We start from the raw sequence: 121896 nt of genomic DNA, 5'->3' as shown, positions 1-121896 counted from the left end.
CGGCAAGTGGTGTGGTCCGCACGGGGTGTTGGCTCCCAGCCGGGACGGAGAGCGCGGAGCTTTCCCGGCCGAACCGAGCCCGGCACCGGCACCGCCGAGCGCCCTCAGCCGCCGCTCCCGCCCTCCCGCCTCCCAGTGCGCGGCGCTCCCATTGGCTGGCTGCGGCAGGGCGGCTCGGCCAATGAGGCGCTGCCTTGTTGGCGCCGCGGCTCCGGAGGCGGTTGCGGTGGAAACGGCCGGTGCGCGGCTCCCGGGGGAGCGGCGGGAGCCCGAGGGACCCGCGCCGGGAAACCGCGGGAGCGCCCCGGGAAACCCCCGGGAAACCCCCCCGGGAGCAGCGCCGGCATGCCGGGGGTGGCCCCGCGAGGTGAGTGTCCCGTCCGCCCGGCCCCGCGGAGAGGCAGCCGGCGTTCGGGCCCTGCCCGGTGAGGGTAGCGAGAGCCCGGCCTGGGCGGCCTCGCCCGCGCCCCTCCCTCCGCGGGGCCGCGGTCGGAGGCGAACGTGGGCTCCCGCCTCCTCCCGGCCCTGTGTGCCGCCCTCCGGGCCAGCGGCGGGAGCGGCGTCCCTGCCCTCCGTGCAGAAAGTGGTCGTGTTTCGGTCAGAGCTTGTGCTAAAGTGAGACGGATCTTTGCAACGTTAAAAAAAAAAAAAGAAATCCAGAACAAAAATCGAGTGTTTTTTAAACGTGTATCTGAAATGTATAGATCCCAAATGTAGCAGGAACAACAAAAGCTGGGAAAGCCCAAGTCGCTCCCTTTGTTTCTTAGAAGTTGAGAACACAAGTTCTGGGAGCAAGAGCTCACCTTGGAAATATTTACTTAAATTTTAAACTACTAAGGTTAAAGAAGAGAAGGTTTTGAAGGCGAAAGGCTTGCTGCCTTTCAGGATGTGCACACCTGTTGTAGCTACAGATTTATAGCTGAGACACTCCTGTATCTGAAAAAATGCAAACTGGTTTGTAGTACTTAATATGAAAGAATAATTATTTTTTTGCCTGCTTATCTCGTGTGGCTGTGTTGCTCTGGAAGAGCTTGTAGTGACACACTCAGTTCCCAAGTGCTGTGGCACTGCTGTGACTCACTGCACAGGCAGGGTAGTTTTGCAGCCATGTACAGTGCCTGGTTTCAACCAAAATGAAACAACACCCTGCAAAAGCTGTGTGGGGGCAACACCCTGCCCCTGTTTTCCAGCAGCATCTCAGTCCTGTTTGGTTCTGCTCTTTCAGCCTGTGAACACCAGGCAGGAGAGATGTTAAATGGTTGTTACTAAGTTCCCGCGTGTTACACGCTTCCAGTATAAATAAGAAGTAGGAGTGAAATTATTTTCCCACGTTTTCTGCAGTTGCAGTTTCTGCAAGAGTCCAACCTCGGAAGTAAAGCCTTGACTGTGGTCTCTGCTGTTGACTTCCTCTGCCACCTCGAGCAAGATTATTTGGATTCAGCAAAAGACTTGGGCATATTATTGAATATAGACATTTTTGTAAGTGGACTTAAACCCCGTGAACTTAAATATGTAATTGATTTGGGATCATGCAGACTGACTTACTTAAATGTCATAAGCATCTACACCCTGTCCAAATGTGTAACATTCAGTCTGTCTGAAAGAGATGACCATTAGGATCTGTGCATGTATTTTCTTCATGTGAAAAGTAGACAAAGAGTCTGTCCTGAAGGAGATTTGAGGTTCTATTAATGTTTATCTGGTGACTTTAAAGGGAAAAATGCCTCATTGCTGTGCAGTTTTCAGTTTGATTGAACTACAAGCGAGGAGAGCCAGTGGTGCATGGGCCAGCAAATGCTCATTGCTGAATGAGTGAAATTCCTGTCAAGGCATTATTTTCTCCACATGCAGGACTAATCATGATGATGTATGATGTATAATTCAGCTTACAGTTCAGAACTCCCACTGCTTCCTGCTGTAGTTAATTCAGGACTTACTCTTCTATTAATGTAGTCTCCCATATTAAAGACTGTTTTTAGCCTGTCTTGCATATGTCATCTTGTTTGAGTTGATGGGAAAGTTTTATCATACAGCAGTGAAGGTTTTCTATAAAAGTAGCACAGAGCTCTTTCATATATTTTTCCTTTACTAAAATGATGTTTCAAGCAGTTAATTGAATATAAATTATGGGCTTACCTAGGAGGAAGAATTACTTACAGGTTATACAGGTGTATTTACCCCTTCAAACATTATCAGTGGTAAAAAGGACTGGAAATATGAGTATCCTTTTTCAGAATTAAGAAATGCTAGTTAGTAAAAGTTCAGTTTCTTTTGTTTCTTAGTAGATCTAAGTGTGTCTGCAGTAGCTATAACTTGTTTTTGCATTGGGGCTGGTCTGTAGAGGTTGGTCAGAATACTCAGAACAACTGTGGGACAAACACTGGTTCTGTTCTAGCAGGAATGGCAGTAATGAAAATTATTCCTCAGTGAAATTATCGTTCCTCAGTTGTTGGGCTGTCTATCTCTTGGCACACTTTACAAGCATATTAAAGTATGCTTGTAAAGTATTCCCAGCTTGTCTTTTACTTCTGAATGTTTTCTTTGTGAACAGAATAAATATTCTAATCCTGTTTGCTTTTCAGACCTGTTTGTGATAGAGCCTTCCTTCTATTCCTGGAGAAAGGCATTGTGAATAGTTGTGAACATGGTAAGGGTTTTTTGAGATGGCTTTTGAGGTGTTTTGCTAGCAGTAAAATTGAGAATTTTCCTCTTTCCCTGGGACTAAGAATAAATTGCCATAATGAGAACATTGGTTTTGGAATTATTGTAGTTATTGGTAAATTTAAGAATTTGGAAAAAAGTCACTGTAATGCACATGTCTATTTAGGAAAGCTGTTGCTTGCAAGACACTTGAAATTTATTTTTTTAAGCTGATTTGGGATGGGAAATGGTTTTGATATTTGTTTATGCGCAATTAGGGATGATTAAATTAATTACAGCTCTTGTAACTTTATGTAGAGATCTCTCAGTATTGTTCATGTACCAGTTAATTAAAAAAGAGAAAAATCCAGTTTTCAAAGGAGACTGGGACATCTGTAGGTGTCACATTTCTTGTGACATCTCAATTGTCATTCCAGATTCGCATTGCAGCGCTGAATGCGAGCTCCACAGTTGAGGATGACTATGAAGGTACCTTCAAAAGTCATAAGACACAGACAAAGGAGGCTCAGGTAAATAATTCCACAGTTGTCTTAATGAAGTTTTGTCTTGATGGGAGTTTTGTCCACTAGTTGCAGGGATTTGTTCAACCGTGATGTTTTGTTCTTATGAAAGTTTAGTTACTCTGTGACTTGAACCCTCCTTTAGCAAACTAAAACTTCACTCAGATGAGTTATTTTAGGAGAGTAACACAAATGTTCTGCTGTGTAGCAGAAAGTATTAAAAGTGTGAAACCACTGAAATACATAATAAATGTAAGTGTATTTAATAAAGTTGTCTTAATAAATACATTCTAATGATTTAAATCACAGGAAGCAGAAGCTTTTGCTTTGTACCACAAAGCTCTGGACCTTCAGAAGCATGACCGGTTTGAGGAGTCTGCTAAAGCTTATCATGAGCTACTTGAGATTCGTCTTCTGCGAGAGGTCAGTGACCCTGGGAGAAGGACACTCTAAGAACTGTTTGCTATATTTTGTCTTACTTCAGTTTTAAGTGGCTAACTAGAAATGTCACTATTATCAATTAGCAAGTTGTTTGTTGTTCTTGTTACTTGTCTGATTCCTAATGTCCACATTGCATTTATTTTATAATTTCTAGGCAGTTCTTTCTGGTGATGAGAAAGAAGGGCTGAAACACCCGGGTTTGATGTTAAAATATTCCACCTATAAAAACCTAGCGCAACTGGCAGCACAGCGGGATGACTTAGAGACAGCCATGGAGTTCTATCTGGAGGTACAGTGCAGCTGAAATTAGACACTGGAACCTTAATGTTTGTAAAAACTTTCTAAAATGCAGACAGACACATCCAGCATACATCATATCAGAGTACAGTTGAGTACTGTATTCTTTCTGATGCTAAATGGGATAAAATTGGTTCAGCATTCAGGCCCCAAAGCAGTTGTGGTCCTGCTGAAAACTAAAGCAGTGCCAGTCCCTGCAGCAAAGTGGGTATGCACAGCTGAAATGTGGATAATACTGTTTGTTGTGCTTTCCAGGCTGTAATGCTGGACTCCACTGATGTCAACCTCTGGTATAAAATTGGTCGTGTGGCAATAAAGCTGATCCGCCTACCCTTGGCTCGTCATGCTTTTGAAGAAGGGCTCAGGTGTAATCCTGATCACTGGCCTTGTTTGGATAATCTTATCACAATTTTGTATACACTCAGTGACTACACGAGTGAGTACAATGCATGAAAAACATCTCAGTATGTGTGTAATTTTACATACCAAGAAAAATTGTAACAATGAAATCATATAGGTTGAAGTGTATCTTGCATAAGCAATGCAGCAGGGTTTGACGGAGAATGCTACTTCATGATAGAGATTTTACTGAATTATAAAGCATGATGGTTTAGATAATTTTTGGTTACCCTAAAAATAAATGTGGTCTCACAGATCAGAGCCACTGCAGGAAGTTCTCCTGTACACTGTTCCTTTGTCTTTCCATGCATGTTGGTTTTGGCTTTCTACTAATTTCCTGCTGCATAGCTCTAGGATTTGGATATAAAAATACAATCTCATTCATAGCCTGGTAAGATTAATTGTAGTTACAGCAGTGGATACACTTATTGCTTCACTAGTGGAATCTGCAGTTAAGACATTTGATAATATAAAAATGGTGAATAATTGTGTTTCTTTTTTATGGTTCTAATTTCTTCTGTGCCAGAACAGGCTTAAAAGTAAGTGGAAGATGTACTGCAAACATTGTTTAAACAAAAGTAATTACATTCTTCTTCTGGATATAGTACCTAGGAAGACACAACAGGCTGTTTTAACTGTATGCATGTAATTATTTGACACCTCACAAAGCAATTGGACTAATTCATGTAAATGTCACATTTGGGTGGAATTCAGTGGTATATGTGAGGCCCAGAAATGGGAACTTTGAATGAACCAAAGCAGCCATTGACCATTCAATTTCTATTTCTCTATCAGCATGTTTGTACTTCATCTGCAAAGCTCTGGAAAAAGATTGTCTGTATAGCAAAGGATTGGTTCTGAAGGAGAAGATCTTTGAGGAGCAGCCTTGCCTCCGGAAAGATTCCCTACGGATGTTCCTCAAATGGTGAATGTTGTCTTAGAGAATGTGCTGCCTTTGGAGTGTACATTTTGGGTTTGGGGTTGCTCAAAAAACCTGCTGAGATCTTGTGCTTTAAGTGGTAGGAATACCTTGCTCATCTTCCTTCTGAACAATATGTGTTGGTGCTGCAGACAGAATGTTCTTCAGGAATTCCTTTTGGAGGGAGGTAGAAAGAGGGAAAGAATCCATTTGTTGCTGCTCATTTATTTTCATACCTAGATCTCTTGTAATCATCTGCCTTTGTTTTACTAATTAGTTCCTGATCCCTGCAGCATTCACTTTTGTTTTCCTAATTAAAACAATCCAATAACAACCAAAACCAAAACAACTCTCTCCCCTCCCAAGAAAACCTCACCAAAACCTCCCCATACATTATTGCTGTTCTTTCTGTGTGGATTTTACAGTAGGAGTGGGTAGGAGGAAAGTGGGAAAATAGAAGCCCATAAAATTTACAGGATCTGTCTAAGTTAACTGATCATTCAGAACAAAGATTTCTGATGGTTGACACATCTGTATGTGTGCCATAAAATTGGTAACATAATGTTATGTGAATGCTTCTTTTAAGGCTGTTTTTGTTATGTTGTATGATGGTATTAAATGAATCCCCTCTAGGCTTTAATAAAAAAAAAAAAAAAAAACAGCAAACAAAAACTTTCACTTATCTCCATTTTTTTATTATTTCTTAGTGATATGTCTATCCATAATGTGAATGTGAGTGCAGCTGAAACAGGAAGAATCATAAATGAAGCACTGGAGCTACGTAAGAAAAGACAAGCGTTGCTGGTGCGTGACAGAGAGCCAGACCTCAGACTGGTGCAGCCAATTCCCTTTTTCACGTACGTCTTTATATTTCCTCTTTTCAAAAACAGCCTCTGAAGCATATTCTGACAACTGTGTTGTGCTTCAGATTTCTTCAAAACACCTTTTTTTCCCTTGTAAAAGCAAACCAACCACCCCAGTGTTTTCTTATTAGCTTATAGGTTGGTTCGGTGTGCTTGCGGTTTTAGCTTAAACCCCATAGCTATTAGTTTTCAACTTTTGATTTTAAACCAGTGATGTAAAAAACAAATATGGTATCTGAAAATGATTTGGCAGCTATTCCAATGTATTACTGGATTTTTCATATATGACTAGTTTGTATGTGAATTTGAAAGCAAGTTTAGCTTTTAAAAATTGTTTTTACTATTGGGATAATGAAAACTCAGAAAAAAATTTGCAGTTCTTTATTTGCAGGAAGTTTTAAGCATACTCACAAGTTGTTACATATGTTTTCATTAAGGCATAAAGGATTGGGGTTTGGTTTTTGTATTACACATATTTTTCTGGAATATTAATGGACTCTGCATGTAGTTCATATTGCAGAGAAGTTGCTTATACTTGTGAATATGGATGAGTTCTTTTAGTGTTGTTGATTGAATGCAGAACCTGAAAATTTTCTTTGACACTACTCTTTTCAGCTTTTGGTATAGAGTGATTTCGTCAGCAACTACTGCATGGACCTTGTGTTTTTTAGAGATATTTTTTGAGTGATGGGACAGGTTTTTGACACTCAGGTGTTTATCACTGTCCCACTGAGAAACTGCTCTTGCTATCTCTAAGCTGTTAGAGAAAAACAATGTTGAATGCTGTTAGGTTTGTAAACATCATACAGAAAATAATGTGACAAGAGCTGAAGACATTGTGATGCTGTTGTGTTTCCCTTACAGGTGGAAGTGTTTAGGAGAAGCCTTGCTTGCCATGTATCAGCACCTCACAACATGTGATCCTCCTCGACCCAGTCTGGGAAAGAGAATTGATCTCTCAGAGTACAGAGACCCAGTTCAACATTTGATGCTTTCTCCCACCTCTACTCCTGTCAGTGTTATCCAGCCAACTCCTGTCAGCACTAATCCAGTGGTGACAATGCCAGATCCTGTATTACCTTACACTCCAACCACACCCAACTTCCCAAGTCACAGTCAGAGTTCATTGGAACCAGGAGCTACTGTAGGTGAGCAAGGTACTTCAATCTAAGATTCAAGATCTCTTTCCTACTTACCTGGGTATAAAAAACTCTTCAGAATTCTTTGGGACATGCTGTCTTTCGACTGCATTTTGATGGAGTCAGAACCTTTTCATCATATGTGTAACATCTGATAGAGAAAATGAAGGAGTATCTGACCTTGTCTGGTTTTGTGCTGTTACCCCACAATTCAGTTTTTCAGTCTTTAAGATGAGAAAATTTGTGACTCCATTCCAGCAGAGATGCATATCAAACTTTTCATTCTGGGAAGGGCCTTGAGCTCCTTGGAATGAATGATCTGTTTTACAAAAAGATGACTGTGTTGTTTTTCTGCTCATGTGTCACTTTAAGAAGCTGAGAAGACCAAGCTGTCAGCTATATTTATTTGAAATCTGTAGAAGATATTTTGGCACTGTCCTCAGAAGGAAACCAATGAATCTCAAGTATTGCTGTGTAATTATTTTTTTTAAATAAAAAAGATTACTCATTTTTTATTTGTCAATTTAACCTGTCAAGTTCTGGGATTTTTTTCATTATGTTTTTAGGTGACATATCTGCAGGTGATAAATCTAAGAAAGGAGTGAAGCGAAGAAGAATTACAGAAGATAGTGGTGAAACAGCCAAAAGGAGATCTGCTAGAGTTCGGAACACCAAGTGTAAAAAAGAGGAGAAGGTTGACTTTCAAGAGCTGCTGGTGAAGTTCCTTCCTTCCAGGTACTGTACAGCAACAGCTTTCATTATGAGATAATCATAGAAAGAAAGCTGTTTGGGATTTTGTTTGATTGATATCCCCCCAACCTTAAAACTACCAGTCCCATGTTATTTTTTGAAGCAGATGTGGTGCATTATCTTCTGATAAATGTAATAAGATTGCTTTTAGTAAAAATTGCTGAATAAAAATTGAAAAATAAAACAGCTTTTACTACTGTTAAAGTGAATTAATGGATAATTCACATATCAAAATGGATAAGATAAAGTAATCTTGATTTCAATGAAAGGAACTGGATGCAAATCTCTGAATTTGTTGCAGTAATATATTCTCACTGTTAAAATTTGCACAGTGTTTCATATTTAGATTTCACCTAGTAATGAAAGAAAGAATGAGGACTTTGTTGATATTATGGATTTTGCTCCCCTTTCACACAGATTAAGGAAATTAGACCCTGAGGAGGAGGAGGACCCTTTCAATAACTATGAGGTGCAATCAGAGGTCAAAGAAGAGAATTTTCAGCATGTTGGACCACATAGAATGTCATTTGATTCTACAACATTTATGGAATCTGGTAGGGATTGCATTATAACCCCTGTTCTTTCTTTGTTGTTTTTGCCATATTTGATTTATTTTCTGTATTTTCCTGTCATGCCTAGAAGATACAGAAGTATATGCTGCTTTGAAAAGTATAATTTTATGATATAGAAGTATCTCAGTTGGTACTGATTTTTTGAGTTCTGGGGAATTGCTCAATCACTGTGTGCAGGAGCCCTGTTGTGTGGAATTTCCCATTTAAACAGATTGGAATACAGTCACTGAATTCTGCATGTGTGCAGTGCAGAAGAACTGCTGTGATATAAGTGTACAAAACCCTGTTGAAACTTAATTGTTTCAAGTTATGATCTGCCTCAACCTTACACATGTGTTTATCTGCTTTCTAGAAAAACAGGATGTTCATGAATTCCTGCTGGATAACCTGAACAACGGTGGGATCTTGGAGCTGATGATGAGATATCTGAAAGTCATCAGCCAAAAGTTCCTGGTGAAGTGGCCTCCTGGCTTGTGTGAGGTGGTCCTCACTATCTATAACAGCTGGAGAAAGCACAGCAGTAGCCTTCCCAACCCACTCCTGAGGGACTCAAGTAATCAACACATCAGGGTAATTTCAGCACCTTTCCTTATTCCATATTTGCTGTTGGCTTGGTGTCAGGGTGCTCGAAGTACCCAACTGAAATCCAACAGACACAGGTTTGGCTCAGCTCTGCTTGTCCCAGCTGTGGTAGCTGTCCTAAACTGGGGTGCACTGCAGCTCCTGGAGCTGTTCTGAGCTGAACAGACCTGGGTGATGCTACATGCAGCTCTGACCTGTATATAACGTGTGTTTATGCACACATACACCCGTAGAGATGTAATAGACACAGATGTGTTTTACCCCTTTATTCTCTTGTTACTCTTTCTTTTTCCTCCCCCCTCCCTTTTCTTCTGATATGACACAGTTTTGTTTTGTCAGGTCAGTACAGAGGCTGCTCTGTTCTCACTGGCTGATTCAGGGGTCAGCATTGGTGCTTTAAATAGAGTATACTATGTAGCTTTAAGATAACCTGAAATTTACAGTAAAAAAACCCAAACAACAAAACAAACCAAAACCACCTCCTCAGCATCACCATTTTACTACCTTTATATATCTGGAATTTCCTGAAAGCAAATAGAAAAAAATAGTAAGTTCTTTACATTATTGTTAAACCAGCTTAATGATAGAAGATGATATTTCTTGAATTATAAAACCAGTTCTGATACTTCTTGGCCCCTGAGTCAGCCTGTATCATCTTTTTAATGTTAGGAGTCTGTATTAATTTGGAAGGTTATTTGCCTTTGGTATGACTTCAGTTGGAAATGTTTTTTCAGATCAAGTATTTTTACTTCTTTGCAAATGAAATATTAATTATGAAAATTGCTGTGTTCCATTGATGTCATTTACAAAACAAACAAAAGTGCCTCTATGTAGCAGATGTTAAATTTTTATACATCCTGTGACTTATTTATGTATATATTTCACATATACGTGCCCTTTTTTAGACAAATGTAACTATATTTATAAATGTATTCCCGTGGTTCTCATTATTGCTGCATAACTGCTTACTTTTCTTAAATTTTGTCTTATTTTTCAAATGTCACTGCTACTGCTGTATTCTAGAATCATGCTTTTGGCATGATTTGGCAGTTTAATGTAGTTTTATTTCAGCCAGATAAAAAAGTAAGGATGACAATTTTTTCTAACATCAAGCAATGCTGTTCTGACCTTCTTTCATGAGCTGAGATTTTTCTTTTTTAATGGTTTCTAAGTATTGTTTGGTTTTGTACCTGTTGATTTGTCAGTGGTATTTTACACCTTTCAGGCAGAAGTAGTAGTTATAGCTTGGGAATAGAAATCCCAAGAGGACAAGATGAAGGCTTTCTTTGAAGTAAATTGCAAATTTAGTGATTTTTTTTTTTTTAATTTATGCTTCTTTTAATGTATTTCTTTCTGTGAATACTCTTTTGATATCTCCTTACTTTATCTGAAGGATATGATGTTAATGAGCCTTTCTTGCATGGAGCTGCAATTAGATCAGTGGCTACTGACAAAAGGGAAGAGTTCTACAGGTGAGAACTTGATGTCATTTTCTTCAGACTCTGAAAACACTGGGGGTGTATGAAGGAATGTTTCCAGGAATGCAGTTGATTTTGGAGCTATTTTTTCTTAATATCTTCCAGATCTATATTTTATTGGTGAATCAATTGTTTGCCTTCAGGTAGATCAGTACCTTTGAAATTCTGTTATGTGGGACTTTTTCCATGGGATGCCAGTAACTTCATGATAAAATGTAATTAATTGACTTGCAGTTTCTCCACGAAATTGTCCTGCTGCCTCTGTGAATGGCAAGTTTGGTCCTGACTTCCCAGGAACTCATTTTTTGGGAGACCTGTTGCAGCTGTCGTTTGCATCCTCGCAGCGAGATCTGTTTGAGGAAGGCTGGATGGAGTTTGTCACTCGGGTCTATTGGCTCAAGGCTCGATTTCTGGCACTGCAGGTTGGCTTCACTTTTGGTTTAACAAACACAGCTTTTCCCAAATTCAAGTCAAAATTGTTCAGGTGCAGCTGATTTGGGAATCTCAACTCTTTTAAGCATGTGGATAAAATCAACTTAAAACATAGTGATTTAATTTTACTTCTAAGTATAATTAACTTCCCCTGAGTGTTGAGGTGGAAATTAAGTAGGAGGTCTCACATGCTAAGCAAATATTCAGATATGTTTAATATGTAAGTCTTTGTTTAAATTAACTCAGCTTAAAAAAATTATTTGTACTAAAGTTGCTTGGAATAGTGTTGTGGAGCTGCAGAACATAAGATTTTTGAGGGCCTGGACTCGTGGACACTGACAGAGTCTCAGGAAGTCCAAAATGCAGATTTTAAGTGAAGCAGATGCTGTTTTATTACTGTTCCCTCTGCTTTTTCTAGGTGGCATGGTTCTGCTTTTGAAGACTTTCAATTTAATATGCAAATTTCGAAGGAGAGGATTTTAAACCTATCACTAAGGGAATAATTTGAAGGCAATGTTATTTGATCCCAGTCTTTTTCTTCCCCTCTAAGTGTTGCTTCCCCAAGACATCAAAGAGAGTTTTTTAATTCAATAATTATGTTTAAATCAATTGTCAACTAGTTATGAGAGTCAGTTTTGTAAGTGTGAACTAACTTGTTCCTTCCCCCCTTTTTTTTTCCCTGCATCTAAGGATTCCTTTCTAATAGAGTTATTTAGGAAAAATGAGAGTTCCTGTACAACTACTGGCATTTTTCCTTGTGATATGCAGAGTTGTATTTTGCCTGTGCATGCCTTCCTGACCTCTCAGTTTCAGTAACTACTTTGCACAGAGCAAGTAGAATTCATTCACTTTGCAGAATATACAAATGTTTCTTTACTCAGTGTTTTAATTTGCACAAATGGAAGAGTTATTTCTGCTAGTTTACTCTTCTGCCTTTTTAAAGGAAAGTTGTTTTAGCACTCCAGACCAATCTTACAAATTTATGCAGACTGAATTCTGTTTTTCTGATTTGTCTGTTATTGAAATAATTGGTAAAATATTTTAAAATATTTTTTGCTTTAATTTGAGCTATTCAGTTGAATTTGTAATTTTTGAGGACATGCAGTAATCACACTGGCAGTGCCTGCATTAAATTTAAACATTTTCTACGAGTTTTGAGACTCTTTCTGCAGTGAGAACCGTAGGATTTTTTGGTTGAATGTTTTTCTCTGTACTGTTTCTACAGGGAGACATGGAACAGGCACTTGAAAACTATGATATCTGCACTGAGATGCTGCAGAACTCCACTAGCACACAAGCTAAAGCTGGCAATGAGTGCAGCGTCGTTATACGGTTGCCCAATCTGCACGTTGATTCTGTGGTCTCTTTAGAAGAGGTAAGAGTTCATTTGCAGCTGTGTGTTCCCTGTTCCATCCCTCACACTTCATCTCTCCCAGTTTCAAATGTCACCTATGAATTAGTTCTTTTGTGATGGAAGTTTACTGTATCTCAGAGTGAAGGTTTTGTAGTTTGAAGATTGTGTCAAGGCTACCTTCTCTTTTTCAAAAACTACAGTTTTTGTACCTGTTGGTCCTCTACATCTTTAGATTGCTTTTATACAAAATAAAAATATTAAAGCAGCAGTAGATTATTGAATCAGTGGTTTTATTTTCTTAAACATTAAGAGCTAAACTTCTGGGAAAAGTGTCAGTAGTCAAATATAAGTGAAAACAAAAGTTAAGATTATATCATCTGTGATGTTTGCAGATTGAAAAGAACCTAAAATCCCTGGAGAGATGCCAGTCTTTGGAAGAGATCCAGCGACTGTATGAGGCAGGGGACTATAATGCAGTGGTGCATCTGCTCCGGCCCACCTTGAGCTTTAATGGCTATGGCAGAGCCAAACACCTGGAGTTTGTCACATCCATTCCAGAGAGACCAGCTCAGCTGCTTCTCCTCCAGGTTTGCTTTGTTTCTTACAAAATCTGGTCTAGTAAGGAATTAAGACTTATTCCTGAAAACAGGAGGGAAGGATTTCTGGAGCGGGTGTTAACAGTTATGAGTCTTATTTACAAAGCAAAACATGGAACCAAATCTGTAAATGCTCTGAAGATCACAGCTTTATCGACATCATTAGCAATGTGCCAGCTTTTGGTGACTGAGAATGTGGCTAAAGATGCAAGATGTTGAGGCCTCCATGGAATGAACAGAAACTTGAATAATTTCCTGAGTTATTTTATGGATGAATTCATGCTGCTGTTGACTACATGGTGACTTAGAACCATTCTGAAACTTGGTTATCTAGTATATGAATGATTTTTTGCTATAAAGACTCTGTCCTGCATGAATGAGAAACTATTGATACATGCAGTACAATTGCTGTAGAGTTAATCCATTTGACACTGTAAAATAAGTGTATAATAAGTGTATAAATGAGCTCAGCTCAGCTGAGTATATTAGGTTATTTGTGGGAAAGAAAGTTTGTGCAAAAAAACCTGATGGTCTTTTAACTGGACTGAACCAAGTCCTACATTTTCCATGCTGAAGGTGACCCAGCCTCTTCAGAAGTAAAAAGAAGCAGGAGAAGTTGCTGTTACACTGGCCTTAGAGTTGCTACTTTGTTATTGATGAAGTAATAAAATGGTAGCACGAGATCATAAAGATCCAAACCCTGTTTCTTGTAAGGGCTCTATTGAGCTGTAGATCATTAGAATTACAGACCTACAGCCATCCCTATTTTCTTTCCTTGTATCTCTTATTAAAGCAGAAAGATGTGATAATTTTTTTGTATTTAGGTCCTACTTGTGTATTTGTCATCCAGGGTCCATGTACCTCCTATTGTCCTTTTAATGTTGCATTTAAAGATGTTTCATTTCATTGAAGTAATCACATTAACTGAGTATAGTGTTTTGCTTTGCCCTGCTGCGCATTCATGTTTAAAATAAACTTTTCATTGTTATAATAGATCTTTTTCATATTTACATTCACTAGGACTCCCTGCTCAAACTGAAAGACTACAAGCAATGCTTTGAATGCTCAGATGTTGCCTTGAATGAAGCAATTCAGCAGATGATTAACATGACAGCAGCCTCTGCTAAAGAGGAGTGGGTTGCTACGGTAACACAGCTGCTCACAGGAATAGATACTTCATTATCATCAGTTAACAGCATCTTGAAAGACTCCTCTGTCACACCAAGCCTGGTTCGCTTAACAAACAACCTGATCCAGGTAACCCATGGCCTGGCACCAGGGGAGATGTGCTGTGTGCTGCAGAATTCAAGGCATGATGCAGTTGCTGTGTGAATTCCCACCCACTCGTAGTGATGGCTTTGGTTACATTCCTGTTACATTTTTGGGAAGATGGGTATTACCATATTGTGTGAGCATTGTTATAGTCTGCAGTGTGATAGACCTGCACTGAGCACACACCTGTGCTAGAACTGGTACCAGCAGGTACCTTTAGACACCAAGCTGCCTAAACCAATCAAAAAATGGTGGTAAGATAACCCAACACTGGGCTTTTAGGCTATTTGAAATGGTGATAATGTGAAGATTGAGGTGCCTGGGTGAAGTTTGTAAGTTATGGCTCTGATCTTGCCTGGATTTGCTTCAGGCTGGAGGGCAAGGTCCCATAAGCCTTACAGGTATGGTAGAATTGCTTGCAAATGCTGGCCTAAGTAAGTGTTTTTCTAGTGAAAACAGAGAGGGTGATCTGAACAGGGCAGGGGAAAAATAAAATGTGAACTGCTTCTAGAATTATGAATGCAACTAATTTTAGCCTTTTAAAGAAGGTACTTTCAAACCTCAAAACTGAATGAGTGTTTTCGGTCCAGGTAGCAAATGGCAGACTTACAAATGGCAGTTCTGTTAAGGAGCAGGTCTAGTTAATGTCAAAATTCAATGTGCTTGCAATTCTCAAATCTCTATTTACTTCTGTAAAAGCCAAGGACCCTCCACTACTTACAAAATCATACTCTTATTATGTAAAATTGTATGTTTTATGGAATGTAATGGAATTCTGGAGAACAGAGTGTTCAGGCACATCATTTATATAGCATTTTTAATGATTCCAGTTGGTCTTTAACAGTTGTTGTAAGACCAGTTCTAGAATTCAGGAATTTTTTTAAGTTCCTCTTCATTTGGGTCGTACGGAAATTTCTTGTACAATAACAAGGCCTAGTAATGCTAAGAATTGGTGCTGTGTACTTCCTTACTCTGAATTGCTCATATAGCATATTAGCAGTGACACATCTAGGTGGAAAATGGGGGTGCAAGAGGAATGTCAGACTAGGGCAAACAATCTTCTACCCTTCCCCTAGGGATTGATTTACCTCTAGCATTTTTACAGCCACTTGTGAGAAGCTGAGACTCAACTTTAGATTATTTCCTTGGGGTAAAATGTGTTGCCATCTTTGGATTGTTTGGGAAGCATTCACACCCGACCTTTTTCTTGCATCACTTTGTCTGTATAATGTCTGTTTCTTTCTCAGATCATAGACTGCAGCATGGCTGTCCAGGAAGAACCAAAAGAGCCATATGTGTCCTCAGTGCTTCCATGGATTATCCTGCACAGGATCATCCAGCATGAGGAAGATGCTTTTCGATCCCTTTGCTGCCAGCAGCAGCAGAACCAGGGAGAAGAAGGTGGATTATTTCTTCACTTTTACATATTGGACCTGAGCTCTTTACCATCTAGCTCAGGAATATAAGTAATAAACTACTTGTCTGTTGTCTTACCTTGCTGGCTGAAGGGAGTAGAGGGCTATGCAAGCATCACTTTCCACCAGGGAGGAAGCTTTTTGCCAGTTGAAGCATTGACTCAGATTTAACTCAGTTCTCTGCTACTTTAATATTTACCAATTTCTTTCTTCCAGTGAGTCCTGATACCCCTATGTTGCCTTCTTCACTTATGCTGTTGAACACAGCTCATGAATATTTGGGAAGAAGATCCTGGTGCTGCAATTCAGATGGTGCTCTGCTCAAGTTCTATGTAAGTATTGGCATTGTGGAATAACTGAGATTGATTCTGATTGATCTCTGAAAGTCATCTGGCCAAGCCACATCTCGAAGCAGGAAACAACGTTCAAAGTTAGATTGTTTATTGCCTTATCTTCATGTTAAATACACACTTTTAAATCTACTTTCCATCTTCTCCCAGACAAACATATGAAAGTTTCAGTCAGTTTAATCTGAATAGCAAAGGCTTGTTATTCCAGACCCTTTTCTATTGGTTTGCTTCTGTCATACTCCCCATTGTTCTCTAGACTTACCTCACTGAGAAGAAGAGTTGTTTTATTCTCTTTTTTCTCCTTTATTTTGCTTCTTGCACTAGTATTTTATTTTGTTCATGGGATTTGAAAGGGAAGTAGGAATAACCAAGCAGTTGGATAGTACTGTACATCATTTAGAAGCTAAAAACCCTGTTGTGTTACATCTTTAAAATTGCTGCTATAATAACACAGTGGGATTCCATATTCATCTTGTCTCAGTGATTCTAAATAAGTTGCTCACTTCACAGAACTGAGTTTGTCAAGTGTTAGGTAGGGTTTGCACATTTTCAGTGTACATAAATACTGTTTATCATGTAAAAAGAACGTATTTCAGCCAAGAAAATTCAGTTTTAAACAGCTTGGTTGTTTGTTTCTTCCAAATCATAAGAGTAAAGCGTTGCACCCATCATCTATCCACAGTTACACAACTGGAATGCTCCTGATTGCTCCCACATCCTGTGGGGTGTTACCTGAATTTCCTCTGAAGCTGTCATGCATTTAATTGTCTGTGATTGATAAATTTGTCTTGTTTGATTGTACCTACCTCGATTTTATAGCACAGTCTGAAAAAAAAAGCAATTCTATTGTTTTCATACACAGTTCATCTGTTGAGCAATGATGAGAATGAGGAATTACTTTAGCCCTCCATTTTCCCGTGTCTTAAGGCTGTTCTTTGCTCTGTTATTCAGATGGGTGTGTTCCATCTCATAAGCTCCAGGAGTGGGTGTCTGGGCAGTAATACTGCAGCATTATTAGATGGAAGGACTTGCCCATTCATGGTTGACCTTTTTAAGATTATTCCTTGAGGTCTCATTGTTACAACAGAAAAGAAATTTCCCATGGTAAAGTAGAATATTTCTATGTGTTTGCTCATTTTCTCTTAGCTCAGAAAGCCAAGTGTTTCCCTGAGCAGAGCACTGACAGCCTGGGACAGCCTGGCTGCTGGCAAATCCCAGATAATGTGCTGCCATGGCATCCACTGGGCTGTGCTCTACAGGGACATTTCAGTGGCACTTTGCAGATTCAGCTTGACTTCACTGAGGTTTATTACCTTCAGCCAAGAGAAAATCATTATTAGTTCTGCTTAGAGCTACTCAGGAATCTCCTAATTTCCCTTCTCAGCACTCCCTGGAGCTTATTAGCCACAGATCAGTGCCAGACCCCATCTACCTCTGCATTTGAGCAGTGGCATGTCCAGGACAGTAATTTAGACAGCTGGGAAGGATGGCACAGAGAGCCTGAGGGGTTCTGCAGGAGTCAGCTCACCCTGGTAGGGCTGGAGTGAATGAGCAGTGTTTGAACTGAGGCTGATTCAGGGTAGAACTATCAGATTATCTCTATGTCCTGCTCTCCTCAGCCTCCCTGGTGTTAGGAGCAAAATGCTGATACACCTGAGCTGCCCCTGCAGGGACTCCAGAGGGCTTATTAGCTCAGGCCCTGTGCTTCATGAAAATAGATGGGCTGTTCCCAGGCTCGAGCTTGCCCACAGATGTCGTGCTCTGAAGTGATGAGTCTGAATTGTGCCTGAAAAATGTGCCTGTACCCACAGCCTGGGGAGTCACAGAGTATGGGCTGGGAACCTGGGCAAAGTACAGATGACTGAGAGCTGGCAATGTATTTGCAGTGAGTTCTTTGCAAATGTCATCGGGTACTTAAGACAAAATGTTCCATTTTCACCTACAGAATTGGCAGCTTCTTAAACTAAAATATAATATAGTATTATTAAAGACAAGAATTTGGTTTTCAGAGACTAGAGGGTGTTGGAAGGATAGGGAAAGACAAAGGTAAAATGGGATGAATTATTTGAAGAGAAAGGCATCTTCAAGAATGTGAAAAGTGTGTTTCATAGATTAGTGTTAAATGGTCACCTTCTGTAGGTGAACTGTCTGCTCGAGGACCTTATATTGCTTGTGGATGAATGTGCTGTGCGAGAGAAGGTGTTCATATTAATTAAGGCCTTTAGCAATATTCTGAATTATTAGGAACAATTCTGGATTTCTGCCAAGAACTTGAAAGTTGAATAGTAACACAGGAGATTGTTTTGAATTCTGTTCAAGTGAGAATTCTGTTACTGCTGTTAGATGTGCTTTTGTTTGTAGCAGTAGGAATAGAAGGCTTTTGTTACAGTATCCTCTGTTGCTCACTGTTTTTCTTCAGCTTTTTTAGCTACCCTTTCTGTAAATTTCAAATGTTGATCACAAATTCATGCAGGGAAAGTGCTGGCAATAAGGTGGCTGCTGGAACTCAGTATGAATGAGTCTGCTGTGACTCCAGATGTCATTGAAATGCTTTCTAAAAATTGTCTTTGCTTTTCTTTTTTGGGGGTATGGCTCTTAATAAACAGTACCTTGATCTTAGCACAGATATTTTAATCAGAAGAGAATCAGCATCTTCTATTTAATTCCACCTCTTAGAAATGAGCTTCTTACATGTGGAAAGTCAGACTTTTGCCTTGTAATGCAGTGTTTGTATTGACAGGAAAGCCCATCATGATGAGAAGCTTCATGTAGGATCTTGCATAAGTAATTGAGTTTGCAATTCTAGATGTTGAAAAATGATAAATGGTCACGAATAAACTTTTTTTTTTTTTTAATTGAAATCTATAGTGGAACACATTGAAATTGAATCTTAAACCTCAGTAGTTGTGTGGGTCTTGTTTTGGTTACAAAATAAATATCCAGAATACCCCTACACAGGTTATTCTTGGTGAGCATATTTTTATTGACCTTGAAATGTCTTCTTGGAATGTGTTCCTTTTTGGTTTGTTTTTTATAGAAGCTTAGTGAGAATTTCCAAAGAGTTACCTTTCTTCTTTTGGCATTCAGCTGCAGTTTTTATAATGAATGTCTTAAAGTATCAGCATCTTCCAAAATATTCTACTGATGGGTGCTTTCTCTTGTGGTGTTGAAGGTAAAGATAGCAACTTGCTACAGTGTTTAGTAATTTGGGATCAATCCAGCCACTTTCCTTGGTGTGTAGCCATCTGTGTAATACTGTTCATACTGTTCAATTCTATAGTCCTTTTAGCCAGATTTTCATTAACTCTCTCTCTTCTTTTGCTGCCAAGTCCTCTTCATCCTGCTTTTTTCATGCAGAGGAAATTGCTGGTTGTGAGTTAGGGCAGAAATTCTTCTGTACCTTTTCTTTATTCACAGCATTGATGAACTGTAGTTCACAGTTATATTCACAGAAGCAGCTTGGTGCGTAGGGGAGAACTTTGAATGATTTTAAGTCTGAAACATGAAGCTGATATTTAACCTCATTGATTAAACTTAAGTATTTGTGAATTAATACAGGAAGAAAAATAAAAGCACTTCAATGCTGCTGCAATGCCATTGGAGACCAGTTTGCTGCAGTGCCATTGGAGACTGCTGCTGCAGTGTGAGACCAGTTTACAGAATTACACAAGTAATATTTGGTTGTTATTGGGGAAAAATCCATGTAAAAATCCCTTAAAATCTCTTAAAAGTTGTATTCATCATCTGCCTTCAGCAGCTCCCGGGGCAGCTTGCTGTGATCTGCAGGTGACCTTGTCCTTGATGCTTGGCTTGTAGGTTCAGGTACTTCAGAAAGAACTTGCAGCTTCCACTTCTGAAGATACTCATCCATACAAAGAAGAGCTGGAAACAGCCTTGGAACAATGTTTTTACTGTTTATATGGTTTCCCTAGCAAAAAAAGCAAAGCAAGGTACCTAGAAGAACATTCAGTACAGCAGGTAAGTTATCCAATGTCAGTGGAATATCCTGAAGTGATGAAAGACGCACTGTTTTGTTCTAATGCACTTTGATATAATTTGGCTTTTATTTCCTTGTAAATTTTATGTATTTTACACATTGTAGAGAATAAAATAAAAATTTTAGTATTTTTTTAATTACTTAGTATTTTTTAAAATTAATTTTTTAAAATTAAATATAACAAGTTGAATATTTTAAATGCTAGTCTTATCCATAGTAGTCTGCCGTTCTGAAAGTATTGAGAAATTGATTTTATTAAGCTATCACTTTCCTATTTTCAGCTGAGAAGAAGTTCAAGGTTGAGGAAAATTTAGAGAGGAAAAGTCAGCTTGAGAGAAGAAAGTTTTAGCGGCCAGCCTTGCAGTTTATGAAAGTGAAAAATGTCACTGTTTAAAGTTTGCAAGTACAGTATATTATCACTTATTTTGACATTTCTGGTGGTAAATACCTGATAGCTGTTTATGAGAAATGTGAAATTCAGTTGAATTGGTAGAAGGACAACTACAGAGTGCATCTGGAAGAGGGTTGCAATATTAAAGGAGGAAGAGAAGAGTACAGGGCAGCAATACAATGTCCTCCCTTGAGAAACATCACTGATTTTGTTCAAAAACCCCAGACTATTTTGCACTTACCAAATGCAAGGGTTCATAGAATTATCAATCAAAACCATTTTCATACAAGCAAAATGGTTGTCTGGCTCTGTTGAACAAACCTTTTAGTATACACAAATAGTCTTACATTACTGTTCATTGAATATTTGGAAATTTTCTATGTTATCCATACATCTTACAGAGTGAAGATAATGAGAGAAAGGGGATAAATAAAAAAGGAAGTATAAGGAGATTACCCTCTGCAACTTCCCTGCTTTTCAATGCAGAGCAAAATTTACTGTAAGGGTAAAGTGAGCAATAAAAGGAGAAAATCTTAGTCTAGCAGACTTATTTAAGTCTAGCAGAAGAGAACTCTCGATTATTTTGGGTATTTTTACTGCTTTCAAGAAACAAAAGTGAAGAGAAAATGAGGAGAAAATTCTGGAAGTAACTTTCTGTAGAGAGTTTAAAGATTTTTGGGGCTCAGAATTTTCCCATTTCATTAACTCTGATTAATGAAATCTGAATCATTAAAATGATTCCCATTTCATTAACTCTTCTTACTTGGCTCTGAAATGGAAGGGGCAGAGTTCTTCTCCATATTTTACCCATGATCTCAGTGTCACTCAGAATGTTTACAATTGATCCTTGCTTATAAACAATTTTTCTGAGCAAGTCTTCTAAGCAAGTAGAATGAATTTATTTTTGCTTTATTTTGACTTCAGTGACATACACGAAGTTACAGCAATATCTTTGTCTGTTAAATCAATGAACAGTATATTGTATTTGTGAGCAGCATAAATTAATAGCACCATTAGCTGTATTCTGGGGAGGTTTAGTTTGGTTCCTGCTAGAGTAATGTGTACACTCCTATGAACTAGAAAGGCTATAGAAAACCATCATTAGTAGACTTGAATTTTAGAATTTGAAGTATTTTTTTCCCCTCTCATCTACCTCCCTCTTCAGGTTGATCTGACATGGGAAGATGCTTTGTTCATGTTTGAGTATTTTAAGCCTAAAACTCTTCCAGAATTTGATAGTTACAAAACCAGTACTGTGTCTGCTGATTTGGCCAACCTTCTGAAGAAAACTGCCACAATTGTTCCTCGAACTGGCAAGCCTATGCTGAGCCTGGAGACTGTATCTGCCTATATTGAAGGAACATCCAGCAAGGTATAATTAATTCTTATTTTAAAAATTAAATTGAAGGGAGTAAAAATTGGTATTGCTGTTTTTATCTTGACTTTGAGATTATTAGTGGGATGATTTATTCCATGATGTTGGGTTTCCTTGGGTAATTGCATTTAAATAAAATAAGAATGATCCCACCAAAGCTTTTAGTCTTTGAATAGTAAAATACAGTCAGGATGAGATGTTCACTAGTGTTTGTAAGTGCTCTGTGTATCTGTGAAATGCTTTCAATGTCTTTATATTCAAAACCTTCATATTGTGTGATGATTGTGCTACTTCCTCTACAAGGAAGAAGCAAATGTGCAGCTCATTTAATATAAAGCCTTGCCTTTTTGATTTTCAGGCACCATCTCTCCCCGAGGGTGCAGACTATTCTCCACCAGTGGTGACTGAGCTGTATTATCTCCTGGCAGATTATCATTTCAAGAACAAAGAACAGTCCAAGGCCATTAAATTTTACATGCACGACATTTGTATTTGTCCAAACAGGTCAGTATTTTTGAATCCTGCTGCATGTCCTTCATTCTTCTCACTTCTTTCAGCACTGAAAAGCAGATGACTGGTTTCAGGAATGAAAAAAAAGCCCAAACAACCAAAACCCCCACCTGCAATCCATTATCACAGGTCCTTTGTATAATTAAGGGCATCTCTTAAACAACCCAACAGAGAAAACAAAACCCAAAATGTAGGGTTAAATATTTGATTGCTTTGAAATTAAAACCAAAAAATGGGGGGGGGGGGTGGAAAGCTAAACTGAAATAAAGAGTAACTGTGAAGAATGAACTCTTTGTACCTTTTGTTCTTTGCTTTGGCATGTTCATGCATGATAAGGAGTGAAAAATATCATCATTTGATAGGTGATGATAGCTATAGCACAACTGGCATCCTTTAGTGCATTAATTGCTTAGGCTGACCTCTTCCTAAAAGTGTTGGTTTTGCTGCTAGAGAACTACACAGAGAATACAAGTAAAGTATTTAAGTGATATTTAAACAAAGCCACCTTGTTTCTTGATAATTTACAACTCACTGGAATACCATCAAGATTAAGCTCTCTCATCTTAAAAATAAAGCATGTTCTGAATATCTGTCTTCTAAATTAAATTAAATAACCTTTAAATTTACTGATTAAATATAGTTTGCATATTAGGTGTTATCATTTTAATTTTCCTTGAAGTTGATAGATCAGGGTCAGTGACAAAAACCCCAATTTGATAGATTTGAGACAAGAAAATTGTTTCTAAATCCAGTCACGTAACGGAGACAAAAGGGAAGTGAAGGCACAGAGCAATTTTAGATGTGAAATCTTCAGAGGAAATAGCTGTAGTTTAATGTTATTGCATCTTCTAGTATGGGACTTGTGACTAGCAAATGGCTAAAACTTTTGTTTAAAGGCAGATAAAGAAATTACCATTATCACCCCCCTACCCATTTTTCTAAAGTTTTGATGTTCTAAAACTTAAATTCAAAAATAAATGAATGGAATGCATTTTTACTTTAATGTGTGGTATTTTTTTTGCTCAGAAGATGCCTTATGTGGTAGCAGAGTATTTTTGCCCCAGTCAAAATAGTTGGTGCTTGTCTGTACTACAGTTCCTGTTCCGTTCCCCTCAGGAATCTGGCTGTTGAGGTCACTTGACCTAGAAATGGGTTTTCTGTTGGAATCAGAAGAAATTGCAGGCAAAAATATGAGAACATTATGGCTGTTGCCTTGCTGCTAAAATAATGGTAAGATTGAAAAGCCCCAGAGCAGAGGAACCCTGGTGTTAGTGAGGTGGTGGCCTATGGAAACCACCCTTCAGACTGTGTTGTCAACAAACACAGGGCTGGACCCTCAACAGTCCTTCAGGCAGAAATTACAGTTCTAGTTCATCAGGATTTTCCTTCTTGAATGCAATTTTGGCTTTATGATTTTTATGCTGGGAAATGTTGATGATTATTCACAGTTGAGTCCAACAGTACAAGGTGTCATAATGTCTGCTGGCCTACAGGGTGACAACATTTTGACAAGGCTGCATGGTTACTGAGAAAAAAACAGTGGGAGTGCTGCCATTAGAAATACAGATATCCTGGCTTTGCATGGCAAATAAACCTGGATTTTTCATCAGTTTTCCATGTGTGACAGTTACTGGGGGCAGTGCTTTGTTAGGAAACCACTTCAAGAAAATCAATATGATTTAGGTTGTACAGCTTGTGTTCCACTCTGAGGAGAGGAGGAAGTGCAGAAACCTGTTTTGTGTGATGAAAGCAGGAAAAAGTTGTAGATACAAAAAGACAAATCTTGTCTATTCGGTGTAATGTTCAGGGGGGAGTTTGTTCATGGGTTGTAAGAGCCTGAGACGAGAGCTGTGGGACTCCAGGCAGCTCTTCAAAATGCTGTTTATTGTGTAGAAGATGTTACAGCAGTCTCAGGTTGTGGGTAACAGAGCCATGCCTACAGCTGTCAGTCTCAGCTGTAGACGAGCCTGAAGCTGCTTTAGTCCTGGTTTACAATGCTTTATATATTTTTCTTTGCTGAGCATCTTAATACAGAACAACCAATCAGCATCATACACAACACCTTTACTGTTACCTACAGCCTATCATAACTACTGTCATTACCATATTATGGTCATTTCTGTCCAATCACCTGAGTTAGGATGTTACAGTTTAAGCTTAAAGTTGTTTTTCAGTTTTCTTGCAGTGGAAAATTCTTAGACCTTTTTTTTACTTGGCTCATCGGCATGTTTGTTTGCCTATGGTATCTTGCTGCTTTTCCCTATTTCTGCTTGGTAAAAACATCTTTTTTGTTTGTGGTCAACATATCCTTTGCTCTAGTCATAAAACCTCCTTCCAACTTGACTTAACCTTTGCTTTCTTAGTTGTCCAGCAATTCTCAATTTAGACATCTATTGTTCTTTTATATCAAAACTTGCTTCCATCTCTATTCTGCTCTCAGGTTCTACATTCAGAGAGCTTTCTGCCACAGCTGTGAAACTTTCTTGTCAAACTTTCATCTTTCCCAACAATGGGTTATGTTCCTGCCTGCACAGGTTTGACTCCTGGGCTGGGATGGCTCTGGCTCGAGCGAGCCGCATTCAGGACAAGTTGAACTCCAATGAGCTGAAGAGTGATGGCCCCATCTGGAAGCACTCTACCCCTGTCCTGAACTGCTTCAAACGGGCCCTGGAGATCGACAGCTCCAACCTCTCCCTGTGGATCGAGTACGGCACCATTTCCTATGCCCTGCATTCCTTTGCATCCCGACAGCTTAAGCAGTGGAAAACGGAACTTCCCCCTGAAGTTGTGAAGCAGGTGGGATCTAACAGAGAGAGTATAAAATTTTAAATATTTCAAATTAGGCTTTCTAACATAGTAAATTTTTAAATTAAGTATTTACATGCTATATTCTACATATGAGACTGTATGGTTACTTCGTAATGTTGGAAATTCCAATATTCATGTGTATGGTGGTGTCAAGCAGCATTTGAAGGTGGGCTTTTTCCTTTCTTTTTCCTGTATAAAATCAGTTTGAGCCTAATCTTTGAATTATCTTTTGAAGATGACACAAAATTATTGTAACCTTCTGGAAAGGGGAATTATATTTACCTTTCCTTTCTGTAAATGTCATACAATGTTTCCAGGAAAAGGTGAAATGCATAAATATTGAAATAGTGAAGAGATCAGAAATTACTCTGATACGTGTCCACATGTCATCTCATATATCTAAGGAATCCTCCTTTTTTTCTGTGGTTTTGGGCCATTTACCTAAATGAAAGATCAAAATGAGAAGATTGGTAGAATTTCCATTGAAAAAATTGTTATGAATTCATTATCTCTTTCTGTATAAGGGAGGTGAAAAATATTATTAAGAAGTTTATTGCGAAACTAAAATGAACAATTCTAAATACACTCTGACAGTGATAACAGTTGCTTGGAAAACTGTTTTGTCCTTTTGGACCAGTGAACTCCATTTCTGATTTAGCTGTTCTAACTTCCAAATATTACCTAGTCTGCAGCTGGAAGCACAGTGAAAAAAAGGAAGTGCTGCTCCTCTGCTGTAATTTGTAAAACTTCCAGTGTCTGAACTAGAGAGATCAGTGCTGGGAGCACCCTTTGCTTCTGGGAGAAGTATTGACAGGAGCTGGTGAGTGTCACATCTGAGCTGCCTCCAGCACTGCATTAACACTGCACTTCCCACCAGCACTTCCTTGCCTGAGAGCAAAGCTGATGTCAGCCTGTATCAAAAGGGAACAAATAGTTTATTAAAGAATATGTCTGAAATTACAGTTAACAATAGAGATTTCTTCTGGAGGGTTATTGCATCCAACAGCTCCAAAGCGAACTCCTCAGAAAATGAAGTTACTACATTTCATGTCTTTGCCCTATCAGAAGTTTGGTCTCATGGTCTTGCAGCCTCTTGGCAATGAGGGATTTGTTGAAGAATTCCAGGGGTAGTGCTGGTATTACTTCATATTATCAGATAAAAGGAGCAATACAGAGCAGCCATCTGAAGTTAAGAATTAAATGAGAATGTTTGTTTAGGACTACTTAAGTCTTCATTTTTTCAAGTGAATATATTAAAAATTCATAATTTAGTAAGAAAAGTTCTATTATAATAAAAGATAAATTGAAACAATTTCATCTCAGTTCCACAGATATATCTCTTCAGGAATGTGTTTCTCATACATAAAAACCTTATTATTCTCTTCTTCTTACAAAATGTTTAGGAAAGGAAAGGTTATGTTTTAGTTCTTGGTTATAGCCACACAGCTTAAATTTATAAACTTTATTTTTAAAGAGAGAAAATTACATTAATGCATCTTTTGACCCAGTTTTTTTTACATGAATTTATTGGCATTTAATTTATGCTGCTGGTTTTAATTTTTTTTTGACGGGGTGGAGAGAATATTCATCTCAAAATTAGATGCATTGCAACTGAGATGAAACACTTTTCTTCACAAATGAGAGTGGTCCATAGTGGCTTCAGCAGACTTCAGTTGCAGAACAAAGCAAATATTTTTTTTCTTTGAAGAGTTAAGATAATTACAGCTGCAAAAAAGCAGTAGAATTTCTGTAGACTGAATATTGGGTTGTTATTTTTCAGATTTATATTTATATAGATATAAATATTTCTTCTGTCTTACTGTTTTGTTCTGGTCGTTTGTGCCAGCAGTCACTGGAGTGAACAAAAACCTAACCACAGACACATTTTGTGTTTCACCCCTTGGGATGTATTTGATCACTTCTACATCTTTTAGGTTGAAAGCATTTAAAGGCTGTGCCATGTTCGTGTGCTTTTGCACGTTTTTGGGGTTTGCCACGTGAGCTGCAGTGACCTGGTGTGTTGTGTTGTGCCCTGTGGCAGATGGAGGAGCGCAGGGACAGCATGCTGGAGACAGCCAAGCTGTGCTTCACGTCGGCGGCGCGCTGCGAGGGCGACGGCGACGAGGAGGAATGGCTCATCCACTACATGCTGGGCAAGATAGCTGAGAAGCAGAAGCAGCCTCCTGTGGTGTACCTGCTGCACTACAAACAGGCAGGGCATTACCTGCACGAGGAGGCTGCTCGCTACCCAAAGAAGATTCATTACCACAACCCACCAGAACTTGCCATGGAAGCGTTGGAGGTAAAAGAACGTTGAATGTGTGAAGCCTTCTTCTCTACAGATTGTTAGGCACATGCAGATGCTGCTCAGTATTGGGGAATGTTCACTTGGAGAGTGAAATGGAGCCTGTTATTCAGGCTGGTTTCATTTCAAAGGCAGTTTGGACAGGTGGGTAGCAATTCCACTTCTGAATTTTGCTGCACACAGTTCATTGGTTTTTATAAAAATCAAACCTTGATGGGATTCACAGGCATCTCGTACCTATGGAAGCACAGGTTCATGCAGGAGGTGGGACCTTTGCTTTCACTGGGTTGTCTGGTAAAAGCAGTGGCTCTAGAACACACCCAGTGGTCACTTGCTCGCAGCGAGGCCAGTTCTGCTTTCTTGTGTTCCATAGATTATGGTTATAAAATTTGTACAGTGTTCAGATTTTGTAATTTAAAAGCAACTTTCAAAGGCAGGGAAAGTTCAATTCAGGTAAGTTCAGGTGACAGGCAGCTGTCATAACTAACTCCTGCAGATTCTATAGAGAAAGGACTATTTGTAATAGGTTACAGAGCTACAAATTCTTTACTGACCAAATGGACTGTGATGTTTTTTAGGTATATTTTCGACTTCATGCTTCTATTTTGAAACTTGTGGGGAAGCCAGACTCTGGAGTAGATGCAGAGGTACTTGTTAGTTTCATGAAGGAAGCTTCTGAGGGACCCTTTGCCAGGGGTGAGGAGAAGAACACTCCAAAGGTTGCAGAAAAGTGAGTGCTAGCTTCCAGCAATATCCTCTGAATGAATGCTGATAAACTACTGTACAACAAACTATTAAAATGAAGCTGAATAAAATATAAACAAAGGGAATAAAATTTACATTAATGTTTGCAGTTTTCAGGTACCATGAATAAGACTAAATGCTACTCTGAGATCTCAATAAGTGGCACAGAGGAAATGGGATGGGAAGAGAACAGAACAATTCTGATCTTGTGATCCGTTTTGAAGCCACTGTTTTTATTTATTCATAAATTTGTTTTTTAAAATCAACAGTTAAAAAATGCAAACGCAAATTACATTCACTTATAGGATGAGAGATTTTAGTCCTTACAGTTCTTCTCAACTACAACATAAAAAAGAGTTTACTATTGACCAGTCATAAGGGAGTGTCATGGTGGAGAAACTTCATAATTACAAATTTCCCTGGGCAGCTGCTAGTCATAAAAATTGAGAACCACAAAAAACTTTTCCTCTTATTAAAAAAAAATCTCCAAAACATTAACAAAAAAACCTTCTCTCCCTAAATAAGCTAAAAAAACCCCTATTTTAAAAGTAATAAACTAACTAAAATTTTTAAATTTTATTTTTTACATTATCAATAAGAAAAAAGTTATTAAAAATTATTCTAACAAATTTATTTTAATTCTTACTACTTTTTTTTCTTTTAATTACTGTTAATAAAATTTTCTTTCTACCCTTTTAAAGTTTTAAACCTACTTTACCTTTCTCCTAATCCTATCTTCCTACCTCACAACAAGAAATAAATACATAAGTGATTAACCAACACTAAAACCCACCACACTCATCGATACATTAGTTAAAAAATTTTAAATTAACAAACCAAAACCACTACAGGGAGGAAAATAACTTGTACTAAAAATCCTTTATTTAGAATTTGTCAGTGAGTGTTGCCCTGATTTTAAGAGTGTTAAGTTTTCTTTTATAGTTCTTTTGAAAGTTTTAAAGTTCTTTTAAAAGTTTGCCATGCCTTCTGACGTTTACATATGTATACTGGAGTTCTCACCCACTGTTCATGTAAATAATGATTGTTTTGCATTCTTCTTTGTGGGAGGAGAGAATTGATGGACTGTTGGTTTGACCAGTGTGGTTGGAGAGGTGACAATTTCATCCTCCAATCCACTGTCACTTTTGGAATTCTCTATATTGCGAGGTCAGAAATAAAATTGGCTCTTTTTCTCTTTTGAGCTTACCAAGCTTCTGTGTACTCATTTCATGTCCACTAGCGAGAAGTGAGTTTTAATTGCTGTGTTGGAAATGCTGTAAGAACATGTATACAAACACTTCCCCTTTCTTCTCGCCCTCCCAGAGAAAAACCTTGCTTGATAGATGAAGACTCTCACTCCTCAGCTGGAACAGTGCCAGGCCCTGGGACTTCCCTCCCCTCCTCCTCGGGTCCAGGTCTGACATCCCCACCTTACACAGCCACTCCAGTTGACCACGATTACGTCAAATGTAAAAAACCCCGTCAGCAGGCAACGCCGGACGGTACAGTCCCTGTTCTCAATACTGCCAGCAGGGAGGTGCTCTGAGCTCAGCATGGGGGGTTTGACCAGTTTGATCAAACTGCTCAAGGAGGGTGAGGGGTCTGTGGTATCACGGGCAATATTGAAGCTCATTATCTTTTTCTATATGCAGTGCCTTAAATAGAATCGATGTACAGTCAGAGCTTTAAATGCAAAACTCAAAGTTGTCACCTGCCACCGCTGGTACCTGTCACTTAGTCAAAACAGTAATGTTGGTAGAAGTATGAGCTCACTGAATTTTCAGTGATTTTTTTTCTTCAGAGCTCTTTAGGAAAGATGTGGGTTCAAACTTTAGAACACTGGACACTGTTTCGACCTATGTGAAATGAATGGTGAAAATTTAAACTGGTTTCAACAAGATAAATTGGTAAAAAAACAACACAAGCTGGTATTACACTTTCTTGAAGGAGGCAGGTGGCAACTATTTTGAATATATTGTGATTCAGCACGAAGTGATTTGCATGACAGTCCAGTAGATTTCATCTTTTAATTTTTCTTTATCATTTACAATGACTGGTTAGCAGCTCATCTTTGTAGAATATAAAGTGGTAGAATAAATAATTGGCTTATAAATGTAAGAAGAAGGGGGGTGGTGTCATAGTGTTAATGAAGATTTTGCAATTGCATATATAATAGGAATTAAGTTACAATTTAAGTAACCTGAGTTTATTATTTGGCTAGGAGTTTGATTCTGATTCTACTCTTCCAGCCATTTGTTTATCCATCTGGATCTATGAGTATCAGCACTCAAGGAGTAAAATACCTACAGTGTTTAGCTTGGTGTTGGTAGAATGTGCCAGGCCCCACAGAAATGCTCTGCTTGATATAAATTTATTCCTGGAGGGTGGGCTGCTTCCTATTGTCCTTTTCTGAAGAATGGGAATTGTAAATAACTTTGTTGACACAAAGTTTTGAAACAAATGTTCCTATGCCTGAAATTTTTTCAGGGTGAATTTATTTCTTTTCTTCAACAATTCTTGGTACAACTGACAGAAGCTCTTTTATTTCTCTCATTATATTGAACAGAGAAATGTTTGTTTTGTTACTGCTTGCATTTCACTTGGGAGTAATTCATTAGACTGTTTTGAGATCATTTGTAGTGTGGAGGTGTCAATGGCTTATGTAGTGATCAGGCTCTTTTATTGGCTTTTTGATGTCTTTTGACACAACAGCATAGAAGGGAGCAAATATTTAAATATTTCTTAAGTAATATTCCCTGTGGGGAGCATTTCTGCCTAGTACTAAATCTGCTTAGGTCCTGAAGAGTGTCTCAGTGCTCCCAGGAGAGCCATGAGCTAGATAAATGTTCCAGTGTGTGTGCTTTGTACCTCCTCTCCAGTGAGACATGCTGGGCTGTGGCAGCCCATGGCCCAGTGGGAGCGGAGGCGGCTGCTGAGCCGAGCCTGAAGGTGCAAGAGCAGGAACATCTGCCTCTGCCAGGGCTGGAGGAGCAGTGCCTGGATCTGCAAGCTGAGCCTAGCTGGGACTGAGCTTTGTGCTGTCAAAGCAATTCCAAATGTCAGCTGCTGGAAGAGACAGAGTTTGGGTGATCTTCAGGAAGGCTGTGTGTAACCATGACAAGGAGAATTGCAGAGTACTGCATCATTCATAATGTTTTGTAAGTTGCTGGCACAACTAAACCCTGGATACAGCATATTGAAGAACCCCAGGAAAGTGAAATATTTGCCTTGGGGCTGTTACAGATGGAAGAGCTAACAGGCTGAGCTAACAGGCTCAGAAGTCTTCCACTTTTATATTATTACATATACTGTGCTCTTCTGCATGCATTTGCATTTTACTTGTATTAAAATACATACTTCTGAAGTAAAATGCTCTTGACATCTTACACATAATCACATCACTGAAGAAAGCTGGCGCCAGCATTTCTATTGTACCATTCCTAAAAATAGCAGGAAAATACTCATTGTTTGACTACTCTTTAGATTATTTTTAACCATTCTGACAGAAATGAAGCAGTCTATATTGTTGTTCAGAAATGAATAAGTTGACCAAAATTCAGCCTAGGTATTTATTCTTTCTGAGGCTTGACAATACTCTTATTTACACTTTCATTTATATTGTTGATCATAGATAGCATAGGTAAAGTAAGGGTGTACAGTTTTACACACTTTTCATATACTACCACAAGCAAGATGCTATTTGAGATCATTACTGACCTCAGAGACCTTTTTTGACCATTTCTGTGTTCTGTGCTTTGAGAAAGCATGAGCTGTGAGGAAAGAGAGAAGGAATTGGGATGATTTGTCTGCAGAGGAGAAGACTCAGCAGAGACATGACAGCAGAGTAACCTAAATAGTGTTGGAAGCTGTACTAAGAGTTAGAGGCAAAACCCCAGGATATCCGTGTTCATGGAAGACAGAACAGATGATACTGCACTTAAATTGCATTTTCATTCTGAACATTAGAAAATTGTGTTTGAATAGTCTTAGGAAATTCTGGTTTTGTATAACCCTGCAATATTTAGCACTGGAAGTCATTAAAAAGTGGCAATGCAGCTGTCTGCCAGGCATGATGGAGATATACTTTATCCTGATGGAAAAAAGAATGGACGAGATGAACACTTGCAGTTCCTTCTGAACTCATTCTATTCATTTTTTGGGTTTTGTGGGTTTGGGTTTTGGTGGGGTTGTTAGTTTGGTGCCTTCTAGAGCAGCAAATTCTCATTACAAGCTGGAGAGAATTGCTGTACAGCAAAACATCTTTTCTTGAAAATACTGGGATTCTGAACTTCAAACATTTATTGGTAAACAGGTGAAGCTGTGAGGGCAGTCTTATTTTGAATACATTATATTTGAATGTGTCATTATAATTCTATAGCTCTCTAGGATGTTTTGCTGGTGGAAGATGATGACTGGCATATGCAGAAATCACTGATAAAGTTGAGAGCACTGAGAGGCTTCAGATCCAGTGAATGCTGGTGATACTAGTTTTAAGTTGTGTATTTAATGAAAACAGGAGAAAGGAACCAGTAAATACAACTTGTAAAGTAACTAAAATTCTTTTTCCTCGTGGCAGCTGCTAGCACATATCTCCTTCAAGGAGACAAAAGTATTGCTGAGTGGCAGCTGTTATTTGCTGGCTGACTTGCTGCTATCATGTGTGTAAAATGGGCAGCTTCCTTTCTCTTTTCTTGTCCTTCCATTTGGCAACATATTTTCTTTCCTTCTCTTAATCCCATCTTTCCTTTCATCACCCCTGCCTATTGCTACTTTATAACCCTTCAAAGTGAAAACTTGCATTTGAAGTCTGAAGCACAGATTCAGACTCTTATTTTCTAAGAGTAAAATAGGAAACAGGAAAACCCAGGAACTTGCCCAGTTCACCCAGCCACTCAGACTTTCATTACTTGTGCTGTTACTGTGTTTACACAGCTAAATGGTCAGTGTTACATAGCAAAACAGACATGCTCTCTGTCCTCCTCTATACAGGCTGGATGTATGTAGTCAGTAAAGACCAACTGCAGTAAAAGCAATAAAGTTAGTTCAGAAAGCAAGAAAGTAGTAAAATTAAAAAAAAATCTGAATAAGATTTTTGTTTCCCAAAAAGTAGACTGGGGAGATTGTTTAGGAGTCTTTATTGCTGTAATATGCCTTTGTTGTGTTGATACTCAATTCCATATTCCTGTGGTGGTATGCAGATGATGTATCCATGGCTATTGCAGTGTTAAAATGTTGTTTTGTTTAAGTCTTCATCCATGTCATGTAGTATGTCATGTGTAGTTAGACTTAATTGTCCTTTTTTGTGTTTGTCTTTGCCTGATTGCTTTTGCAACCAATATTGCCCGTGCTGCCTCTAACCTTTACACAAATCTCTGTTCCCCAGGCATTCTCTTCCTGCTTTTACCTGTCACGGCTTGCTTTTAATAATTGGCAGAACCTGCATGATAAACTCACTGGGAAAGGCTCCTTGCTTCGTGCTGTGGGAGAAGTCTCACTCCATAGTTTGTCGGTCTGTAACTCTGCAAATGTGATGAAGATGCACAGTTGTTGTAAATGGGGGGTTCTCAGCATCCTGATGAGACAAAGGTGATCTCTGAGCAACTTCTTGCACCAGGTTGTCACTCCTGCTAAACTAAATCAGCTTCTGGGATGGAGTGGATGTTTCTGTGCATAAAAAGAACGTCCACTTTGCATTTTGGAACATTAAAATCTTGCCCTTAAAATTCCCCTCTCTTTAGCAGTTAAAAATGAAATCTTTGGGTCTGCAGTGCATGTCCTGTTCTGGCACGTGGTGCTGGAAGCTCTTGGGGACTGCATACTGGACTCCATGAATAATGAATCACACCCAGTTTATTGCAGTGTGCTCCATTTTTACCTTTCCCCAATTTAACCTCTCTCTGATTAGTACAAGTGTCACACTGAGATGTAGCGTGAGATTATGTAAAAAGCATTTGTCCAAATAAATGGGACATGGGTGAGATACTCTGGTGCTCTGCTCTTGAAGACAGAACAGCAATATAGGACTGTAAGTTATGGAAACACATTCTGTGTTCGGTACAGCCAGACAAAACATAGACTCTCATCTTTGACTCATGTTAAAGAGAACTCCCTTTGAATTGCTGTCCTCAAATTAACCTACTCCCGTGCAAATCTTTGCAATTCTTTTGCTTTTTAATAATGTGCAAGTGCCTTTTGATGCAGAGCTAAATGTTGTCTTCCGTTATGGGTGGAATCTGTTTGCAGAATGAGAATTCTGTGATACATCATGCTTCTGACTGCAGACCAGTAAAGAAAAATGCTCATGTGTTCAAGTGAAGAGGGGAGAGATGGTGCCAGGCAGGACAAAGAGAATCTGTACCTTCACAGCCTGTGAACAGTCCACCTTTATTGCATGAGACAAGATTTTTTTTTTCTGTTATATATAGTTGCTTATTCATAAGCTGTGACCTGTGCAGCAGGATGTTTCTTTTCTGCAAATTGAGTTAGCATATGTATAAAGCTTTGTAGAAAAGCTTTCTAGGCCACTCATTTCTGATTTTCTGACTTGTTTATCATGATTCACATACCTTCTTACAGTAACTGGATGCATATTTTCCTTCACATGTTTAAGACAGACAACGATATCATTAAGAAGTGAATTGTACCCTCTTGGCTTTCTGAGCCTTTTACTTACTCCTGTATGCAGATGTTTCAGAGGTCTTCTCCATCTTCTTTTTAACTTCCAGAAAGCTTCAAAAGAGCATTACTGAGCTGCATAGTAAATAATTGTCAAAGGCAGAACACCTCATTGCCATTGGCACCATGAAGCTGTGCATAAATTCTGTAATTCTGTAGCTGGTCATCATGCTTAGCAGTGAGAGCTCTGGCATTGGGATTGTCTGAGCTGGTTCAGGTCACTCACACTGTGACACATCACCCTCCTTGTCCCACCTCAGTGCTGAGGGGGCTCAGGTTGGGTGACACTGTGACACATCACCCTCCTTGTCCCTCCTCAGTGCTGAGGGGGCTCAGTTTGGGTCACTCACACTGTGACACATCACCCTCCTTGTCCCTCCTCAGTGCTGAGGGGGCTCAGGTTGGGTGACAAGGCTTATGGATGGTGCACAGGGCTGCTGTGGGAGGGTGCTGGCACAGGGTAATGCCTGGTGCAGTACTGAGCCCTGTTTCCTGTTGCATTTTAAAATTCAACAGTCATTTATGCTCTCCAGAGTTGAGCACAGCTTTGTCCTGGTGATGGGGTGGCCTGCAGGGGCTGTGCCCAAATGCTGAGGGAGCAGTGACAGTGACATGCTATGGCTGTGTCTGCTTGTGGAGGAACACTGAGGAACAGGGATTTTTGATGTCAAGCCAGTAAACCTATTCCATTCAGGATAAGATTAATGTTAAAATGCTCTTAAGCATGGGATTAAGGCAAACAGACTTCAGTTATTTTTTCAAACATCTGTGACAGATGTATTTCAGTAATGACAGTGATTTAACAATCCATGTGACTGACAGGACCTCAGTGTGATGCAATAAAGGTCTTGGCAGAACACATGAATGCACAAGTTCTTTCTTCCCTATGACATCTTTCTGATAATAATTAGTATTTTTTTACTAATGTCTTTGAAAGTTAACAAGATCCTTCTTTTGACCTTTTTAAATCTGCTGTCCAAAGCTGTTCTTTTTCACCTTTTGACAGAGTAAGGGATGTAATCTGACATAGATTGGAAATGAAATGTCACAAGTTGAGGACATTATGAGAAATGAGGTAAAAGAAACTTTCTTTCAAGTGCCATTTTCTGAGATTTTTAGAGATACATAAAATATTTAACTTCACATCCAATTGAGATTTCAGCTCATCAGGTTGTTTCAAATCTTCCTAAAACTTAGGAACGATGCAATGAAGTAATGAAACAAAATATAATAATACCAAGGAGAAACCTCTACTATCAGATGATATTTTTCATAGGAATATAGTTACAGTTACTTATGCACAATTTAGTAGAACTTTCTCCCTAGACTCTTCATTTCCGCTACAGATAATAATTTTGGGACATTAATACCCAGCTGTATTTTTATCTTAGCTTTTGAAGTAATAGGAAACTTTACAGGGAGGGACCTCAAAAGAATATTTAGTCCTTGATTTACCAATCTCTTACAACAAGGGACCACCCCAGCTTTTTGGAAAAGCTTGCCTTATTGCTGTTGCTGAGTGGGGAAACTAAGAAAATAGGTAAACAAAATATAAAAACATAAAAATATAAAATATTTTTTTAAAATTTAAAACTTTAACTCTTAAATTACACTGGGTTGCATTAAATTGTGTCTAATTATGGCAGAAATTATTAAGAAGCACTGATGTTCTCCATGGATTTGTGTCATTCAGAAGGGCAGGTGTTGAGAGCAGTTGGGAATTTGGAATTCATTCTCGTGCCTCATGCACAGCAATCTTTGGCACGTAGGTTAAGTAGCACTAATGACTGTCTGAACTGCACTCTGCTCTTACCAGAGAAAGGAAAAGCTTCATAGCACAACAAATGTTATATATCTGCTATATTTATATTTATATTTATATTTATATTTATATTTATATTTATATAAAAGAACTGTATTTGGCAGCTAGGCTAGAAGAGTACTTTCACATATACCAAATATGGATTTTTTTTTTTCTGTTTTGAAAACCAGAGTTAGGATGTGAATTGGTGCAGTTGTCAATAGTTCTGCATTGCATACTGCAGTATTTAGGTATTGACAGAGCTTTTTATTGTATTAAGGAACATCTTGGGTAACCTAACAAATGATGGCTGTTTGTCTGCCTGTTTTCAAAAGCTCACAGTGACTCTGTAGGTTGGTTCACTGTGCTATTTTCTAACTGTATGTAACAGTTAAGATAGAGATGAGCGGAAAAAAGTCAATTTTCTTACTGCAATTAAAACCTATTGCCTTTTGCACTGTACTTAATGAATATGAACAGCAATTATTGTATTTTTATTTTGGTTAATCATATGTATTTGGAAATTCTCCCTCATCTTTTTTTAAGATAAGTCCAATTCTCCTGGTAATTTTCATATGTCATCTCATTAATCTCTCATTTTTATCCTCTCTGAATTAATTTTTCCCTATTTCAGTGTCTTTTTTAAAACGTGGGTCCCAAATACAGACACCGTAATTAAGTTTAATTTTCATTAGTGCTCAGTAGAACAGGAAGACTCTTACATATTTTTTCTGTGAAGTTACTGATTACACATTCAAGAGTGCTGCTTTGCTGAGGTGTGTTTAGAGTAGCCTGACATTTTGGCCAGTTCTGGTTTGAGACACAAATTCATCACAAATTCACATGTGTCAGTGTGTGTGCTGGGATCCACTCACACATTTTCTACTCCTGACTGTGTTACCTTTTATGTGTTTAGAGAAGGATTTATTTATTTATGCTCAGATAATTCTGTGGAAAATGAAGGCTGGCTGACTCCCAGCTTTGACCTTTCATCCTTTGTAAAGATAAGTACTACACTTTGTTTTACATTCCCTGGGACTTTACCCATCCTCTGTGATTTCTGAGAAATTAATACTAATAATTGGTGGCTGCTGCTAATTTCTGGAATACTCCAGGGTTTTCCATCTGGCTCACTTAGTTTGAAACTATCTGCTGCATTCAAGGAATATCTAATAGAATAGAAAGGTGTCTCAATAGTCATCTTCCTCTGGTTTCCAGTGATTAAGGAGCCCAGTGTTAATATAATTATTTTTTAAATAGAGTTACTGTATTGAAAGAAAAGGAGAATAAACATCCCTACCTAGACCCACACTCATTTAAGCAGAAATTTCAAATTAAATTAGCTAGCTAATTGTAAGGAGGTGTTTACATGTGTTCCCATAAGGAAAAGCTCATGCATACATTTGAAATCTAATGTGTTGAATCATTGTCTATCTTTGCATGATGAAAAACCATTGTAATTTCCCAGTGATCTGATCTCACCCAGGCATATTGGTCTGGCACCTCTTGATTTACATTCTAATGCTTCATCTGTCATAACCCACACATCAGAACTGACCTGCAGGCTTGTGGCAACATCTGGAAATTTGCAATTTTTTTCCCTAGATGAGTAATTCAGCCTCTTTGCCACAGATACAGCAACTTCTCTTAAAAAAATATCAAGGGAGCTCCTGTAAATGGTTTTCCTGATGTCAACTGGGAGTTCAATAGTATTGATTTGTACCACAGAAAGTTATTAAAGCTTTATAAATGAGTCATTTAAAGCTTGACTGACCTCTCTTCAGAATCCTTCTCTTCCCATTCTTTATAATTACATTCTTTCTGTATAAAACTTGTCATCATTAACCAGCTTATATAGCTTCCAATTAGGAAGCAAACACTGTTCCCCTATTCTTTTTCAAGATATAGTTTTATCAAGATCTGCTCACTGAAAGGGAAGGTTTTCTTTGCGTGGTAGTGAAAAACCTACAGAGTGCATAAAATTTGGTTTAAATTCATTGGAATCCTAATAAGCAGAACCTGATCTGCAAGCTGAAGGTTTGCAGAGGGATTTATCTTGATAAAATAAATTCATAGGAGGCCCTTAGCTCTCTCCTGAACAAGTGCAATTCAGATGGAACAGAAGAAATTTAATTAAATTATCTGCTCATCTCAAAGCAAGGGCTTTTGCTTTGTTGATTTTCTTTCTTGATCTTATCAATAAAATGAGTGAATCAGAATGCAGTGGAACTACCTAGACAATGGATGTAACCCTCTCCTGGTTATGCCATTTCTGTATGGAACCATAAAATGGTTTGGGTTGGAATGGACCTTTAAAGATCATCTAGTCCCACACCCCTGCAATGAGCAAGGACACCTTTAACTGGATCACAGAATCAAGTATCAGTATCTTAAGAAGAAATTGGAAATAATTCTTGTGGACTCCAGATTTAAAGGGAATTCCCTGTATTGGAATTTTATATTGAACACTGAATTATGTTGGCACAATGTGGAAAAATGCCAGTTTCCCATTTCAGTGGGAATGTGCAGGCCTCTTTCTGTCAGAGAGACTAAGCTGTGTTCTTCAGTCATGCAGGCTTGCCTCTGATAACCCTTGATGTAAAGAACTTGGGTTATATCTGGCATGTTTCAGACATGAGTGGGAGGTTTTCACTTGCCTGTTCTAAGGTGTGTTTTATCCCCCCTGATAAAGTCACAATGCCTGTTCCTGTGCAGATTAACAGCTTAATTGTGACTGTACTGTAGTCAGCAGCCACTGCTCCACTCTGTCAAGGTAAAGTCACTTCTACTCTTCTGTGCTGCCTTGAAGTCCAGTTTCCCTGTCTGTGTTAGGCCTAGTTCTTGGATGTGTTGTTTATTTGCCATATCAAATCACCTTTCAGAACGTTTGTTGAATAGCACCTTACACCTGCAGGATAGTTGGCATCAGAGATCAGAGATCAGATCAGATCAGAGATCACTCCTGTAAGTCTTTGCCTTCAAATTGTACCTTTTTTTCTTTCTTTCATGAGTAATTTTTACTGGTATTGTTCTTCATGGTTTTCTCTTGTCAATTGAACTTTGCTTGTGTCAGGTTCAAAATTATACCGGGTGCTTTTCAAGACGAATGGTCCAGTAAACCTGGGAGATTTTACAGGGCCATACTACCTGAAATATTGTGTCCCCAGTCTAAGTGCTCTTGAAAGTTGAGCTTTATTGCTTTTGAATCAAATTCCAGGATTATATTCTAGGAAGAAATGTGGTGAGAATGAAATACCTTTTCTTGGTGGTGGTAAGGGATCCTATGTGGCAGTTGTAAGAGTTTGCAGAGTTTCATGTTGCTGTTACCAAGAGACAAGTAACAGCTTGAGGAGTATGAAGTGGTGCATTCCTTCTTTATCTCTTTTGCAGAGAGGAGTCAGGATAGCACTGGAGCAGTGCTGTCTGACTCCAGTTCCACACAGGATATGTTTAATGAGCCTGCCAGTTCTCAAGACAGCCTGAAGAAGACTTACACAGAGAAGAGGATTTCTACTACCTATGCTGATACACTGGTGCTCAGCAAAGAGACCCTGGGATCTGCAGAGGAAAAGGGTATGCCTGATTTAATAGATAATGTCAGCTGCAATAGTCTCATTAAAGTGTTTCTCCTGGCTTGCAGATGCACTGAAATATGCTGCACTGTGACTAAGAATTTTAACTAGGTATCATTGCTGCCATGTGTGCTTAAATTTGGAACTGTGCCTCACTTATGTGGCCACCAACCCGATTTTTCTGTCTGTTAAATCTTACAAAGAAAATCTAAACTCCTGTCTGCTGGCCCTTTGACTGACTTGCCTTCTTTTAGGTTATTATTTGCTTTTTCTTCAGTGTTTCATATTTTTAAATAATTTAAAGAGTAGTTATTTGAATATAGTCTCAAACAACACTTCTTTACTTTTCCCAGGAATAGATGCCCTTTTTGTTCTGTCCCAGTAGCAGCTTAATATTCAGTACAGAGAAGAGCTTTAGTAGTAGAATTTAGATACTTTATTCCATTGTATACTTCATTCCAGTGGAGAACTAGAATTGCTCTCTACCAGATTTTTCCATATATAATAGTACTAAGTGTTCTGTGTTCCACTGGAAAAATGGCTTCAAAATCCATTAGCTGGAATTTCCCTTTGTCTGATGTTTGTACAGTTGAATGTAGCAGTAGATAAAGAGGCTGGGCTTCAACAGGGAAAGACAAACAAAACCAATGTGTAAATTTTGTCCACCTTTCCAGGCTGTGGCTTTTTGTGGGATGTTATGTCTTCTTTGCCAGTTCACACTTTCCCAGTTCCCGAAATCAGAGATCATGCTATGTGGAGAGTCCTGAATCACTTCCCAGATCTCACTAGGAACAAGTGCCAAGCAGTTATCTCTTTGTTTGCAGACTTAGATTACCTTGGTTTCTTGTTTTTAAAAATATTTTATTTCAGTCTTGCCTGAGCTAGGGAAGCCTGTGGTGGTACTTGCATTAACATGCTGAAATAGATGCCAGTTCCCAGTTTTGTGAAAAACTACTTCCATAATCACTAAATCCAGTAGTCTTTTGGCTACTAGACTAAAATCATGGCTCTTTTTCAGGCTTGCAGTGAGCTGTGTTATTGTCATCATCTGTCTGTCAGAAAAACCATCAAATACATTCTTAAATTACTGGTGTTTCCCATAAAGCTACCTGTACAGTAAAATTTTAATGGATTATAGGCATCAGGCAAGCACATTTTGGAAAATGTATGTTCTGTAAAACATGTTTGACTCAAAAGTTCAGTCTTATGAGAGAAAGCTGTTATGGAGCAGCTTTATATTTGAGGATGAAGTACATTTTAGTGTATCTCTACACTCTCTGCTGGGAGATAAGATCTAATGTAAGAGGCTCTTTATCCTAGCAAAGACAAAGACATGGTAAACTTCCATGCCTAAAGATCAAAGTTAAAGAAATTAATCTGCATGTAGCATGTGTGTTTCCAGCAGTAACGGTTAGCTAACAGGAAATGTGGAAGCTGCCACTCTAACAACATGGTTTCTGAAGTAAGATTTGATATCCTTCAACAGAAGATGGGTCAATTGAATTATAAGTTACCAAGTAATCACAAAAATATTTACATGGAACTGTAGGTCCTACATTATGCAGAAGACCAGGTGAGCTGCTGAGTCCATTTTGAGTTCTGGGATTGTGTTCTAGGCAGACTATGAAGAATAATACATTTCACTTGGGAGAGTGTCTTTAATTTTCTCTTCTTTCTTCTTTTCTTTGCAATAAAACATTCCTGAATTTACTCTTTTATTTTGGCTTTTTTCCCTCCTCCTCCTCCTTAATCTTCCAAGAGTATGTAAAACTGCATTGTGTAAGGTGTGCTGAATTCATACTATTGTTCAGGATAAAACCCAAATGAAGACAGTGGAGATACCAGGATAAAACCCAGATGAAGACAGTGGAGATACCAGGATAAAACCCAGATGAAGACAGTGGAGATACCAGGATAAAACCCAGATGAAGACAGTGGAGATACCAAGATAAAACCCAAATGAAGACAATGGAGATACCACTGTGTGGCTCTGTCAATGAGTTGCAGATTACTTGTTCAGTGAACATCCTGAATAGTCATAATTTTTTTTTTTCAATATTTCTGTCTATGCTTTAATGAAGAAAAGGATTACCTTTTGTCATACTGAGTTTTTGTCATTTTCTATATGTCATTTGTCATTTCACTGTCACTTTCCTCTTACTGTTCCAGCTGCAGGAAAGTCAGAAGAGCTGCTGGAGATCTCAGTATCGTACGATCCTGCTGAGCCTACCGGCCAAAAACTGCTGGTGGATCCTCAGTGTGCTTCTGGCAATGCCCTCAAAGCTGCCATCCCCCCAGGCTCGCAGTGGGACTGCAAGAAGAAGGCTGACCCTTGTGGAGAGGATGCAGCTGAGTTTCCTCAGGGCCTCCCCGCAGACCTGGAGGAGCAGCGCAAGTTCCTGACGGAGCAGTGCATCTCCTCCTTCTGCCTGTGCCTCAGCCGCTTCCCCCAGCACTACAAGAGCCTCTACAGGCTGGCCTACCTGTACACCTACAGCAAGACACACAAGGTGAGCTCTGAGCCCCAGTGGGAGATGGATCTGTGCAGAGTTCTCAGTATGTATCCATGTGCAAACCTTGAGATAAGAAATGCTGACTCAGAAATGCCATGGAATAGGGCAGACATTGTTGGGAGAGAAATGGAGCTAGAAACAAGGTCAAAGGATGGCTTTGCAAACAAGACTGGGTACTGTGGAGAAATGGAACTATGAAAGTGCATTGCAGTGGAACCCATGAGGGGTAGTTTCAGATCATTGGCTTTAAGGCATCTACAGCATGGTGTGGCTAAAGCTGACAGGCCAGGAAACACAGTGTTTTGTAATTAGGAAATAGCTTCTGATTGTGATGGTGTGAATTGTTACACCTGTATTGTCTCACCCTTCTCATAGACTGAAAATGGAATAAAAGTTTTTAAAACCACCTCTCAGTTGCCCCATCTCTGGGTCAGGAAAAGAGCATTGTTTGACACCCCAGCAAACCAACTGTGCTGCCACTGGCACTGGTGCAGAAGCCTCAGTGCTAAAATACAGCTTGTTCAGTGCAGTTGGGAATGAAACTACACTTGGGGAAGTCTTCAGCTTCTAGATTGTCTGACTCGTGTGTGAGGTCAGTTAAGGAGAAAATTTCTTTTTTTATTACTGAACTAAGTAATTTTCTGTCATTCAGCAGAGAATTACATTTTAGTTATGTCACATAAATTAAGATGTTCTCATGAAAATGACAGCAATTATTTATTTTACTGAATAAGTGGACTGAAAAGTGACTTGGAAGCAGAAATTAATCAGTATTGTGCAAACACATCATGTGACACAGATAAACTTTCTGGGTCTTTGTTGGTAAAATGTGTCAGAACAGTACATTGAAATGATCAGAGGTATTTTACTATTTGCCATAATCAAGGTTTGAATTCACAGATTTTATATTTGGAAGTCTTGTATTAGATCATATGCTGCTTTGCATGGCTTCCTGAGTTTTCTTCCCCACCAGTACTGAGGCTTATGTGAACAACAGGGAGGGGAAACAAATTGTACCCCTGGCCTGGAAGCAGCAAACATCACCAGTGTCACTGCAAAGTGAGCTCAAGCAAGTCTTGCCAACCTACTGGAAGGTGATGAATATTCCATTTGTCTGTAGAGTGATTATCCAGAAAAAGATCGCCCTTTTTTATGGAGAGCTTGTTTTGAAAACATTCTTACGCTGTTTGTATGTAACAGTTGTTAATTTTTCCATGGAGCTAATCATGAATAGGAGCCATAGATTCCTGCAATCTGTCATTACTGTTGCTGACATGATTTTGTATCAACATTCAACGAAAAAAGCTGCCTGTTTTCAATTTATTGGTTCAAATAGCATGTCCTTGCCTGAGGAACTACGTGCAAAATAGTTTCTTCCATTATTTTTCCCTGATGAAGCTTTCTCTTTTGCTTTTTATATCTCCCTCCTTATATAAATATCAACTCAGTGAAGGATTTCTATGTGAAATACACATTGTTATCTAAATCTGTTTCCTCTTGGAACTCAGAAAAACTGAATCCTGCCTGTTTGAGCCTAGTAGTTACCAGGCTGGCTTCAATGAGCATTTTTAGGTTTAACTGTCCTTTCTATTCCTTCTGCATAAAGCATAATGAACAGCCACTTGACATGGCAAAACCCAAAAAAAATCTTCTTATTGATATACGTGCACTACATGTTTTCACATGGGTTTTACATTGTCTTTCTTCATTGGCTCAGTCAGGTTCTTTTGCACAGCAATGTCCAATGTCTGTGTTTTAATGGCACATTACTGTGTCTTTAGTGGAAATTATACTCCTGCACAAACTTAAAACACAAAATGGATCTATGCATTGTCAGCAGTAACTGCAGTAAGAATTGTGCTTACATTTACTCGTGATAAACCTGATTTTAAAAAATGAGATCAATTACATCAGGTTGTGCTGATGGAGGGCAGAGTGGTAAATTTAAGAAATCTGAGATTAATTTTTAAATGCGTATAACCACCTTGGAAAATTCAGCATTTACATTCCAATGCCAGGAATTTGCATGAAGAATTTAGACTGATGGCCAAAATTCATGGTTGGCTGGGAAAAGGAGAGGATTGGCAGGTCTCCATAGTGCTCAGAAAAACAAGTTTTCCATATGCAATCTGTTTTCTCCCATTTCACAGTTTTCCTGGTTTTGCTGTTGTGAGATTAGTGAAGATAGTTGAGTGATTTTTAAACATCTTTTCAAACTCTTTGAACATTTTGTTTGGCTACATGTTCTGTTGGGTTTTTTTTTTTCCCCCCTGCAAAATCCAGCTTTAAATATTTATAGAGTTTATTTTTCTTTGTTTTAATCTGTTATCAGAAGAAATTTATACATAGCTATTTTTAGTTGGAGTAAATGTGCAGGGAAATACGGATGGATTTTCAGAAGTTACTTCATTGCCAGTTTGGGCAGTAGTTTCAGTTTCCCATCAATATTTTCTTGAAGAAAAGTCTTCATCCTTTGTGAGTTTTACCTCCAAAATGAATGTTGGCAGTTTGGAAGGAGAAGTTAGGTCTTGGCAGGGTACTGTTTGTCAGTGTAACTTTGTGAGAAGTATTCACCTTATGGTCCTTATGGATCAGAATGTGGAACTGGTCTGATAATCTGTAACCAGCAGGTTGTCAGGAAAGAAAAATATTTACTTTTTGTAATGTTTTTTTAAAATCTCAAAATAAAAAGTGCTCTGTAAATCCTGGAAGAATCTGCTCATGAAGACTGTCTGAGTTTTTAAGTTTGTATATTCTGTAATGTCTGTTATTAGCAGTGCCCTTAATGGGGAAATGAATGTTGGGTGTGACAGGTTGGTCAAAGCAGGCGTAATACATGCATGTAAAAATTACAAGATTATATGTTTGTAGGTTTAATATATACTTAGAGACAGACATAACCTGGAAGCATAATAGATGTAACCACTTCAAGTAGAAACAGTTTGATAATAACAGTTCATTTAAAAGGCCACCCTTCAAATCAGTAGTCTTATTTTGCTTTTATTTGATGGAGGAGTAGGAGAAGTTTTTGAGACAAAGCTTTCTAATGGACTGTAAATAAATGAGAGGGAGGGATTAAAGTATACTGGTGTGTTTTGTTCACCTCTCAGAAACACTTTGTGGGGTTTCCAGTTCAGGTGAAGGTGCTTCTGACACCATAGAGTTAAGGGGTATCCATCCCAGGTGATTCAGTTCCACTTGGCTGACCCTAAGAGATTTTCCTTTTCTACTTCAGCTTTTTTGCAAGTTACTGTACCCTGTCAGTCATCTTGTCTTTGAATCTTGGGGTGATAAAGATGTGGGAGGCAACAGCTGAACTGGAAAGAGTATTTCATAATTGCCCTGAGTCAGACAGCCAAATCCAGCATTTCAGGCTGGCAAGCAGTGTGCCAAGAAGAATAAATCCTTTTTGCTGTGTCCTGGATCCCTTCACCCACTCCTAATAACTTCAGGTGGAAACCAAGCAGAGCAGACTCTGTGAAATCTAATGAGTTGAGACCTGCTCAGGCATATTTACTGGGAATAAGTGATCATGCTGATTTAAGGAGAAGGGTAGTGGAAAATCTGTAACTATGTCTTTTATTCCTATTAGCTTTGATTGTGTGAAGTTACCGTGTAATTGCCCCATTTGTCTGAATGATCTTTTCTCCTCCTAGCTGGGTTACTGCCATCATCTTGTTCAATAAAAGCCTGTGAATTATGTGTACCAAACACATGCCTGTGCATGGTCAGTGTAATGTGCATAGCACATCCCAGCACCAGAGCATGATGCTACAATTAATGATACAGTTAATGATCTCTTAACCTTTTCCTTGGAAAGCTTCCATTCGAGAATACATCCACAGCTAACTTTTCTTTAGACTGGAATTTTAGATTTAAGCTTTGTGGTGGGATGGTAACTTTCTTAAGGATTTTGTTTTCCTTGAATTTTTGTGTGATAGTTTTAACTGTAAGATTCAGATTAGGCAAGTTTTACTTCATTTTCACACTTGAATTTACTTAAACTTCTGATGACTATGATTAGCACAAAAATAAAGCATTTTCTCTGCCTGGCTCTTGGATGTTCCAATAGGCTTATTTTTGTTGGATTCTGATTTTATTCAAAACAAGATGACTTTCATGGAAGACCAGATTTTTGTAGGTTCTCTTGCATTGTATTTTCTTCTGTATGTATTCCCAAGCATTTTTCAGGATTAGGTTAACAGGATTACAGAAATACACATTACTAAAGAAGTTATGTAGAGGAAAGTTAGTATGCAGCTGAGTTTACACCCTCTGCTTTCTTCAGTCTTAATTAAATTTGGCATTCAGTGATAATAATTAAATTTACTGATATCCGTGACCAGGCAGAAAGTACCTTGTGATGTTTATGAGTGAATATGTATTTGTTCCATACCAAAACAAAGCTGTCCAAATCCCCTTGATTATGCTGCACTATAATCATGAATGTCCTGTGTAAGTACCTCTGTGAGCTCTTGGAATGAGGGATTTTTGACACCCGTAAATATCTGGTTATTATTGTTTAGCTCTCCTGCACATGAATCCATAATCAGCATTTTGCTAGAGGGGATGCTGCAGTTCTGGTGAGACACTGGAGATTTCTGCATGATTACTGTCATTAGCACAAAGGCACTGATGATTGAGCAGAGCTTTCACTGTTTCACCAGGGTCTTATAGACAAAAATAATCTGGAACACAGGAGGAGAACTTTTCTAATAACTCCCCCTCCCCACCATACAAACATATACACAAAAGAAAGGATATTACAGCTGGAATATCCTTCTTGGATGGACGTGATTTAATCACATTTATGACTCACAGAAGTGTATTTCCAGTCCACAGAACACAAGCCAGAGTGCAACATTCTTATTTCCCTCTATGAACCAAACATCTTCCTCTTTCTTTCATGTCCTCTCTTGTGAAGTTTTCTGTACAAAAGCTGGCCAAATGCAACTCAAATGCCACATTTGAACCCTGAAATAAAAAAAAAAAATGAAGTGAAGCAAAGCTTCCATCAGTGAAATCTCACAATTAATAATTGTCCCATCTGTTGGTAACATTCTGCCTGGAGCCAACAGCTGTCCCGAGTTCTCAGCTACAAAAGGGAGCTTCATGCATTGAACTCTTAGAGGGATAGTGCTTTTATCAATTTTTGGTTGTTATCTATCATTTAGTTTCCTGCTGATAATTTCTTGTTTATTCATTCAGCACTATTATCCAAGTTTGATGATAGTTGTGGAATTTCCAGGGAGGTAAAGTGAACTTACATGGAGGGCAGTGGCTGGGTAGGGCCAAAGGCCCTGAATTCAGCACCCCACTAAAAGAAGGCTGCAGTTTAAGCCTGAGGGTCGAGGCCTCAGCTCTGGCAGGTATTCCCTGCAGGTGGTTGGCCCGAGGGAAGAGCTGGGAATGCTTCCAGAGAGTGTGTGGGGAGAATGGAACAGCAAGTATGTGGGAAACGAGAAAAGACACTTCAGGCTAATAAATAAAAGTGTACTTAGTTTTGTACTTTTACCTGCGGTGGCATTTGCATCCCCTGCCTCCATCTCACCTGGCTGTTGTTGTCCACAGAACCTGCAGTGGGCACGGGACGTGCTGCTGGGCAGCGGGGTGCCCTGGCAGCAGCTGAAGCACATGCCTGCACAGGGCCTCTTCTGCGAGAGGAACAAGACCAATTTCTTCAATGTAAGTTTACACAGCTGATAAACACAGTGCACTTGTGTTCTCAGCCAGCCCTGAGACACCTGTTTCTCATTGGAAAGGTCTGCAAAGGGATGGGGATGTGAAATTCCACACAGGCATGTTAAACAAGCCATGAGCAAGTAAAGGGAAGGAGAATTACAGAGATATTTACTGGGTGAATGTCTCCCTTGAAGGGTTATTTCTGGTGAGCTTGAAAACAAGGGGAAAGAAGCACCAACATTTTTTTCAGTTATGCATCATTTTTCATATACTTGATGGCTGAGTTCTCTTTAAAAATTCCAATTTGGTTCATCTTAATTATCCTCTTGTTTATTGTTTCTCAACTCAACCTGCAGTTCTCATGACGAAAAGTAGTGCTATTTGCTCTGAGAACTCAGCAGAGTTGGAAGGAGCTTTCTTGTGCTCTGCTCTCTGCAGCATGGCTCAGCAAAAGGAGTCTCCCAGCCCCACAGAGAGGCAGCAGCACTGTCACAGAGAGTGTGGCTGTGATCACTTCCACAGGGTGCCTGTGTCTCTCACTGACATGGGACACAGAACGCTCCTGAGACTCACATGGGCATTTATCCATCAATTCCCTGCTGGGATTGCCACTTACATGCTGCTGTTGTCTTTGGTATCTTTGGCTTTTCTGTGCTATGTGCCAGGGTTTTTGCCTTTTGTTCTTTTGTGATAGGGTTCTTTAGCAGTTCTGGTTTGCAGTGTGTGGTGAGAGCCTGGAGATGCTCTGCTTGTCATTCTGAGCTGAGTATAGTCCAAATCTGTTATGTGGTTGCCTGTGATGGCAGTGACAAAATTTTGTGCCTCTACTTTCCCATCCAGTGCTTCTGTTTTAATATTGGAATTGTGAAATTTATTTCAGCTTTATATCTGCTAACAGCTATCTTCATTTTTGCTGTATGTTGTGTTAATTAGCACCTCTCTGCAAACCTCTTTTAAGTACAAGGTAAGTGCTCATCTCTGATTATAATCCCTCAGATGGGTTAAACAACTAAGGAATATTGACAATGGTTCAACATTGATTCATGGGTCAGTCTGCAAAAAGGGTTTCTGTATCATTGCATCTTTCTGGAGAGAAGTTTTGATTAACAAGTGCTGTAGGCCAGCAGCTAAATACCATTCACCCATGTGATCACTCCCCTTCTCTACCCTCCATGGGATGGGGAGGAGAATCAGAGAAAAGGTAAAGCCCGTGGACTAAGATCAGTTAAAAAACTGAAATAAAAATATTACAATAATAGTAATGAAAGGGAGGTAAAGAAATAGAGAGAAATAAAATGCAAGAAAAACAAGTGATGCATAGTCCAGCTGCTCAGTACCTGCTGACTGATGTTCCAGTTCCCCAGCAGCAATCAGCCCCTCCCTGCCAGCTCCCCCAGTTTCTATACTGCTTTATATACATACCTCTGTTCCACCCTCTGGCCAGTTCCAGTCAGCTTTCCTGGCCACGCTCCCTCCCAGCTCCTTGTGCACTTCCTCGCTGGCAGAGCCTGGGAAACTGATTTAGAGTAAGCACTGCTTAGCAACAACTACAACATCAGTTGTGTTATCAACATTATTCTCACACTGAATCCAAACCAGCGCTGTAGCAGCTACTAGGAATAGAATTAACTCTATCCCAGCTGAAACCAGGGCACAGCTGATGGGGCAGACTAAACAGTGGGAACCTGATTGATGGCTACACAGCTGATTTCCCTGCACTGTCTGCCAGTTTTCCCTACAAAAATCCTGCTGTTATTAGCCCCTGACACAGCTGAATGCTTGGACTCAGATTCACATAGCACAAAGTATTCTTGTGGAAATTAATGGAATTATTCAACATGCTTCAAGCCAAGTGTGAACTTTGCATGATCAAGGCTGACTTGTTCATCACTGCAGGGTTAAGTGTCAGAAGTATTCTGTTTTAATGTATGAGGAAGATGAGCAGTAGGGAACTGAGAGGTGTGCATAAGGGAGTGTTTCTACTTGAAAATGTGGATTACCACATTAAGAGAGATCAGTGGTTGACCTAAATTGTGTCTAGTTTTTGAATGCTAATGCTAGCTAATTTAATTTATAGAGATTCCATTATATTCCTAGGTGGAATTTTCTAGCATTATTTCAGAAAGTAATTATTTCTTACTCTGCATACTAATATTTTTATACTCTGCAGGATGAAAAGTACTAGTATAGATACTTGACAGCAGTATAATAATGGTTTTTTATAAATCAACAAAAACTTAATTCCCATAATTGATTTATTTAATCAGAAATTAGATACACTATGAAAAAAAAGACAACCTTCAACAAAAGGTATATGCTGGCCCAGGCAACATATTGGGAACACTGGTAGAAAAGATAGAAGGTATTTGTAAATGCTATTCTCAGTTTGAACTTGGGTCTGTCAGCATAGAAAGGTAGTGTTAGTCTGGAGTACTCCATGTAGACCACTGTGTCCAGGCTTTAAAAGTTTGGGTTTGGGGATGAACTCTGGTGTCTCAGCTGTGGGGACATCTTGACTTATTCTGCATGCATGTAGGTTAATCTTCCTGGTAACAGGCACGAGTTTAGCATGGTGAAATATTTTGGTGGTCTCATTTTCTACCCAGCAATATTTTCAAAATCCTCTTCAAGTAACATTGTGTAAAGCACGTGGCATTAATCCAGAACAGATGACACAGACATAGCACAGTGAGGAAACCCAGATCTGAGAGGGAAAGGGCTACAAGTGCCCATGACAAAAAGTTGGTGGTGTCAGCTGACATTCCAGAATTGGACAAACCTAAATCTGTGAACAACTTGGAAAACAACCTCTCAGCTCTGCATTGACTTTGCCTGGGTTAAACCACAACTATTCTGTTCCCATGCAAAGCTCCCAGGCAGGCAGTGGGGAAGAGACTGAGCTGCACCATCTGGGTCAGAGCTCTGGTGTGTCATCCCCTGTGCAGATGGTGCTGCAGCCCACTGTCCCAGCTCCTGTCTTCACATACAGGCTCGGTGATAAAACACAAATTCTAGCACTCTACAAAAGTAGTCTCATCTAATCTTAGAAATTAAATGGCCAACCTTAAGATTTTCTAAGCCTATTAATGTCCCCCAGGGTTATTTCCAATAGAAACCTTTTGCCCAAAGTGTTTATTTGCTTCCATAAAATGCCTTTGGTTTTCTCTTTTGAGAACTCTTCAGCCTTCATGATACAATAGAGTTAAATGAATGTCTCAGTGGCTTTCTGTAGATACTTTACCACTGGAATACCTTTTTCTTCTGCAGCAAGTAGCACTGGTGTTTTTAATCTCTTGTAGAGAAGATTTAGGGTTGTTGAAATTACAGCTGACTCAATTTTACAAGTACAAACAACAGAGTGCAAGAGAGAAAACTAGCAGCTCCTCCTAGACATTTTATAAATCATGCATAGTCCTAGTAGAATTATTTATGAAATGTTTATGACAGCACTGTATGAAAAGAAATAAACCTGGGTAAAGCTGTCTCTTGTTAAATTTTACTGCAGAACTGCTGGTCTGGATCTGTGTCACGGGCTGTTGTATAATTTGTTAGCTGTCACTCATCTGCAACTTAAATGAGCGAAAAAGGCATGTTCAGTTAGCCCTGACTTCTTCTCATTTGACATATTAGAATAATGTCAGGATGCTCAGAACTTCCCTTTTTCAGTTCTAAGAAAAAATAGTGTTGCTGCATTATTGTACCTATTTGTTTCCCGAGCAGTAAAGAAAGGCCCTGGTTTTCTGTAAGCAGAGTTTTTTGCATGTTCATGGCTTTGTTAGTGAGGGCAATCATATGAATGAATATTGCTCTTAGATTTTAAGGAGTTTCAGCTGTGTTCCTATAAATTACTGTCAAATCTGGTGCTTTTGACCATTTGTCTCTTGCATGTACAGGTACATTCCAGCTTCTCTCCTCTTCTTCTCAGTGTGAATGTAAATATATACAGAGATTTTTTTTTAGGATGGCTGCAGGATGGTTTCTATAGTAACTAAATTAGAAATTATTTCAGCAGGAGAAAAAAAAATCCCAATATATTGCTTTATATAGTAGGGCACTTTCTTATATATCCAGATTTTGTGGTACTATTAATAAAACAAAGTTAAACTTTGTGCACAGATGATGGGCATTGATCAGGCTGTGGGTAGGTGGGGATTGTGGAAGAAGCATTTTGGTGGTTGAGCTCCACGTACCAGCAAGTTCTCCATATGGTTTAATATACACTATTTGTATTTTCCTGGCACATCTTCTGTGGTAATAATAATCTGTTGTAATAAGATCTTCATGTCCATCTTTAGTAACTGTTCCCCACAGACAAAAGCTGTGCATGCACGCCATATACTACAGCGTTGACACTGATGTGCATGAAGTCTTGCTGCAAACTGTTATGGGTAATTGTTCTATTTTTAATTCCAAAAGCAATGCAGTGTGTTTATTCTCTGCTGTGTGTGTAAAGCCCTTCATTCTGTGGTCTGGGCAAGCAGGGTCAAATCAAGGTGGGAGCATCCACTGAGTACCTGAAGCTGCAGAGAGCAGCGAGCTCCCTTTATTTTGCCTTTGTTCATGCCAAGTGTGACTGGGCGCTGGCAGGAGGCTCTGCTGAGCTCTGGACACTGAGTAGTTGAGGTCTAAAGCTGGTGCTGCAAGTTTCTAAAGGTAGTTCTTATTACACAGCATGGTGTCACCCAGTGGGAGCTTGCTCTGGTACTCTCTGTGTAGCACCTTCTTCCCTTAGTTGTGTTCCAGGAAGGTTGGTTCTGAACAGGAGAGCAGGGTGCTGTTTTGGGATTCTGTGTGACCAGAGCCATTCAGGTGAATCTGAGAAGCAGCAAATAAGTCTCTTATGAAGTCCCCAATATAGGGGACAAACAGGCAACATGCCTCAGCTCTCCTGGAAGTTGGGCAGTTCTGTCAAAGAGATTTCATTTTATGCCTCAATTGTTTTTATATATTCCCATAGATATACATTACTGGTCACTGTCAAAAATAGGGCATTGAGAGAATATATAGGATTTTCTTTTGATACAATCCAGCTGTTGTTTGTTTCTCTCCCATTTCCTGAAGTGCAGCCTCAGCATTAATGATTCTCATGCCTTTGATTAAAATGAAAGATTTGCTACAGTATTTAATGTCTCTGTTAGAGACAACTGGCTATCTATCATCCAAAGGAAGAGGGAAATCCATTAGCAGTGCTCTGAACCTGTGTTAGGTGTGTGTTCTGCCCAGTCTGAGTTTGCTACCAAAGCTGGCTTGAAGAACCCCCAAGCAGCACACAGTGCCAAGGGGCAGCTCTTCAAGGCTGCTTGAGACAACCTGACTGGAGCCTAAGGTTCAGCATTTCCTGCCATGTACTCGAAAACTTGAAACTGGAGGAACAGCAGACTAAAACCACTTTTGTAGAAATCTTACCACTCTGCTTTCCTTCCTGTCCTTGGCTGGTGAGAGATCTGAGTTACTCTCCTCCTGCTCATAGCTGATGTGTCTCTTTTTGGTTGGCAAATGTGCTTCCAGCACCTAGACATCTGCTGTGTGGAACATGAGCCTTCCGACCAAACTACTGCCATTTAAATCAGACTGGGGGGAAGTGGCAAAAACTTGAAGAAACTTACTGTGCCTCCATTGAGTTGAGATTGTGCCCTCAGCATGGTGAGAGGTGGAGTTTAGTCATGTATTGAGGCTCTAAGAAAATTAATGATTATGTTTTAGTTGGATCATGATTGGTTCTGAAAAAACAGTTGGTCTTTTTAGTGCTTCTAATGCTTTATTTGAAAATGAGTATGAGGGGTTGCCAACTCAAAAAAAAAAAAAAAAAAAAGAAATCACAAGAGACATCCCAGAAATCACAAGGGTTTAGTTATTCCGTTTTGCTGTTCTTACTTCTGAGGGTTTTGGATGCCATTTTTATGCAGCCACAAGGGAACAGAAACCATAAAGAAATCATTAAAAAAACCCCAAAAAACTGCTTTGATTCCAGCAACTAGATAATGCTTGAAGCAAGTTATTAGACTTAGTACCATTCGATATGCAAAAACAAGTGTCTAGAAAAGGTGACCTCCACCCCTGACACTGTGTAGTTGCACTAAACAAAATAGTAACAATGCCATAATGACAACATATAATAATAGTTTAATTTTTTTTTCTGCTGCTTATTTTTCTTTTTTGTGCTTTTTTGTCCCTAGGGATAGGGACATCTGGTGAGGAGATGGTTAAATAACCTACTTTAGAAGATAGAATTGTCTTTAATCTCTTCAGGACATGGCCATGTTATAGCCATGAAGTGTCAGGGTTTTCCGTGGGCAGGAGCAGGCCCAGTGCTCTGCTTTGTGCAAGGGCTGTTCAGTAATGCAGCTCCTCCTGCCAGCTCCCCACTGACTGGGAACTGTTGAGATGTTAAGGAAGAGACATGTCTGTGCTGCAGATTTTCTGCCTGTGCTGGGAGGAGGAAGCTGCTCCGTGCAGCGATGTGGCACTTTGGGAGCTGGTGCTGGCAGCAGTGCTGGGCTGTGCTCAGAGGCTCCTGCAGCGCTGCCTGTGCTGCACAGGGGCTGCGAGAGCTGAGCCTCTCCTGGGGCACCGATAGCACAGACCTTGCTGCTCTGCCTCACGTGGGCTGGGGCTGCCACACTGCCTGCCTGGCCTGCTGCCCCAGGAATTTTAACAAGGATTTCAGAGCTTTTGCTACGTTCCCCAGTAATGACATTATAGACCTATTGTTCCTCGTCTGTGTGAGGAAACCATTTCTGGTGTGGTGAAGACCTATTTGTGTGGAAAACTGCTGGGAATAAATGAAAAACCCTCCAGGAGTCCCTTCTGAGCCAAATGATTCTATGATCATATTGCCTTAATTTTTAAATACAGTCAGCTGTATAAATGGCAGATACTTTATGGTTACAGTACAAGCTAAAGTTTGGAAGACTGAAAAATGCAAACAAATCAGTATTTTCCCATTCTCTTTTCCTTGGTTTTCTTACTTTTTGGTCTTTGCTAATTTTCTCCATTACCCTTCACTGTATCTTCTGCAGAGCAAAATAATGTTACAGGTGTGATGCTTCCAGCACTCATCCTTGAATGTTCCTTGAGCCACAGGATAAAGGAACTCCTACTGAAAAAAAGCATTGTCATACCTGCCTGCAGATTCAGGAAAGCATGTTTGCATTGGTGACATATAATTCTTATTTACAGGAATATTTTTTATTTTTGCATCAAATCACCACCACTGGGGGTGGTTTGTTTTTTTTTTTTTTTTTTTAATGAACATTTAAATTTTGGACAGTCTGATTCATTAAAATGCATAATAAGGTGATAGCCCAACCCTTTTCTCAAACCATGACTGAAAGTTAATTTTATTAAACTGAATGTATGAAAGATTATTGACTCTGACTCTGTTGAATTTACTGAGGACAACTGTTTATATGTGGAAAAAGGTAGCTTTTCAAAAATCCACATATTTTAGTCAAGTAATCATTAATATGATTGTTATATGTTGTATGTCCATTGTTTTTCTCATCTAGCATGGTAAATGGCCTCCACTAGGGAAAGGGGAGGCAGGAAAGTATGATACAAGTTGTTCCTACAGTCAGAGTTAAAATTAAATGATTTCTCTTCTTTACCCTTGATAGTTGTTCCTTTGTCAGTAAAAAGCCATTTTCCATCTTTGTCCCTTTTTTTCCATCTGTGAAGTTAATTTCATTCTATTCATCCATGCCTTGTCTGCTGATTTTCTAACATTTTAGTTGATAGAATGCTTTTAGCAGGTACAGAGGAGTTGTACCTCTCATTCTCTGTCACTTGCTCTCATGTGTGCTCACTCTCTTGTGCAACCTTAATACCAGCTCTGGGACCAAAGGTAAGCAAGGAGTTAACTGTGCAAGTGAAACTTCCATAGTGATTGGCTTGAGACCAGAAACCCAGCAAGCAATGAAGTCTTAAAGTTGCCTATAAAAAGCTAGATAACTTTTTCAACCTCTGCCCAACATGTTATTTACAGTTCTTCACTCCATCCTCTTGGAAAAACAGAACTCATCAGTGAAAAATGTCCGTCGTTCACAGAGTTTTCTGCCTCAATATATACACACTGTTCTTCCTGGCCAACTTTGCAGGCTTCCAAGACCCAGCTAGTAAAGATGCCAATAAATCTAAATCCCTGGAGATACAAGCATGGGGTTTGGAACTGTGGTTTGTGCCAGTGGATATTAAACAGCTATTTTTTTTTCCATTGTTTCCCTAGGAAAAGTTTCTTCTTTTGTTGAGTAGATGAATTTCTAGGCAAAGGTAAGCAAGGGAGCAAATAACCCTGAAATAAATGAAGCTATTGCTTTGTGGAAGAGAGATTGTCATGGAGACTGTAGTGTGTTAGAGGACATAAAGCACTTTGTTTTAAACCTGGATCTTAAAAGTCTAACAGCAACCATTCCACCCACTCGAAACAGTATTTGAAAGGTGGAGACTTGCTGGAATACTGTGTGATCAGTGTCCTTTTACAAATGTGTAATGAATAAATCCATTATTTGATTTTTCCATCTGCTAGCTGTGTATCAGATACGGGTGGGAGAGCTACCTTTAGGCACTTAATGGGATTACTTTTACACTTGGATTGGCTGCTTTCCTCTTAAAAAAATATAAATAGGATTTTTTAACTAACTTAAGATTTTTAAATACAGTAGGAGAACAGAGTTTTAAAGGTGGTGATCCATGAAAGGTCTTTAAAATACATGTTTTTATATTATATGTGTATTATATGTCTATTTATCAGACTGGTTTTTGCAGGTTCTTACTGTGAGTTATTTCTCCTAGTTTTATCATGGAAATAAATGGCAACAACAGTTACATCAGTGTAGACTGCTGCATAAACAAAACAAAGCAAACAAACCCAGCAAACTAAATCTGGAATATTCAAAGAAAATCTAAGACATAAAATTGAATCTTTATTAACTGCCATTAGCTTTCCTTTCCCCTACAAATTCCTACAGTCTCTCTCTGAAAGCTTTGACACAGAATTCCTGTTAATATCCATGTGTGGAGTTCACACAGGAGTGTTGAGCAGGCCAGTAATGTCCATGTGTCTGAAGTGGTGAAGCTGTACTTTCTGTCTTTAGATACTCCCTTCTTTTGTTCTGAAATTGGTGGCATCACTCTGAGGAACATTTATGTAATGCATGTTGATCCAGAATCAAGACATACCCAGGAGTTTTCTTCAGTGCTTCCTTCTTAGGTGAAGCTGTGTGTGATAAAGCCAAGGTGAACAGTGCTTTTTGATGAGCTGTTTCCTCCAGTTGGATGTTCAGAGGATTCTGTGATGTTAACCAAGGCAGTTTCCTCTTCTATACATTCAATTTTGTAGATATTTCCACGACTGCTGTTGGGGGAGATATCAGCCTGTATATCTTGCTCAGCTCTTGTCTGTTCCATATTCCAGGTATGGCAGACGTTTTTCATTCCTGTATCTTGTCTGTGTAAAAAAACTAATCTCACTCTGAAAGACCCCAAATGGCAGTAAGGGAACACAAAACCACTTCTATCAGACAAACTGCTCATCCTGCCTTTCTGGAACCCTGTGAGAATTTCCTTCTGCACCAGTGATGGTTTTAATTTACCTGGAATTATGGTAATTTATAATAACTTCCATCCTTGTAGAAAGAAGAGCATTAATAGTGAAATTAACTTTATTTTATTAAAGAAGTGAATTTAATGAGAAATATTCCAGGAATTTCAGTTCTCTGGAAAAGGATGTAAGTATTTGTCATGGATAAACACTGCTGTAGTGCAAAAATGAAAACAGGAGAATGTGGGATGAGAGCAGCATGATGCAAGTCTGTATGTACCTGTGCAAGCAAGTAGCATTTATAGATAAATATTTTTAACTTAATGGCTACAGCAAGATACAATTGGCCAAGTTAAAAAGGTTAGGATGGAGAAGATAAGATGGCAGATGATGGTAGGTAAGAGCATGTTTGTTTGCTCTGTAGGCTGACCAGTTTGCAATGTCAATGTGTGGAGCTGAAATGTGGGCATTGAAAGTGGGAGTTCTCTGAGTAATAGTACTCCATCTTTTGGCAAAATTCCTAAAGTTAGAGTAAAAATGTTGAATATTGTATAGTGTGTTATTGTTGCAGACTCTTTGGCTCCTGTGGAGGAGGTAGGATTTCCTGGCATAATATGAACACTTCTGGAGTTTGCGCGGTAGCTGCTGTGGAAGCAGCAGGGGTTGACCACTTAGACAAGGTGACTTTCTCAGCCTCCTGAAAGGAATTAAGGCAAAATAGGATTGAGTGGGTGAGGGAAAGTAATGAAGGCCATAGTGGTCAGTATTTCAGCATGCTCCTCTGAACACTCAGATGTATTACTCTGATCCGACAAGGGAATTTCTGTAAGAGCTTGAGTGACAAATGGCTTTTTTCCAGGAGCTTTATGGCCTTTGTTCATTTCAGTTGCCTCCACTCCATCTCCTCCAGTTTGCTTACTCACCTCCTGTCAATAAAGTTTCACAAATTCGGCTTTTATGAAGTTGTTTAATTTTTCTGTAGGTTAGAGGAAGGAAAATCAGAAAAAAAGCCACCACAAGCTTTGCACTTGAAGCACTTACTAACAGTTACTCAGAATGAATTATGAATTTTGCTGGCTGTTTGATTTGCTGACACAGTAAAAATCAGAACTGAAAACTCCTACCAGGTCATTTTCTATTTAAATCTTTATCTCTTCAGCTGCTCCCTGTGTGTATATTCAAAGTGAATTAGCACTTAGACTATGATCTCCTGTTTAGCAGACTGAAACTAGTGGGAGTCATTAATGCAATGGCATTTTCTTAAGTATTCAGATGTTTGAGATAATTTAATGAGCTTGGTGTAACAGCTAAACTGATTTCTGTTTACATATACCTGGTTTATTCCTCCTGACAGACTACACTAAGGGTTTAAAAGCATGTGTTGGGGTTTGTTGCTCATTTTTTTCTTAATTAAGAGTACAACTATCAACTACAGCATTTCAGAATCACTAGGCTCCAGTTATTTCAGTGATACTGAAGTGACTAAAGTATTTCCAAAAATCTGGACAAACCTGAAGATAGGCCAGGCTTTTATGTCCATGTAGCTCATCCATGGAGAAGCGTGTGCAGCCATCCCAAACTCAGTGACACTTCAGCACTGCCTTCTGTCCTGGGAGATCTGCTTAATGTAGAGTACATATTTTATGTTTGTAATCCATGTGTGTCACAGCTCGTGGCAGATTCAGTGTTAAAAAAAGCTGAAATAGAATCATAAATCAGATTTTAAAGGGAAGTAGGGCTTGCAGGCCCATGTGGTTGTATAATGAAGATGGGATTTCTGAGGTGAATGCAATGCAATGATTTCAAAGGTATTTTCTTGGTAGCATAAGGGAAAATACTCAGGAATGGAAGTGTTGAAATGCACATTCCAAATACTTTGTAAGCTGAAACACTGACAATGGGATAAACGTAATCCTTAAAAATTGTATTTAGTGACACTTAAAGGTGCTGTTTTCATGCCTGTAACACAGTAGTTTTTCCAAGAGGCTTGAAAGAAAAACATATGGCTTTGTTTGCCCTTAGACTGACAGCTCTGTACTAAAGGTCTTACTGAAAATTACTTACTTCCCAGCAGGTTTCAGGTCAGGCTACTTTCACTGTAATTTTTTTCCCAATTAATAAGAAAGCAAAAGTATTTTTCTGAATTATTTATACTAAAGAGAACATTACTTTTAGGACCAACAAAAATAATAGTTCACATTTTCTAGTGTTTCAAATAAAACATGCAACTATGTACACAGACATTTTCTGAAAGTTAAGCTTATTTCAAACAAAGAGATTTTGGAGGCTTAGGCTTTTACTAAATTTTTTTTTTAAACCTTCTTTTCAATATTTAAATTGCACGAGCAAATAAGCAATATTCTATATAGTTTGTAAACAGAACACTAAGCTATAGAAGTATTAGAAACTGACTGAAATTTAAATTAACAGCAGTGAGTGTGTTCCAGCTGGAGGGAGTTTTAGTCAGGAAACAGACTTGGGCTCTCAGCATTGCTAGGTTGTGTTGCAAAATTTCAAGTGAAGAATTTTACCAAAAAACCCAGTGTTGATTGCTTTGGAGATCATCAGTGTCTTGATGTGAAATTCCAGAACAGTCAGTTGCCCTTGCTGACATGCAGAAATATCAACTCCTGTGCCATAAAAGTTATTATTCCAAGTTGTGCCCCTTGGCACCCAGGCACTTAGAAAGCAAAAGGATTTGAATTAGGGAAGAAAAGAGGAGACATATAGACAGGACTTAACTGCCTTACAGAGAGTTCTCAGCCCAGGATTGAGACAGTCAGTCAATGTGACCCTGCTGACAAAGTGTGGGAGAAATAATTTTAAGCAGAAGGGTGGGTTTCCACTTTGTGAATTAGTAGTCAGTGAGTATTGCTCTCTTTCTGAAATCACTGCTAGAAGTCACAGGCACTGTTTTTGGGCTGAACATCAGGGTGACAGGTAAACCATTCCCATGTAGGCCCATTTTCTGGGTTATTTTGTCACTGTCTTCTCAATATGTCACTTCTCTCCTTTAAAAATCTGACAAGTCTCTGCATGCTTTTTGTGAATAATTGAGCTAGAATAAAATTTCCTGCCTCTGTATGTTCTCAAATCGATAAGGTAAAGCAAAGCAAAGTGTCTTTCTTCCTGCAAACCTCTGTCTGAGAGCTGTCTCCAGCAGCAGACTGGAGCTGACAAAATGAAAGGCCCACCAGGAGATGAATCTGAATCTGAAGTCTTTGAAGTATGTGGGCAGCAAGGTGAAGACAGCAAGATGATGAACTGCAGATTCCTGCTCCAAGACTCCTTTCAGCTTCATTTATTCCTATTGCTACTTTTTGACATCCTCCTCTCCCATTTTTCCATTTGTACTTGTTCTTTCCTCTTCCATTTGCCCTTTTGAGAACAACAGTTTGAATGTCACGTGTAGGCAAATCATTTGATATGATTTTACATTTGTTTGTGTCTGGACACACAGCATATGGTCCATGTGAAATTCCCAAAATAATAGCTTTCTCTGTAGAAATTGCTGTTCTTGAGTAAGTTTTTGAGGTATAAAATTATATCAAATTCAGCTCTAACACTGATGGAGGAGAGAAATTTTCCTGGAAAATACTTATATAAGACCACAAAATTTGCCAGTCTGGATTAGACAGGGGTTTCTGGGCAAATATTTCAATTTGGTAGCTATTGTCATCTGACTGTTTGCAAGAAAGAAGCAAGAAAGAACTCAAGAAAATACTTGAGTTAAAGGAGGCAAATACTGCTGCTGGAGGAATGATACTTTCTAGTTCCTGTAGGACTTGCACTGAACTGGAAACTTCAGATTACTCTTATCTCTACAAGGAAAAAAGAAGTCATCTATAAGTGAAAACAATGTCCTACTTCCTTAAAAACAAGAGGTGAAATCTACTTCTGCTAAGTGGAAATAGAGTTCATGCTAGGATTTATAGTGCATATCCTTCAAACTGAAAAAACCATTTGAAAATGGAACAGAATTTCAAATGACCTTAACAAACTCATATGCTGTGTTTGCAAGGAAAGCTGGCACCCTTATCTCAACAGTGCAGAGAGGCCTGCAATCTTTCTGAACATTCATTATTCACCCTAGAACATTTCATGGAGAAATCCCAGAGTGCAGAAGTGTAAAATCATTTCCATCTGGCTCCTAGTATTGTGGCACTGGAGAGCACATGTGGAGCTCACATACTGTAGGTGATTCTGGCTGAAGTGTTCATCAGACTTCTTCTGATTGTTACTCATTTGAAGATCCAAAGATTTTTAAACAAAAAAAAAAATTAAATGAGGCTTAAAGTAGGAAACACAGAGTGCAATACAAACTTGTCAGTTTTAATGTTCTTTAATGATTTTAATGGTCATTCCCATAATTGAAGGACAAGTATAGGACATGGTCTTTGAGGATTACCAGTTGCATCTAGGATGATTGTTTTCCTTTCTCAGAGATAGTTTGCTGAGCTGAAACTATTCATTCTGAGTATTTATTTTTAAAAGGACAAATGTTAGGTCATCTTGTTGACTCTGGGCATGTTTCAAGTTCCCTGTAATTGCTCTGTCAGTCTTTTTCCCATCCATCTTTCATTGCCAAAATGCATAAAGCCACATTGTTTTGTTCCTCTGTCACCTAAATTAAGCTTAAAGAGCAGTAGATGTTAGCTGTTTCTACAGCCCTCATTTGCACAGTGTCTCCAACTAATAAAACAAGAAAACACTGTAGCATCTTTTACCCTTAACCAGCCAGAAAACTTAAATAGTGTGTCTTAAATACTGGTGTGTATAAAAGTAACGAGTGAAAAGGCCTTTGATTTTAGGTGGTGTTGAGTCTGACCCAAGAACACCAGGGGATGGCTTCCTACTTACAAATAAGTAGGAAGTGGCTCCACCCTCTGCAGGAGCCTGGAGCAGCACTGCCTGCACCAGGGCTGCAGCTTACAGGGATGTGGGTGGGTGCCTGGGAATAACCCAAGGACATTTCTCACCCGAGCACCAAAGGTTTAGTCCCTTTCTGTGAGCACCAGGTAGTTTTATCCACTTGTTCTTCACAACCTTCCTGAATTTGGAGCATCTCTGTAACATGTCCCATATTCAGAATGTGCAAATCCTGTGGTGTGGTGTTGGTTCCCACAGGTACAGGGGATGCCACCTACCCTTCATGGAGCAGATGTATTTTTTACCTTAGGTAACTAATTTGGAATTATTCTGCTCAGTAGCATTGTAAGTTATGTACACTTGCACATGCAAATATTGCAAAATTCCTTCTGCTTGTGAGGGTTCAGACAACTGACTAATGTATGCTGTGGGAGTCTGCAATGCAAACATGGGAAATACCATGGTGATTAATGAAAATGCCAGTCAGAGAGACAAAAAGTTGAGAAGAAACCTTTGGAATTGGGCAGAATCAAAGATAATACATGGTAAAAAACATATCCTTTTAAAGATAAAGAGACAATTTCAAATTAGTGAACACCAACAGTGTATTTAATTCCAGGTACAGCAACTACTTAATTTGCATTAAAAATGACAGTACAGAGGAAAAGGTCTCAGTGTAATAGGGGAGATAGGAGCTCTACTGTGACTAAAGGAGCAGATGAAAAAGGGCAGGTCAGAAAGAAGCCTATTTGCATGAATACATAGAAAGTAAGTATTCATTTCAGTTCTGTATTTAAAACGTAAATCTGTGCTATGCAATCAAAAGGGTAAAGGTTAATGGATTTTTGAAGTGGTAGTGTCAAAACTATGTTGTTAATCAATATAGAATTTGTTATTGCCTTTGGTGGAAAGATGTGAGAGGCAATGAAGACAGTTTAAGTGGAGACATAGACACAGGGTATTGTTGAATAATACAATTTTATAGAAGGTAAATAGGGTAGCTGAATTATTCTTTAGCTATTTTTTCAAGATGCTATTAAGCATAGAAGTATGTGTGTGATTTATGCAAATAAGTAGGAAGTGGCAAGGTGTATAGGGCTTTCAATGTGAGAACCCTTGAACTGCTGTGCTAAGAAAATAGGAACATGAAGAAAAGATTGGTAAAAAGTGGCTAAAATGATGGGAAATGAAGATAATGTTGGCACCTGCTTTCTACCTATAGTGGGGACTGTCGTGGTTGAGAAGCGAGGTATTAAACCTGAGGTGTTAGTAAACAGCATGGATTTTGAGCACTTCAAAATACTCCTAATAAATGGGAGAGGGGAAAAGCCAAACCAAAGCAATGCAGTGCTTGGAAAGACAAGGAAGAGGTCAAAGCCATTGCCTTGCCTGCAGAAGTGAGAGAAAGCAGCAAGTAAAGGTAAAATGTTTAAACTTCTGAGATGAAGGTAATCTGGAGCAGAGCCTGGATCAGTGGCTGGGAAAAGAAGATGAGCTTAGCTGTGCTGAGCTGAGATGGAGAAAGATGTATCAATGAGTTTGTGAGGCAGGATTACATGGACTGAGGTTGGCAGCGGAGTGGCACACATTTGGGGTCTCTTAATGGGGGATTGACCCGAATCATCAAAAGGAGAGGGAAGTCCGGGAGAAAGGACAAGGGGAGATCTTTTGTTTTTCCCCTCAAATAGTTTGAGAAAGGCTGAAGGATGTAACGAAAGAAGTGACAAAGGGCTGGAGCGAGACCGCTGCCAGCAGCACCCCCGGTACCGCAGGAGCCGGGGAGGGGACGATGTGACAGCGGCAGGCCGGGGGATGGTGTCCGAGGCCGCGGCGCCGCGTGTCGGTGCCGTGCGGGGGAGCTGCGGGGTGGCCCCGCGGGGGCGAGCGCACAGCGGTGCGGGCTGTGCCGCGGCGGGGGCGGCCCCGCGCCCGGCCATGGCGGCAGCTGCGGCGGGGAGGCGGCCGGTGGCGGGCTCGGCTCCGCTCCGAGCATCCCGGCGGGCCCCGCCGCCTCGGCGCTGCGGGCACAGCAGCGAGCCGGCCGCGCCGGGGAAAAATAGGTCACGGACGGGCCTTCGGTGGCGGCGAGGTGAAGGGCGGTGAAGCGGCACCCGCGGGGTTAAACTGGGTCAGGGAATGTCTCGGGGAGGTTTGGCGGACAGGTGGGAGCAGATAACTGGTTTTTATTAATGCTCGCGAACCGACAGCGGCAGCTGTTCGCTCCGTTGCCCTAAGCGGGGTGGCTGCGAGCCGGGCTCGGCGGTAACCGGCACCGACATCCCCTTGTCAGGCACGGCCGGCCCCGGCCCGCAGCCCCCCGGCGGCGAAGGCAGAGGGAGAAATAAAATAAATAACTATCCGCGGCGGCAGGAAATCCGAGGTATGCGGCTTCCAGGGCTCGGGCAACTCCGGTGCGAGAGGAAGTGTGAGCCGGGCGGGGGCGGTCAGGTGGGGGCGCGGGGGCGGCGCGGGGCCCGGGCGGGGGCGGGCGCGCTCCGGCTCCGCGGCCGCCGGGGAACTCCGGCGGAGCCAGCCCGCGCCTCGGTGATGGTGAGTGCGGGGGGCGGCTCGGGGAACTTCCCCCACGCACACGCGGGGAGCCCGGGGCCGGCGGGCGGGCGGCCAGCGCGCCGGGCTGCGGGAGATGCCCCGCGGGGAGGCCGGGGGCTCCGGCGGGGACACATGCGGTGCTGGAGGAAGTTCGGTCCCTGTGCCCGCGGCAGCACAAACAGCTGCCGGCTCCCCTGCGCTGTAGGGCGTTCCTCGGTGTGCCGTGCCTTTGCCCTTTCCCGTTCCGCTTGCCCGCGGGCGCTCAGAGCCTCCCGGGCAGCTGGCCGTGACCTGCGGGGAATCCCTTCTCCGGTGCTGGGCGGGCTGCGGGCGCCGCTGGGCGCATCCGAGCTGGAGGGAGGGAGATGAGATCTGATGACATTTGCCGTCGTGGTTGGGAAATACTTATTTCATTAGTTCGGTTCGCCTGCGGTTAGAGGCTGAACAGAGCTGCTTTGCTGCACGGGAAAATCCTGAGGGCGATGGGAAACGGAGGAGTCGAGAGAAGTTTGGAAGGGGGGACGAAAGGGTGAGGGATTTTTGTTTGATTCGCTCTGTATTGTTTGGGATTTCTCCTTCCTCCACTCCCTGGGTGGGATGAATTACTTAGCACCCTCGTTCTCAATCCAGCCCAGATCTCTTGCGAGGGGCGGCTTTTCGGTAGGTCTCCGGGAGCCCGGCGTGGCACAGAGCAGCCCAGCTGTGCTCTGCTGCGAGAGCCGGGCGCACACGGGAGATTCCCCTGCTCAGCGGTGACCTAAGAGGAAAGCCTGTTGTTCTGTTTTGCATGAGCTACGATGCTCTAACAGTTGCGGCTTCATTCAGCTAAAGAGAGAGAGAGGATAAGAGGATTCCAATTTAATTAGCAGTTTGTTAAAACCAGTCAGCTTTGTCTGGTCACATGTTTATAATTTTAGAACGTATGCCTTAATTGCAGTAAATTCTGGTGTTGTGCATAAAGCAAGTGCCACATGCTGTTTGCGGCATTGGCTGTGGTAGCTCCACGTTTCTGGTTTTTTAATTTACTGCAGCCTCTGTTTATTTGTACAATGGCAGATTTTTGAGTGTGCAGGGGGCATTTTGCATGAAGCAGATCTAAGAATTAAAGCATATGCTGTAGAGGTTTTTATTACCCAGGGAGCTGCAAGTTGTGTCCCTTCTATTGGAGCATATTCAGGTTGACATCTTGAATACCCAGATACTGTTTTCAGTAATAGGACTGTTGTGTGTTTTTAGCATCTTTATTGGAGTCTGAAATACTCTAAATGTTGAGGCCTTCCTAAGTCCTCCTCTCCCCCCCAATAATTACTCTGGTTGTTCTCAAATAATTTCTCCCTCATAGTATCACTGGAATCAAACACTGTACCCTGTCTTCTGAGCTGAGACACTGCTGTGCCTTGTGTTAGACTGAGCTCTGGTAGTATTGCTGCTGGCTGAACATTGAAGCTCCCCGTGTATACTGTGACTTATGTTACTGTAAATAGGGTAATTAAATCATTGCTTCCCTGCAAAGTCTTGTTCTTCTGGTGTTACCAAAGATCAGTCAGCTTTAGTTGGGGTGCTAGGCAGGCTGCTGCCTAAATGTTTACTTGAATTAGGCATTTCCACTAACTCTTAGAACGGGATAAAGAGCTGCTTTTGTTTTTCTGAGGAAGTCCTGGCAGTGTCTGAAAGCAAGACAGCATAAGGTGTTAGCACATGTATATGTCCTCCCCCACAAAAAAAAGGGTAAAATACATGAGAAACAGATTTACTGAAATTCTTTTTTGTTGCATGAATTCCGGTATCAGAGGAGAAAAGATAACTTGAGATTAGCTGTGGGGTGCATAACAGAAAGAGATTTTTTTACCTTTTATAGCCGTCAGGATTCCTTCAGGGCCTCCACTTGCTGGACAGAGAAGGGAAGTGTTCTGTGGATGCTGCTGTAGTAGGGGGAAATGAGAACATGAAATTAATTACTTGTCAGCTCCTAATGGCTTCATTTGAGGCTCTTAATTGTTGAGGATGAAATGTGTAAACTCAGGTAGAGCTTTAGTTTTTGGAGAGGAGTATGTCTTCTCCAACGCTTTACCCACTGCAGATGTCTTTTTCTGGTTCATAACCTCTATTATGGGGTATTTGTTTCTTACTACCTGTTTCAAATAAGCTGCTTCCTTCTCTCAACTTCAGCTGACAAACTGTTTGAAATCCAGGCTGTGTATTTCTGTCATTCCTAAGCCAGTAGGAAACCTCAGACAGAGCTGGAACCTTCAAATATGAATTAAGTCATGTGTTTACAAACACAAGTCTTTCTAGAACTGGCCTTGGAAAAAGGAGCAGGGAACCCTAGTCAGATCTTAGGGGTTCTGGTTTGAAAGGCTTTTCTGCTAGCTCCTGCTGTCACTTTACCTCTCTCAGAACGCTAGAGGAGTTTAAATTTTTACTCCCTTCAGCTTTCCATTGCTTTTTTTCTTCTCAACATTGACAAAAGATTTGAGTATTTCTGCGTGCTTCCAGATTGTGTGCACATACCAAAATACCATCCTGTCATAGAACATGCCATTCTTGTCACTTTCCAAAAGTGTTTTCCAATAGTGAACAGTTGAGTAGATTTTTTTTCGTACTATTCCTGGTATGTATTGCATTTTATATTTCACCCTGGTTGGTAGTGCTTGTTTATATTAGTGCTGTTAAAAGTACTGAGAGTTCTTCATTAAGTTCCAATGTGCAGCTCTCTTAATTTTTATAAATAACTTCACAATATTCAGTGAGGTTTACTAGCTTTTTTCATAATCTTGATTTGTTCCTAAATAAGCTGCAAAACCCCCTACCTATGTGTGTTTTGAAGCCTGTGGCTTATAAACTAAAAACTAAACTTATAAACTGTGAATGTAAGGTGATAGTAGCTTTAAAGAAAATTGCCAGTACCCAAGCAGAGCAGTTGTCACATATGGATTTGTCACTTCCAAGTAATGACGTGGCCCTTTCTGACCAAGTTTCAGTAGGTACAGTACACAAACCTCATTTTCTGTTGTGTCACCTTGAACCTACTTTATTTTTTCTTACTTACCAGGGTCAGTTGAAAAAAGCTACCCAACAGGTCACTGAGGAAAAATGTACTCTTTTGTGAAGTCCCTAAGTGACCCCCAAAGTCAGGTGATGTGCCTGTGTGGTCACTCATAGTACTCTGAGGTGAAGGTGTTGTCTGAAAGATGCATCTTAGCCAGCAGGCATTTTAAGGAGGATGTTTCTGGGTAATTTTTATGAAGATGTAATTTTGTATCAAGATAAAATGGAAGTGAAGTCTTTTCTACCAGTTTTAAGGATCAGCACTTGATTGTGCTTTATGAGCTGCCATCTGATGCTGCTATAGAGGGTTTTCTGTTTTCAAAAATTCTGATGGAAATTAATAGCAAGCATTTTCTGGACCTTTTGATTTATGTTTCTTCAGGCTCAAAGATCTCAGCAGGATTTCCTAATGCCATGTATTCTAGTGATTTGGTACTAACAAGAAAGAACACTGGCTGCTTGATCAGTATTGTTTTCTGAAATGATAGCATTTTCCTCTGCTGCTGATCTAACCCTCTAGCTTTTGATATTTTCTGAGACTTGGAGTCTAACACGGTGGTATAGATGTAAAATGTAAAGGTGCATATGTTACTTCTTCTAAGCATTTTATGAACATGCTGAAATATTTTGCAAACACTGAGATTTTATGGACTCTCATCTTGATATTTTACTCTGTGTTTCATTATGTAGGGGAGAGTAAAAGCTGAAAGTCTGTGCTGTCAGTGCAGGGATGCTGGATGTCAGCTGTTGGGTGGGAGTGGGCAGTTAAGCATTTTGTTTGTTGAAAAGCAAGGGATGTAGGATGGAAGACCAGTTTGTGTTGGCATAAAAACTGGAGTATTTTGTTAAAATAACTTTTTAGCACTCTGACAGCCTAGTTTAAAATACTCCAAACCAACGAGTCTTTATGTATTGGATAATAGGTAATTTCCATCTAAAACTTGGTATTTAAGTAGGTGAGAATGCATTCCTTCAAATCCTTCAAGCCTGAAGAGTTACAAGCTGAAATAGTAGAAGTGACATCCTGTACAAGCAGGAGACCTTTATTGCAGTGTTACAGCATGAAGAACAACTCTGAACAACTCTTCATGTTAATTCAGGATGTTAATTCTACATTAACAGTGTGCTGAATCTCAACAATTAGCATAGTTCTTGTCCTCCTTTCCTTTCTAGAACTGCATATACTGCACTAGGTGGTGGAGGCTTTGTTATGCTGGAGTGTCCCTGCAGTCTTTTAAGGCAGGAGTGTTGTCAGAATAACCTTAGCAGTGCTCTGAGCCAGGCTCACTATTTTTGGATACTACAAATAGTAGTCAGAAATTATAGCTGATAGTTCTGTGTTCTGAAGCAATTTTCAATTTTTTTAAAATTAGGCTGAGGTACAATCATAGAATTGTAGAATCACAGAATAGTTTGGGTTGTAAGAGACCTTTAAAGGTCACCCAGTCCAAATCTCCTGCATAGAACAGGGACATCTTCAACCAGATGAGGATGTTCCAAGCCCTGTACAATCTGACCATGAATGTTTCCAGAGATGGGGCATCCACCACTGCTCTGGACAGTCTGTGCCAGTGTGTTGCCACCCTCATTGTGAAATAAGTTTTTCGTTATATCCTGTCTAGATCAACCCTTCTTTAATTTAAAACTGTTGCCCCTTGTCCTGTCGTGACAGGCCCTGCTAAAATGTGTGTCCTCATTTTTCTTAGGCCCCCTTTAAATATTGAAAGGCCACCCTGAGGCTTTGCCAGAGTCTGTGTTGTGCAGGCTGAACAGCCCCAGCTCTCTCAGCCTTTCCTCCCAGCAGAGGTGCTCCAGCCTCTGATCACCTCTGTGGCCTCCTCTGCACCTCCTGCAGTGGCTCCAGGTCTTTGCTGTGCTGAGGACCTCGGGGCTGGACACAGTGCTCCAGCTGGGATCCCCAGGTAACCTTCCTTCCCCCAGATAGTACCAGTTTCAGTGCCTGGACACTGCTGGCTGCTTACTCTGTAACCCCTGGGGATATTGGAACAGTCACTGTACAGACAGAAGTGTTGGGGTCTGTGTGAAAACAAAAAAATATCTTATAATCCTTAAACTTGCCCTCCTCTGGGAGCCCACTGCTGCTCCCAGCTCTGTGTTAACCCCAATTCTCTGGTTCTGCAGCACCTCCTTTAGGAGTAAGACTGAATGCTGGGGCTCAGCCTTGGTTTGCCACTGACAGAGACCAGAACCACCAAAAGTTTCTGGTTGTCATTTATGTCCCCTAACATTTGCCATCTTTTATGACTTAGCCATCATCCTTTGTGTTGAAAGGAAATAGTAATTTCTAGCTTGTAATTCATCTCATCCTGATGTGGAGCCTCTAATAGCTCAGGTGAGCCACATCCCCTAAATGCCTTTTTCTGGGTGGTACCATTAAATGTGTGTGTCTGTCTCAGAGATGTGTGGAGTTAGATTAATGCCAAGTGTTGTCAAAAAAATGAAAGTTTGCTTATGTCTTCAGGGGGCTGATGCAGAGGCCTGCCCATGGGCTGTACCAAGCCTGTTTCATTAGCTTTTAGTACCATTTGCATCTGATGCCAGTCAGTCTGCTTGTAGCAGATACACAGAAAAGTTCTTAGCAGGAAAATCCTCTTAATACAAGGAGAGGCTGTCTATTAGGTGAAACCAGAACCCCTGTCACTGACTAGATGTGCCCTGCTATCTATTTATTTTGGTGGTATAGAAGTGTTCTCACATCTAGCCCCAGAAAATAAGTAAAGAAATTCAAAATTCTGATAAAGGATTTTCCCATCAAAGTTTTCATATTCTTTCATTAGATTTTTGCATCAAGTTATTTGTGTGTTAGAATATTTAGAAGCAGTCTGTGTTCTCTGGATTTCTGTGCTGTATATCCTCCCAAAGAAAATATTCCAAACTCTTTCATACAGGGACATGACATAAAACCAAAATGTACCTCAAAAAAGGGTACTGAAGTAACAAAGGCAGAATCTGAAATTCCAGCATGGGTGAGGAGAAGCTCCTCAGTGTTTTCTGTAGAGCAGATGGAGGAGCCTGACTAAGTCTCTGGATGACTTCTGCTCTTCTGCATCCCTTTGGCAACCTTGAATTGTCTAGAGGACATGGTGAATGAAACTTAACTGCTGGTAATTTAATTCCTAACCAATCCCTTTTTCTCTCCCCTAAAATACAGTTGGTAAAAGGGAGCAACTTACAGAGGAAAGATGATTAATGTGCTTAAGTAATTTGTTCCAAAATCTTTTTATCAGTAGCTGACCTTCCAGCTCGAGAAGTTGTCCAGCTGTCCAAAAGAGAACCTTTGTTAATGTTGGCAACAGAAAAAAGGGGGGGAAAAAAAAGTCTGTGTTCCACAGCTTTATCTTCAAATCCACTTTTGCTTTAGCACCCCAGATTTGCAGGTTAGAGGAATGAGGGACTGAACAAGAGGGAATTCTTGGAGTACACTGGAGAAGGATACTGAAAGCTCCAACACCCTGTTGGTGTTAACCTGGAAAAGCAGTGCAGGGAGCAGCCCCCTTCTCCCAGAGGCTGCTGCATTGTGCACACACCTCCTGTGTTTGCTGCGTTTTCCTCTGGGTGCTGGCTGGTGCAGAGCTCCAGAGGGAATGCAGCTGTGTTATTGTTTGAGCACAATTGCACCTTCAAAACAGGTTTCAAGAGACTGGTCTGTTGTTTCTCCTTGCTTTCTTTGTCTTCCTTTCTGTCACAGCCATGCAGTAGAATAGTTTCTTTATTTCCTTTCCGTACAGTCTAGTTAGCTGTTTCCCTTTAAAAAAAAAAAGTGATGTGACTTTCTGTTGACATGGTTGTGAAATCACATGGTACATGGGAACCATCTGAGTAAAAACTCCTCAAGCCTCCTGACTGGGTGAACATAAACCTCCAGATTCTGCCTGGCAAGTGGCCAAACCCAAAGCTCTGCAGAGGCCATCTGTAGGCCTCAGTTTCTGTTTCATTAATTCCACCTGAACTTGTAACTCATCTTAACAAGGCATTTCTGGTTTTATTTAATTGCTTATGCAGCAAGGAAGTAATTCCCTTTCCCTGCCTCCTGTGTGGATGTCCCTGACTTGTGCTCACAGTTTCCCAAAGTGGCTGTGGCTTGGGTGTTCTTTTCATAGGGTTAAAACCAATTTAAAGTCAAGTCAACTGTAAAACGATTGTTCTGGAAATTGAGAAGTCTGAAATTTAAGACTCTGCAAATACATTGTATTTTGAAGAGAGAAATAAGAGGTGAAAATTGTCCATTATGTTTCTTTATCAGCATATGATGATTGGAACATGTGGAGCACTTCCATTTGTCAATACTTTTTCATGCTGCTGTCTTGCTAAAATAAAGTTACAGAATTCCACAGTTCTTCCAAAATGCATGCATGCTGTTTATTCATTTCCAAGTGTGTGTGTATTTAAAAGATAAGAAAAGAAGGAATTGACAATATTTGCCTTGTAGACTAGGAATTGTAATCCTGCTTGTTCTCAACTTACTGAAAGGAGGTTGCTGCAGTTTTGCTTTTATATCTGTTTCCTTTTCCATGCCGATAAATTGTAATTTATGTATTATCATACTTTTAAAAAATATATTGTTACTGGTCTATGTAATAACTATAGTCTGAAACAGTTGGTAAGATTTTCCTGAAATCAGCTAAGTTACAGTAAGCCAGGCTTGCTCAATGACACAGGCCCTGCAGATAATAGTTTTAATACTCTGAATGTAGCTGCTTTCCTTTCTTAATACTTCTGTGCCCACTTGAATTCCTGTTCACAGAGGCAGAATTGTTCCATTACAGGCTGAATAGCAGTGTGGATGAAATGAGGAATTGAGGAAGAAAAATAATAGAATTATCTGCAGAAAAGAAGAAAAAGTCAAAATCAGGTGACAGAGTAAAATAATAAGAGATATGGGAGCATGTTAAGATAGGATGAGGAAAGGTGGTTTAGTAATTTGCTGCGTGGGGGAGGGGGCAGTGGTTTTAATGGTTGTGCTCAGAGGTAGCAGGAAGTTGTGAGTGGAGCACTAAATAAAGCCATGCTGACAGAGGAGAGTGGGGATAGGCAGGGGTCTGTGCTGGACCTTCCTGACTTCAAATAGAGAGCTCTCAAACCCTGTGCGTTGAATCTGTTCATGATCCTTTCCTCTGCAGGCACCCAGAGCAAGAAAATAAAATTATAAAAGTAACTAAGAAGACAGGACATGAGTAAAACTGGTAAACTGGTAGTATTTCAGTATGTTGTGCTTAACCCTATTTAAAAGCAAGAACTTCAAGAAGGTGGGAACTTTCCAGGGATTATACAGCTGTGCTTAGTTCAGCTTCATGATTTTGAAATACTGTGTAGGTTATGTTATTAATTGGTGCCTTCCCTGATCTGCTTAGTTAGTTTGCTAGTTTTGTCATACTTTCTAACAATCTTAAAATAATATTTAAATTCTTTTTACTAAGGGCTCTTAGCAGGACATTACTGAGACTGACAAATGAAGAAATGTTTGGTTTTGATTTGGGCACTTGGAATCCAGTTTGTTGTACGTAGTGCAACTTGAACTTCCAGGACCCCTTGAAAAAAAAAAAAAGGGATGCAAAAGAGGGAGTTGAGTAATGGGAAGTCTTTATTTGTTTTAGTGTGAGTTTTGTGTGTTTACTTGTTATATGTGAATTGGATCATGTGGAGCATGACTTGCATTTCTCCATTTCGTTGAGAAGGGAATCCATGGAGCACAGAGAGAGTAAAGTTTGATCTGTGCTTAGAAAATGTCTTACCCTGGAGCTGAGCCGTGGCAGCAGCAGCCATCCCCAGGGAGCTTTGGGGTTTGCTGGGATCTGTCAGCCTCTCCTCCTCAGAGAGGCATTCCTAAACCCCAGGGAATCCCCTCCCCTAAAGTTCTGGAGTAAGCAGCATGGAGGAATAATAAGCACTTCCTTCCTTTCTATTTTCAGTGCCTGAACTAGAAAGTACCACAGTGCTGCAGCTCTGCTCCCAGCACTGTCCTCCCCTGCTCACCCTCCCGAGCCTGCAGGTCTGCAGGGGGAGGCACAGCAGCAATTCCAAACTGAAAAAGAATTGTAGAAGGGTCACCAGGATTATGGTAGACTGGCTTCATTATTCAGTTTCATATTTAATGTCATGTTCAGTATTAAGTTCTCTGCAGGGTTTTCACTACTCCCAGATTTATTTTTTCCTAGCAGTGTGTGTCAGGCTTCCCCCGCCCCCACTCTTGCAGCGTGTTTGTTTTGCCAGGAAGGCATGGAGAGCAGCCTGATGTTTTGGATCCTGAGAGGCATTTTGGAGTTGTTGGAAGTGTCTCACTCCTTCCTCTGGTTTGTGTAAACAGCTCTGCTGCCTGTGGCAGCAGGGAGGAGAACCTTTCAGCAGTGGCAGTGGTGGCCAGCGTTGGATGTAAAATCCTTTCGGTGGCCAGAGCTGGAGACATTTTATCAGGTACCCTGAGAGGCCATAACCAGCAACAAAACCTTTCAAAGAACTGGGAATTGTCACAAGGATCTGCACTCTTCTGTGAGTGTACTTTCAAGAGAGGTACTTTGCTAACGAATCTCAATTTTCAAGTGATGATATAAAAACTTCTAGTTAAACTAATTAATAGTTCCTGGTCTTCTCCCCAGTTATATCTTTACAGACTTTGCATTTGTATATTTCTTGAGCTTTGTTAAAAGTAATAAAAGCCTAACATTGAGCTTCTTAAAAAAAGTTGCAGTGTGTGATCTGAATTTGGAAGTATTCTTCCTGATATTTAGGAAGGAAAAATTAATACCTGATGGGCTTTATTAAACTTCTCTTTGGAAAAGATTTAAACAAGACATTCTTTAGTTTCTGACTGAAATTGCAGTCTTAAAAGTTCCATATGACTGATGACATGAACTCTGATAAACTCACTTTACCATCAGTGTTTTGCATATTGCTTAACACAATCTCAGTGATGGAATGAAGATTGCTCTGGTGGCAGGTTTCTTTCTGCTTTTGCCTCCAGGCTGCCTGTGGAACAGGCAGCTGTGTCACATTGAACCCCTATCTATTGCTGTTCTGCATTTATGAAGCTGCAAGTCAATACATGAAAAGTTAGTGACTTTCCTTTTAAAATCAGTCCTACTTTTGTAATTGCAGTAGGAAACTTGGACACCCCTAATGTTAAGTTTTAATTTAACCTCTTCTAATGTGCCCTGTTGTGGAAGACAGCAGCATTCTCCAAAATATACAACTTTGTTTCTATCTGAGGGGCTTTTTCCTGGGTTTCTGGATGCAGTTGTATATTCTGTCATTAAAAATGGTTCTAATACTAAATTCTTGTAATTTCCAGGGTAGCATTAAAATGTATACATGGGATATATGAGAAGGAGCTGCAAAATTATTTCCAACTAATTCCAGATACGGTATCTGATCCAAGTGATCCTCCTGATGCAAATGAAGGATGAGATAATGCTGAAAAAGACCAGGAACCTACCTACACATTGGCAGTGTTCCACTCCTACAGTGTGCTGTAGTTGACCATGAATTGTTTTGTGTAGTTAAATTGGCTAAGTAGGTTGTTGCAATGTGGTGCCATTATGAGGCATTCACTTGTTTTGGGATTTGGCAGGAACCCAGTTTACATATGTGCAGAGAAGGAAAAAATAGCAGCTCCAGAATGTGTGTTTCATCTGTAGGCTGAAAGGAGAGCCATTGTATGGTTTGGGGGAAGAAAAAGCATCTCTGTTTAAATAGAAGTGTGTGCTGGTTTACAGAATTGTCACCTGCAGGACCTGGATGTGCTTGTGAGCTGCTGAGCTCCCTGAGCAGGTGAGCTCTTGGCCACCAGGCCACGGGAGGTGTTTGTGGACATTGTTGGGAATGGGAGGAGGCAATGGCTCTGCCTGGGGCTTGGCCATGGTGCTGTTTTAGCTACATTCTGGAAAAGGGAAGCTACAAAAGACTTTGAAAGAAAGCTTCAGGGAGCAGAGAGCAAGAACAGCTTTATTGTGATCACTAGGGAGTAAGAGTAGAGAGCATGAGGAAAAGCAAGAGCAAGAAAATTTGGCAGATTAGTCTGTGCATTATATCCAGTTGAAGTCACTGTTTTCCATGTAAAAACACTGATATTAAACCACTGATATTTCTGTGTTGTTTCTTCCTAAGTTCCTATACATCTTATGGTGTGGAACTAGAGATTTGCTGCAGACATGCAAGGGAAAGGTCCATTTTACACAGGGGGTTATGGATCTGCCTTTCTTGTCAAATGTCATTTATGATTGCAGTAATCATTTTCTTTGCTTACACTTTGTATTAAGTTTTGAAGAGATTTGATCACACTGAAAGTAAAGCTAAACAAATCGAAGCAAGACCTTTAAACAAAGATAAAGGAGTAAATATTTGTATATCCTGCTCTCTGAACAGGTTTGGAAAGCCAAACTCTTTTTCAGTCAGGTACTCCTATCAATGAGACTATTCTTTCCTGCCTTGTCACAAAATTGTTTACATGATCAGAGGATTTTCATCTTAGAAAGCTACTACAGGAAAAGCTTCAGAACCAAATAAAGCACGAGGGAAGGGTTTGCACTGATGCAGCAGCAGTTTTTATGAATGATTATAATTAAGTCCCATCCTAACATGCAAGCATGGTAGTGTGTGCAGTTCATTTTTTCAGGTGTGGTTGACTAGGGTGCTGACAGCATCCACAATAAACGCCTGAAAACAATCTCGTTAGATGTGTTAGACATAGCAGAATCGGAGCTAACTAGCCCTAATTAAATTATATTTGCTATCAGCCTCCAGCCTTGCTCCCCAAAGATTCCCTTGTCCCAGAAATTTAATTAGAAGGATCAGGATGTGTGGCCAAGTATTTGAATCTGCCACTAGAAAATGGATTCTGCTGAGGAATCCAATTCTTCCTATTGGACTGGTTAGTCCACAGTGAACACTGATGCTATCAAGGCTCCAGCCAAGTTCCTAAGACATTTAATAACAGATTATTTGAAGATACAAACTTGCTGTGACTGCATATTAACAGCTTTCAGGCCAGGAAAACTTATTACAAGTTGTTAGTTGAGCTTTGACTCAGTAAGGTGTGTTCATTGACATTGAAGAAAAATGCATAGTATAATTTGGGCTTTGCTTGCTGTTTCTTGGAACAGTTCAGAAGCATATTTAGAAGGCGTGCTGTGGCTTCTGTGAGCCTTCCTCTTTTGCTACTGGCAGGAATCAGTTGACTTCGTATCTCACTGTCTGGGGGAGCTCAGCTTTTCTCTGTCCATGATTCCCCTGTCCCTCATGCTGCAGAATCTGCCCCTTATTTTCACAGTTGTGTCCTTTCCAGTTGGATCCTGTTTGAAGGTTCCCCTTTCCCTCCTCCGCAGGGAATCTGGCGCATCCCCGTGGATGAGATCGACCGCCCGGGCAGTTTCGCGTCTCATATGAACCGCTCCATCGTGCTGCTGCTGAACGTGCTCTCGCAGCTCAAGGACTACAACACCCTGCTCAAAGTCTCCTCTATGCTGCAGAGGACCCCTGACCAGGGAAAGTACGAGAGATTTCTTTGAAGCCATTCCTTTGTAAAGCTTTCAGTGTGTTTTGTTTGCTGTATGACTGTTTTATTTAAAGCTGTCCTTTGTTTAGGAAAAGAAGTCTTTCGACAGATTCCCTTGGGAATATAGTGGAATTGTTGGTTTTCTTGGTTTTTACAGAGACGGGGTAACTGAGAGGCGTTTCAAAAGATTTTATTCTATTATCAGTCTCAATGAATAGTGAGGCACAAAAGATATACAACTCAACGCTATTTTATCAAACACTAACTTATTTCTTAGTTACCATACCTTATAAATGTTTTTCAGCTTATCAACTTTGTAGCACAATACTGCTATTACTTCTAATACTAATTACCTATATTTTTCCCTACATAATTCTACTACAATGTATCTTTCACAATCCTAATTCTCTAAAATATCTTGTCTTTTTACAAAACCATATTTTAAAACTTATTAAAACTTTTTTTTTTAGTTCAGTCTCTGTCTTAACAATGTCATCTCTATTCCATAACAGCTCAACACACTTTATCTTAGTGTTTACATACAAATGTGTAATACTATGTGAGCTTTCTATCAACAAATCCATTTCCCACGTGGAACGATGGCTAATTTTTTCTCAGGATTACGATTCTCTACCGTAGCCTGGAGTTTCTCTGCATTTCTGCTGAAACTCAGAGCAGCCATGGAGGTGCCTTAGCAGGCTTACAGAGGTGGTGTGTCACGTGGAGGGATTCTCTGGAGGAGCAGAGCGTGACTTGGGCACCCTGTGCTGGCTCTTGCGTAAGAGCTGAGCGCAGCGCGGGAGGTCACGGCCCAGCATCCTGCCTTCCTGTAATCCTTGATGGCCTGAACAATGGTTATGTGCCTCTTGGCAGCTGATGCTATTTAAAAAGCTTATCCTGTTCAGGGGTGATCTAATTTTAATTGCATTAACCTTATTTAAGAAAAAAGAAGCTATTAGTGTGAGCTATATATGGACTCGTATCAATGGGAAGACCAAAATAAACATCCAAGGAAAACATTGAAGCAACTGAGGTAAAATTCTAGTAGGTTGTCCTGTGGGAAATGTTGAAATTGGTCTGTGGCAAATGCTTAAGAAATGAAACTTGAATGATTGATGGCAGTAAGTTGGAGGCATTGAAGGTTTCTTCATGTGTTTTTGAGTGTGAGTGCATGTGAATTTGCATGGATTGTAGTGTGTCTGGGAATATGTCACCACTTGTTCAGCAAACTTGAAGCCAAAAATATTTTGACTTTTAACATACCAGAAGAACTGGACCATAGAAGGTTTCAATTTCTGTCCTAAGCAAACCCATAGCTGTACTAAAAATATTATGTTATTTGTAAGTCTAGACTGAATTCAAAAAACAAGTAATTTGACATGTTAGATCAGCCAGTGCCAGCCGTGGTGAGGTGCAGTTGTTACAGGAACTTAGAAATACAGATAATTCTGGGTGTGTCTGGTATATGCCTGGAGCAACCCTATTTTTAAAAATAGGGTAGTTTTAGTTACTACTGAACTAATGAGGAGTCAGATGTTTATGGTTTGCTTTTCAGAGAAAAGATAGCAAAATTACCAATTGAACCTAAAATCATAGAGAGGAAATATGTGTATTTAAAATGTTGGCCTTTTTACTGAAATAGTACCCTTCAGAGTTATTTACTTGATTTCTAGGCCTCTCATTCAAACCAGCTAATTCTGAAATAGAAATTAAGTTTTCCATTAAATGTGATTAGGTGGGATTGACAGCTGGAAGTGTTTTGCTTGAAAGCAGAATAAAACATTGTGTCCAAATCTACTGAAATTACAGTGCTCTAGTAAATTAAATGAAGCTATAGAGTGAATGTTTTACACATACAATATTATTTTTTTGTAATACTAACTAGGAAAAGGGTAGTAGCACACCCATGAACTCCGGATTTTTAGAGCTAAAAAGGCAACTGTATATGATCAAAGAGAGAAGATTTGCTGATGTTCTTAATCTCACATGCATGCTTTATCCAGAACATGAAAATCACCTGAGAGTTCAACATAGCTTTGTGTAACTATAAGACTTTTTCAAAAAAAGGATTGAATAGAAAGCTGGTATTTGAGGGGCACAGAAGGCTTGATACAAGAAAACTAAATCTGGTTGCTTGGTTTGCTCTGGGTTTGGTTGCTTGGTGTTTCCCATTTCTCCCCTTCCCTCTGGCTGTTGGCAGAGCTGTCTTTTGCTTTGTTTGTGTCATCTCTGATGCTTGTGGGGAAGGGAGAGGTGGAGGTAAACAAAGCTGAAGTGTTAAATCCCAATATTGTTTTATTTCAGTATGCACCTGTAGATTTTTGTTTGTTTCTTATGTTTTGAATTTGTTGTGTTGGCTTTTTCTTGTTTTTCTTTCAATGTCCTGTGTCTTGGTTTGAAAGACGAGTGTCTGCTAAGGCAGGCAGGAGCCTCCCTTGAAATGGAGAATGCAAACCCCTTCCCTCTGAATTATTATAAGTTTGAAATTAAGGGGCTCTTAGGGAAAGATATGGGAGTAGGAATAACAGTTCTTTAGTAGGAAAATTAAAAGTACAAATGCAATAGTACAAACAAAAAAAAAAACCAAACAAGCCCTGCCAGAGTGAGAGCAGGCCCTGGCACCCTGTGGGTCAGGGTGGTGGCAGCAGTCCCATTCCATGGGGGCTCAGCCCTCCTGCAGTGCCAGCTGTGCTTCTGCTGGAGCAGGATCCTGGACAAGGCTGGAGTTTTCCTCTGGAGCTCCAGGGCTGCTGGAGATGGGCCTGGGCTTCCTCTGGGAATGCAGTGGGGAAGAAAGCTGCTCCTCTGGGAATGCAGTGGGGCAGAAAGCTGCTCCTCTGGGAATGCAGTGGGGCAGAAAGCTGCTCCTCTGGGAATGCAGTGGGCAAAGGCTGCTGTGCTGTTCCAAGGTCAGATTGGATTCAGGTAGGAATTCTTGGCTCCTCCCCTGGGCAGAGCCTCTCCCCATGGGCTGATGGAATTTTCTCAGCCATGCAGGGACACTCAGTGGCCATGAACAGAAGAGATCTCCTGGAGGGAGGATTGGCTGTGGGAGAGATAAAGAAAAAACTGCCCCATGAACAGCAGAGACCTGCCCCAGCTCTGACAGATGGGGACAGAACACACACCCCCAGCTACACCTTTCAGCCTGAGACAGTCCTGGCTCTTGTTTTTAGAGTGCTGGGAGCTTTTGGCACTAACTTCATTTCTGCTCTCTTGCTGTGGCACAGGAAGTACTTGCGTGATGCAGATCGCCAGGTTCTGGCCCAGCAAGCCTTCGTGCTCACAGTGAAGGTGCTGGAGGACACTCTCAACGATCTCACACAGGTGAGCAGCAGTGCACTTCATGGCTGGAATTTAGTAATTAGCTTTTGCAGTGTTCACTCATTCCTTAGATCTCCTGAGATTGAAGGGCTGCATTTCTAAGCACTTCTAATACCTTTTGTTTATATGCCACTAAACAGAAAATTTTCTTCCAGCATTGTTATTTCTTGGTTTTGAATTTCAGTAACAAATACAGTCTGCAGTAAGGATTGCAAGATTGCAGTAGTTTGGTCTCACCGTCCCTTAAACTTCAAATAATGGTAGATACATGTAATGTTCAAGATCTCCATTTTCAGGAGAAAATGGAGGAAATTTGTAGGAAATTTCCTTTTAAAATGAACTAAGATTCATCTTGCAAAACAAACCCAGATAGCTTGGTGTTACATGCCTAGACCCTTTTCACTGCTAGTCCTTGACATCACCACACTCATTATTACATATAATTGTAATCTAGATTTAGTTTTTAAAAGTCATACAGAAACTAATCAGTTCCCAGGTTAAGGGATCTGGATATTGGAACTTTACTTGGTAAATACATTCAAGGAAGAACTTGTTCCTAAGGGTTTTCTAAGTTAGCAGACTGTAGGTTTAACAAATTAAATGAAAACATTGTCAAGATCACTGGAACTCTGTATATTAAATGGTTTGTTCATAAATCTGGATGTAAGAGTTGTATCATTATCAGTTTTTGAAAGAAAAGATGATGTACTGAGTTTTTCTACCTTTGGAACATCACCAAAGTAAAGGTACAAAAAGTAAAATACTATAGCAGGGTTTTGCCTACTTCTTGATCTATTAACAAGCAGGTTATGTAAGAACAACAAAAAGAAAGATTCTTAAACTTGAGCTTGATTTGCAGCTGCCAAAAGAAACAGATTTGGTTTTGATTTCAATATGTTAGAAGAAAAATTTGTGCTTGGATTTCATTTAGTTGGATCCCTTAGCATGGACTGAAGTAGTGGGGGAAAATAAACATTGTGGCTTTGGTTCAGCCTGAGCTGTTGACACTTCTCTGCGATGTTTTCACTTATTAAAATTCTTCTATTAGTATGATTTGTGGCCTGGATTAATTAATATTGAGGAACAAAAAAGAATGAACACAGAATAAATGCATTTTCTTCAGCAGATGCAGTAATGAGAGGTACTGGTCAATATTCATGATAGACACAGTTGTTCTCAAATGCTTTCTGATTTCTATGATAACTGAGAAGAATGATTTCTTTTATTAAGGTTTCAGAAGATCAGGGTTCCAAGTCTTCTAGCCTTGCTTCAGGAAGGATGACAACAGACGTGTCCAATAAAACGAGTGCTGAAGAGGGGAAAGATGTCCTTCCCAAAAAGGCAGTTTTATCAGATGGAGCAGTGCATAGTACTGAAAATGGAGTGAAGGAAGCCACCCAGGGACAAATCCCCAATGCTATGGACATATTGGAACAAGAGGACAGGAGTGACAAGGAGATTAAAGAGCTTCCTGGCCCTGGTTCAGTTGAGCCTATGGATCTTGATGGCTATTCCAATGACACTGAAAAAATCGATTCTTCGTGTAGACGCAGCGAGCCGGAGCGGCTGCAGCCCGGCAGGAGCTCCAAGGACAGGGCTCCCGAGAGCAGGACTCCAGAACTTTCCTTGGAGGAGCTCAGTATCAGCTCAAAACACCAGCAGCAGGCAGCTAAAGCAGTACCTACAGAAGAACCTGTCCAGAGGTCAAGCAGGAAGAGGAAATTACTTGAGGATGTGGAGTCTGGAAAAACACTTCTGCTCGATGCTTACCGAGTCTGGCAGCAAGGTCAGAAAGTTATGGCCTATGACCTGGGCAAAATTGAGAAGATCATGTCTGAAACATACATGCTGATTAAACAGGTATTGTATGATTAATTGTCATTTCTCTATGTGGCCTCAGACACGCTTTTAGGATCTAACAGGAATTGCTAAACTGAGCCCTATATCTGTTTAAAACCTGGGGAGATAAACACCTCCCAGAGAACCATTCTCTTGACACGGCCATTGCTGGGCATAGGGAGTAGGACTCTCCATGTTTTGAAACTAAATTTCTGAAATTAGTTAAGAGCTGTAGTACCACTTACATGGTGTTTGCTCAGCTAAATGTTCATTTGAATTGAGAGAGCTGAGTATTTATCTTTGGGTACGTGCTCCTGAATAACTGAAAGTCAGCATTTTGCTGTAGAACTGCTGCTTCCATGCTCTACATCCCCATTTCATCTCAATTTAATTAGATTTATAGATGAGCTAAGTAATTATGACTTCATTAGTTGTGGTTCTGTGTTCAGGTGGATGAAGAAGCAGCACTTGAACAGGCAGTCAAGTTTTGCCAGGTGCATATGGGAGCATCAGCACAGAAACAGGTAAGCTCTGAATTCTTTGAGTGCTGCTGACAAGCTTTTATGAGTCTGTACAGGCAAATCTGTTGCTGAGTGTCTTCAGCACCTAGAAATGCCTACTTTCCTTGTATTGGTGTTATCTAAGACAAGTCGGGCTACATTAGTAGGAAGATCACTCCTTTATTAGTGTCAGTGCTACTGTTTATGTCAGGCTTGCAGGATCGTTTTCATGCCCAAAAGCTTTTGGGGAAACCCCAGACAATCTTCAAATTGAAATATTTGTGGCATACTACAATTTCCCTAATGTCCACATCATAGCCAGCACTTCATGGATGGTAATTACTTCTCTCTGCTCCCTAAGGGCTCCAACCTCATCAGCTCTTGCCTTGCTGGCATTACACTCTGCTCCAGAGATACCAGATAGATTTTCTTTACTCTGCTAAAAACAAACAGTTACTCAGTTTCTTTTTAGCTTGTAGTTTACCCAGCAAACAATTATAAGAGCTTTAAAGGGATCATTATTTATCAGTCCTTAATGCGATATCAAGGCCAAGAAGAAAACTGCATGAATGAGGTATTTATTTGTGTTCATTTTGCAGCCCCAAAGTATTTACTAGATTTGTATTTTCCATCATTTTTGTTCAGTTAAAATGTGCTTTTGTATAGTGCATCTCTTAGCAGAGTAATAGGAGAGGATGTAAGAGGAAAGGTAGATTTTTTTGTTTATTAGGTTTTCATGGAAGTAACTTTCTCCAATTTGTGCCCCTCAGGAAGTCAGTAACATTGTTCCATTGAACTACAGAAATGAACAGAAATGTCAAGAGGTATTTAGTAGAAGTGTAGGCTTGCTTGTAGTCTGGTATTTCAGGTTTTAAATTTTTTTAATAAAAAATAAATGTTAGTTCAGCATGGTAAGCCTTTTTCAGTTTATTCTGGGGAAAAACAGACATCATCACACTGTGATTTATGACTTTAAAATAAAAAGAATTTGCTAGAAAGCTTCTTTAAAAAGTAATGTTACTGTTGCTTTTTTGGATGTGTTCACCTTTTTAAAAAACACTCAGCAAATTCTCCTTTATCAACCCAATTCCTTGCTGGGCTTTCTGGGAATGTCACTGCTATTCCAGCTCTTCCAGCAGGGTCACTGGGTACTCAGGCATGTGGCAAAACATGAGAATGGTGAAAAACTTACAAACTAATTCACAAACTAACTCACAAACTAATCTTGAGAGTAGACACAATAGGTGAGCTAGTATTTAGCAGCACTGGGAACAGTAAGATTTCCTGTTAAATCACTTGAAATAAAACATGCCCCTTCACATGCTGCACTTGGAAGCTTTCCCTTTTAGGAAGCAGTCCCAGCTAACGAGGTTATTACATCCTGCAGTCTCATTTTCTGCTTCTAGCAGGATCTTGCAAGCTGTGTGAAGCTGCTCCTGCAGCACTGTGAATTAGTGTGGAGACACAGGAATAGCCACTCTTGTAGACATCTGTCTGTTTTCAGCAGACTGAATCCTGTTTTATTTAAAATTGGCAAGTATTTGCCTTCTGTAAGCAAATGATGTCATGCACAGAGCTGCTGCAGCCGGGGGAAATGCTTTGTTCCTAGATGGTTTGAGTGGGTTTGCAGGGCCTGTGGTTCTTCAGTCACTTAACCCAAGAAATTGACAGTAAAAAAAAAAAAAAATCCACCTTGATACACGTCTTTCTCAGCTGGCTGTTGTATTTTAAAGTTGCAGGTGTTAGATGGTTTCTTTATGAAAGTTTTCACTTGCTACTAAAATTAGGCATTACTTAAATTCTGGCTTTTCAACTTTCTTCCAGACCACTCGGAGTTTCTAACCTAAATATTTAGCAACTGTGCTAAAACCTCCTTCTCTGCCTCTCCAAGCCCAAGCAGGAAACAACAGAGCAATCAGTGAGAGGAACTGGACCAAGTGGGTCCTTACACTTCTGTGAGCAGATCTAATCTTTTTAATGGCTTGGCAATGCTGTGACCCTTTGACTTGGTTTCAGAAATCCTCTCTAGTGCTTATGAGTGATGCACTGCTGACATGTTTCCAGCCAATGAGAGGCACATCACCCACAAAGTCAGCTAAAAACATGGCAAGTGGCTGAGAAAGGTTGGCTTTCAGCTTTGAAAAAGGCAGAAAAAGTCAGTGGTACAAAACCTTGGCATGGTAAGTCCCAGTGCTCCAGGAGGACTGGAGAAATTGGAGTGTTTTCCATTGGGAGATTCCAGTAATTGATATAAAATTGTATTCTATGTAAGTTGCTGGGACATTTATTTCAGTATTCAATATTAATATTTTTTTTAGTGATATATTAATCAACTTCAGCACATTTTGCTTCACAATTTACAGAGTGGTGATGCAACATTTTTAAGTGCTGATATTAATGCTATTGTGGAGAAAGGTGTGGCCAAAAGTAATTCCTCCAGTTTTTGTCCTTTTCCCTTTAAATTCTTAAGTGTGAATAAGACTTATTCTTAAATGTGAATACACCTATCAAATGGGCTGAAATCCAGTGGTGGTCACGGGATCTTTAGCAGTCAAGTAACTAAAGGTACACTGGAGATTAATTGACTTTCTGAGCAAGCAGCATTTTGAAGGTCTCTTGTTCTTTTCTTTGATTTTTCTGTCTGAGAATGTTATCTACAAGATTTGCAGACATCCTGAAAGCAGTCATCTCAGTTGCTCTGAGTTATATTTTTAGTCTTGCCAACTGTGATTTTCATATGAAATTAATGGTCCCTGGAAATGGAGTCCTTGTGGAGGGAGGATGAAAGATTGAGGCAGACTAGTTGGATTTTGAAGTAGCATTGTACTTAAATATCTGGTCCTGAGGACCAAGGAGGAGACATGTTGGCAGAAAGCAGTGCTAAGGATTCCAGATAATTAGAGAATTCCTAATAAGCCTTTCCACTGACTGCTTAAGATTGCTCGTAGGAAATTCTTCATTTTATGCTGTTGAGGACATATTGACATGGGAAAGTTATTGCAGTACAAGCTAAGGATGAAGCTTTGTATTGCACAGAATATTCTATAAATGCACGTGGAGATAGTTTAAGAATCCATCTGTCTTCTGTTTTCCTGCAATCTGAAAGGTATTTTTATTACTGGGGACTTAATATTGAATTCCTTAATACTAAAAGTACACCTTTCAGCAGTGTTGAAAGTCAAGACAGTTAAAACTCTGTCTTGTGTGTTGGGATCTAATGTATCACTAATCCTGAGAACTGAATTTCTATAAAACAAATACTTTAAAACATTGCAAAAATCAACATTGCACACAGGGCTGGATTTAACATCTATAAAAATACAAGAGTGTTCAGAGGCAAAGTTCCAAAATGCCACTGAGTCTCTGGTCCTGTGTTGTGACCCCTGAGAATTTGGGACTGTGTGTAGAAAGCCCTGGTAACGGGTAGTGCTGTAGGAGCTGAAATTTCTATTGGCTCTTCAAGGTACAGTGTATCATCCAAATGTCATGAGAAGGGGCTATTTCAACATTGCTGAGTTATTTAAGACTCACTGCTGCCTTAGCCAAAAAATCCTTGCTCTGGGACCAACTCCATCCCTGAAGTGTCAGGGAGAGAAAGGAAATTTTCAACTGCTCTTTCCTGCTCCATCTGCCAGGCCTTGAGCTCTCCCTGCTTGGCTGTGGCTGCCCAAATCCTCCCTTTCACCTTTGCTTCACTCACCTCCTCCTCAGGAGCACACCCATGGCCACCTTCTCCCCCTGGCTGATGCCAGACTCCAGGTGCTTTCCCCATTTCCCTGTCTCAACCTACAGTCAAAACACATCAGCAGATTTCAGTGTCAGCTCTAATTAAAACTGATGCTTCATGAAGCTACCAGCAGAATCAAAACAATGAATTTTATTATAAACACAATCAAGTTATGCAAATGAGCTGTTCAGGCTCCTGGCAGGCTGCCAGGGTGATCCCTGATTTTATAAAGTTGTGCTGCTGCAATAGAAGAGTGTTGTTTTATACAAAAGTGCTGTAATATAAAGGTGCTGGTTTAGTGCTCTTCCAGCCCAGCTCTAGTTCCAGAACAGGTAACTGGGGTCTTGTTTTCTCCTTCCATCAGTGTTTGCCCCTTCCCAGGGCTGCTGATCAGCAGTCTGAATCCACAGGCTCGTAGTGAAGAGTTTTCTGGGGTCATTGGTGGGTTTGATCTGTCAGGGCTGTGCTGAGACCAGCCACAAGAAGCTCAGATGGACTCTGGAGCCTGGGTCTGGTGATGGGACCTTAGAGTGAATGTGATATTTCACTTGGAACAGGAAAACGTTTTCTGCTGTGAGTGAAGCTAGAGGGCACTCCCATGGATTTTTCCCCTTCTGCTGTGGAATGCAGTCAGCACTGCAGTGACATGGGCTCTCAGGCATTTTTCCTCAAGGACAGAACTTGAGAGTGACTTGTTTGAACTGCCTTGGGTGTCTAGAGCGTTTTCTTCTCGAATTCTCACGTTAAAAAAAACCCCACAAAGCAACAAACCACCAAGCTGTTCTCTTCAGGAAACAGCTAAAAGCCTTCTGTAAAGGCACTTTGCTGGGAATGGGAGGAGATTAGGAGAATATTAAATAATTAGAAAATAATCATCTTCTACCTCATGTGTTTTCTCCCCCTTTTTGTTCCACCCACATGCTGCTAATTTTCATCTTTTCTTCCTGCACATCAAGACGTCAGAGACTGCTTACAGAAAAAGTTGTTTTTCCTGAGTTGTCTGTATGCTTTATTAATGCAGCAAAGATGACAAGAAAGGAGGGGGAAGGAGGAGGTGGGGATGGGGGGGGACAAAAGGACGAGCTCTTTCATGGTCTCCTACCAAAGGGTGACCATTTTGTTCACTGTTGCATTTGCCAGTTGCCATGGCATCCCCCTCTCACTCTATCCTGGAGGTGTATCCTTGATATAATTAACAGCTCTCCTCCTTCTGTCTCCTGCAGAAAGCAATCATTAAGTGAACATGAAGGAAAGAAAAGACACTTTTTATCTTTTACTTTGTATATTAATGTTTTTCATCCTGCTACCTGGTCTCTCTTGGTCAATAATGATGGTTTTGTGTATGGAAGTGTTGCTGTAATATGGCTGCCAATGTAGAGCAGGACATTGAGCCCCTGCTTGCATTTGTGTTAATGGGGGATTTTTTAATTAGGCTAGAGTTCAATCCTATGTTTGTAAACCTTTGTTGTTTTCTATATATAAAGTGGTCTTGGCAAATACAAGGTTCTTCAGAATCTTGATCATGGATAATTCTGTATTTCTGATGCACCTAGAAGAAAACTTCCAAATGAGATTTCTTTCAAATGCTGCTGTAGAGAGATTGAGGGGGAGCAAAAAAAGAATGGATAGGCATAATTTAATTAAAACACAATATTGAGGAGGAGTTGGAGTGGTAGTGCTGTGGAATGTGGCCAGCATATTGTTCAGGCAGTTTGTGTGACAGCTTCCAGGCTTTGTGGGGATGTTCTGGTGTCCTTTTAAAAAGGAACACCTTTGTGTGAGGTGGGTTCTGACTTCAGTCCCACTAGAGTGCTCAACTCAGGCATGGGAGTAACTGAAAAAAAGAAAAAAAAAAAAATCACAAGAATATGTTATGTAACAGTTGCAGTTCCAGCATCTTTCATTAGGAAACTTTTGTTGGGAAAGCTGTCACTTTCCCTTTCTGGAACATTTGGTTGTTAATTTTTCCCACAGCCACAGAGCAGTGAGCCCTCCCAAAAGCGGGAGTGGGAAGGTTGCTGGAGGATTTCTTTGTTTTTCAAAATGTGTTTTGAAAAAACAGGAAGTAGGGTAAAAACAGACCCTTGGTCAGGTTCTCTGATTTATGACTTCACAGGCTACAAATTTAAATTTTTCTCAAGTTTTATCTTAATGCTGGATTTCTTTTAGCTGCTGCTGAAGTGCCTCACTGGGAAACTGTAGGGAGCTATTTTTTCCAGTAACATCTGTGAAAAAATTCTGCACTTTTGCTGATAATTTTAATTTTTGCTGATAATTTTATTGGTGGAGGGCTGTCCCAGTGCTGGACTTCCAGCATTTTCCTTACTTGTTTTTACATCAGCTTTCAGCATGGGAAGGGTTTGTCCATCACCTCTGTGAAGCTGAATGAACTTTTTGAGGAGCATGCTGAAATAGTCAAAGTTCTAACAAATAAAGAGACTGATTTTTGTAACCTAAGTCAGAAATAGTCACAATTCACACAGGCATCCTCCCTAGTTATTCATTTACATTTCAGCTTTTTACATTGTTCAAACTGAAAAACAGTTTTTGCTAAGTTTTTTAAAGAGAATTAAGATAGTGGGCTCTTTATGGAACCAGTAGCTCATCCATGGAACCTCATTTGGATATTAATAATAAGCCTTAAATATTTCTTCTATTCACTTTGATATAGTAGTCAATACAAAAGCAGGACTGCATACCCTTCAGTAGCTCATGGGTTTTTTTTAAATCTAGAAAGAAGTCCAGTCTTGACTAGAGGAACCTGTAATTATAATGAAAGACAGGAAGAAGTCAGATAAAAGAGTTTTTATCTCAAGTCAGTTATATTCACATGTTCTGTAAGTAACACTAAATGTAAGAAAATATTAATTTCTTCTTAGTGACTAAAGGCACTCTGTAATAGTGGTGGTAACAGAGGCACTGAGCATGGTGAGATGGATTGGAGAGGAGAAAAGGAGAAATTCTGAGTCAGAACTGACTGAGTTTTGGCTTTCTACCACAGCAAAGCAAAAACTAAAAAATAATCTTCTGATGAGAAACCACATAAAACACTGGTGAAGGTTTGTCACTGCCTCTCCATTTCCCACTGTCTGTCTGTGGAAAACAATCTTTATTGTGCCTTACTGGTGGTTTAGCAGTAGGGATGGATGAACAAAAGGCTTCTGGTAAATCCAAGACTGCTGGAGTGAGTTTTTCTGGGTTTATTTCTCAGCTGGGTGTTATGAGGTCCTGTGTTTTCCTGGAGAGCTGCAGATGATGAAATGTGGCCCCATAAGTCCTGAGCAGTGTAGTTAGTGACATTCCCTGAGCTGCCTTTGGTGAGTAGCATCACTTACTGATCAGAGGTGCTGGAATTCTCGCCCCTACACTAAACCCAAAATCTTTTCAAGAACATGTGCCTCACTGTGCTGCTCATTTTGGCTTTGTGCTTACAGCCCTTGGATGCTCTTCAGTTCCTGAGTGCAGTAAAACCACTCAAAGCAGGTTTAAATCCCTTTTCTTAAGGCTCTGTGAGTTGCAGAGTGCACAGTAACCAACAATGGGTTTTTTAGTGCTTGGCTCTGATTTTGAAGAGAGCTTTCTCCCTTTTCTTCTGCTCCCACCCCCTTTTTTGAAAAAAAAAAACAAAGTCAGTGTGAGATTTTTTTTTTTGTTGTTTTTCCTCTCAAAGTCTTTGTTTCATTGAGTTGAAAAGAACATGTCTGTTTACAGCAGCCTGAGACAGCTCTTCACCAGGTCACATCTGGAAAATTCCCTTTAAAAAGTATAAGCACAATAATCTTGCTGTTGCTTTCTTTTGTATAAGACTGCACTTTTTGATTACACATTAGATTTTTTAGTCATGGTTTTCCTGAATCAGAAACATCACATTTGTTTCAGCTTTATTATTTTTTTGGTCAATAAAATGTTTCAATTCTCTGGAAAAAAAGAGCTGGGATACTTCATCCTGGTGAGGAGAAGAATAATGGAGGATAAGGTTATGGAATTGTGGTCTTCAGCAGAAAGGAAGGGACCAGAATAGAGGCACCATTTAAAGTTGCAGCAAGAGAAATTTGGATGAAATGATTGGAAACAAATGTTCACTGGGAAGGTGGTAAAACACTAGAAAGGGGCCTGGAGAGGCTGTTGAATCTCCTTCCTTGGCAGTATTTGGACTGGGCTGGCCCTGGGCCCCAGTAAACTGCTGGAACTGGGAAGTCAGCTCTGCTTGGAGCAGGAAGTTGGACTGGAGACCTCCAGAGGTCCCTTCCAGCAGCAATTATTCCATGGGCTTGCACTCTCTCTAATAATTTTTCATCTGAATACCATCCAAATACTGCTGAGTTACTTTCCAAATGTCCTCTTTCTGGCTCTGCAAATAGCTGTGCATTTTTGTAGAAATCTGAGGTGCAGATCCATTTTTAACTTCTGTGTACCTAAATAATACCTTCGTGTGTTTCTCCAGAAAAAAAAAAATTGGATACAATACAAGCACAGAAATGTCAGGTTCTACATCACCCATTATGCAAGTTAATGAAGTGCATGGGTGGGAAGGGCTTTCCCTTTAAGTCACAGCTGAAAACATTTCCTCAAGTGATCTCACTTCTAGCTTAAGGCTTTCTTCTGCAGTTTAATTTCCCTCAGGTTTGTGTGATCCCATTTGTGTGCCAAGACCTTTAGTTTTGGAACTGATGCTTTAAGCATCAGAAAGTTGCTGCTTTCAGAGGCAGAATAGACCTTTTTTTGATCCAGGGTGGTAATTGTTGTGAATATAGCTGCTGGGTTTTTTTGGTTGTTTTTTTTTGTGTACACACAGAATCTGGCAGATTTTAATTGTATGCTTTTTAGAGATTGATTAATCAAGTTCAGGAACTTCAAAAATACATTCTGCCAATTATTTTTTTAATGTACTTGTGTGCTCTCACCTTTGAATTTTAAGTATGCATTTTCTCCACCTGAAAGTTCCTCTGTTCTCTCAGTGAAATTCTACTGACTTTTCTGGCTTTGTAATAAATCTTTGTTCATCTAGGACATTAGGGTCCAATTTGATTTTACACTTGACAGCTGAATCCTGTTTCTGTTTCAGACATTCATACTCTTATCACCATGGTTAAAATGAGGGTTTTTTTTCTTGCTGGAGGTATGAGGCAAACAATTAAACATCTGAGAATTCTATCTAACTGCATCTTTTATGGTCCAGTAAATCTCCATTAAGTGAAGACTGTAAAGAGTGTAAAATAAATGCTTTCTGTGGCCTTACAAGCAAGAATACTTTATTTGATTACTGATAAAAGTTGTAGAGAAGATATTCATTTTATGGGTACTTTTATTCCCTTCTTTGGTGAATTTATGTCCCTCTTCTACCTTCTGTCTATATAATAAATGACATGCATTCAATTTTTAGCACTGGCTTTGGAGAAGAGCACAGCTCTTGGTGCCTCTCCTCCTTGTGCACAGGCAGCAGATCTCCCTGAGCCTGGTTCAAGTGGACCTCAGTGTTACTCAGTTCTGCAGTTGTCAGGAATTTATGATACGGACTTATGCTCATCTCTTATTTCACAAGTGAATACATTTTTCTATTTTCTCCATTTCTTCTCACATCATTCACTAGGAATTATTTCTTGTGATAATTTGCAAAGTCTCTTAAAGCAGTGCAGATCTGTTTTTTCAGGTCAAGCACTTGTCAATGTATTTTTAAATGAAAGAAATATGTTTCTGTTTACAGGAGATTGTAACTCATGCTTAATTACAGAGTTCAGGGAAGAATGTTGTGTTGTGAGGGATGTGTTAAATTAAACTTTGTAAATGTGAATAAGTGTTCAAGTGCTAGTTTGATAAACAGACCATAGAGAACAGAAAAATAATCCATAAAGGAGAAAAGATTTCTTTAGAATAATGATTGAGTCATTGTTCTATTATATTCACTTTAAAGAGAGTGTTTTCTGTCCATAAAATGTGCTGCTTGCAGGAGGTATTGAAGCAGGAGTCACAGAGTTAGTGACATGCAGAGTTTTTCTCACTGCTGCCCCTTCTCTGTGCAGTCCACAGGAGAAGCACCCACAACCCCAAAGCACCCGAAGGACAACCGAGAGAGCTTCTTCCCAGTAGCACCAGCCACACTGCATCCCACCCCAGTGAATCCAGACACTGTGACTCCCGAAAACCTCCTGAGACTGAACGATCTGCATTCCAAATCCAAACCAGCCTCTTCCTCTTCATCCTCCTCCTCGTCGGCATCGTCGGTGCCGCCCGCGCAGGAGTGCCAGCGGGAGCCGGAGCAGCCCCGGAGCCAGGGCACGGAGCCTGCCCCCAGCATGGGGGATGCTGCTCGTGGTGAGTCTCAGCCAGGCAGAGCCTTCTGGCCCCCTCTGATCCGTTTCCACGTGCTGAGGTTGTGCCCGAGTTGTTTTCTCATCACTACACCACGTTCAAAAGGCTGCACAGATTTTTGTCGTGGTCCTGAAGTGGGTGCTTCTGTATAATCAATACATACTTTAATTTATAGCATAGATTAAAGGAGTGATCACTCCGTGTAACTTGTATGTGAAATCATGAAATAGCAGCCTGAAAATAGTAATCTCTTTCAGAGAATTGAAGTCTCTAGCAGCATTAAAATGAAATTTATTTTGTTTTCTTCAATGAGTTGAGGATCCAGTTCTTTTAACATTTAAAAATATTTAAGTTATTTTAAAGTGATTACAATTAAAATAAACTGCTGAGCAGCCTACATCTGTCTTAGAAGTGCTTGATTAACGTAATTAGCTGTGCAGCTCTCACTGCCCAGCATATATGAGTGTGGAGATACATAACACTGATGAACAAGATTCTGCATGGTCTAGAAAGTTAGCTTATCATCACTATTATGTTTCACATTTCAGAAAAGAAGCATCTGACAGGACCAGAATGTTGGAATGTGTTATTTATAACCCTGGTGTGGTTATGTGCCAGGTTAGAGCACAGGAAAGGATTGAAGAAACCAAACAAATGTTATTTATTCTATAGCACGATTGTGTGATTTGTTGATGGCTGTATTATGTAATTGGTCCTATACAGTTTTCTAGATGAGGAAAGAATAAATGAGAATGCTGTCATTTGCTTTAGTGCTGTCATGGCAGCCTGGCTTGTTAGCAGCTGAAAGATCTCTGTGCTGGGCAATGCTGATCCACTTTGGGGAGTGAAGTAAGATTAGACCCAATTTCAGCCTTGCCTTGGGTGCCCAAAGAGGTGGTTGGCAATATTTGTGGGACACTGTGCATGTTAAGGTGGCAGAGCACCTGCCATAGGCTGTACTTTCTTGCAACTTTAGCAGAAGTGCTGTCTGAAAAAGCATCTGCTGCTGCCTGTGCTCACTCCATCTGTTTACAAGCCTGGGCCCAGCACTACTCACAAAATGCCTCAGACAAGTCATGGGAGCCCAGATAAAGTTATGAATGAACCACATATAGAACAGGTCTTGTGGAAAATGATGCAGGAAGATAGTGTCCAGATTTGTGGAAGTAGTGTCCAGATTTGTGAGACGGGATATTTTCTTTGTTTGGAATTGTGACTTTGTAAAGTTTTTGTCTTTATACTTCTGGTATGTCATTTCTTTCCTTATGTAATCAGCCTTGTTATTTGAATGCACATAGTCTGCATCCATCAGCAGTGAAGAGCAAGTTAGGGAGAAATAGGTTTTCCCAATTTGCTAATCTCTGAGTACAGAACAAAACTGAAATTTAACATCTAGTATCAGCAGTTGTGTTGTCTAATTTTCCTCTTTCACAATTCCAGGGAGAGATTGTCTTAGGAAGGGAAAAGAGAAAAGTGGAGTGATGAGGAAGGAATGGCTTAGTCTGGGTGTAAATTACATTTGTTACTGTCCTTGGGAAGCAAAAGAATGGAGTTGCCTGGTGTCATAAGATGTCTTGTCTGGCTTGTTCAGCAGGGAGTAATTTGGGTTTGTGCCTAGACAACAGGGGAGGAAAACCTGAATCCTCTGTGAAGCTGTTATGGACTTACTAAGGAGACTGGTGTAGGAATGACAGTGCTGATAAGAACTCATGCATTCTTCTGGTTTTCAAACAGAACTCAGGAGCATTTCTGATGTGCTTTCCTCTCTGCAGTTCCCCAGGCCACATCACAGTGATTGGAACATTTATTTTAATCTTTTGACTTTCTGGGCTTTGTTAAGGTTGTAGAGTTAGATATTGTTCATTCTTCTTTGATGTTTCCTATACATCATTTAGGTTGAGGGAGATGGAAGGGTTAGCTGCCAGAATTACACCCCTGAAACTGAAAATCAAGAGGCTCTCTCTCCAAAGCTCAGTGCTGAATGCATGAGTGGTATCTGGCTCTCAGCCCTACCTGACAGGTCATTTCTCTAGCTGAGAGAGACACCAATTACTGCTGTGTCCTTTCTTCCTCTTTTCTTTTCATTCTCCTACCTTTGTATCTACCTTCTCTAAAAAAAAATGAGTTATAATTCTGTTACAGCCCTTTTTCATCTGCCTTCCATTGGTTCTGTTTGGGTAAAAACTCCTCCCATTTTTAGAATAAACTGTTTTCAACTTTTTTGTCTCATTACCTGTACCTACTCGTTCATGTGGAAGTATTACACATCAGAGAGTATTTATTAGCTGCTCTCATTTTCTCTGATTTCACTCAGGAAAAGGATTTGTTTTTCCAAGCGTTGTTGATGCTATGCCACTCATTTCTGATGTAAATGTTTTCCTGAGATTTTGTCTAGTGCATGACTAACTGGTACAGAGCACAGCTGATGCAGTCCAGCAGCAGAGGGATGATGGTGGCAGTTTCAGTAAGACACCTTCCTACATTTGGGTATAAATGTGCTTGGGACTCTTAGCCTTCCTAGCTCAGCCTAACATTTCTCTGGGGAAGCTAAAATAGGACAATTAAGGTAAACTCCTTCCAGCCTGTCACACTCTTCCAGTATTATATGGTTCTAAATTGCTGAAAAATCTTGACATTTTCTTCTTGGCTGTCCTTATTGCAATAATGATTTTTATGAGGAATGAACAGGAAAACATTCACATTTGAGTTCTGATACCAAGAGAAGGTTTTTATACCTAGAATTATTTAAAGTTCTGTGTTTTGCTTAAAGCCAGCTATTCACCAAGTTGGAATATAAAATCCAAGTAGAAGACACCCCAGTATTAATTTTTTGTACATTTAAGGCCTAAGCAGTTCAATATGAAAGCAAGGTCATGATAAAGCTGTCCAAACTTAGAAATTCAAAGCTAGGGAAGACAATTCTTTGTGTTGTGCAGGGAAGTGGCACTCCATAAGCCACGGGAATAGCCTGCTGTAATTTCAGGTGTTTGTGAAATGGGCACAACAGGGGAAGTAGAGGGGTAAATATAGTTCAGCCTGTAGAACTTTGGGAGTTTCAGAAGCACAAGAAATTAATACAAGTGAGGACAGTTGCATGGAAAGATGAGAGACTGTTACACAGAGTGTGCAGGCAGCTGCAGAATCCTTGAAAGGCAAATGTTCCAAGTAAAGAGGGTTTTGAAGTGGGAAGTCCTAAGAATTCAGTAACACTCAGTAGTGCTGGAATGTGACATTTCACCCTGTAGGATAACTGGGTGCTGGAGTCATAGGTGTAAGGAGCATCTTTTCCCAGAAGTCTGCAACTTAGTTTATTTTAGCAGCTGATGCGTGGCTTTGGGTTGATAGTGGGTTCTCAGAAGACTGAGGAGAGCAAATGTTTTCCTAAGGCATCACTGCAGAGAATGTAAACCATCATTTTGCATTGACAGCATCTCTTGTCTTAAAATAGTGCATGGCACAAGGGCCCACCTGGACTCCTTGCAGTTTCCAGATACCCAAACATCAGCAAACATCCACAATTCCTGGTCCTGGGTGAAATAATGGGGATTGTGCTTTGCCATCAGAAGTGGAGCTTAACCTCATACTGGTCTCAGTGGCTCCTGAGTTTGCTTGTCATGAATTCCCAAAGACAAACACAGATTTTAAGAGCCTGTAGTTCAGTGTTTTGACAACTTTTCTTCTTACACAGAAGTATTTGGCCCTGTTGGCTACGCCTTATTTTAATTATGCATTTCAATTCAAATTTTCAGGTACTTTTTAAATGACTGTAAGTAGTAACATTCAACCCTCTTAATTGCAGTCAGTGTCTTACCTTTTTTCTGTTGAATTCAAAATTGTGCTGTAGAGCACAGAGTTGTTCTCAACAGATGGCTCCAAAAAAGATGAAACAGAAAAGTTAGGCAGGCCAAGGACCTGTGGCCTCATGTGAGCTACCTTCAGATTGCAGTTACCTGGCATGAAGCTTCTCTCTTAAATGCATGTGTTCTTCTACTCTGTTTTCTTGTGGCACTTGTGTGCATCTTACTTTCACTACTTTCTCCTCAATTTCTTGAGGAGAATGTTGACTTGTTTTGGTTTTTGACAGCTGTCTTCCTCAGTTCCCAAGGCTGGATTTCTCCTAGGCTTTAAAACCTCTTCTCTAAATGCTTGTAGCCCCACCCCATTGGTGCTGTCCTGGGGTAGAAGCTCCTGCCCAGCCGTGAGTGACTGAAGAGTCATCACTGGGAATCAGCCAGGCTGGGAATCACTGGCAGTCCAGGGGGCTCTGCATGGCTCGCTCTGATCTCTTGCTGCTTCAGCCTCCTTGCCATTGGTGTTCTCACTTCCCCTTGTCTGATCCATGCTTTTCATGAAGCTTTTTATTTTTCACAATGGTGCACTCTGAAAACAACCTGGCTGCTGAATGTCAGCAGGGGTTTCCTGTTTGTGAGTGACTTCTTAATTCCTTTTTGCAGTGCTCAGACAGTACCAGTCAGTCATGGCTCTTCCTCTTCCCTTTGTAAAAATGTGCTGATTTACCTCCTGTCGAAACAAACTCATTCCACAAGAATTTTTCAGTACATTTAATGTCTATTTCTGATATGTACACTTCAGATTCCTGACGTTTTATTTACTCAATCCACTGTAGTGCAGAAAATCCTTTGACATTTAAACTGTCATAATTTTTATGTACCTGTGTTGGATCAGTAAGAGCAAACAGGGCAGGGGCAGCAGCTGCCCAGCAGAGGCAGGTGAGGTTGATGGTTTGGAGCCAGGGTTTAGTGCACTCAGGGCAGGTCTGTGCTCCAGGAGCCTCTCTAGCCCTGTGCACTCATAAATCTCCCTGAAAATCCTGCAGAGCCATTGCCCTGTGGATGTCTTGCACTACTGAAATGCAATTTTTGTAGACTTTTGTGAAGGAACATACAGCAATGCTGTATGGTTACAATATGGTTCAGTTTCACTAGTTTTAGATTGCTGTCAGCAGCAGAAAATTTACATATATTCCTGCACAAAGGCAGACTGAAGAGAGATGTAGTTATAAGTCCTCTGCACAGGCATTGTGTTGCTTACAAATTACTTAGAAAATTGTGGGGTGTCATTACATTCACTTCACAGATTTTTCTGCCAGCTGCTTTTGCTAATTTCCTTGTGCTTAGCTGGCTGTCAGGGCAAAGGAGGGTGAAATATTGATGGTAAAGGAAAGGTCTTACAGCTTTTGTTAGATAACTCCTAGAGAAATTTCAGAAGCAGGAGACTGCAAATGACTATTCCTGTCCACAGGTGCTGTTGTGATGCTCTCCAGATGATGCTGAGTCAGATATTAAACAAATATCAATTAGCTGTGTTTTGATAAAGCCATTTGAAAGTTCATGTCGTTGAATATCAAACTGTTGTCTTTTTGATCTAGGCTCATTGTTTGCTCTTTCAAATTGAAGTTTGGTTTGAAAAAATAGAGAAAGTTAGGACTGAACTTCAGGGTTTTTCTTTACCCACGTGCATGCCAGGTTTCTGCACCTCTAGGACAGCTGGTGGTGGCAGGAAATGTTTTTGGACACAGGAATTCTGCTGTCTCTGCTGTCAGACTGGCCCCAACATGGCTGTTAGAGGGATCTGGGAGTTAGTATGGGCCAGGGACTATTTCCAGGAAGCATTTTCAAAGCAGCCACCCATTTTAAATTTTAGTCTCGTTAGTGGTCTGTGACAGCTGACCTCAGCATTAGGAAGAGTTTTGGGGTATGTCTCATTTGATTGTGCAGTACACTCTCCCTGCTCAGGACATAGTGATAAATATAGCACTGTGCTGTGCTATTGCACTGCAAACTTCTGTTCACCAGACTGCTTGAATTTCTTTTCTTTCAGGGGCAATAGAACTTGTGTTCTGCAGCTTTTCGCCTCCAAAATTACTCCAGTGCTTAATTTTTAACATACGACTTTGTGTGTCAGCTTTGAATGTAATTTCCTGCATTTGGCATTTCAAGTCAAATACTTCTTTCTACAGCTATATGCACTAAAAGCACTTGGCAGTGCTTTTTTAGAAATAAATTTAATAGCAGGATATTTGGAATGAATGTAGAGAAAGCAAGGCTACCAAGTGTACCTGCCACATGCTGTGATGGGCTAGGTACCTCGCTGTCTGCTGTGCTGTGCTACCTCATGGCTAAAGGCTCTGTTGTTTTTGTGTTTCTGCATCTTAACTCTGTCCAGCTGAGCCAACCCGTGTTCCAGTGCAGTCTTTCTTCTGACTGAGTAGCACAGCTCATAAGGAAACTCTGAGCTCCTTCAAATTCAGCCTTTCCATGGCCTTTGCAACTGTGCTGTGGGGAAAAAAGCTGTATTAATTCCCAGCACACCGGAGAGCAAGGCAGATGGAATAGAGAAAGTGAATTGTTTTCACATTAGTATTATTCCTTGGAAATGTGGGAAGATACTTCCTCCACTATGTCAGGGAGCAAAGGATCAGATGCGTTTCCATTGGGTGGAAAAAAAAATACAATATTCCCTGCCTTGTACAGTAAATGAGTTGTGTGAACAGTTGTGTGTGCTGTGGGTGGCCACCAGTGCAGAGTAAACCAGTTGTTACTGGGACTAGGAAGATTAGTGTTTCCCAGAGTCTGGAGGCACACAGAATTCAATCCTTACTCTTTTGAAGCTGTTGGAAGGCAAGGTAGTACAAACCAGCTAAATCCTACTGATGAATTTCCAGGATTTTTGTCTTGACACACAGAGCTGCTGGGGAAGGGATTTTGCAGAGGGACGAAGGCAAGTGGTGCAAGTGCTTTATTTAAGCACTTGAGGTTGTTGTCTGCTCACTTCTCCTTGTATTTTCTTTTGAAATGATGTTAATATTTTGTCCTGGAGTTCAAAGCTCAGCTCCTTCTTCTTTCCTATAATGAAATGGTGCTTTGTGCATGCACTCTGCATTGCCTATATTCTTTAACATATCTGTGCTGTAATACTTCAAACTGCTTCTGTTAGAAACTGGAAAATGTTTTTTCCAGGTGCTCGTCACATTTTCTGGGCTTGTCTTCCAGTTTTAATGTAAGAGGTTTAATGCATGACTAAAGAATTTTTTTGAAACTCCATACAAAATGTTTTATAACACTAATGTTAATGCCTCATACCTGACAGCACGATGAAATCAAATTAGTGAGTGTTCAGTGCAGAGGGACCAGAGCAGCTGCTTACTGTTTACAGTAGTACTGCTTTTAAACTTTCTCCACATCTTCAAATTGCCAAGTGATTATTTTTGCCAGTGTTATTTTTGATTTTTATGTACATGAGAATAGCAAAGTGAGCGGTGTCGGTGTAAAGCGCTCGCAGGGTTGTATAATCAGCGTGTTGATAGTGTGTGCATGAATGCATGTGGTGCATGCTGTGGATGAGGAGCTGGGAGAGGATATTAACTGTGATGAAGTCATGAACCCAGGCGCCCGCTATAGGCATCTGCAAACACTGGTTACCCTGGCAACAAGTGGGAAGAGGTTGGAGAGGAAAGCTGGAGTAGGTTGTTGCATTGAATTGTTTCTTCCTCACTAAAGCAGGGAGATGTTGAAAGGTATGATGTCCCTCTTTCTATGTCGTGTACTATTTTATATGTATTTAGGCAGCTATTGGGAAAGGGAAGGCTAAAAAAAAATCCTTGTAATGCAGCTCGATTGGAGAGGAACTTTTCAGTATCAATAGTGACGTGCATTGCAAATCTGTGCTTTTCTCTGTGTGCTTAATTTCTGTGTTTTGTGTTGTGAGAGTGCTAAATGGGTCTCCAGAGCACAGTACCTGCCCCATCCTCAGCCTGGGGACAAGTGTCTCTTGCATATTATATCTTCAGAAACTGGTTTTATTTTAAACTGGGTTTGTAGAGCTAATGTTTGAAAACCTGCCAAGACAGTACAAGTACAGGGTAATACCAAAAGATTTATTAACTGATATTAAATCAGAGCTTCTGAACCTCCAGAATGCGCTGCACTTACATTCTGGTGTTCTTGCACTTGTGCAGAATATTGTGGCTCACGAGTTAGTGGAGTCTTTACCTCCCTGGGGAAAGTTTTTATTAGAAGAACTAGGACATTATGTTCAGGGCTTTAACAGCATCTTCCTCAAAACAAATATTAAAATATTCTCTTCAGAAATCTGTTTTAGACAAATAATGAAGAGATCCAACTGTATTTTCTTGATTGTCCTTCCTTGTTTTGACCTTTTTGTCTGTAATGAAAAAAGAACAAATATCTATGCAATATATTAAAGTATAAATTATGATATGTACACTGAAACAACCAATTCTTGCTATTTTCAAGAAGCCTAAAAAATATTTTGTTTATTAACTTTATTTTTAACTTGGTCACTTGAGTGGCATTGTTTCTATTTAAATTTAAAAAACCCTAAAATTGCACAGTCCTGAAAGAATAAAGTGTATTACCCAGTCAGGGAATAGAATTCTGCGACTGTATTGAGCATCTCTGACAGCAAGGGAATGATTAACAGTGGTTCTTGATTTCTATTGTACTGAAAGGCACATTCTAATAGAGTATTATCAGATATTGTTTCCAGAAGTGCAGTGATAGAAATACACAGTGTGCTGGACTCCTGCCCTTTCATTTCCATTCACTTCTACATTAAAAATCGCTGTCAGATATTTTATTCAAATATAAATCTGATTTTACTGCACTGTAAAACTGCATCTTCAAAACTTGAAAAAATATATTCTGGGAGATGGAGATGTGTATGACGATGCTGATTGCTCTTGAGAGAACATAGACTGACACCAGTCTAGTAGTATCTTCTTAGAATTAGGCTGCTCAAAAGAGTTTTTATCAGTGGGCCATAATTTAGTTAAAATAAAGTACAGCAAATCAGTTTAAGCAATGATATATCTTATAATCAAACAAATATTGTAATCAGCATAAGAAGTAGAGTTTTGTCATTAAATAATAATGCAAATCAGAGCTCTTACTCTGTATTGTGAACTAATAAGTCCCTAATGTAGTTAAGTAGTAGAGTAGATACAAAACTGCTCTCAGTTAGCAGTGTAGTTGAGGCTGTAGGATTTGCAGTTTATTTGTGTATAGTTCTATGCCTGCTAAGTTAATTACTGGTTTGTATTCTGGGTTAATAAGTGGATAAGAAAGATTCTGTTAGTACTTACCCTGGCTACTTAAGATGTTGATTCTGGAGGGACTGCTGGAGAATGAGCTGACTTCTCTGTCTTGTGGAGTAATCTGAAATCATCATCATTTTCATCCTGCTTTTCTTCAGATGTTGTAATGTTTGATCAAGTGTCCTGTAGCCATGTCAGTGTGGGAGTGCTCTGGGCTCAGACTGCAGCCTGTGGTCAGCACCTGGGATGGGCTGGGATGGGATGGGATGGGTGTATGTGCTGGCCTGAGGCTGCTCCTTTGGCAGTGTGGGGTTAAATCCCTGTGTGCTGATGGAAAGGGCAGGCAAAACCCAGGGAACTTTCAGCTGTCCTCTGCTTCTTCAGAAGGGAACAGTGCTTTGGGATTTTCCTACTCAAGATTCCTACAGTTATGCACTTCCTTCTGCGTTGTTCTCAGCTGATTTGGTCTATTAATACATGGACAGATGCACGTGTTATTTTCCTACCTCCAGTGCTGTATTTTGAAGTATCCAGAGAGAAATGTGCAAGGGAGTGCTGAGAATGGGAACCACATTCATCTGCATTAGGCTGTTCCATTTTGTGCTTGATAGTGAGTGGAGCATCTCAGAACAGGAGCTGCCTGTGAGCTGTGCTGTAGTGGGTGACCTTTCCTTTTTGAGAACTATTGGACACTCCTCTACAAGCAATCTCATTTATCCTAAGGCTTATAGGAGCTTTCAGCTACAAGTCTAGATGATGGGGCTTTTTCTTTACCTATGAAAATTAGTGGATGAAAGAATAGCCTGCTTTCCTGAGCTTTTTTTCATACAAGTTATTCAAGAACCATAGAAATGATAACTCTTTTAAAAAGTTGCATCTTTCAAACTGTGTAGATCAGACTGTTAAGCTGTGATGTTTTCTGAAGCAGTTTCTGCAAGGGGAACTCTTGTACAGGAGAATATTACCATGGTAAATTCCGAGATCTTCTCTATATTGGTGGAGATGGAGAAGTGTTTTCAACACTTGAGGGGGTGGGAGCAGTTTTCCAATGAAGAAAAGTTAAAATATGTATTCCTTTTTAAGACGTTGCATGGTCAAAATCCCAAATTAATTTAGAGCATTGCCATACAAAGAATTTTAGAGCAAATGAGACTGTGCCTGTCCACCGCATGTGCTGGTCCATGATAGTTGCCTGTGCCACCTTAGCCTGTGGAAATAGGAGGTGACTCAAATTAGACCAGGCAGCCCTTTGTTTTTTGAAGAATGTCTTCATTTTTAAGAGAGAATAAGAGCTTGTTTTGTGTCCATAGCCTTGAAGGGGTCACTGCTCTGCCCCACAAGGGCACTGGCAGGTCCAGTGAAATGACTCCTGCTATGTACAACATGCAGCTCAGTGTGTAAGAAAGCTGCTTTAACACTGCACTCATGTGAAAGCAGCTACAGCTGGTACATAACAGCAAGACTGCACACACACGTGGATTCTGAGTTACAAACATCCCAGGCTCTAGAATAGCAGAAGGTGGGAATTTTAGGCTAATATATTTATAGAGGTACAGTGGATGTATCGGTGAAGAGTGGGCATTCAGTATCACTTGATATTGGTTCTGTGAGAAATGGATTTGGCCCTGGTATTGGATGTTCACAGTGATGACTCTTACTGAGCTGTGCTCAGTGTAGCAGGTACCTGTGGCTGGAGATCAGAGAGGGCCCCATTGATCACAGCTGGACCTTCATTAAGGGTGATGGATTTTGCTCTGCAAGTGGCAGCTCTTCCTTCCAGCCCTCACAGCTCCAAAGGAAATGCTCAGCTCTCTGTTTCTGCAGGTGTGCAGAGATGACAAAATGTCAACCTCAGAATTTTTTTCCTTTGCTTTTTATATGGCATTTACCATTTTTTAAGAGTTTGAATTGATGGCACTAAGTATGAAAAAGTTGCTTTTGCCATCTTAACTTGCCAGTATTTAATTTCACTCAGTCATGTTATGGTTTAGAAACAGAGCAAGGGTTAAAAGGATTTTTCTACCTGTTGGTTAGACAGCAAAAGGATTGAGGCTTGGGAGAGAGATCAGGATGTCTCTTAATCTGTGAATTATATTTCATTACTAAAGAGGAAGAAGAGCTTGAAGTGCCTTTGGAGGGGCTTGGATTTCAGCAGCAGGAGTCACGGCTTTGTCAGCAGATGAAAATGGCTACTGTCGCACCATCGCCAGAGCCTGTTTGCTGGCAAGTGGAGCCCGTGCCCAGCACAAATTCGGGACATGTTTGTACCCCAGGTAGGAGCTTCCTGTGCTTCAGGGAATTCTGAAATGGGGTGGTGAGCTGTGCATCCTCTGTAGGCACTGATTGTTGGACAGTTGGGATTGACATGCCTCAGTTTCTCTGCCTGCCCTCAGAGTTTAGATGCATTCCTGGCAATGCCTGAGCTTCCTGGGCAAGAGCCCTGTCATCCCTTCGTGGTGATTCTGCTTGGTGCATGTCTGGCATGCTAAATACCATGGCAGCAAAGCCAAATAAAAAACCTCCAGTACCAGCTTTCATGCAGGATAGTTTCTGCATCCTCTAAAGCAGAATTTTTCTTTTAATTGAAGTCTTATATGGGACAGTATGATAACAGTTTGGATTACACTATTGGGATATTTAGCAGAAGGAAATGGTTTTTTACAAAACTGACTCAGTCTAAGTAAACATAAAAACCAGCATTACAGCAGTTAATGTGTTCTATCCCTCCTCTGCCCTCTTCCCAAGAGAAGAAGTTGGTGTTTTAATTGAAAAAAATGTAAAACCTGGTATTTCAGGCAACCATAATCTAGATTTTCATTTTTTGGGGTATCTTGTTTTTCCTTATTTATGAGAGCAGATTATCCTGTGTCTGATTACTGTCTGGAAGGATTGGCTGCCCATGGTGATGGGTCACTGACCTTGATGGAAAGCCATGCCTCATCTGTTGTGGCAGCTCTTACATTCCTGTGTGCTGTTGAGAACATGCAATTCAATTTTACATCCCTTAGTAGTTTGCTCTACTGCTGCCTGTTTCTCAGGATAGCATTAGGAAACTGGCATTTTATTTTGCTGTGTGTTAAGTGGCCGTGTCCATTCCCAATATCTGCCAGAGATGGATTTGACAATACTGAATCTGAAAACATGTATATGAACACCTGTCATTATTACCAGACTGAGAAAAGCTCTGGTGTTTCCATTTATGTAGTTGCTAACAAATCATTTGGACTCCATGTGAAGCAGCATTATTAGTAAGAAATCTCTTAACAAATAGTCAGTTTTTAACATCACAGCATTGTCATCTACTGGTTATTGTTGTATATACATAATTTTGTAATGTGATAGTGCCTGGGGAAGGGCTGGATCCTTGTGATGAGATGTACTCAATAAACACTCTGGGAAAGCTTGCACTGTAGAGGCCCCAAGCTGAGACACTTGGGAAGGATGTGGAAATGATGCTAACCAGTGTGGGAGCAGTGGCCTGAGCACACCAAGGAGGGCTTTATGGCAGCATCTGCAATGGGGAAGTTTTGACAAGTGTTACCATATATTTTTCTCTAATTGTTGAGGAGTTGCTCTCTCAGTACTTGAAGAGACAGTGCTGTGGTGGAGGAAATGAAGACTCATAAGTGAAGCTGAAGAGCTTTGTTTGTTGCATTGCAGAATGGAGGGACAGGAGATGATTGCATCTGACCCAAGTGGGAAGATGGTGTTTGTAGTAGATGTAGATGGCCAGTGCTGCACTACCATTTGTTGTGCTTGGTCAGGTTGAGTTTCTGACATCCAGTAAGATATTTTTTAATTACTACTGGTTCCCAGTTGTCATTATACAATTTTTTTTCTGGTTCTAAGCTTTGGTTATTGCAAGGCTTGAAGAAAGGCCTTTTGAGCCAGCCTTACATCTAACAATGAACTCTTCCCTCTTCTTTGACATCCGAAATCCTAGATAACTTCCTAACATATTTTTTCCTTGCTGTTTTCTGTTTAGCCTCCAGTTCCAAGCCTGAACTCAGCTCCAGTTCACAGACTTTGGGAAGTCAGCAGAACAAGACAGATGGCACCCGAGTAAAAACTCGCATTCTGCCCAACATGCCAAAGCTTTTCATACCTTCATCTGTCACCAAATTTCCACCTGAGATCACTGTCACTCCACCCACTCCCACCCTCCTTTCTCCAAAGGGCAGCATTTCAGAAGAGACCAAGCAAAAATTAAAGGTAATAAAAGGGAAACAGTAATTTTTTAGATTATTGTTTTTATCTTAATTCTCCCCTCAATAAAATACTTGTATGAAAGAAGCAACAGTTCATGTCCCCAGTTCATAACCAGAGGTAGATAAGTAGTGGAAGGAGGTGCTAGCTGTTACCAGCAGGAGCCAGTTCTTAAAGGACTGGTGAAATACTGGCTGTGGGTGAAATGAGAGCTATTCTAGTCCATATCCCTTTTCTGAGGGATTTGGAAAAAATTAGAAAAGTGGCTGAGTGACCTGGTGCAGCCACTGCAGTTCTTAGATGAGTGGAAGCCACCAGAACATTAACTGTGGGGAAGCCTGCTGGTAAATGTTATGTTGTTTAACGTTAGGATGACATCTTTTATCAACACAAGACAGTTATTGAATGTGAAGGAATAGCAACCAGTGGGCTTTTGTCCCTGTGATCATGGGTTTATCCTGACTATTTAGCAATATATTCTCTCTCTCTCTTTTTGGGATCAGTCTGCTATTTTGTCTGCTCAGTCTGCAGCGAATGTAAAGAAGGAGAGCCTTTGTCAGCCAGCTTTGGAAATCTTAGAGACCTCAAGCCAGGAGTCCTCACTGGAAAGTGATACTGATGAAGATGATGACTACATGGACATATGAATGAATTCTGGCCATCATCAACACCAACCACATAACCATTCTTCTTGTTGCCAGCATCTCTGGAAGTTGAAACATCTTCATTGGCATTACTCTCCATTTAATTGGCATCATTGTGTTCTTCACTTTCATTACCTTTGTTGTCACCACAGCCACTTGTATTGCCTTCAGACTCTTCGCCATTCTCCCCATCTTGGTGCTTGACAGAAGGAATGATTGATTATTTACCAGGCAGTTGGTAAATCTGGATCACACTGTCACCAGGAACTTCAGTAAACACAAGGATGTTTTGAGCTGCAGTTCTTATCTCTCTACTGTTCCTGCTTCTCCAAACCAGAGCCTTGGGAGTTGCTCCGGTAGCTCTTTTCTGTAGTGTTTTCCTCCTTTTAGTTGTCTTGCATTTTCCCCCTCCAGCTAAGTTTTTCTCCCAGTAATTCAACAACCTGATGTCTGTCTAACCATGCCATGATTAATCCAACAGCTCCTTTTAAGGTGGATGGATTAGGAAAAAATTGCTGAGCTGGTAGAGATTTTAATTGCATCGAGAAAATCTGTGGCTTTTTCATAGGGCAAGGAGGGTGAGCTGAGAGTCTGTCAGCTCCTTCACACTGCTGGGGCTCGGTTGGAATGGGACTCTTTCAAATAGACAAAAGAAGCAGCTTTTCCAGGCAGACAGAAAGGGTGGTCTCCTGTTTGTGCTCATTTCACACCAGTGTATGAGGTCCAGCAAAATTTATCTACCTGAATGTTGGCTTAAAGAACTGATCTTTCCAGTATTGTCTTACAGTCCTTTCTCTTCTAATGCCTTGGACAAGCATTTTGAACTGGGGGCTAGATGATATTTTTATGGTGGTATTGGAAAAAAAAAAAAAACTTGAAAGATTTCAGTACCATTTCAGTAATGTCTGTTTTTTACAGAATGACACGAAAAGGTGTTTTTTATCTATCTGCAGAGGGACTGCTCACAGTTATTTATATGAGAAAATAATGGTAACAAAAATCCTTTTTTTTTTTCTACTGAATGTTAACTTTGTAAAATAATGAATGCAAACCATGCAAAAAAAAATACATCACACACTATATATACACCCGCGTGCGCCCACACACATATATATATGTGTATGTACATATATATATATGTCTGTATATGAAAACAGAAAATGCATACAGCTTGCAATGTCGGATTTCTTTGTGTTTGGGGGTTGGTTTTCTGTAAAATGCAGAGCTTTGTATAAACTTTTGGGTTTCTTTTCTAATAAAGTTGAAATGCACTGTTGTCTCTGTTTGTTTGAGAGGGCACAAGGTGCCGTGGTTCTGAAAGAGCACTGCTCCTCTTCCCTTTTATTTTTTTGGCTGACAAAAAAGGGGTTGGGGGGACTTGATGGGAACCCCTTTGTTTTCAGGGAACTGCCAGAGCTCTTGAGGTGGGTTTGGTGTGTGTGACCCAGGAACAGGTTCAGTTCCCCACTGAGACATGAATTCTTTTTCACCCATCTTGGTGTCTTTAAAAGCTGATGAGCAACATAAGGGGGAAGACACCCCTTGGGGAGCAGGATCACACAGAATATTTGGCTGTACAGATTTGCACTTGATCTATTATTACAGTGATTGATCTCATTGATAAGAATGATAAATGGACTGTGGATAAAAAGAAGCTTCAGCAAACTTTGTATTGCAAGGTTGTTCTCAAATTCTGGGGGTTTTATTTTGGAGAAAATGTGGTTTACAAGGAAGTGAGCATGTCCATTTTAGATGTGTTAGCAACTGTTTGTGTAACTTGTTCACCCACTATAAGTGATAGGTGAAGTGAGTGCCATTGATACAGAAAAGATGAGGCAAATGATGGTAAAAGCAAACAAATGTTTTCAGTGTTTACTCTGATTTGCTGTAGGTTTTTATAAATGCAGTGTATAGCATACTGTGTAGTCACTGCCAGGTAAAAAGCTGAGGAAGTTTCAGATAAGCATGATGTTTAGGTTTTTTAGAAGAAAGCACAGAATGAAATAAAGCAGCTGCTTATGAGAAATTGAAAGGGGAGGGTGTAGTTCTGACCAGGGCTTTTTCACCCAAATGGAATGGATTGCACAGACTGTTTGGCTAATGTGTATTCTTAAATGTATTCTAATTTAAAGATCACATTTCAATTTTTAGGTCCACACTTTAGCTTGGGTCTGATGTATAAAGCATTCGATTTTCTAATTGAATGTGACCACTGAAGATTGTTGGTTTTCCTTTATTATTCTTAAGGATTCCTTGGCATTAGGCTTTCTGGGCTTTTTCCTCCAGACTTCCTAAAATGCTGATCTTGAGCTTTCTTTTGAATTCTAGTCCTGCTTTTTGAGAAGGATTTAAAATTTTGCTGGTTTAGGAAAGCTAGAACTGTAAGTGTAACTGTTCCTGCTAGCAACAAGAGCTGCATTTGCTGGACTGCTCTAAAATAATTTTAACCTTCAAACTACTCAACTGTGCAACTTGTTTTATCCTATACTGAATTCTCTTACCTGGTTTTCCTTTGTTGTTTTTCTTTTTTTTTTTTTTTTAATTTATGATCTTTTTACTCCCATTATGCTCCTGAGTAGCTCAAGGACTTTTTCTCAAGCTCAAGAAATTACTGAGGCTGAACTATACAGGCCACCTCCCTCCACTCCTGCCCTTCTGCTGTTGACTAAATGTTTCTCAGCCGTTGGGCCTTCTTCCACAAGGGTGTTCCTGCTGCACTGAAGGAGCCTTTCTTCTTCTCCCTGTGTGAAATCTCCTCTCTGTAAGTACAGCTGATGTAGTTCTTCAGTTCAAGGAGCCACATTTGGGAGTGAAGGTGCCAAGGTCCCTGGATGCACTGAGATAATGGTATTTGTCTGAAGAACCATCCCTAAAGGTACTCAGAGCAAGAACTTCCAATCCTTACAAACAGAGGTATTCAGTGAGTAATGAATGCATCTCGTGAGCTTGGCCATGTCATCTTGTGGAATTATCAAGAAAAGGTATTGCAGTAAAACTGCAGTTAGCCATGGCTTGGAGTAGATTCCTTTCTTTTGGTCTAATCCTGGTGGTAAGAGCTTGAAATTCAAGCCTAGGCAAAATCCAGCTTACCAAGTTGCAGATCGAATGTAAACACTGCACCTGCCTTCAGGATTTACTGGGTACCTCTTGCTTCTGACATCTGTGTTCCCAGGTGCCTTTCTGATGTGCCAGACAAAGAAATGGCAGCTGCTGAAGTGTGTTGCTCTGGTATGGCTTTGGTTTGGGTTTTCCCTGTGTAGCCATAGGGACAGGAATGTCTGGTGCCTAAAGCAAACTTTAAGGTGAGGTCTGTGACCAAGTGGGGTGAGGCTTTTTCTCTTCTTATTTTTTTTTTTTTCCTTGACAGTAATTGATTAAAAATCAAATCCTTTTTGGCTGCTGAAAAGCCAGACTTTTAAGACTTTCAGGCAAATAGCAAAACCATTTTTGTTCCAAAGGAAATGTAAAAAGGAATTATTTTGAATTGCCTGTGGAGAGTGATTTGTGGAGAGCTGATATCCTCTGTGTGCTGCTACTGGGCACTGTCTTTGCACACAGATGTCTTTCACTGTTAAGGTGAAAGTATTGTTAAGACATACAGTACTGGGGTTTGGCTGTTTGCAATTTCACTTCCTGGCACAGGGATTATGTAATCCATGTGTAGTTGAGACCATTGAGAATTTCTCTCTCTAGGCAAGGACTAGTGTTTTACTAAGAATTAATTTTGTTGAGCACAGCTGTCATTAGTGGCTTCTGCCCACTGTCTGACAAATGCTGTAGCATTTTTTCCAAAAGCTAATAATGTTCCCTTCCACAACCAAAATAGCAGATCAAGGAAGATACCAAGTACCTCCTTAATTTTATTATGTGCTAGGGTTTGTCAGTTGTTGTCTCTTGGTTTTGTTTTTTTTTTTTTTTTTTTTCTTAATTGGAGTGAGATTTCTCATGAATAATGAAATTAATATCTTTTGCAGCCAAAATAAACACCATATGGTCAGGGAGAAAGGGACCAGGAAAAGATGAGGAAGGCACAGCAGCAGCTGAAGCTGATAGGAGACAAAATGGACTGAAGGAACAGGGGCCAGGTGAGAACAGACCAGGTCCTACCATTGAGGGTGGGGTCACAGCACTGTTAACACCACTGTGAAAAGCACAGTATTGAACTGGAAATTCCAGTGAGGGTGAAGCATCTGTGGTGTAACCTGTGTGTACAGTTACACACCGAGCACAGCTCATTTCTGCTCCTGCAGGTGCCTGCATGTTTTAGGGGACTGGGTGGCAGGTAAATGAGATGAGATGCACATAACAAAAAGCACAGCAGACATCAATTCTGTGGCCTAGGCATGGAAAGCTGGGATGAAGAGGCTTTGTGCTTGCATTTGAAAATGATGGTAAGAGGTTCACTGTAGGCTGAGTGTTAATTGCCATTTTCCCCTTCCAGTTAATGACCAGGGATTCACTAATGCTAATCTGTGATGTTATTTATGGTTTTTGGAGTAGCCTCAGGGTGCTGTACCACAGGCTGTGCTAGCCCAAGTCATGCCTTTGTGGGACTCTAGCTGTCCTTGCAGGGCATGGTGGAACAGGTGGGATTGCAGAGGACAGCAGACCAGCTTCTGGGTTTGTTGGCAGTGACTTACCTTCACTGAAATGGCTCTTTCACATTAATACTCACAGAATCCCAGGCAAATCTCAGCAGAGATTAAAAGCTGCATCTCCCTGGATAGACATTTTTGTTCCTGCTGCTGTTTGTTTAAAGCATCTGTGACAATGACACCCATCAGCAAGTGCTTGTTTAGCCAACTCCAGAGCCTCTGGTGCAGCTCTCAAAGCTGCCTTTGAGCTCCCTGGCCTCAGGAACGGCCTTGTGCAGGTGTCTGCAGGCTGTGGCTGCAGCTCCAGCCTGCCCAGGGCTCTCCCCTCTCACCTGGGAGCATCCCTGCCTGCTCCGGGAGCACTAGAGGGGGCCCTAGGACAGAGCAGGAAGGGAGGGGAAAAAAGGGAAGGGGGAACAACCCCCACCCTGAATGGATGTCCAAGGTCTTGATACTACTGACCAAGATCTTGATACTACTGACACCACAGTGCATTGCTGGTTTTGACCCCATTGAGTTCTAAGGGCTTTCTGCTACTGTACCATATGTCCTTTGCATAATGTATGGTCTGATTGAAGGCAGAGGGGGTGAGAATCCTCACAGGCTGCTTACAGGATTGTGTCTCTGGCCATGGCAACAAAAAAACAAGAGCTTGCTTTGTCACCATTAATGTTGACACGGGCAGGAAAACAGATCCACCATATACTTGCTTTTCATACAAAATCTGTTTGCCCCATGACTGTTTTTCCTTTTTTTTTCTCCTTGATTCCCCCATAAGAAGCCCCCTGGGTGTTTCCATTTTCATAATGTGCAATATGTTACACTGGGGTGTCATGGGAATCTCCTGCCAGTCAGTCTTGTGTGAAATGGCTCAAATAATGTGTTCAGTCTCGTCAGGGGGAATCCTGATTAGTTCAACCCTGGTTCATGGCAGTGGTGTGGGGCTTGTGCCAGCAAAACTGAGCCCAAGAGTCAGTGACAAACATGCAACTTGTGGATCTGTGAAGTGCTTTGAGGTAGTTCTGTTCAAGTCAAATTCTAATCAGGGATGAAAATGTGAGAATGATGGAAGAAAGATGTAGTGTTCAAGCTTGGATAAAATCTTGTAAGGCAGTCTGTGTTATGTGGAGCAGCCCCGAGGTGAGATCAGGTCCTGCAGCCATCTGGCAGCTCAGGAAAGGGAGCTGAGGCCACTGACTGCAGACTCAAAACCCAAATCACTTCTACCAAGGGGAAAAGTGAAATCACACTTCTGCCTGCGTGTAAGATTTATCTGCACAATTAAATGGTTGTGTCTGTAGCTGGTAGAAAAACATGCCATTATATAATCCCAGTGGGAGGAACACTCTGCAATGTCTCTAAGTGCATTGTCTTACTGAGGGAAACTGCCTATCTAAAGCCAAGTCAACATATATGGTAAAAAGTCATTTTTGCTCTCAGATTAGACATAGATATCCCCCTCTCAAGTTTTATTTCTCAGCCGATTTTTTTTTTCTCTCCCATCTCTTTCAGAGACCTTGCAAGCAACAGTGAATTCCAGTATAAATTGAATATAAACAAAGTTCATATATGGTATAAGCATATGAGAACCACTCTGGAATGGTATTCATTTAATTTTAGTTGAGTGATATAACAACTACAAGTGAAAGGCCATATAATAGGGCAAAGGTATTTTAGAAACAGTGCTTCCTGTGAGAATGCTGAATTATTACATTTATTACATATATCCACAGTTAGCCTAAGAACCTGCCTCTATATTCACATTCCTTTCATTTTGCTCCTCTGGGGAGTCTGACAGATACAGAGGGCTGTTCACAAGGAATAATATGCAGCTGAGTTTTATCTGCAATATGCATTGCATGAAGTATGATCTAATATAGCACTGAACACATACTGTTCAGTAATAATTAGTAAAGGATGTTGTATGAGCAGAAAAGCTTCATACTCAGAAGTGTTCTTTGATTCCTTGTAATTTAAGTCACACCAGAGCTTTAATTTCCTTAAATTACACCCTAATGTGTATGAACAGTCACATTTTCTCTTCTAAATGCATGGATATATATAAAATGCAACTCTTTCAGTTAGATTGCAGTGATAATTTTCCCTTTAAGAGATGGCACTAGATGCTCAAAGAATTGCTTAACTTGTTAATTGAGCCAACATACACTCACCAAGAAACTCACCATGCTGAGTGGATGTCAGAAAGCAGTTTGAATACAGAAACTTGTCACTTAGGATGTGTTGGCTGTAATTTAGATCTCCATTAGGCTAGAGTGGGTTGGGGGAAAAAAAATTCAACTTCAGAATTCTGTAGTGGAAGTTCTGAGCTTACAACATCAATTTGCAATGCTGTGCCCTCAAGTCAGCAGCACAAGTTCCAACAAATAACTTCTGTCATGGCTCTCCCAATAGACACCCTGCTGGAAGTGCTTCCTACACTTAATAAGTAAATGGGCTTTCCTGGGAGCAAAACAAAGAGCCTGAGTGTTTCCTCACAGCAAGCAGCAGTGCTACAAGGTGATTTTTCAGTTTGGCTTGCTTGGAACGTAATAACAGCTTGGGATTGCACATTGTAAAGTATTTGTGCAAAGAGAAATGGGAGGATTCCTGGTCTGTGATCCCATTGCTCTGCAGGCTGAGGAAGCCTTTGGATGCAGCCAGAAGCAGCTGCTGGTGTCCAGGCAGAGCTGTCAGCTCCTGTTTCAGTGGTGATGGGCAGATAGTGGTGATCTGCAGGAGCCAAACAAGTCAAGAGCATTTCCTGCTGCACGCCTGCATGCACCAGGAGGCTTTGCAGTGGCTCAAAATGAATATTCCAGTGAGCTGCACGAGGAGTCTCCCACAATGGCACATTTTACCAGGCCTGCACTTTTCCTTGGAAGTTGTTAATAGAGCTGGTTTTCTCGGTGTAAGGAAGATGAGAAAGCAGTGCAGGATTGCTGGAAAACCTGGGAGTTGTTTGAATCCTGGATGTCTGGCAGTGCCTCCCCCTTGGCACGGAGATGTCCCAGTGCCTGGCCTGGCTGGGCCCCTGGACGTGTATTGGCAGCTGCTGAGCCAGACACAAGGGCCTGAACAACTGGGCATAACTCAGCTGCTGCTCTGCAGGTGCCATCCTCCAAACTGGGCAGTTCACCTTTAGGTAACTGAGAATTCCACTGAAGTGCAAGAGAGGGTAAATAGTCTGTGCTTAAATGCACTCCTGCTGCATTTTATTTTTCAATAAGGTGAAGTTGTTGCAATGTCAGTGAAACTCAGAAATAGCCAGAACGTGGTAATGTCCAGGCTGGGTGTGTGGTCATGTTTCAGTTACAACTCAGGCACAGACACAAGAGTGTCTCTTAGCTGGTACTATCAACACATGTGGAAAGGTGTGGCAGGCACATTCTTCTCTCTTTCAGGATTTTTCATAGAGCAGCACAGAGGAAAGACAAAGAAAACAATTTCTATTTCTGCTCCTTGTTTTTCCTATGTGGAATGTGTTTGGAGAATTGTTTCCCTGGGGTGATTGCTTGGTTGGATTCTGGTGAGGATTGTTTGAGCCTGATGGCCAATCCAATCCACCTGTGGCTGGAGTCTCAGAGAGGGTCACGAGTTGGTAGTGAGTCAGATATGGTAGTTAAAACAAGTAGGTTTGTAGTTTCAGTATCTCCTTTAAATGGTATATTAATGTATTATAGTATAGTTATAATAAATCATTCAGCCTTCTGAACTGGAGTCAGACATCAGCATTTCTTCCCACCGGGTTCACCTGTGTTTACAATAGAAAGGTACCTGGAAAGAATATAAAAATATGGAGATGTTATTTCCAAGTGCAGAGTAACCCCTGGGAAGAGGGAGAGAGGAGGAGGAGGAGGACAATGTTTCTTCTTAAAGATGTGCCTGATTCAACAAGATACAAAAACATAAATAGCTCCTCTTGATTTTAGTGCCGACAGCAAAGGGCAGCCTCAGGTTGTGTCACCCCAGGCCTGTGTTGTGTACAGTTTCTTCAGTGACATAAAGTATTTCTGCAACTAAAATTTCCATGGAAAATAGCTGTTTTAAAATAAACAGACTTAACTTCCTTAATATGTGCAAACTCAAAAGTTCACAGTTAACCACTGAAAAATGCAAAAGGCCAAGGAAAGGTGGAAATATGTCTGCTGGTAAAAAATTCAGCCCTAATTACTTCTCCCTGAAATTAGGATGGCTATGGCATATATAGGAACTCTGCAGAGCAACTAGTGTAAGTTCTGTTCAGTGACACCTGTCTTTAAGTGATCCCTGAGGCAGTGTTTCTTAGGAATATAATTTTCTTTAACAGCTTTTCTCCCCCATCATCCCCCTTGGCTGATATTGCTCCAAGAGGGAAATCCTGCTGGCTTTCAGAACAGCAGCAGCAGAACTGGTGATAGATTTGGAATAAGATGGGCTTGAAGGTGGCTCACTCTTCCTGGGTTCTGTGTCTGGCCTTTGTCAATATTCACTTTCTGCATCTATTTCATGGTAACACCATTGATTTACTGGTTAAATCATAAGTCAGAAGAACTCAGTTTTGCCTTAGAGCTTTCCCACTGGCTGGTGAGGTTTTCAGTTTATCTTCCATTTTCTGTCTCCATCAAATAGAAACTACTTGTCCAAAACTGTCCCCCCCTCCCCTAAATGGCCACTGAATTTGCAGTTAGGTCATTTTTATATGTCATAAATTGTTTATAATTTTATCTTCTAGTCAATTTAGGGTAAAACTGTGGTTTTTTTCAACTTGAGTGATTGAATATGAGTATCCACTAGGAACCACTCCCATAATTAAGTTAAATGAGAGCAACAGAAAAACTTACCTGGGTTTTTGTGATGGTGAATAACTCCAAATAACTCAGAGCTTCCCATGAGCAGAGTTCTGGAGAGGACTAAAAAGTGCTCATAAAACTGCTCATAAAACTGAACATGCTCAGGTTTTTTTGGAGAATCCTTAGCTCTGAATGCTGAGAAATTGGCATAGTGCAGTCAAGCAAATCCAAGTCTCTGCTCTAATTAAGACTTACTTGGATTTTTCAGTTTTTCCCATTCCCTGACTGAAATTTCCTGTGTCTTGTAACCATTTAACAATTTGTTACTAACCATCCATTATGTCCTGCTTTATTCTCTTTTAGATGAAAGAGCCATGTAAAAAAAAAGAATTTGCCAGCCCCTGTGACTGAATTTGAGCGATAATGTCAATGGAATTAACACATTGCCATTGTTGAATGGGCTCCTGTGGCTATATAAACATCGAGGTAACACATTTCCAAAGCAGAAGACATTACTGCTGTGATACTGTTGTTTTGAGAATATTTCCTCACTGCCAAAACACTGATGTAGATTTAGCATTTTGCCTGTTATGATGAGAATGATGTTGGAGTGGGGAGGGTTGATTCTGCTGCTTTTATTTTTGCTGAATTCTGGTTTATTTGCTGAAGAAAATCTCTTACAGTGGTTGGCTAAACATGGAATGAGAGCATCAGGACATTGAGGTGTATTTAAGATGACCTCTTGATTGGTAAATGCATTTAAATGACAGCTCTCTTAAGGGCCTAATTCCATTTCTGAAGGCAACCTTCTGGAAAAGCTGGGGCAGAATGCCATCAGGAAACCCAGAATCCTTTGGCTTGGACAGGGTTTGCTCAAGAATAACTGTCTCCCACACCATCTCCATCCATTAACATAACTTTTATCTCTGCAAACAGGAGCAGACTGAGGCTCGAATGCCCTTGGTATGTTGTTGAATAAGATGCAGGCTTCAGTTTTAACTTTGGGGATGGCAAACAAGTTGTAAGGCCAAGCTTGTCAGAAAACCTTTTAATGGTGCTAATCCCACTGCAGATTTGTTGGCACTGTCTCACCTAAAGCAAGACAGGACTAACTAATGAGGATGTGGCACAGAAGCAGTTTGCAACTCCCTGGGTCACAAAATCAATGAAGATGGCTGCACTGCAGAAGGCAAAGCTGGTCATGCAGGTAACAGTGATGGTTTCCTTTATTCTGATCCTGGTGCAAATTGAACAAGACCTGTGTTTCTGCAGGAATATTTTCATTTGTCTTCAGGCAAGAAAAAATTCAGGCAGTAAGTGCTAAACCAGAACCTGACAAGTTCTGTTCCTAAATAACTGTTGTCATGTGAGTTTTACTTCTCTGCAAGGTTAAAGCCATCTGTAAACAATGAGTTGATGGGTTTGCAGTATTTCTACTAATCAGAGACCATAACCCAGGCATTGAAGGGTGGGACATCAGTCTCAAGGTTGACCTTACTGGACAAAGATGGGCATATTCCTCTCCAGAATCCATGAAAAATACCCACTGCCTCAACCAGAGCTGTATCAGTTCTGGTAAAAAGGACTTCAGTTTGCAGAGCTGAATCCGGCACTTCTGTGAACATTAGGGCTGAGACAGAAGAGAGGGAGTTTTGTCCATTCCAGTTTGTTGCAAGAGCAGCCCTAGGCTGGATTCCTCAAAGGAAAGGACTTCTCAGCACAGGAAATGTTCTGTTTCTGGCCTGCTCTTGGTTATCAAGGGATAGAAAAGAAAGTTGTGATGGAAAAAGGGAGGAGCTGCCTGTGGCAGGAGTTTGTTAGCACACAGAAAATGACTTGGTGAAACATGAACACTGTGCAGGAGTTAAATGCACAGAGTGGGCATGGTTGTGTAACCTGAAGTTCTTTTCTCTCCCCTGAGGGCCCTTTGAAACCCTCTGAAGGCCTAGAGAGCAGCTCATAAACTTTGTGCTTCAGAATTGCAGAGAAAATGCTTCTCTCATCTGTGGATCAATCTTTGGTCAGCTCTAACACAATGGCTGGTGGCTTTAGTGTATCTCCACTGTCACCCAAAGGCACTTTGTGGGAAATGTAACCAATGGCTCAATAACTTGTCACCTGTCCCCTCATTCTGACCTGGGCCCTGGAGTGCAAAAGAAGAGTGCCCTCCCGGGGCAGTGGTGTTTCTGTTGCAGTCACACCTCCCTTGGGAGTCGATTGCTGGCCTGGTGTGAATTTTGGTGTGCAGAAACACAGGATGTGTAGTGCTGTGAGCCACAGTGTGTCAGTGAGCCCGGGTTCCATCACTGGGAAGCAGCCTGTTCATGTGCCAGCAGAGCATCCGTTCTTCCATGTGGCCCCTGGATTCATTTGAGGAATCATAGGAATAAGAGAGGAGCAGATCCATGAGAGCCTTCTTCACTGCTCACATGAAAGCAGGATTGCTCCCTGCAGTGCCACTGGTATGTGCAAAAAGCCATTAAAAGCCTGATACAGGAAGGACTTGGTTCCTCTGCGAGCAGGCTGCCCTTGCACAGCCGCAGTGCTTTTCCCTGCATAGTCAAATTGCTCCTCTCTCATTTTCATCCCAGCTAATGAAGATAATTATATCCCTTTGTAGAATATTAATCCCTCTGTCATCTGTATGTTTACACCCTGCAGACATGTTCATTTCTTCTTTGTGAACAGGGCCATCAATCATGGGAGCTTTCCTTCACCAACTCTTCTAATCTTTTCTGGTGTTCACCTCATCCAGTCTCCCTCCAGCTCCCCAGTAGCTTTGATAATGAGGTGATAAGAGTTACATGTGGTTTTGCCAGTTTGTCTTACAGCAGGCTCACAGAAAGAGGCCCTGCCACTTCCCTGCTCAACTATATGCTATTTTCACATATGTATCCTCTGGTTATATTTGTAGTTTTATTTTCAGCAAGGAAATGAAATCACACCTAGGGCAGAAAATCCCAGAAATTACCTCTGTAATGGAACCTCCTTAATATTACCATATCTTTATTGGTGGGTATGGCTAAACATCACTCTTCAAAACAAAAGTTTAAGTGATCTCTTAAGGGAAAATCTGGAACTGGGGGAGAAGAATTCCAGAATTCAGCAATTCCTCCTTTGAAGGAATTCAGAGTATGGTGCAAAGGGAAGAGGAGTAGTTCCATCTTGGAGAGGAAATACAGGACAAAATGTCAGAAAGACATACTGGGGAGAAATGTATGGAGCTAGACTTCAAATTTTTGCTTCAGGTTTCTGATAATCTAAACCAGCCCTCCCCAGCTGCTGCTGTAACTTGTCCGCTCCTGTCCTGCAGAGCACCAAGCCCTCCAGGTCTGGTGGGTTCTCCATTTCCAAATAACTGCTGACAGTGCAGGAAGGGCCGTGGTGGTGAGTCCAAATCTCCATCTCAGGCAGGCTCAGCTCACCAAGCCTGAACCCAGCAGTAACTTAAAACTTAAACCAGTAACTACAGTATTGGAGGGTGGCAGAACCAGTGACCTCATTATTGATAACCATCTGATCTGTGCTCACAGGAATGCTTGCACCCAAACCTGACTTTGATTTCCTCCTGCACACTCCCCAGCACTTCTCTGAGCAGAAATTATAAATATTTCTGTTGAATTTACATTGCATTGTTTGTATCTGTGTTTGGTTGGCAGGCATAGGTCAGACTGTGAGGTGGCAGTAATTTAAAAACAGTTTTGCCTCACAAATGCAAAGTTTGTGTTTTTTAAGAGTGGCATCTATTAAGTGTATTGATGTTTGCAGGGTTAGAGAGGAGAAGAAAACGAAGTCATTTATGCCTAAGTAGATAAAATCCAGTATTTTCAGTATAATGCACTCATTGCACAGCTCACACTCATTGCACACCTCTGTTATCCTCCTTCCAAGGAAAGCTTCTCTAACAACTTTCTGACAGGACAAAGCCATGTGTCATCCCTTGGTTTCTCAAGGAATTGCATCCCATATATTTAAATCATTCAGGTGTCTGATGTTCCTAACCACTTAGAAGCATTTGTTCCATATAGTAGGGCTAATTTTTAATTTATTTTTCTAAGCACATCTATCCGAAATGATGTTAGGCTTTTATATTCACAGCAGGGAACATTGTGAGGTTTAAATATCCCTTTAATCACTAAGGATGTAATAAAAACAAGAGGAGTTCTTTGAGCTGCAGAGTGTTACCCAGGGAAAAATCTACTCTGGAGCTTACAAATGTGAGCTGAAGAGACAAACTGGGCAATAAAATCCACAACTACGGACCAAACCTGCTAAAAGTTGGTCTGTAGCTGCCCATCAGGAGCTGAGACTCGAGGGGGGAAAAGGCCATTCAGCACCTCTAGAGCCATAAGAGCCAGGCCATAAACACTTCACAATCTGCTGGGGAGGGGGAGGGAGCTGGGCTGTGATCTGCCCGCAGTCTGTGCCCAGCCCCTGCCTCAACAAAGAGTGAGCATGAGAAATTTCACCATGGGAAGAATGAAGGAAAAAAATCTGGAGAGATGAGGGAGTGCAAGGAGAGGTGGCAGCTGTGTTTGATTGTAGCAGTTCATGTCCACTTATGGCAGCCTCATCCCAGTGCTGATTTGAGGAATCCATGAAATCTGACAGGTGCTTTTTTCTATTATCAGTGGTCTGGAAGGATTCTTACCTGAGTATTGTTATGGACCCAAATATCATTTTCCTGCGAGGTGATGAACAAGTTGGGTGAGAAAAAGTGCAGCTCAGAGTTTATCCAAGGGCTTTCTCCTTAAAATCCATGTATACTTTCAGCTCTTTGTTCCTGACTTCAGACTTGGCTGCAGATGATGTGTGTCCCATCATAATGCTCTATATCAGTTTTCAGAAAGCATCTTGCAGGATGCACTGCATGAATCTGTCCTGGTGTTCATTTTATTTTTGGGAGGTCCTGTAAAGCTCAGCTCAGACTCTACAGGTCAGTTAGACACCCTGTGTGCTCAGTTCCCTTCCTGCTGGCAGATGGATGTGCAGTTCTATGTC

At 40.4% G+C, this 121896-nt stretch overlaps 1 protein-coding gene across 1 annotated transcript; it reads left to right on the top strand.

Annotated features, from left to right (window-relative positions):
* Positions 1 to 235: 235 nt before the first annotated feature.
* CABIN1 (calcineurin binding protein 1) lies at positions 236 to 108807 on the top strand. The gene is made up of 38 exons (XM_053959387.1): positions 236 to 367; positions 1342 to 1479; positions 2583 to 2647; positions 3078 to 3170; positions 3471 to 3584; positions 3757 to 3891; positions 4155 to 4335; positions 5094 to 5223; positions 5925 to 6074; positions 6945 to 7237; positions 7786 to 7954; positions 8387 to 8523; positions 8894 to 9111; positions 10517 to 10595; positions 10836 to 11023; positions 12259 to 12408; positions 12780 to 12974; positions 14004 to 14240; positions 15503 to 15656; positions 15887 to 16002; positions 19837 to 19998; positions 21574 to 21780; positions 22142 to 22287; positions 24828 to 25089; positions 27143 to 27403; positions 27985 to 28136; positions 29474 to 29652; positions 40017 to 40199; positions 42368 to 42708; positions 48283 to 48396; positions 77737 to 77900; positions 81137 to 81233; positions 82461 to 83090; positions 83519 to 83593; positions 93317 to 93608; positions 104790 to 104954; positions 106667 to 106893; positions 107391 to 108807. Exons 3-38 carry the CDS (start codon positions 2645 to 2647, stop codon positions 107532 to 107534), a joined length of 6543 nt encoding a protein of 2180 aa, XP_053815362.1. The 5' UTR covers positions 236 to 367; positions 1342 to 1479; positions 2583 to 2644; the 3' UTR covers positions 107535 to 108807.
* The last annotated feature ends 13089 nt before the right edge of the window (positions 108808 to 121896 follow it).

The sequence above is a fragment of the Vidua chalybeata genome, chromosome 18 (assembly GCF_026979565.1).
Source record: "Vidua chalybeata isolate OUT-0048 chromosome 18, bVidCha1 merged haplotype, whole genome shotgun sequence".
Classification (NCBI taxonomy): Eukaryota; Metazoa; Chordata; class Aves; order Passeriformes; family Viduidae; genus Vidua; species Vidua chalybeata.
The sequence above is the reverse complement of the archived record's forward strand: the minus strand, read 5'-3'. Positions and strand labels throughout refer to the sequence as shown.

Excerpts from the sequence above, each read along its gene's own strand:
- CABIN1 (XM_053959387.1), top strand. Across the intron at positions 19,999-21,573 it reads AAGAACATTCAGTACAGCAG|GTTGATCTGACATGGGAAGA; the intron begins GTAAGTTATCCA and ends CTCCCTCTTCAG. Across the intron at positions 29,653-40,016 it reads TCAGCAGGCAACGCCGGACG|AGAGGAGTCAGGATAGCACT; the intron begins GTACAGTCCCTG and ends TCTCTTTTGCAG.